General features: G+C 45.3%; 1 protein-coding gene across 1 annotated transcript; it reads left to right on the forward strand.

Moving 5' to 3' along the window:
• Positions 1–43307: 43307 nt before the first annotated feature.
• Positions 43308–85133, forward strand: LOC115320784. Its single transcript, XM_029980963.2, has 5 exons — positions 43308–43424; positions 76205–76356; positions 76444–76508; positions 78061–78150; positions 85000–85133. The coding sequence occupies exons 1-5, from the start codon at positions 43308–43310 to the stop codon at positions 85131–85133; spliced, it is 558 nt and encodes a 185-aa protein (XP_029836823.2).
• The last annotated feature ends 59046 nt before the right edge of the window (positions 85134–144179 follow it).

Genomic DNA, 144179 nt, shown 5'->3' on the forward strand with positions numbered 1-144179 from the left:
CAAGCTCTTGTGCGCAGAAAAGAGCGTTAGAACAACACACGACGAACAAATACTCTGCCCCAGATTGTGGTACTGGCCATAGCCCCCACGGCCAAATTGCTTGCCGACGGGTTCGTATACCATGCGGCTATCTCGGCGAGTCCGCATTTCAGAGCTCGCTCCTGGGTCGCAAGGATCAGGGGATTTTTTTCGTCCTACCACATACTCGTTTTATGCGCCTTCCCCATCGCAACGACGGTAGTATCCTTTCAAGTCAGAGATGTGAACCGGGCAAGCCTCGTCGTTTGTATCTCGCCCAGTAAGCCTAGAAGTAACACACGACGCTCGTGTCTCTATACTTCGGTTGCCCTTCTCACCTGGAAGTAAGCGATAGGCAAAACCACTAGCTGCATTGCTCAACTCGTGAGTTTCCTTCAGAACAAATAACTATGGTGTGAACCTAGTCTATCTTTTGCGCAAGCGAAGGGATCCAAAGCCTGTGGCGGGATTGCCATATACCATACTCGCATTTCGCAACTGCTACATATATCATGTGCTACTTGATGTAAGCGTCAGCGTCCCGTTCTGTCCACGTGCATATGAGGTCTGGGGACTGATCAGTCCTCGGACGGGGCGGCAGCTTAGCGAGCAAGCCCGCTTAAACCGTTCACGATTCAAGGCGAGCTGGACAGCTGCAAGCCACCTAAATATCTACCGCCTCAACCTCGGCCAGGTCGTGACGCGACATAACTTGTTAAGAGTCTTACTGTCACTGCCACGACCGGCCAGAGTGAAATCGCAAAAGCATCCTTTAAGTTGGCTCTGTAGTTGTTTATAGGGACGACCTCCCTGAAGGCAGAGCCGTTCCTCAGCCCTTTGGCGATTGTTGGAATGACGCGAAGCAACTAGCCGTCTTGGCCCAGCAGTTACAAATCATAGTGATTATTAACTCACCTGCCAGCGTTCCCGGTGTCAACCGCAATTTCCGACAGTTTACCCGACACCCGTTGACAATCTCGTCCGTCAGTGTTCCCGGTGTCGACTGCCATTCCCGCAATCTTTCAGACACTCATTGACACAAACCCATCTGCAACCCGGGCTTCTCGACAAGCGCTTATTTGCCTACCGCATCAGCCAAAGCCTAAATCCTAAATCTGGAATGAGTCCTGGCTGTTGCCCCTCCTGCCAGTCGTTATCCTGCCTTCCAGTGAATATGCTGTGCCTGTCCTCTGCCTCTGAAGACGACTTTTTTACATCTTAACCGCGCTCCTCGTCTCCTGCCAACCACTAATCTGGGGTACCCGAGAAAGCGTGTCCGCAACCTTGTCCTTCAAGCCTTTTAGGTACTCGATTCGAGGAGACACCTGCTGCGTTCTGCTCTGAGACAAGTCGCCAAAACTCCAACATAATTCATCTCAACGGGCATCGTTAGCGTTAGTGAACAACCCGCTCAACGAATCCATGGGACTCCCTGGGGACGATTAGAAGCAGAGGCATACCGAACGGGCCCCACGGTGGATGCGCCATTTTAATGTGAGTTCAGCATGGAGGTCAATCTACTAATAATCGCCACTCGATCAGTATGCGTCCTGCTCGTCACCCAGAAGTGACATAACACAACGAGAAGACAGCGAATAAGTTTATTGTACCTCCCGTTTGCCTGTCGTCGAGAGCCGGCATTCCGGGCCCGCCGTTTTGTCGCCCGTCGTTCAGAGCTCGCAGTCGGAGTCCGGGTCCAGGCCTGCGGATCGGCCTTCCCATGCCAGCGCCGCGTAGGCTGGCTGTCCCGGACTATCAATGCCCGAGTCTCGCTGGGGAACCTCCCCGGGATCGTCCTGGCCTAGACCAGATGGCCAGGGCTCGCCGTTTCCACCAGTCCGTCTCCGTACCTCGCTGGTGGACAGCTCTTGGGTTCACCAGCGCTCATGAGCTTCTTCCGGTGCTCCAGCGCGCGTAACCCATGATGTAAGCTGAATTTAGAGTATTTCCTTCCTTGGCACTCCCGACCTTATTTTGTCACTATGAAAGTAATTGCGTCGAAGTTCAAATTAAAATTACGCTCATATTTCTTACGGTTATTTTGATATATTTGCATTACGCTGGTGAAAAATCTACCAGTGTTCCAGCAATTTACTTTTCAAGTTGTCGCTCCATTTTATTTGACAGAGTTTCACCCGTTTATCGTATATACACCAAAACGCAAATTGTTCTAGTCCAAAATAAGCCCCGAATCTTAACAGACATACTCGCTGAAGATTAAAAAAAAATCTGCTTTATAAGTAACATATATCAAAAAGCCGTGCTGCGGTAGATGTTCTTTGCGAGGTTATCTTTTTGCTACTCATTTTATTGTAAAGAAGGTTACTTAATGCGTCTGTTTTGTCGGGTGCTTAAACTTAGGTGATTGCGCATCATGTTCAAACACTTAAATACCTTTGCAGGTTATGCAGAGGCTGCCTGAAACATACATGCTTCAGTCACTTGGAAATTATACGAATTTACTCTGTGGTTTTCAACATTTCTACAATCAGACCCTGAGAGGTGTGACTTACAAAAAATATGATTTATTTGTAGTACATTTTTAAGTACAAAGATGGTCGTGAGTGAGTACTAAACGTGTTAAAGTATTATATTTTGCATATCGCAACAAAATCGGAGTTTTAGCATGTTTATTTTTGCAGATATAACCAACCTTTTTATGTAAAAAATGTAACTAAGTACATTATTCGCCTGGGCACCCATCCAGGTAAGTCAAGGCCCTTCCTATAAAACCTAATTTTCTAAATCCAAGAAGCAACCACATAAAAAAGTGAAATCGTTGTATCTTTTCTAACTAGAGGGATTTTTACTTATGAGTTCACTTCGTTCGATTATTTGCTGAGTTTGTATACAATTGCGTAGTTTAAATAGCTATGTCGACGCCGAATTTGATTAAATCCCTGATATTTTAGAGCGATTCTTCAATTCAGACTTCAATCGTCATTCAAATAGCTTTACTAGTTGCTCTACCTGTTTGTTCTGCTAGGCAAAAGAGATGATACTGTTTTTTCTAACATTGGACTGGTGTTTATCTCATGCTCAAGCGGGTTGGAGCAATATCGTGTATGTCAGATGAATATAGGCCAGAATGCTACATCTCGTCTTCCTAATTGCCTAGCTTGGTTAATTATTATGCCATCCATAACACTTTAGTCACAATGCACCCTAAGGTTTTCTACTAACCACGAAAGTATAGGCGTGTTTCAATAGATAACGTCCCAGATAACCCGTATGAGTATAATATAAGACAAGATTAATAAACTGGCGAGCTGGTTAGCATTACAAATGATTATAACCGGAGAGGCTGCGTTTGAGACGTGTGTTTTTCTTCTTTGTCCCCTTGTCGCCCCTCATTTCCGGTTAGAAGCGTGCGTAATGCTTCAAATGCTGCAGAAATCTCTAAAGCAAAGTAATCAGATGTTGCTGGCTACTCAGATTGTTTTTAATAACCTTGCCTTTCTAATATACTTGCACGAGTATGTCTCTGAAAATGTCTCATGCACTTTTGAACAGAACCATTGTTGGCACCTACGGACACACGCGAGATATTATTTTCCAGGATGAACTCGTGTATGGTTATAAGGAACCCGGAATATTCTAAAGGTGGGTGCCAAAACCTAAATTGAGCACATGTGGCGTAGGTTGGTGGTTTGAGCCCTTGGCAACAACTAACTTTTTGTGTTTGCTTTTATGGCTTCAGGCAACTGATTAGCGCGCACAAAAATATGATTTATGTGAAATTTATAAATATTTGAAATAACGAATTTAATTTTCTACTGCGATTCATCACTAACGTTTACGCGAAATATATAATAATGATGTTTTTTCCCCTAAAATTGGGTCCACCCCTGCAACCGACAGCATAGGCACCTAACAGACCCCTCAACGACGGCGCAGCCACGATTTTTGTTCTGCGTGCAATATCCTGTAACTTTACAAAGCAATTAATTTCTTCTGACATAACATAACCTGGAACTGCGAAGGGAAAGGAAATACACATACAAGGAAGGAACAACACAGAATGTCTCCGAACACAGTTATGAGTTTAATGAAGGCTGATCTTTATAAGAACAAGACATATCAGTCGGCGGCGGAAAGCTCCTTGCAAGATCATCTCTGCACCATTCTTAAAGCTAAACAATAAATACACTCTACCGCAACGACAACCACGACGTAGAGGCCCTGGAAACCGGCCGGTGACCCCGATCTTACACTAATATCGCCCAATCCTTCCCCTCTCAACGCCGCATAAACGAACACAAGAATACACTTCTTACGTGATCAAGTGCTAGTTCGTGTGTCTATTAAAACAAAAAATAAACCAACACAGTTTCTTGCAGAACTGATACTGATCAACTAGTGTACGACACGTCCAAACGGATCTGATTTTGCGCTTACAAGCAACGTGCAGTTATATTCAACGAAACAATTGTTGCGCGCGGTAAACTGCTTAACAATATCTGAATTAGGTGACTTCAATGAAACCATCCTCTTGTTTTATGAAATTTTAACGTTTACGTCGTTGCCAGTCTTTCCGATGTACGAAAAGCCATGTGCCAAGGGGATGTCATACTCAACACCTTGCCTGCACTCAATGGCAGGATATCTGTGCTTTATCTGTGCACCGCTTGCGTCGCCTTGTAATGGGCCGTTGTAGGCTGTCGGCGCGAAGCAGCGTGAAAGATGGGGGTCCGGTGGGTTAACACGCTCCAGTGATGCCGCCGTCCTCGGCCAGAGGCGTCTTCTTATCTCAAACAACAAACAAGGAGCGCGAAAGGGACATTGTCGTCTCCTCCTTCCGAAAGAACAGGACGTTCAAATAGGCCAGTCAGGGCCCTCGGTCTGCTTTACGGTATTACTCAAAGAGTAAACGACAATACGCGTCCCGGCAGAGGAACCTCGCCGTCGTCGCACACAGCGAGTCAACGGCGATTGTTGCCCACCTCACTTGATTTTCGATACAGCTCTTTGCATGTACCTCTCGTAGGAGTACACTGCATGCTGCACTAGAAAATGCGGTTGCGCGGTCGGCGAAGACACAGAAAGGCGCTTTCCGGCTGTGCCACAGCCGGCACTGCACACTTCGCTCCTTCGTAGTGGGCTAGAAAAGGGGACCGGGTGAAGGTCGCACGGACCAAAGCTTCTCCGCAATTCTTCCAAGAAAGCGGGTTGTCACACTTACTTTCACCAGATCACCTCATTTACTCTTGGAGAACGGTGGAAAGGAAGGGCAGAGAGCGGAATGTTGCTGCTGTCCATTTACATGCCAATAAAGTTTAGAGCCATAAGGGTGGATATTAACTTGTCTCAGGACAAACACGAAGATTGCTTATTGACTTAGACTTCGTGTTAAAAAGGAAAAAAATATGATAGTGGCGATCTCAAGAGCCCGCTATAATTTGTTTTTGTTTACGAGCAGCAATTTTAGAAGCACGCAGCACCATAGACTGTTATCACCAGTGGTTATCACATGCCTGCGTCATTTCCACCTTGGAATCGGACAACACTGCACGGATTTAAGATAGTTTTTGCGTGACCGAGAAAACGTGTTGAAGATAAATAAAAAGCGCAACGCGCATAAAAAAGATTAAAAAACTGCGCGATTTTTGCTACATCAGCCTGTTCAAACAAAAAAAATAACGTATTTTTTTTTAGTTTTTTTTTAAGATCTAGAAGATTAGCAAGCAGCTCTGCGACAAGAGCAAGTAGCGATCGTAAATAACAAAAAAACTGTGGTTTTCGCCCTTCGGAACAGTATAAAAAATCATCTGTACGCACACGCACGCACATTCACCTCGAAATGCTCAGTGCGCGGACGCGACAGGTGCAAATAATAACAACGCACCCGCTCGCGCGCGTTCACTACAAAACACTTACAACATAGAGTGTGGAAAATCTACTCACCCTCAGGCGAGTGCCATTCGAAATGCTCAAAACGAAAACGCAAAATGCTCGAAAATTCTGAACGCACCCACACGCGCGTTCACTGTCGTGTGCTTTTATCAGCCACGGGGCAGCACCCGAAGGAATCGAGACCAACCGCTCTTATTGGCAGGCATACAGGAAGTTTTAGAGAAAAGAGAGCCGTATTTTGCAACCCGGGTAAATAAACTATGTATCTCGAACAGTTCAAACTCCGTGAGTATGTGACTTTGTTGTTTGAAAGAGGATGCGGAAGTTGGAGAACATAACGCTACCTGGATTAAGGTATAATTACGAAAAACAAAATGATTTTTTTATGATAGACGCTCCCCTAAGCCTAGTATCGTCAACGCCTAATATCGTTAAAGCCTAATATCGTCATATAAATCCCACGCGTCCACACTGACATGTGGACGCTTTTTTTATTTATATTGGCGAAACACTCTTGTTGAAAATATTTACACTGTTGTTATCTTTCTAGGTGACAAGGTATTTACACTGAGAGGGATGTACACGCGTCTACAACATGTCATGTCTGCTTTAAAAGATAGTGGGATTAGGTCGACGTCTGCTCATAGATATTTTCTGTTTCATTTATCTTGTTGTATTTTCGATAACGTCATGTTTTCAAATAACGATAATAATCTGTGGAGATGGGGAACTGTTGTTAAAACCCGTCTGCTTTTCTGACGTCTAACTTCTGGAGAGCTCAGTTGGTAGAGCGTTCCAGTGTAAATGAAGAGGTCCCTGGTTCGATAACTGGACCAGGCAGATTTTTCTGTCGCGCACCAGTCACCTCGCTCTGTTTGGAAATTTGAGTTTGTCCTTCGTCGCGCTTGTTCCCCCTCTATGGATTATTATCGTTATTCTCGTCCAGCTCGCTTACTTCTTTGCATTAATTGCAGTATCATCATGTTCTAAAACTTTCGCGTTCTGTCCAACCGTTAGTGTCACATTTCACGGCGTTTGAGCTTTCTGCAATGCATGATTTATTCTGCCGGGCAAAAAAACGTGTGTTGACTGGCGAAGCTCCTTAGGGTCTAGCCTCGTCCATCCGTCCAACGTCCGTGCTCAGATCGATTGCACTGCCTCCAAGATGGGCCCACTTAAAAAAAAAAAAAAGAAGCGTACGCACGCACTGGGGTTCCAACTCAACACCGCTTACTTACGAGGCAGACGTCTTAACCACTACGCTACACTCCAACGTTACATGGAGCTACTCAACGTCTATACAGGAGAGAGCGCTGCGGTCAAATGCGTATATAATTGCGTTGAACTTTGCATGCATTGGCTCAGCGTTTATAGACGTGAGGGCGCTGCGGTCAAATGCTCAACTGCGCATATAACCACGTTCCATAACACACATTCTCTTTCTGACCTGGACCGTTGACTTAAGCGATGGAGATGCATTCCCACGGCTTCTAGCGGATCCAAGCTGATCCGCTAGAAGAACCACTGGCTCTGCGTTTCAAATCGAATCAAATCAGTTTATTTTTCAGCTTGTACAAAGAAGATGAAGGAGCTGTGGAAAAAAGCTACAGTATTGCAGCTTGACGAGTCTAGCAGCTAAGCAGCATCGTGCTAAAGAATTCACAGAAGAGAAAAAAAAAATAGGTGGGAAGAAAGGTAAATGTTTAGGGTGCACACATTTAAACAAAAGAAATCGTCAAAATCATACTTTCTCGGTTTCATACATTTTACGGAGTCCACTCTCTTTACAGGCAGATAAATCAAAATGCACAAGATGATATGTGTTTAATAAAGACGGTAGTATGAAACTTAAGCAATCTTTTCCATAGTTCGAACGAGGTGTACGCACTACCCAATTTTCTCTATGTCTCGTTGAGTAACTAGTTATGTTCTTTATTTGAAGATGAGCCAGAACACGTAAGTTAGTAATATTTTTTCGTGTTTCTAATTTATACCTCAAACTTAATCGATATCTATATAAGTTGAACGCACTAATCACATGGGAGCGGTAGATCAAGTTAGTACTTGGCGCTGCCTAAGGTTGAGTGTAAATATGCCGAAGACATTTTTTTGTAATATATGAACAATTTGAAGGTTTGAAAATGTTGTTCCCCATACCAATTGACAATAGTTTAGATGAGAGTAAAAGAGTGAATTATAAAGGCGAGTAACTTAATTTTTGTGGAAAAAAGGTATTTAATAAGACCTATAATGCCTGTGATCAGAGTTATCTTAGTTACTATATGGTTTATGTGGCTATCCCACGACATATCCCACGACTGTCCTGATTCAGCGCTGCGCACTGAATGAGGACAGTCGCATGCTCACGAGCTCCATTGCTGGCAACATGCCCTACTCGAAGGACGTGTGCTCGGTGTGCTCCGAAGCGTTCATCGGCCAGATGTAAAGCCTGCGATGTTCTGGGCCTTGTGGTACCCGCTTTCACTGTAAGAGCATCGACGTTGTGGGAGATGACTATGATTACTTCATGCAGAGTGGTGTCAGCACTTACAAGTGTAAATCCTGCACGAGGCGCAATGGCTCAGACGAAGTTAGTGCTATCACGGAAACACGCCCTCCTGATGATTGTGACGTGGCATCGGTGAGCACCGTTGTGGGAAACTGCAGCTCGTGTGGCTGTCTGAAAGACTTGTTGGTGGCACTGAATGACAAGGTAGATTCTCTCGTCAAAGAAGTTGTCTCGGTCAGGGCGGAAAACGCGTCTCTGCTTCTGCATCTGTCAAGGAACACGGAAATGCTACGTCGTGTTACTGCCCAAATCGCTGAGCCACGGCCGACTACAACGCCGTCTGCGCAACGGGGTCCTGAGTCCGCAAGCTTCGCGGATGTTCTTGGGAAAGGTTCACCAGGCCGGTACGTTGCATCAACCACTTTGGAGGCGTCCGGAAGCAGCTTTACTTCCACCCATCTGCTTAATACATCTACATCTGATGTGGCTGCTGGGTCCTCCGTACTGCCGTCCGCGATGACCGTGCCGAAGACGTCTACAGATGCCGATGGCTTTACGCTCGTCCAGCGGAAAAAAAGAGTCAAGCCATCATCAGGTTCCTGCGCTAGCAGTAAGCTGTCGTCAGCCCCTAGAGCACCAATGCTCAAGGCGCTTTTTGTATCACGTCTTAATCCTGACACTACGTGTAGCGCTGTTGGGGAGGTGCTAACGGCAGTTTTGGAAGGAACGTCTTTTACATGCACGAAGTTAAAAACTAGACAGGAAAGCTACTCGTCATTTCGCATTGCTGTGTACGAGGATGACTTCGAAAGAGTGAACAATGCAGATGTTTGGCCAATGGGCTCCCTTTTTAGGCCATTTTTCGATATTGCAGGGCGCAATGATGTTTGTGACACAGCAACGCCCAACTAGCTTGTCAAATGACTTTGTTTAGTGTATTATCAAAACGTCCGCGGCCTGCGTACGAAGGCTCCTATTTTTTTCAATAACGTAGTTCTAGGTGATTACGATATCATTTCTTTAAGTGAAACTTGGTTAAATAGCTCATTCGCATCCATGGACTATTTCACTCCCGAATACACAGTGTTTCGTCGGGATCGAGATTACGAAAAACTTTCCGTTAAATTCGGCGGTGGAGTGCTAATAGCAGTTAAGAAACATTTACCGGCTATTCGCCGGTTCGATCTCGAGTTCGAGTGCGAGTCCGTTTGGATTGAAATACGTCTTCGTGATAACAATGGCTTACTTATATGCACTTTTTATTTGCCTCCTTATGTAGACGGATCTAAGTTTACGGACCAATTAGATATGCTAGGGGATAAATTGGATGTGGATCAACATCGTATACTCATACTTGGCGATTTCAATATTCCTGAAATAAACTGGAATTTGGTACATCCTGCACTGTCTGCTCATAGTGCATCATTTAAAGCGAATGCCCTTTTTTCATTTCTTAACCTTCTCGGATTTACCCAAATGAACGGTCTTCATAACTCAGCAGGACGTGTGCTCTATCTGGCCTTAACCAACTTTCCTGTCGACAGCCTGATGTCTGTTTCAAATCCGCTTGTTTTACCGGATGTTTGGCACGTTCCTTTTTCTGTTTCCTTTATGATTTCTGTGGGGAAAGGAAAGCACAAAAACCGTGAGTCGCTTGCTGTCTCAAGAGGTGATTACTTTGGCCTTTATCAACATTTAGACAATGCAGATTGGACTTCCATATATAGTATGACAGATGTAAATCGTGCCGTTGAAGTTCTCACAAACTATATCGTAGATGCACTTGAAAGGTTCGTTCCCAAAAAGCGTCCTTACACAAGTCGTTATCCGCACTGGTACTCCAAGGAGCTTAGATCAGTTCTAAGAAAAAAAATTGCATTATCATAGGAAATATAAGGTTACGAATTCCGCTTTTTAATACCTAAAATTTTCTGAGTCGCGTGCGCTAGCTAAGACATTGTTGAAGCGCGATAAAATATTACACCATGAGTCAGTAGAGCGCAGCTTAAATCGTGATCCAATGCTCTTCTGGCGATATGTAAAGGATCGCACAACTACATCTTCGTCATCAATAAACATAGCTGACTCGTTAGGTGATATGCTGTCTGAGCCCGAAGATGTGTCAAATGCATTCGCGAGTTATTTTTCTTCGGTTTATTCTTGCGGCCAAACTGGACTGCCTGTGCATGGCGTCAGCGATAGTGCCAGTGATCACCTGTGAATTCTATCTTTTGAAATTACTGATATTGAACTTGCTATCAGGAAACTGAAGCCAAAGTTATCTGTTGCATTTGACAGAATTCCAAGCTTCATCGTTAAATGATGCTCCTCCATTTTTGCTCCCGTCTTAACGCATATTTTTAACTTGTCGTTGAAGAGGGTTACATTTCTTTCCCTGTGGAAGTACTCTATTACTGTGCCAGTACATAAGAATGGCAGAACGGATGACGTAAAAAATTACAGACCTGTGTCGTTACTATCTCTCTTTGCTAAGGTCTATGAAATTGTTTTATTTGAGCGCATTTCAAACTTTTTTAAGCATAAGATAAGCCCTTCACAACACGGCTTCATGCGTGGAAGGTCTGTTGAGACAAATCTGGTGTCTTTTTTAAATTTTGTTTCGCCGACTGTGTATCGACGTGCACAGGTAGACGTTGTATATTTCGATCTCTCTAAGGCTTTCGACCTAGTAGACCATTCGCTCCTTGTACACAAACTAGAATCCCACGGCGTGAGTACCTCCCTTTGTTCCCTTTTCCTAGATTATGTGTCTAATAGACCCATTTTATTCGTGTTCTTGGACATCACTCCCGGCCTTATGTTTCTTCTTCGGGTGTGCCGCAAGGCTCCATATTTGGGCCGATCTTTTTCAATGTTTTATTAATGATTTGAGCTCGATTGTTTGCAATTCGGTCGTCTTGCAATATGCAGATGATGTCAAGTTGTTTAGGCAGATCATATCATTGGAGGACTGTGAAAAACTTATGGAGGATGTTAGGCGTGTGTGCAATTGGTGTCGTCAGAACATGCTAACCCTTCATCCTTCTAAAACCGTTATTATGTCTTTGTCTAGAAAGGTAGAAAAAAATAACTTTTGTTACCAGATTGGCATTGATCCTCTGCGAAGAGTCGAGTGCACGCGTGATCTGGGTGTATACATAGACTTTTCGTTATACTTTACTGGACATGTTAACAACCTTATAAATGGCTGTTTGCGTAAGCTGTGTGTTATTTCTAGAATCACGCGTGAGTTCTCTACATCAACCTGTATTCTTCGGTTATATTTCTCGTTAATCCGAACCAAGTTGGAGTTTTCCTCTGTAGTCTGGAATTGTATTAGTTCTACGAGCCAAGAGATGATTGAAAATGTTCAAAAGCGTTTTTTTTTCGAATTGTTTACGATCGTTACATTGGTCGTATTGTTTATTATTCTTATGCGAGACTCTTGGAACGATGCAAATGCCCTACGTTGAGTTCCAGACGGCGTGAGCGCGATCTTGTTTTCCTGTATAAATGTATTCATGGATTAATTGATTGCCCAGATCTCACATCTGCTATTAATATTCACGTTCCAAGTCGAGTTTTGCGGGTTTCTCCAACTTTTCATATTAATAACATAAACCAAACCAGTCCCATGACCCGTATTCAACACTTCTACAATACCCTCAGGGGAGCAGATATTGAAGTTTTAAACCCAAATTTCGTAGTTTTTAAGACTTTCGTAACTAACCTGTGAACATTTTGTTGTGCATCATTACCAAGGCGTCAAGCTGTTCATGAGCACATAAAAATAAACAAATGAATGAATGAATAGTGGAAGAAAATACGACACCAAGGGCACCTAAGATGTTCAACAATTTCTATAGAACGTGAATTTAGGATGATATCTTAATGTACAGGAACAGGCTTGTTTTTTTGTATGAATATGACTGCTATAGTTTTTACTTCATTCATCTGCATGGAATTAGAAACTGACCAATTGTCTATTGCTTTCATTGTAAAATTACATTCGTCTACAAGTTTGTGGATGTCATTACCAGAAAAAAAAAATACTTGTGTCATCGGCGTATATAATGAATTTGGCAATAGGGTTGGTGTTCACAACGTCATTAGGATAAATGTTAAAGAGTAGCGGCCCCAGTACACTACCCTGAGGCACTCCACAGAGGACGGGTTGAACTTTGGAGCACATATTATTTATTTGAACGACCTGCTTTCGATGAAATAAGTACGACTTCAAAAGCAACAACAACTGTCCACGAATACCATAGCATGCAAGATTTTTTAATAATGTAATATGATTTACCAAATCGAAAGCTTTCGAATAATCCACAAATATACCAACAACAATAGCTTTGCTTTCAAACTGTGTAAGTATGTATTATTTTTGTTCAAGTAGTGCTATTTCAGTAGATTTGTTTTTACGGTAGCCAAATTGGTATGGGGTTAACAAGTTACATTTATCGATAAAGTTTGAATGTCTTTGAATGTAAAATGTTTTCAAATACTTTTGAAAAACAGGCAGAATAGAGACTGGCCTATAAATCGCCAGATTATTTCTCTCCCCCTTTTTATAAAGAACAGTTACTCTTGCAACTTGCATCCTTTCTGGAAAAGCAGCAGCGACTATACATTGATTAAATATCTTAGCAATAATCTGTGCAAGGACGTGAACTACGTGCTTCACGGGTTTATTTGTATGCCGTCGATATCGCAGCTATTGCTGTTTTTTATATTTTTGATAACTGTTATCACCTCTTCCACGGTAACAGGATGCAAAAACATAGATCTATCATTTTTTACATTTACATAATCACATGTGCCAGGCGAGTCATCGCCGACAGCCATAGTTGTAAAGAAATCATTAAACGCGTCAGCTGATTCTCTTCCGGATAATTCTTTTCCACTGACTTGCAGTTTTGAAAGAGGGGCATGTGAGGAACCGCGATGCAGGACTGTATTTAATCTAGACCACATCACATCACGCCTACAGCTCTTATCGTTAATAAATGAGGAGTGATATTCCGTTCACGCACATCGTAGTTTCTTTGTTACTTTGTTTAGGTACTGCTTGAAAATGATCAAATCAACGGGTGTGCGAGTATTCAAAAATTTCTTATACAAGTTATCTCTTATTTGCATTTCCTTCCGTAATTGTGGCGTCATCCACGGCTTACGAATTTTTTCAGTTGGCCTACGCACTTTTACAGGAAAACGAGTACAATATAAATGTCTAAAACTGCTCAAAAAGGTATTATAAATCTCGTTTGGCTCTTCTAAATTGCTTATATAGCTCCAATTTGAATGCAATATTGCATCCCGGAACGCATTAAGTGCTGTCTCTGTAATTGATTGGTAAAGTATTTCGTATGATTTGTTTACTGCTGGCCCATTTTTATCAACGTAAAGAAACACAGGAAGATGGTCACTAATGCAACACGATATAGCTCCCGCTTCATAATTTGATTGCTTGAATGTAAACATTTCGGCGGAACTCCGCCTGGTTAGGTAAGTAATAACCCTATTGAAAAATCCACCAGCCCGGGTCTAGTGTGTTTCTGACGTTTACATCAGAGCGGAAATTCAGACACGGGTCTTTTCGTGTTCTGGTGTCCTGGTGTGTTCTAGTGTCCTGACGTGTTCTAGTATCCTGACGTGTTCTAATGTCTTGACGTGTTCTGTTGTGATCCGGCCGACCTAGTGTCTTCTGGGGTGACCTGGTCATGCATGCACAATATAATTTAGATGCAGAAAGGACTGCTGATGACAACAGCTAGCAAATTGTGCAAAAAGACTGTTAATTTTTTGCAGGTTTAGGTGTTCATTCTGCCATGAAACAAAACTACAAAGACAAAGAGAATGGAACTTACTATTTTATTTTTTTCCCAACATGCACCACTCGCAAACATTCTCCTGCAGACTGGGCTGTCCATGGCTCTTTTCTTCCATGCCACTTTTGCCAGCACATCCGGATGGCTAAGATGATGGCTTCGGCAAGTCGGCATTGCGTGATAAAACCTGCAGTGCATAAAAAGAAATACACGAGCAGTTATTCATAAAAAAACCTTAAAATAATAAAATCACAACTACAACAGTAAACAAGAGGTTATGTCGTGTCGAGCCTGATAATCAGTCAATTTATCACTCGGCCCGCCCTCCCACGTTCTATCTGATTTCGCCTACCTGTGGGCAACACAATACAGTCAAACCTGACTATATCAAACTCTCAAAAAACCGTCTACCACTTTGATAAAGCGGGCAATTCTCTATAGAAGTTTTAATGAATTTGACAACGAACAAGCACGCCACATTTAGAAAAGTTGTTCACGCTCGAAGGGGCGTCTGTACATCATGAGGGACGCCGACTGCAGTTATATAGTGGCCGCTTCTTCGTTTACCGGCTCACCCTCTCCCCCCACAAGACTTTTTTTTTACTCCTGGGCGGCCGACACGGCTGCTCAAAAGAAAAAAAGCCAGCTTTCTCTGCAAGCTGGCTCTCCTTCAAAAATGATTCTCAAGCAGGGGGAAAGCTAGCTTGCAGAGCTAAACAGCGCTCTTGGCAGGTCGGTCCATGAGGAGACGCTGCAATTTTCGTTCAATGTAATTGCATTTTTCACTATGCATTTTTATTGCAGCTACCAGTTCATTTACAAATAGTCTAAGGGCACAAGGTAAGTCCTATACTCCCCATGCATTTGAGGCCATGTTGAGGAACAGTTGTCTCGGTGACTATTAGGAGTATTTCTGTCATGCATATATCATTTTGTTCGAAATATTGTGTTTTATCCACTGAACTAGAATTATTTGAACCAATCTAAAATAAGTTTTTTTTTTTTATATTTTTTTTTATTCTACTACTGAACTTTTAGTTTTTTTCATCTATTAAAAATTTTGTACCTCAAAAACTGCTAGGTGCACATTTCTAATTTTAGTTCAGTATTTTTGAACACCCATGTATGTGGTAGGAATAAAAAATCAACCATCTATAATGTCAGGTTAAGGAAAAAATGGTACCTGTGTACTAAAATACACTGTTTTGAGATAATTGAGTTTAAAGTAAAAAACTGGTGAATAACGAATTTCTATTGGCACCATCAACCTTACAGTCATTTTTTCAATAGCCGCCAGCTTGAAAGGCATTGCTAAAGTCATATCTTCGCCTTTAGGCTTATCGCCTTGCTTGCCGGGCCTCTTTTGTGACCTGCCATGTCGCTTGGTCCGTAAAGTATATTAGAGTGATGTCAACTTCCCTCAGCCACTTGATGGCTTTCCCAACAGGGTTCCATCCACAAAACTTCAAAACATTGGCTTGTGCAATGCTGCCACCATTGAATAAAGGAACAGCATTCAATGGCGCCATTTTGTCGTTATGAAAACACAAACACTTGAATGTACACACGTTACACACCTGGGAAAAACGTGCACAGCGTCTCGTGATTGTCTTGGTTGAAAAAAAGCTATGCAATAGTTGCGAAATAATTTCTTTAGATTATCTGTTACTGGACAAGCTTTTAGGTCTTGTGTTGATTTTGTTTTGTTGGAGAATTCATCGATAAACAGGGAGTGTATCCCAAAAGGAGGCGTAGTCACCTGCTACTTGCTTTCGGAAGAAGTGATTTTCAGCCCGAAATATAGCTTTCCAAAAACACTGGGACATAGGAAAATGTGCAGAAAGAACTAAACTTTTCAAATTGCGAAAAAAACTAAAATCGATTTTGTTTTTCAATTTTACCTTACCCTGTGCCCTTAAATTAACCAGGTTCGATAATATCAGGTTTGACTGTAGATAGAACATTGTGGCCTCGCTCCCAGTGAGCAAAGAAAGCGCTGCACCCCAAGTGGCATTTCTCCTGCTCTGTCCACATTCACCTTGTCTGACCTCTTAGTGCCTCTCACTGTACATGTGTGCTGCACAAGGCAAAATCAACAATAGGTTCATAAAAATCTCAAATCATAGTAAATCATAACTCACACTATACAAACATTATGTCTGCCATTAAAGTTGCGACGAGTCACACGCTGCTCATCTACAGTGCGTGACTCGTCGCAACTTTAATGGCAGACCAACTACACGCTGTATAAATATCCCCATAACCAAATTTTTTTTTTGTTAAGAGCTAAGCACAGCAGCCACAACAGGTGCTGTGCCCTTCCAGGTTGATCAGAAATACCCACCTGGTGTGGTAGGGGCTGTTTTCCCACCACACCCTCCTAGAGGAGACGCCTGCAGGCTTGCCCTGGCACACCCTTGTCGAAGAGCTCCGCAGGCTCCCACAGTGATCGGCTGACCATTCTGAGAGAGCGGCCAGGAGTGGCAGCCTTTTCCACGGCGTGTGTAAATGCTGCCTCTCGCATTTTGATGCCAGGTCCAAGATGAATCTGCAGTGAGTAACACTGTCAAAAAAATGCACAAAAAGTGGAGAAATACAGGCAACACAAATGGACTCTCCACTTTCGTCTGCCATCATGTTCCTGCTTTGTTTCACTGAAATGCTGAACTGTAGATATATTTAAAAAAAAATTAAAGGGGCAATCTCTAGTATTCCAAATGGCCTATTTATGTTCCTAACTCAACCTATGTGCTCTAACATCCCACAAGTCCAAAACTTACAATCATGTGTGGCCTATTTCACTATTAAAAAATGTGATCAAAGATAGCGAATGCGGTTGAACCGAATCAAGGCGAATAGGGTGGAACGGCGAAAGACACTTGTCAGTCAATTGCAAGCGAGGGCCTCTTGTGCAGACGAGCAGGGCTGGTTGGCTGCTTGTCCGGACGTGAAGCTATCGCTTGTGATTGTCTGATGAGCCCCGTTCGTTCCTCACCTACATTCGGCCGGGTTCAGTGCCGCCATTTGTATGTCTGAGATTCACGATCTTTTATCACATTTTTATTAGTGAACTAAGCTGCACATGATTTAAACTTAAATATTTGGGATGCTTAGAGCACATAGAATGTGTTACGGCCATAAATAGGCAGTCTTAGAAAGCTCCCGAGCGCCCCTTTAAGAGAAGTAATTTCAGCTTTGGAATATGCATTAAGAAAGGAGGTCCATTATTGCTGTACACATCAAATACTAATAATGATATAAAAAAATTGTTTCATGAAAGCTTGACTTTAATGAACCATTTGACAATTTTTAAATTCGGCATTGCCTAGTATGAAGGAAGTATACTGCTGTGCACTCGCATGTTTTGCACAAATATTTGCAACCTCGGGCAGCCGAGCAATGTGAAAAAAAAAAAAAAAAAAAAAAACCTTTGACTCCACTTCATGACAAGACATGAAAAAGAAAACACGAATGAGTGTGTTATTACCAAAGCTCACTACCTTCCCTTTCTGTGTTCCGAAATAGGCATCAATATGTCTCACCAGTCAGCTGCTTATCAGCTGACAAAGAGGACGTGTTTTCCAGAGCTCCTGCGAAGCTAAGCAATATTTGGTGTATTTAGTTTAGTTGCAAGTGTGTTTATGGGTACTTGAAAGCACTTTTTAAAGTAGCGATAGGATAGGCTTGCTTGTTGGATCTGCTTCATTGGTGGTGTTGCGCGGGCACACCCCAATGAGGTTGATCCTCCAGGTTTACCACCTTGCTGTAAAGCATTTTTGCTCTAACTCTGGTGGTTTTATGAGGTAGCAGAAAGCAGTTTTTAAAGTAGCGATAGGATAGTTGGGTTACAGCAGGCTTTTTAGGTAGGGTCATAAGACCAAACCACCTGCACGTTTGAAACTTTTGGCGGGCTAGTTGGTTTTGTGGACAGAGACGTTACCCAGGCTTTTTTGGTTTTGGTGCGATAGTTTTCGTGGGGTCGCGCTGTGTTTCCGTAGGCAATGGTGAATATGCGAAGGAAGAAAAATGCGCAGGCTAATGTAAAAGGGGGACCCGATGTAGAATCTGAGGAGTGTGGCCGTTGGTGCTGCATGATGGAGTTGGAGCTCAAAACTGTAGCAGAAGCCGAAGAGAGCAACTTTACGTGTCGGAGTTGCGAGAAGGTAGAACTTGGTTTTGGGAGAATAGGAAGGGAATGGGCGGATACGGTTCAGGAGTCGAAGTGGGAGATACGGGTTCAGCTCGAGGCCCAGGTCGGAGATATGAATAAGAGGGCCGAAGCGGATGTGGTGGAGATGACCAGGGAATGGGAAAGTAAGGCAGGGAGCGTGGCGGGAGAGCTGAGACGGTAACAGGAACAGAGAGCCGAGGTTGAGCGACAGGTAGGGGAGCTAAGGGGAAGAGTGGAAGGCGGAGTTGGAAGAGCATAAGAAGAAGTATGAGGAGATGGTGCAGCAACTGACAGAAGTAGTTAATAAGAAAAAGGGTGAGGTGGCAGAGAAGACGGCGAGGGGGGGGGCAGACAAAGGGGGCCAGTTAAATAGTGACGAGGTGATTGACTGTGTAGGAAAGGAGCCTGCACAGCTGCATAGTACTGCAGTACAGCAGGGCTTGAGAAAGGCAGCAGAACTTGAGGCAGAGAAAGCACAGAGAGCGGGAGGGGGTGAAGACAGGCAGTCGGGGGTTAAGAGGGTGCTGGAGGTAGGAGACTCATACATAACAAGGGTTAAGGAGGGGCTGCTGGACAGGGTGAAAGGGGATGGGAAGGTAACCGTATGGCTCAGTCAGGAAAGTGCATGGTAGATGCTATGGCCAAAGCGAAGGTGGAGGTGTGGAAAAACAGGAAAGGAGAGAACCTAGTGTTTGTACACACAGGACTAGATGATGTGTTAAAGGGACGGAGCCAGAACCTCGCCAGGCAAATAGAGTTGGGGTTACGTAAGCTGAGGGACGTCTCTGAGACTGTGCATGTGCAAAAAGGCACCGTCCCAGAGGTCTCGGGACAGTCTTTGCAGATAGAGAAGCGGGTGGTGGAAGCTAACCGGGTGATAAGGGAGTTGAGCCGACGATTTGAGTATGGAGTAATGAAATTAAACAGGGCGGCACACGAAGCTCGCTCCGACCCTTTTACCATGGGCATCCACTACAGTGGAACCACTGGGAGCACGGTAGGCGATAGGATTGGATGTCACATCATACATTTTTTGCGGAGCCCCGGAGCCCTGTGGGCGCCGGTGTAAATGAGGGCCAAAATGTAGATAAAGGGGGGAGGGTTTGGGAGGGTGAGAGGAAGCCTCGCAGGACTAGGAAAAAGAAACAGCGTTCATAAACATGCAGGAGGGCAGGAACAGAATAAAGTGGGAGGAGATTGAGGAGCGATTAGAAAGCGACAACTTTGCAGTGTATGGATTAGCAGAAACACATCTCAGGCATATAGAAGAACCACCATACATACCGGGATATCATTGAATGGGATGCAACCGGGCCAATGAGGAACACAAGGGAGGGGGATTAGGGGTGTCAGTTAAGGTTCAGGAATGGGAAAGGGAACGAGAGGGCTGCAGGGAACACATGTGGGTCAAAGGTAATATTGGGCGTTTGGACACAATCCTGGCTTTTGTTTATCTAAAAACAGGGAGTGATGCAAGGGAGGAAAATGCAGAACACTTGACATGTATATCAGGAGACGTTAGGGAAATTGGCACTAACAAGGAAATAATTATCTTGGGGGACGTGAATGCATATTTGGAAGACTTTGATGGACATACGGAGACAACAGGGAGGATGTTAGAGGCGTTCTGCAAAGGTTAATGGGTTAATGTTAATGGGTTAACGCTCAGGTGAAATGTGATGGAAAAATAGGAGGGGAAAGAAAAAAAACTCGAACTGTACTATTGACTACTGTTAAATGTCGCGTAAAATATACAACAGATTAGGAGGTATGTAGGTCTAAGGTCTGGGGAGCGACCATAAGAGAATCCAAATCAGATATGGCACAATAAAACCAGAAATGCAAAATCAAAAACAAGAGGGTAGGAATAACTTAAATGTTAAACAGTTACAAGAGGCATCTAAGCAGATCGAGAACATTGTATCCAAGCAACCGGAAAGAGAATGGACATATGAAGACTACGTGTTTTCAAAAGAGAGTTAGAGAAATATTGAATCAAACAAGGATGAAGAAAACTAAAACACAAGCCCAAAAGCTGGTGGGATAAAGAGGTTAAGGCAGCAATATCGAGACGCCAAGCGGCATCTAAAGAACACAGATGGGCAAAGAAAAAGGGGGCCACACTAGCCGAAGTAGCGACAAAATGGGAGGAATTTCAGGAAAGAAAGCAGGAGACATTAGCATTATACAGGCCAAAATTGGGAGAGCAGGGGTCCAGTGGATGATAGAGATAAGCCAAAAGGATAGGAATGCGGCAAAAAGATTCTGGGAACACATCAGTGCACAGGGAAAAATGACCGACGCGTACCAGCAGGCACCAAGAACACAGGAAGGGACTAAGGTAGAAGGGGATGAGGCAGGAAATACATTAGACATACAATCGAAGCAGTATTTTCCGAGTTAGAATCAAATCAGGTCGTAGGGAATGGTAGCGTCTACACAACACACGCGGAGGATCATAGTGAGGAAGAGGAAAGGACCACAGAGGAATGGGAAAAAAGTAGAAGGAAAGGTTCTGGCTGGCACTGAAACAGGTCCAGACGGCATACAAATGAGATTGATCAAAGTTCTAGGCAAAACAAGCAAATTGAAACTAAGGCAGGTGATTGACCAGATACTTATGGGAGGGAGGTACCCAGTGGACTGGAAATTGAGCAGGATGAGATTATTATATAAGGGCAAGGGAGAAAAAGACAGTGTCAAATCATACCGACCAATCACAGTAACTTCAGAAATATACAGACTACCTAGCTATGCAAATTGTAAAAAGAAAAATGGAAGAATGGGCAAAGCGAAAACAGATTCTGGGGGAGCTTCAAAATGGTTTCAGCAAAGGTAGACGACTGGATGAAAATTTATTCATAATCACTCAGTGCATCGAGATAGCAATGACAAGTCAAAGGCCATTATGGGTTGCATTTTTAAAGATCAAAGGGGCATATGACAATGTGAATCAGGAAAAACTCTGGAACCAATTGAAGGGATACGGGCTAGAGGGAACCATGGTTAAATTTCTAGAATGGGTTTATACGGAGGATAGGGGTGATTATAACATGGGAAGCCGAAACTACAAGACCAGCAGCAATAAAAAGATATCTCAGACAGGTTTGGCCATTGTCTGCCCTGCTCGTTATGATATACCTCAGTGAGATGGGAAAAAGTTAGAACAGTGCAACCTAGGTTTTGATCTGACTAACATGAAGGAAGGACATAAAGTAAATCAAATATTGCCACGGTTAATGTATCAGACGACATTGAACTAGTATCAGAAAGTCGTGACACAATACGGGAACTCATCAGGATTTGCAGCAGAGACAATTTAAGACTAAAATTTAGTAGGGGCAAGTCGGGTATAATCGCAGTCGATTATAAAGACGAGAAGGGGGAACCCCTTGAGATAGAGGACACGTTGATAAACACATAGAAAAGTACAAATGTCTGGGAGTATGGTTAAGTGAAGGAAGACGGTATCTAAAAGACCATAAAGATATTGTAATAAAGAAGGGGAAACGAGATTCAGCTGTCATGAAACACAGGGCACAATGGAACTATAATAGATGTGAAGTCGTTAGGGGTGTAAGGAAGGGAGTCATGGTGCCAGGACTGTGATTTGGGAATACGGTATTGTGTATGAGGTCAGACATCCAGGCAGGTTTAGAGATACAGCAAAGGGGTGTGGGTGGGTTGGCATTGGGGGCACATGGGAATACTACAAATGAGGGAGTAGAGGGGGACATGGGTTGGGCAACTTTGGAGTAGAGAGGCGATAAGTAAAGTTAAATTTGAAATAAGACTAGGTGAAATTGAGGAGACACGGTGGGCAGCGAAAGTGTACAAGTAGCTATATATAAAAAGTCTAAACACTAAGTGGACAAACCGAACCCGCAAGCTGATATTTAAGTACATTCAACGAGATGGAGCCGATCAGAGCATATCAGAAGAAAAGGGTGTAAAGGAAACAGAAAGGAAATTGTGGGAAGAGAGAATGCAGGGTAAATCAGCTTTAACAATATACAGGGCATAAAAACAAAAAAATAAAGAAGGAACAGCTGTATGATAATTCAGTGGGGAGCTCTTTGTTGTTTGAAGTTAGAACGGGGGTGCTACGAACAAGAACGTAAAGGGCTAAATTCCAGGAAGTGGACGCTCTGTGCGACGTATGTAACCGCGAAAGGGAAACTATAGAACATGTAATTTTAAGGCGCACGGGGCTTCGTCCCACCCTCTTGAGCGGATAACTACGGATTTGGAGGGGGCACTGGGTTTTCCGGACATGGATGGACAAATGGATAGGGAAAGAATTGCGGCAACTAAGAGGAGATCGGAAGATTGGTGGAAAACATCTAGGGAAGGATAAACAAAATGATATAAATAAGAAATATAATCACTTTAAAAAGGGGGGTGGGGTTGTGTTAGAACAAAATTTATACAATTAAAAAAAAAGAAGGGATGACGAAATGTAAGGCTAGGTGGCACAAGCTGCCGCCCGTTACAAAGGGTATAGCCCTTACCATCCATCCATACTCTGTCTTCTTTGCTAGTCCAAACTAGTGAAGCGGGCTAGCTTACTAACCCCTGGATAGGTATTATTGGCACTGCTAAACTGTAATTTGTGGGACACGGCTATCAGATAGCATTGATGTCACTGTCATTCGCATGTACACTTTTTCAAATATAGTTCACCTGCTCGTCCTATGGCAAGACTTAAGTATGTTCTTCTATTTGTATTTTTAGAAGAAAAATAGGAATGGAACGAGCATAATTTTTTGGATATTTAGGATGCTTAGAGCCTGTCGAATCAGTTATCACCAAGAACAGACAATCTGAGAAACATCTTTAGTGCACCTTTAAGTCAGTACCTGGGTTTGCCTTTTTGTGTGCCTGCCTGTTTGTGTCCTTGTTTTTTCTGCCATTAGTCTGTTGTCCTGAACAAGTCAATGAAGTGGAAACAATAGACAAAATGTCTTGTAGGCCCAGATACGTACCTCACCATCTTGGACAGCAAAGAGAGGTGGCCAAGAGGAGGCCACGGCCTCACCAGGTGGAGCAGCCACTGCAGCACCTAGGATAGCAAATTAAAGGTTAGAGCGACGAGTAACATCAAGGTCTTGATTTGTTTATACGCTAGGACATACTGTAGCTGTAATAAAGAAAAAGATAGCCACACAACATATTCAAAATGATGTGCAATGTAGTATAAATAAAGCACAATATTCCTTCACAACGTCAATCTAGCCCTATGCTCAGGAGCTATGTTAGTCAAAACATTGAACCCCATTTCTTTGTTCTAGTAATAGCAGGAAGCATGCATATTCCCAAACAAAATGTATGCTACAGTTGCTAATAGGGTGAGATTTCAGCAATGCATGCCCTCAAAATGTTTCGTAATTTCACTCCACCAATAAATCACTTTCACTTGTTTTAGGATTTTCAGACCATTAGCAAATCGCTTTAACGTGATTTATGACGATACAAACCTGTAGAGGTTATGTCAGCTCTTTCTTGCGGTACTTTTAGTAAGGTGACACAAGGGCTGCGGTCACAACCATTAAGGTGGTATTGTTGCTAATGATGTTGCCACAGCCAGGCTGCTTTATGCACTAAATAAATGAACACTACCTTTTGAAATCACGCCTTTAAGATAGTATTTATTCACGTGGGATACTGGCAACTTTACCAACTCTCGTTATTACAACTACTCGCCTGTCAGGTAAGCAATGACTGTATCGCGCTACGCTGCATAAAGAAGTCATGAAATGATGTCTTCCTGTTCTGTCATCAACCATTTGTTGAGTTAAAAGTCTGGCTATAGTAGTATGACAGTGTTGTCCTGCCCCTAAAAAAGCGACTTTTGATCCCTCTGCTCCTGTGTGCAAAGAGGGTGAAACACTATTTTCTTAACGGTAGAAGGGCCTGAAGCATGTGAATAGCAGTACTGGGCAGAGCCTCTCCTGAACAATCAATTGACTTGCTCCACTAAATTGAGATTGTGACTACCTGCAACTACATTATCAGCAGTTCAGATTGCAAATACATAATTAGATTTGGGCCCACCAGCACTGTCATCCTGTCAGTAAATTAATATCTGCTTTTATACAGATGAAAAACAAATTAAGATTTGCAACGTACAGTCGGAGGCGTCTTGGGCAACGACTCAGCAGATTCTCGATAATACAAATCTCTCCCGCCATTCCACTCCACCCACTCCCCTCACTTTAAGTGGCCCAAATATTAACCGGCAATGCAATTTGTCACTACGTATTGCGCCATCTAGCGGCTGCAAAATAAAAGACTGGGTAGGCCAGGACAGCCCGGATCGCAAGGACTGCAGGCGGGTGCATTTAGAAACCAAGTGTGAATGTTGCATTTTGGATCGGCGTCAACCTTTTTGTGAACCGTTCTTCTTAAAAGTATGTCCCGGCTTTACGTCTCCATGAACCCAGCGGGTTTCTGTAGCATCTTGCCTACTCCTCTAGGAGTAGGTGAGATGCCACAGGAACCCGCTGGGGTTCGATAGGGTTCCCCCAAAAAATAAATGTCGCTACTGCTGCGTGAAAGACTGTCACAGTCACGAAGGCGACTCAAGCGTCAAACTATACCGCTTCCCCTCGAGATCTTCGGAAGTGACACGGCAACAGAAGTGCATCACTGCAGTGTGATGCATCAGGTAAGTAAATTCTACGGTAATTGTTGCTGTTGAAGTGAACGAAAATAGATGTGCAGGCCTGGGAAGTGGTCTGACGAACTTGTTTTGCAGACTACTCAGCAAAATAACAATTTTATACAAGTTGTTCTACGAGTCACTATAGTCCGTTGCAACCTAAGAACGAAGGGCGAGGGTAAGACGGGTCGGGGAAGAGGAAGCAGACGGAACGCTGGAGAAGAGAGGGGAAAACCTCCTTCTCTCTTTAGCGTTCCGGCTGCTTCCTCCTCCCCGGCCCGTCTTACCCTCGCCATTCGTTCTCAGGTTGCAACAGACTATAGACACCACATAGGGAAATACAATAGGAACAATTGGGCCGATTGTTGCTTCGCTGTGACGTCCAAAATCAGGCGATCAGGCCTTCAAGAAGGGAGAGGCCCGTTCCGGCAGTCGTAGTTCTATCTGCGCATAGCCGTTCGGCACACGCGCGATCGTAACCAAAACCTTCCAAACCTGCGAGTTCTCAAATAGTAAATTTCCGCAGCACATAAAGCTTTGTTTGTTTCGGCAACAAAATTTAACGCTGAATCTGGTAACAAATGTGACGGCATGCAGAAAACAGGATGCGTAAGTTTTTCTTTAGAAAAAGCTCAAGTGAAGCGTAAATATCCTTCTCACATGTGCACTTTGTTGCCTGTCACCTTTTCACACCAGGCTTGCATATCACGATACAGCCATTGTAACGTGCATACTGTTCTCTAGCATGCAGAGTATGTTTCGAATTACTCACATTTTCTAGCCGGGGCCGAGCGCGAGGAAACAGGAAGAGCGTGCCGCACCAGGCTGGGGCCGCGCAGGAACGATGGAGCCGTTCTGGCTGGTCTGGCTCATGGCGACTCCTGGAGCGTTCCGCCAGCGAGGTTCAGATCAGGACCGGCGGAAACGGCGAGCCCTGGCCGCACCGACCTAGGCCAAGACGATCCCGGAGTGGTTCCGCAGCGAGACTCGGGCTGTGATAGCCCGGAGCAGCTTGCCTACGCAGCGCTGGCGTGGGGAGGACGATCCGCAGGCCTGGACACGGACAGCGACTGCGAGCTCTGAATGACGGGCGACAACCCGGCTCGGCGGGCCGCAGTGCCGCCTCTCGAAGACGGACAACTGGGAAGTATAGTAAACCGATTCGCAATCTTTTCGTTGTATTGTGTCACTCCCTGGGAGACGAGTGAAGAAAATGCCGATCGCGCGGCGATTATTACAGAGAGACCCCACAAGTGGTGAAGACAACTCAAACTGGTGTCCAAATGACAACTCTAGAATATGCTTGCCGGCTAGCAATGCTGGGTAACAAAGATTTTCGAACTGATAGCCGCCCGGAAATTTTTCTTCTGTAAAGCTATACATTCAGGCTCGAATCGTTCACTGAAAATAAAGCTAAAAGTGTTTCAGCAGACCTAATAATGCGAAATCCCCACATGGTAATGCAGCAAGCACAAAAAGAAACAAAGAAATATCCTTACTCCTTACCTTTTCTCCCACGACCGTTTTTTACCTTCGCGCTCGCTGGCGGGGCAAATCACCCAGTGTGCACAGACGTCGCCGACGATTCCTAGCACTTCTAGCAACACTAAAGTTTTCCTTTCGTTTTTATTTTTATTAACCCTTTGAGGTACTTTAAAAAATGTTTGTGTATTTTTAGGACACATTCTATATAAAAATAGTGTTTTTGGGACCCAAAGCAATACTCATGCAAAATGTTTAACGTATCTTAGGAAATACATTTTCTGGTTTCGGTTTCGCGGTCTCGACTTTTCGCCGCGAGGGGTTTCCAGATACTCCGTCGCTCCGTCGGCTGCGATGTGCATGGCGGCGCCCAGGATGCGTGTCGTCCACGCCGTGCTACGCACTTCGACCTGCTGTTACAAAGGTAAGCAGTACTTTGCTCTGAAATATGCTAATTTTGAATTTTTACAAGTTCTGGATTTTATAGCGCTGACGTATTTTACCCTGAAACGTATGAAGATCGGGGGGAAAAAAGTACATAGTAGATATGCGAAGGCTCTTTCACATGCTCTGATTCTCGCCCAAAATCGGTGCGATTTCTGGTATATGTGCGATTAAAATCGCAGTCGCACTGTCGCAGCGGCTCTGCAACTGGTTTCCACCAAGTTGGTATTTTGTCGCAGAGCCGGTGCGATCGCTTTCTCGTAAATCAGCCGTTCATTAGCCAGCTTTCATCCGCGAAAATAAATGTAGGCACATAAAAGCTTCCGATTTAATGCTCCGTTATTATAAATTTCTGGTTACATATTGCATTCCTAAAACATGTATGCTTATTAAGACGTTTTTGCTGTATTTTAGACAAAGTGAAGCGTGCCGCGTCCGTGTCCGAAGCGCCAGCCGCTCCGACAGAAATCGCGCGGTTGTTGGAGCATGTGAAACCAAACATTGCGATCGCACTCGCTGCGTCGGCTGTCGCACCTATTTTTTTTTTTTTCGCACAGTCGCTGCATGTGAAACTGTATTAAGAGAGGAGTCGCATAGTAGCTCTGTGATTTCTGTGGTGTTCCGTTCCGTGCTTAGATTTGGCAGTGTTTCAGTAGTTTACTTCAGGGGCTGGCGTTCACTCTGAATTTTACATACCTGTGCACGAGGAATCTGCTGTAATTGTCGAGAGAAAGCTTCCTGTTTGGCGTGGTTTAGTACATCCCTGTTTTCTGGTAGAATTTGACGTGGTGCTCTTTTCTTTTAGGCTTCGTATTCTACTGCTGCCCGAATGAAATTCCATCGGGATCTTTCTACCAGACACGGTGTCGCGATCGTCTCTGTGTGGTTTTGATTCCAGAAAGTGGAACAGTGTCTGATGCGGGACCTAGTGATAGTGAAGTGAGTGACAGTGACGAGGAGAACTTGCCAACGAAGGGCCTAACAACAGAACTTCCAAGCGATAACGAAACTGAAGGCAGAACGCCCGCCTGTCCACTTCTGTCAACGTCAAGAAAGAAGCAGAAGTCACCGCCGCCAGTTTTTGACTGGGGAAAAGAAGGCCGGTGTTTTCTGGAGCCTGCGGAACCCATGTTTACGGCCTCTGATGATGTCAAATGCCAACTGAAATATTTTCAAGTTTTCATTGATGACAAGCTGCTGACGATTGTTGACGAGACAAACCTGTATTCTTTCCATCAGGCTATTGCATATAGGTAAACGTTTGTTACACTGTGCCAACATGCTTACGCAAAGTACATATTATTTGAAGTGAATTGTTGCATCGCCCCTTCAATTAAGCACCTTATAAAATCAAATGTGGTGTTTTAGCTCTGTACATCTTATTTAATTTTACAAAAAAACATGTTTTCATTCAACAACATACATATATCCATAATGTATGCTCACCAGAGGCACCCTGGTGTGCATGTCAGGCCAGTTTAGTGTGCCTTGGTGTGGACATTAGACCAGTCTGGTGTGGCGTAGTGTGCACATCAAGCCATTCTGGTGTGCTGTGTTGTGCACAGCAGACCAGCCTGATGTGTTTTGATGTGCACATCAGACCACAATAGGATGATGTGATGGGCACACCAAACCAGCCTAACGTGTTCTGGTGGGGACAACAGGACACGTTAGGCTGGTCTGATGTGCGCACCAGAACACACCAGGCCGGTCTGATGTTTACGTCAGAAAACACTAGGACACACCAAACCGGTCTGGTGGATTTTTCAATAGGGACTAATAAGAACCCTGTTTAACGTCAGTTCTGGATCTAGAAACAACCCCCGGCGCAGAGAAAATGGCACACAGATAGTCTTCTCAGGTGAAAACTTAAACCCATTTTCGGCAGCCCAGTTACTAATTTCAATGGTAAGCTGCACCTGCCGCACGCAGCAAGACGAATTACAAGAAACCGAAATGTGAATATCATCTACATAGAGGGAGTATGAAATGGAAGGTGGAATCACATTTGACAGAGAGTTAATCTTTATGGCAAACAAGGTGACACTCAATACACTTCCCTGCGGAACACCGTTTTCCTGGATATACTGTTCGGATAGTGTGGTGCCAAGTCGAACTTGAAAAGAGCGACCTGTAAGAAAACTGCCTATACACCGCAACATTCGACCACGCATACCACAACCATACAAGTCACGGAGGATACCATACCGCCATGTCGTATCATATGCTTTTTCCAGGTCGAAGAAAACAGAAACACAATGTTGCCTATTTACGAAAGCTGCACGTATTGTTGTTTCCAGACAGACTATGCGGTCCAAAGTAGAGCGCCCTTCTCGAAAGCCACACTGGTTATCAGCGAAGAAGTGGTTATGCTCCGAATTAAAAATCAACCACCTAATAATGAGGCGTTCATATGTTTTGCCAAGGCAACTTGTCAAAGCGAATGGACGGTAACTGCGTGGGTCCGAAGGGTCCTTCCCAGCTTTAAGCAAAGGAATTACATGTGCCTATTTCCAGATTTGAAAAGAGTAACCTGCTTCCCACAGGTCGTTGAAAAAAAGTAGTATTGTGTTCACTGACTCTCGAGACAATTGACGGAGCATTTCATAGCAGATTCCATCAGGACCCGGAGTCGACCTCTACTTTGCGCCAAGAGCCACCTCTAATTCTTGCATTGTGAAAGGCGTGTCGTATGGCTCGGAGCTACAAGCGGACATGGGTATACGGTGACCCTCCGCACTTGCTTTAAACCCTTTAAAATCCGTCCGATAAATTCGGGAGCTGGAAACACTCTCAAAGTGCTCTCCAAGCACATTAGCAACAACTTTCAGCGAATTCACAGGGGACCTAAATAGAGGAATAACAAAACAACGGAAATCCCCTTTGATTGTTTTGTACCTATCTCATACTTCCTTCTCCAAGACAAAACTATTTATGGAAGAAATGTACTTGGTCCAGTTCTTCCGCTTAGCTTTTCTCCTAGTCCATTGGGCCTTTGTTTTTAGTCGTTTAAACTCTATCCTATTTGAAGAAGTAGGGTATCTCCGAAAGATATCCCATGCCCTATGCTGCTTTTTCCTTGTAGTGGCACAGTCTTTATTCCACCAAGGCCAACACCTCTTGGGTAAATTTGCAGAGGTGCGAGGAATGGCATCTTGGGCAGCACTTATGATTTGCTCGGTAACATACATTGTCGCTTCTTCGGGTGACAAATTCGCTAGAACGGACGGGTCAAGCACTGCATCAAGTTTAAAGAGCGCCCAGTCGGCTTTGTCCAGTTTCCACCTAGGGGTTCGTTTTAGAATAGTCGGAAGAGGAACGAGGCTTTCAATTACAATCGGGAAATGGTCGCTCCCGAGAGGGTTTTTAAAACCTTCCAAAAAAAAACAGGGAAGTAATGATGGTGATGAATTGGAGAGGTCGATGGATGTGAAGCAATTATGAGTGGAACAATAAAATGTTGGCTCTTTCTTATTTAAAAGACATACGTCTGAGGACAGTAAAAATCTTTCTACAACAGCGCCATGAGAGTCAATGCGCTTACTGTCCCACATGGGGCTGTGAGCATTAAAATCACCACAAACTAAAAAAGGCGTTGGGAGTTGCTGAACCAATTCTTGAAGTCGATGAAGATGCAGTTGACGATGAGGTGGTAAATACAAAGATACAACCGTAATAAGACGATCAGCAAGAACACGTACCGCAACTGCTTCTAGGGATGTACGCACAGGAACTTCCACACACGCTATGCCACTCCGTACACCAATCGCAACACCACCAGGAGAGTGGTCTGAAGCCCGATCCTCTCTAAAAACGCGGTGAGGATTAAAAACATTTGTATGGGTGTTGTTAAGATATGTCTCCTGCAAGCACACAGCAATGGGCTGTAGCTCATCCAGAGAGATATGAATGACATCAATATTTTGCAGGAGACTTCTACAGTTCTATTGTATAAAACTATACGTGTTCATGTTAAAAATGGTTTAAAGTAACAGCAAAACGAAACAAAAACCTGCCCTAGGTGTCCTGGGGCGGTTTGGGTGGGATTACTCGCGGATTGAGCTTTTTCTGGGATGACTTTTTAATCCTGGCGTCATCAAGTGGGACCGAACGAGGGGGAGGAGGTTCACCAAGTTCCATCCGCTCCTCCTCAGGCGGAACGGCTGTGGGAGCAGCTGGAACGGGCACCTGCTTAGATGTCGAGGCCTCTCCTAAAGCCTTAAAACGAAACACACCCTCCTTCTTCCCGGGAGGGGTCTGAGTAACCAAGGCAGGCACATTGGTCGATGGCCTGTCTTTTGGAATGGAAGAGGTACTAGTGTCTTTTCCCCGAGGCTGCTGTTGCCGCCTCTCCTCTTTTTTCCCCTCCATTGGCACAGAGGCATCTCTTGCCTCTGCGCCATCTGGAGGCCCCTGTGGTTTCTTTGGTTCCAACGACAGACGGAGTCGTGGAGCGAATCGGTTGTCAGGCAGGGGAGGTGGTAGAATTACCAGGTCATTAGGACAGACCTGGGTTCCTACCGAAGACTTTGATGGCACACCCCCTGCACGTGCCACCAAAGAGTAATGCCCCTTCTGCAGGAAGGATACTCGCTTTCTGGCTTCGGGGAACGAGATATTCTCTTTCGCTTTGAGTGTTATAATTTCTCTTTCTTGTTTCCATTTTCTTCAAGAACGGGAATAAGCTGGGTGAGGTTCACCGCAGTTGATGCCGCAAGGTGGATTTGAGCAATTCTCAGCAGGGTGATCATTTTTGCCACACTTGGCACATGTTGTCTTTCCACGGCAGCTCTGGGCGCTATGGCCATATCTCTGGCAATGAAAGCAACGGTGAGGGTTTGGCACATACGGCCGTACTCTACAGCTCAGGTACCCTGCTTTCACCGATTCCGGAAGCGCCCTCAGCTCAAAAGTAAGAATGACATGCTTTGTCTTTATCTCTTGACCATCCCGTCGAAAAGTAATTCGCTTTGCAGCAATGACTGCTTGGTCACGAAGGCCATCGACAATTTCGTCTTCGCGAGATTCTAGCAGGTCATCTTCTGATATTACGCCTTTTATAGTGTTCAAAGTGCGGTGGGGTGATACAGTAACCCTGTAGTCAGAAACCACGTTGAGTGCCAGCAGGTCTGAGCTTTGCTGAGAGGTTACAACTTCAACAAGGAGATCTCCAGATGGCTTTTTTTTTTTTTGCTTTAAAATTCTTTCCGATGACAGATTCAAGAGTCTTAGAGACCAGGAAAGGGGATAACTTGGATAAAGGTTTTTCCGTTTCGGAATGCATGACGAGAAATCGGGGAAACTTCTCCGCGGGTGCAAATGCTTCTCTTACGTGTACTTCTGTCCGGACCCTTTTCACGGCCCGTTCAAGTTCTTCGTTTGGTTTAGAACCCAATAAATGGGAAGGCGTTCGGCATCTGTAGCGCACCACCCACCACGGAGCCCAACATGAGGATAGGTAATGCGCCATAGCAATAAGGGTTTTGGTGATGACATTACACTATCAGTGCTGCCAAGACACTATAACCTAGTGTGGGTCCAGACAAGGGGTTATCGCCACCCAAGGTTAGCCCTCGCCGCCAAAGATGGTGAATATGAATGAAGGAAGAGTAGAGAAAGGAGAAATATAAGAGGGGATAGCAGAAGATATGGAGACTGACTGAATCATGCTGGTCGGGCCAAGCCAGGACACCCGCCTACGGGAAGCGGGGGCCGAAGTGGTGTATTGCCTCACCCGGGGGGCCCTGAAGAATCCAAACCTACCCCGGGCTCGACTAAACCACCAGGATGCCCTTTTCCCCGGACACGGGAAAGCCACGCACAGCCAGGCGTGGGCGGGCAAGCCCGCATGGCTCGGGGTACGTGGAGACGCCACTCTCCAAACACCTGCTTTCACAGGTGCCCCCTGCGGGGTTTGGGAGTTGGAGGGTGCCTGTTGGCGTCCCCTCAATAAAGGGCGTGGCCCCCTAAATTGCTTGCAAATGACACAGTGGTCACAAAACGACACAGGCGTGACGCGATAATTACATCATAAAATCATTACCTAAAAATAAACAATAATCCGATCTAAACGGGCATGACTTGGCCTTGGAAATAGTTATATTCAACAGATTTGGTGCATTCTATTACGTGATGAACGTCTTCGAATCAATACTCAATACCACTTTAATTCGAAAAAAAGAAAAACCAACAGCGCTGCAGAGAGCCGTTATATTTGGTATCGCCCGCGCAGTTCGTACAAAACTAAAGTATCGAAGGAGTATAACCGTCCCTTCTGTAACTAAATATAAGTGAATATCTTGAAAAAAAAAAAAAACGATTTTCCGCTTTCAGCAGTTAGTATGCCATTAACGCCAATCACCCACCAGTCTGTGAAAAAAATTACAAATATCATCAACCGAACAAGACATCTTGGACTGTCTTGTGCGCAGGAAGGACGAGGACAAAGGAAGAGAACAGGGCACAACAAAGAGCAACTTTCAACTGACTTTTATGGAATACGTGTTCCCGTACTTATAGTCTCAACCATCGTCACAATGACAACAAACCGACAAAAGCAAAGGAAAACCACCAACACAGAGCATAATTAGAAAATAACACTATCTCGCTCTCAGGAAAAACAATTCCTTCTCCGATAACGCAATCGACGGTATGGCAACACACGTGTCTTCTAAATAATCAATGTGCTCGGCTTCTACGATTTCGCGTGTTAACGCTGACTTGCACCTCCCAATTTTGACGCATCCATCCAACAGTGGGGTACGCATGTCCTGCAATGCAAGTAAAGTAAGCCACCGCTCTTTTTGTACCTTGTTTTTGTGTTCGCGAAGCCGATTATTTAGGCTGCCCCGTTGTGCCTGCCACAGAACAACGGAATGCGATAAACCACAGCATCTGTACAGTCGACAAATTTCGTTCTGTGCTACTTTTCGCATCCGTGTTTGGGACGCACGCCAGGCTTTGATAGTTGGCACAGGTTCATGAGCTCATTGGGCGCAGGAAACACTACCTTTACGATTGATCGCATTGCTACTTTCTCTAAATTGTGCGAAACTCAGTGTATATACGGTATCACAACTTTTCCTTTTTGTTTTGCCAGCTGGCTCCCATTGCTTTCCACGAGACAGCGCTTTCTCAGAAGGCCTTCCGCGACAGCAAAACGAATGTGCTTTCGGTATCCAGCTGCGAGCAAGCGCAATGCCCTCAGTGTCAGATGCTCTGAAGACGTTCTAGACTTCGTAAAAACTCAAAAAGAAAACGCTCTGAGACCGTTTTCAGTCAATGTAAAAAACCTTATTACTCCCCCAACATTCCGGCTTGCTGTCGCGTGTAGAGGAGTGCATCGACAAGTTTGGTGTGGTAGCCTTTCAAAATAAGCTAGAGATGTCAAGCAGCGGTTTTTTAGAATCACACAGTTTTTATATTCGAACCCCTTTTATTCAGTGGGGAGGCAAGCCTTACTTGCAAAAACATGGAATGTGCACCGGCTCGTGTATCCCGCCTGTTCTAAGCGCTTTATATTTAGCACAACTTGACAGTACTCTTAACACCCGGCTTCAGGAATCAAAGGTTAAAAAAATTTGTTAGGTACGTAGATGATTTTTTAGTTTTTGTCGCATCTGATACAAACAATTTTCAAGCAGAGACTGTCAAAACCCTGACCACTTTTAAGGAATGTTTTGGCACACTCGAGGTCACGCATGAGATACCTGTGGACAACACTATTCGCCTCCCTGACATCCGATTTTTTATTTCTCGACGAGCACATCTGGTTGGTGTTATGTGCCACGTGCAAATAAACCGTTGCTTCCATTTCATTCAGCCCACTCCAAGCTAGTCAAAAGAAGTATTGTGTTTCACAATGCACTAAAAAGTCCTGTGAGCATTTTGTCCCCAGTGGTTTTGATCAGCAGGTTTTGCGCTTGCTCGCAGCTGGGTACCCTAAACACATTCTTTTTGCGGTCGCGGAGGGCATTCTGAGAAAGCGCTGTCTCGTCGAAAAAATGGGAGCCAGCTGGCAAGACAAAAAGGAGAAGTTTTGATACCGTATATACACCGAGTGTCGCACAATTTAAAGAAAGTAGCAATGCTATCAAATGTAAAGGTAGTGGTTTCTTCGCCAAATGAGCTCATGAACCTGTGCAAACTGTCAAAGCCTGGCGTGCGTGCCAAACACGGATGTGAAAAGAAGCACAGAACGAAATTTGTCGACCGTACAGATGGTATGGTTTATCGCAATCCGTTGTCCTGTGGCAGGCACTACGCCGGGCAGACGGGGTGCTGCCTAAATGATCGGCTTCGGGAGCACAATAACAACGTGCAAAAAAAGAACGATGGCTTTCTTGACTTGCATTGCAGGACATGCGGTTGTAAACCACTGTTGGATGGATGCGTGAAAATTGGAGAATGCCAGTCAGCTTTAACACGCGAAATCGTAGAAGCCGAGCACATTAATTATTTAGGAGACACGTGTGTTGCTATGCCGTCGATTGCGTTATCGGAGAAGGAATTGTTTTTCCTGAGAATGAGATAGCGTCATCTCCCAATTATGCTCAGTGATGGTCGTTTTGTTTTGCCTTTGTCGTTTTGTTTGTTGTCATTCTGGCGATGGTTGAGACTATAAATACCGGAACACGTATTCAATAAAATTCAGTTGAAAGTTGCGCCTTGCTGTGTCCTGTTTTCTTCTTTTGCCCTCGTCCTTGCTGCGCACAAGATTGTATAAGATGTCAAACCTACACATCCAAACAGCCACTCTTCTTGAAATTCTTTCTAGTGCATCGGGCCCTTTTAGGTGTTCTCATCGTGACCCGCGTGCCACAGTCACCTTCATCGCGACAGCCATGTGCAGAGTGCGATCTCTGTCTGTTTTGCGCATCTAGAAATGTTCTACCTGACGACGTACGTACGATATTTGGTGGTCGTCTACCTTTCTAGGGGCATGGGACCAGAGTGTGCAAAATTCTAAAGGCCTAATGGCTTCGGCAAGCCCGCATCTTAAGGCAGTACCTGGCCATGGAACTTCAAAGGAGGGCGGATCCTTCGACAGCGAGGCGTCAGCTCCGTGAGTACCTCACATTTGCGGATCAAACCACACAGTTCATCTGGCAATTGAAACTACGTCAGATTCGTGAGCGGCTGTCGAAAATGGATCCTGCACAGTTGGCTGCGCTTCACATGCCCGAGGACCTCCATCTACCAGAAGACGTCCAGCAAGTTCTACGTCTAGGAACCAAGTTTCTTGTCGAGCGAAAAAAGGCGCCACCCGTGCTGCTGTCTCTGGTTCGTGAGGTGTCAAGGCGCGTGCGTCAAGAGTACTCTACCCTCTGCTTGTCTGAAAGTGTTGACGTCGTCCTTTCTTGCAAGCCTGCTGCTACCAAGGTACTCGTAAAGCGAGTTTTGCATACCTGAAAAATAATTCCCTTTGCGTGTTACCTGCTCATAAGGCTTTGTCGTCGTCCAGGAGCCCTGAGGGCTGTTGAGAAGGTGTTTAATTGCCATGGGAGTGTGTCGCTGCCAAAACTAAAGTCGGCAGCAAACAAGCTGTGCAACAAATTGGAACTCAATAGTCTGTAATGGGCATTGAAAAGAACACGCGCGAGTGTTGAGATGTTTTCTTCGGTGCCAAAACCCACAAACTAGAAATGCCCTTGCGCGTAATGATTTCCGAAAGAGGCACGTGGCAAAAATCAATCGCACTGTATCTTCAAGAGAAACTTAATATGCTACACGTTGATGACCCTTTCCTCGTCATATGCTGTGAAGAAGCTCTAGTCTTCGTAGAAACTCAAAAAAGAAACGCTCTGAGGGTGTTTTCGGTCTATGTGAAAGACCTTTATTACTCCCCCCAACAATCCGGCGTGCTGTCGTGTGTAGAGTAGTGCATGGACAAGTGTGCAGTGGTAGCCTTTCAAAATGAGCAAGAGATGTCAAGCAGCAGTCTTTTAGAATTACTCAGTTGTTATCCACGAACAACTGTTATTCAGCGGGGAGGCAAGCCTTGCTTGCAAAAACAGGAAATATGCATCGGCTCGTGTATCGCTCTTGTTTTAAGCGATTTATATTGAGCACAACTTGACAGTACTCTCAACAGCCGGCTTCAGCGATCAAAGGTTAAAAAGGTTTTTAGGTGCGAAAATGATTTTTTTTTTAGTTTTGATCGCATCTGTCACAAACGTTTTTTAAGCACAGACTGTCAAACCCCTGACCACTTTTAAGGGATGTTTTGGCACACACGAGGTCACGCATGAGATACCTGTGGACAACACTATTCGCTTCTCTGACATCCGATTTTTATTTCTTGACGACATCTGTTGGTGTTATTTGTCACGTGCGAATAAACCGTGGCTTCCGTTTCATTCGGCCCACTCCAAGCCAGTGAAACGAAATATTGTTAACCTGTGTTTCACCAATGCACTAAAAAAGTCCTGTGAGCATTTGATCTCCAGTAGTTTTGAGCAACAAGTTTTGCGCTTGCTCGCAGCTGGGTACCCTAAACATATTCTTGTTGCGGTCGCGGAGGGCCTTCTGAGAAAGCGTTGTTTCCTGGAAAACAATGGGAGCCAGCTGGCGAGAGAAAAAGAAAAAGTTGTTGTGATACCGTATATACATCGAGTGTCGCACATTTTAAAGGAAGTTACAATGCGATCAAATGTAAAGGTAGTTTTTTCTGTGCCCAATAAGGCCATGGACCTGTGCAAACTATCAAAGCCTGGCGTGCGTGCCAAACACGAATGTTTAAAGAAGCACAGAATGAAATTTGTCAACTGTACAAATGGTGCGGTTTATCGCATTTAGTTCTGTGGCTGGAACTACGTCGGGCCGACGGGGCGCTGCCTAAATGATCGGTTTCGCGAGCACAATAACAACGTGCAAAAAAAGAACGGTGGCTTTCTTGACTCGTATTGCAGGACATGCGGTTGTACCCTGCTGTTGGATGTATGCGTAAAAATTGGGAAATAGTAGTCAGCGTTAACACGAGAAATCGTAGAAGCCGAGCACATTGATTATTTAGGAGACACGTGTGTTGGTATGGCGTCGATGGCGTTATGGAAGAAGGAATTGTTTTTTTGCTGAAAACGAGAGTGTGTTATTTTCCAATTATTATCAGTGATGGTCGTTTTCCTTTGCATTTGTCGTTTTTTTTTTTGTCAATGTGGCGTAGGTTGAGACATTAAATACCGGAACACGTATTCAATAAAATTCAGTGAAAGTTGCTCCTTGTTGTGTCCTGTTCTCTTCTTTTGTCCTCGTCCTTGCATAGCACAAGATTGTATAAGATGTCAAACCAACTCGCCTAAACAACCACTTTTCCCGATCAAGACAGGCCGTAACAGCCTGAATCACTGTCCCCAAGCTCCGTCGTACTGACAAAGCATATCCAGTCAAAGTTCCGAGCGCGTGGCTAATACAAATGTCAAACACCGTTTTAAACACGCTTTTTAAAGTATGAATTACGCTCTGTCTGATCCTAAACTGTTGAGCTTGTTCTTCTACAACGCACAAATGTCGAGGTCTTGCTGCTCGACGTCATGGCGATGAAATCGTCTTTGGCTTCTTCGTTCTGCAAACCCTCGTGCACTGAGGGTTGCTACTTGCACAGAACTTTCAGGGGAGACCATAGTCTAGCAGGATCAGACGAAGCGTACTCGCTTACCTTGGTGCTTTACATCGCACAAGGCGGCACGGTCACACAGGAGCTGGCTGGAACAACCTATCGCTTTACAGATGCAGCAAAGCCTGCTGCTGGTTGGTAAAGCGACTTCTCACCGCGCCCATTTTCCAGTCCCGATCGAGTTTGCACGGCCGTCACTATTTGCAAACTTCAGTGGAGCCGTTGTGTCGGCGTTTTACGGAGCTCCACTCGACACCCATCGCTGTTGCGGCGAGGTTTTCGTCAGGCGCAGGCTCACACTTTCTCATAACGCTACCAATTCCGACTTCGGCGGGTGCTCAACTACAAAATCAGGAGCTGCAGCCACTTCGCCGTTGGCGCAGGGGAGCTCTCTTTCAGGGAGGCAGTGGCCAGCGCATCGTCCACGTTTTTTGTGTCGGAGTGTTTCTTCGCACCACCCTCAGGCTCCAGTTGCTCCTTCCACCTCTTCCTCAATTATTATGAGCTCACTATACTCCTCGGTCGCTTCTCGGCCAGCGGCTCAAGCGTACGAACGCGCACGGTAGACCCGTCAGTGCCCGTACACCCGGCACTCCGTTCGCCAAGGAGCACGACATTCCAGACGGCTATGGCAAGTCCTACAGCAGCGGAGGCAGAATGTAGCCCGTCCATGCACCACCACGATCACTGCGCAGCTTGCCGAGGCGAAGCTGGTGCGGAAGACGCTCGAGTATGACGCCATCCCGGAACTCCAGGAGTACCAGTCGTATAGTAACTCAACCACGTTGAAGCCTGGCATCTTCCACTGCTCTTGCGTCACTTCCTTCACCACACCGTATTCCCCGAAAACCTTTTCAATGGCGCCGTTCGAGACGTCAAACGCCATTTAGTCGACCTCTACCCGGAGCTCCCGCCGGAATGGGCAACGCCGAGGCATGATTTGCCCTTGACAGCGAGTCGCTCTGCCTCGAGCAACGTCTGCTTAGCAGGGTCCGTCTTCACGTCTAGCCGCCAAATGTGAGGCACTTGATACGCCCCTAGTCTGGCTACTTCCCCCATGGCCCCAGCCTGATTGACCGGACTCCGAAAATGCTCGACGCGTTACGGTCATCCTTTGATATCACCATACAGAACGGTCAAACGTTTTATTCCATCAGCTGTTAACAAGTGGGGTAGAATCACCCGATAGGCCTTGGGCACGAAACGTACTGAATCACTACGGCCGGCGCACTCTGCTCGCACACAGCTCGTACGCGGCGCACTCTGCGTCCGCTCGTATCGTCAGCCGAAAACAGATAAAAAGAGCTGCGCCACCGTACAACCCTAACCCACTCTATACTTATGGTTGGGGTTGTACCCACGAACTCTCTTAAAAACTGCAAAAAATGCCAAAAGCTCGTGCCGGGAGACGTGCTTTCATGCACATTGGATAAAAAAAAAGAGACGAAAGTCTTCTGAACAAAAAGGTCAGAGGTCTATTTTCTCCGCACGCTTTTGTTCACGCACTCCATTGTGCATGAAGGCGACGCCGATGCCCAGCGACTTCGCCGTGATATGCCGCAGCTCAAGTGGTGAGTGTACCGCGAATTGAAACGTGAAACACATATGAGTATATAAAAAGAAACAAGTCTAATCCATGGATAGCACGGGACATAATTCACCTTAAACGTAAACTAAAACGAAAAAGAAAGCAGAAAAATAAGAGCGCTTTAGAGATTGCTAATCTAAGCCGTGAAGTACGATCAAAGGTCAAGGTTGCTAGAACAGAGTTCCTGTCGACTAACTTAAGCGATTACTTAAGGGACTCGCCACGCAGATTCTGGCATTATCTGTCATGTAAGGAACATAAAGTTAACGAAATCATGAAGGATGGAAAAGTATACAGCAATCCAGCATTTGTGGCGACTGAATTTAATAAGTTTTTTCATTCTGTTTTTACCGAAGTTAATGATCGTGAAAGTGTCATAACTAGTGTTACTGGTGTGCCTGGAACAGAGATTGTTGTCTCATATGAGGGTGTTCTTTCTATGCTACTGAATATCGATGTAAAAAAGGCACCGGGTCCAGATAACATTCCAAATGAATTTTTGAGGCGTTACTGTCTAAGAGCTGCTGAGTTTCTAGTACCTATTTTTCAAGCGTCATTGAGCCAGGGGAGGTTACCTAAGGACTGGTTACTTGCGCGAGTAGTCCCTATTCATAAATCCGAGAGTCGGCTTGATGTTGGAAATTATCGGCCGATATCCCTTACTTCTACTGCCTGCAAACTCCTCGAACATATTATTTGTAAACATCTCACAGACTTCATCGAACAGAATGGTCTGTTTTACGAAAAACAACATGGTTTTAGAAGGAAGTCATCAACTGTCACCCAGTTATTTGAAGCGACTCATTATTTCGCATCTGTTTTAAATGAGCGTGGTCAAGTAGATGTGATATCAATTGATTTGTCAAAAGCATTTGACCGAGTCACGCACTCGAAGCTGCTAAAAAAATTGTTGGATTTAGGGGTAAGTACGCCTATTGTTTCTTGGATCAAATCTTACTTGTCAAACAGATTTCAATTTGTTGAGATCGCTGGGGAAACTTCCATGCTGCTGCCAGTCACTTCCGGTGTGCCTCAGGGCTCGGTTTTGGGACCAATTTTGTTTCTTGCGTATATAAATTACATTGCAACTGAAATTCATCCATCTGCTGAAGTCCGTCTTTTTGCAGACGATTGTCTAATGTACATCAAAGTTAATTCACAACGGGACCAAATGCTATTAAATGACTCGTTAATGACTATGCACGAGTGGTGTCAAAAATGGGATATGAAGATAAATTTTGAAAAGACAACTTTTGTAACAATCACAAAAAAGAGGTCACCTAATATATTTCCGTATTCCTATAATGGTGCACTTTTGAAACAATCCGAAACATTTAAATACTTAGGGGTCACAATTTCTAACGATCTAAACTGGAGTGAACATATAGGAAATATCTGTAGTGCGGCTTTGCGAAAACTTGGGTTTTTAAGACGGGCGCTCAAAAATACAACGCCTGAAGTTAAATTATTTGCGTATAAGACTCTAGTTCGATCATCTCTTGAATACGCGCACGTGATCTGGGATCCATACGTCAAATATCAAGTAGAACAACTTGAGCGTATCCAGCGGCGGGCAGTAAGATTTGTTTATTCAGATTATCGCCGCACGGAATCGGTAACAGAACTATTAAAAAAAGCGGGGCTGCCAACTTTGGGTCAGCGGAGAAAAATTGGAAGGTTAAAATTTTTTTATCAACTCTACAATGGGCATTATAACATCAGTTCGAGTGACTATATACAGCTTCCTGGTTGAAGGTCCCCGAGAGTTAATAATCAGTTTGGAGTCAAGCCATATTTACCAAATTCGATGTTTTTAAGTACTCTTTTCTTGTAAGAACAGTTGAGGAGTGGAATAGTTTGGATGGCGACCTCTTTCTTGGGATTGGCAGTACCGATAAATTTGAAGCTGTATTATTTGATTTATATGCAAAGCCATACTAGTATACCTTGGTGGTGGTGACTTTCGGTGGTGTGGTTCAACCGAAATTGTACTCAAATGATTATATTGCGGTGATTGTTCTTGATCTTTGGTTCTGTATTTCTGTTGTTTTATTGCTGTACACTCCTGAAACAGCCCGAAAGGGCTTTCAGTATTGTAAATAAATAAATAAAGTAAATAACCGAAGTCGCGTTGCTTCGCGCCGCTTAGCGGCATAACCATTTTAACAGTTGATGTCATTGGTGGTTTCTACACTTACGCCGCGCGGCGGCGAGATGCGTTGCGATTTTTGCTCACATGCATTTCACGCTTTACACAGGACTCCTTATGTTCATTTGTTTGTTTTCTCTAGTGCGTTCTAGCCAAGAGGGATCGTTGTTGTCAACCACTGGATTATCAGATGCGAAGTCGTATAACATTGTCCAAAATTGTCGTGCCACGTTTAAATAAAAAACACAAAGTAATATTTGAACAACGACAATAACCTTCCGACTCGAGTTCATCGACTTCAGTGACGCATGCTTACAATGCACATAGGGTTAAACCCATTCTTTTTTCCTAAGGGCTTTTAAACTTTATAGTTCCACAGACTGAATTTATAACTGCATGCTTCTGGTATATGTTGAGCCCGGGCATTGCATTCACCCTTCAAACAGAAAAGGTTTTTGCACGCAAGACACGTTTGTGAGATTAATATTATTTTGTATCCTGAGCTGCATTGGCCGAGGGTGAGCAGTTTCGCGTGGCTTGCATATTGAGCCGTGCGCCGTGCTGCGCATGCGGGAGGAGGAGTGACGTCACACGGCGCACAGGTTGCGCGCCGGAGCCGCCGCCGCCGCGCCCGCTTTGCCCGTCTGCGCATTCCAGAAAAGTGACGTCATAGCCGCGGCGGGCGCACTGGTGCCGCCACGTGCGCAGCTGTGCGCCTCTGTTGCGCAGTAGCCAAGTCTGACGTTGCGCCGGAGCTGCTTGATGGCGCCTCTCATTTTGTGCGCATAAGCTCACGCTACGTATATTCGGGCATAGCCGAGATATACCACAGTAATTTTTTTTCTTTTACGGGGACAATAGCTATTGTGCTTTAGCAGCTGGTTGACAGGTTCACTAAAAAAGAACAGAAGATCTTGGCCTAGGGACTTGCATTGTTATAAACACCAAGCAGTATACCCAGTATATACCGTGTTGGAACGTATCGGTATGTTTAAACCTCAAGAGACGATGATTGTCTTGCTCTTTTTGGGATCACTGTTCTTATTCCACAGCGATGTTATTTTAGCTGAAAAGACGACACTAGATTATCCCGATGCCAACCAGGTAAGAAAAGTCCATACATGTACAGTGATGTCTCATTAATGTAGACACCTCCGTTCCGCCAAAATGCATCCATAATGTGAGTTGTCTATAATAACCAGACAATAATGCATGCTTCTTCGCAGTTTGTCCCGAAAATGGTGTACTTATAGCTGGCTATCAGCATTAACGGGGTTTATATAAACGAGACACGACTGTAACCTGTTTATAGGGACGTGATGAGCAAAGAGTTTGTGTAGTAGCTTGCACCCCAGTACATGAATGCTCATATATACACATGTATGCCGTTCGTAGACTTACTTTGAAGAAATCTCCTCGCGTCGCAGGTTGCTGCTAAATTCACCGCGGCCTCATCACCGCGAAGATAAGTGTAAACACATACTGCGTTTTTGGGCGGGATGTTATGCGAAACGTGTTGCGCCCGAGTGTGACACATAATCGTTGCACTCAGACCGAGGCAACAAAAAGGATATACTACTCGTAGTCGACAATGCGTAACAGTACAAAAAGAAGGCATTCTTAGACGTGATCAATTCTACGAAGTAACGATTAGGCAAAACTATAGAAACAAACGACATCTACGAAGCGGCTCAGTGGGAATTGAACTCTGGACCATTCTTTCAAGAGGACGCATCTCGGAATGCAGCAGTACAGCGAGGCATAAAACAAACAAGCAGGCAGTTCCCCACCCAGAAAAGAGAGACGATTTGGCGTTATAGCTTGCCAGAAGCACCCACTGAACTGCGCCTTTCCGCCAGCCGCCACACGCATTCATGTAAACAGCTCTGAGGGAACACGACCGCGAATACGGCCACTTGGGTCAGTCTTTAAACACGAGTTTATGAAATTTCAACATAGGGATATATTCACCATGCGCCCTTTGGAACGCATTTTCCTCCTGCGGACAAATACGCACAGGCTATGACTGTCGCAAAGCTTGGTTCGGTTCACCTTAACGCTCATGCAGATTTCATCCAGGGCTCTAAAAAAGCGACGAGTTCGCGTTATAGCCTGCCACACGCACCTTGCTGGACCGCTTCGTCCCTGACCGATTCTATGTGCTACGATCGCATTCATGTAAGCCCAGATGCCATAGTACCTGATTAAAATGAATTGGACCATCGCATCAACCCGTGGAAATGCCTCGATTCACAATCTAAGCGAGTTGAATCGAATCTAGTCCCATCCCCTGAAGGAGATAGTTTGATATTTTCAAGGCGCATCAAGATCTTCATGTAGACCATGTTGAATCCAATTAAGTGCTCACACGAGGAATAACTGGATTGTTCTGGTATGCTGAGAGGGCGTGCAGAAGTTCCAGCATGGCGGCCACAATGGAAGAAACCGGCCGCATCCTTTTCAGCTTAAAAGAAAGTTGCCGAGAAGTCAAACAGAAAGCAAGCGCAGCAGCCCTTGCAACCATTTTCGCTCCTCCGACGTGCTGCAAATGGTTTTAAAATTCAAAAATCCGTGACTGCCGATACGGTGGGAACTGTAACGATACACAGGCAACTTGGGCAGCGCCGTAGTCACTTAACACGAGGTGCAGTTCAACAGGTTTTCGTTTTACGCTCAAGAAATTAATAAAATAAATATAATAAAATCAACACTGATTGTTGCCGTGTAACTCACTTCAGGTGAATTATACGGCCAGATGGACATACTTTAGGTGGCTAGGCGTCACAAGAAGTCACTTAGGCCAGCTTTAGACGTGGCGATTTTCCCAGCGATTTCGGTGTTGCTGACGAGTAGTTCCCTAGCTTTCCCTAGATCCTCGCGCTGCAATACCAGTCTCTGGGATCAGGTTCGGCTCGAAAGGAACGAGAAACTTGGACAATTCAGAGACGTTTGAAGCAGCAGAAGTCAGCAAGGGAAGCGATATCTTCACGTGATACACCTCTGGTAGTGATTGTCACAACTAAAGACCTGGATCTGTTAGTTTAAAATGAATCGTTTTTATGAATAAATTGTTTAAAAAATGAGTGAGTATTCTCAACGCCATTTGATAATATAGCAACGCGCTTATAGCGTATAGCTGTTTGTCTAAATAGTGCAAAAAAATAAAAATTACTAATTACGCGGCAAGTCGAAGCAACACTTCAAAATGGTCTGTGTTCTCTAGATTTCAGATGCCCATAAGCACTTACGTCTTGCAGTGACTTATAAGATTTTCAGCCTTTTCACGGGAAGGCTTGCGCTACTTTTTGTTTGAACATCAATTACATATGTATTATAAGCAATCAGCGATTTTGCATTCTAGGTCCCCCGCCTGTTTTTGGAGGATAATTTATTTCGATTCCAATCTCAGCCTGGTCTGGAGATATTAATTTTTCTTAAGGATATCTGAGCTATATTTCAGATCTACAGTTGTAAATCATAATGGCCAAGGTTCATTTAAGGTCAAGGCGTATGTATGTGTTTGGCGGTAGCTCCTTCCCTTCCAGAAATCAATATCCGAAGCTTATATGTCAAATTGCATGAGTTGATCAAAGATTGTACCTATGGTTCAGTTTTTATCAAAATATATGTGGTGACATTTGGGCTTGTGCTCTTGACTCAGCCTTGGTTGCTTACATCGAGAATACCGTGTACAAGGAGGCTCCCAAGGTAAGGTTCTCTATCGAGAGGCCAGAAAACAACGTAAAACAGTATTTCTACCCCCAGCTCCAAATTGTCCAGGGGTTTGGTTGGAGGTGTAGAAATACAAAGGCAATACAAATACTTTATTTGGATAGTTGCCGTTCGAAGCACATAAACGAAGGTTTAGTTTGAATAATGGTAAATAACGAGCTGCAAAAGTCTTATTGCCCCACGATTTTGACATTTATTCAGGTTATGTTTCCCCAGTTTGAGGCTGCAAGGTACCCTTGAGATTTTCTTTCCAAACAGATTTTGTATTGTTTCATCGGACAAAACTAAAAACAAAGAAACAAAAAAACCACGAACAGAAATTTCGGTAGTCATGCCGTTTTTTCATTAAAGGGGCCCTGCAAGGTTTTTTTTACTGGTTTTTAATTTGCACCGAAACTGAGCGCACTGAACGTAGCAACTCAATGAAACTTTTCTTTTCTCGAATTTCGCTTTATTTTAAAAGTTATAGGAGAATAAAAATTACAGAAACAAGCAAAAAATGACCGCCTTCATGACGTCCTTGGTTGCTTGAGTGGCCGTGAACTAGAGGAGGGGTAGTGGGCTCAGCGAGCGCTCACGGTTTCCGCACTCTGTGTCGACGGCTCGAGAGGAACAAGGCCAAGATTCTGAGACATTCGGGCTAGTTTCAAAACTTCCCACCACGCGGCGCTCAAAGACCAACCTGCAGAATATTTTTCAACCAGAAAAAAGTTCCCCTCGCCACACTTCCCATTTCCTCCTCTCCCACAGTTGACTTGAAGGCGGGGAGACTCCTTTTGTTGCTGCATCTCGGGGCCAGATAAGCCAAGCTAAGCGCATAATGGGCGATTTGCGGCGGGAGGCACAGCGACCCCTTTCCTCCTGCGATACCAGAGAAGCGCCCGAAACCGAACTCTCCTTTCTGCAGCATTTCAGAGCCTAGCCTCTCGGTTTTGTCTCTGAATTTTTGTTTTGTTTTGCGATTAGCATGCTTGGCTACTCCGAGCATTTGACTGCTTCTGCCGTCCATGTAAAGTGACCCAAGGCCATGTGACGATGGGCATAGGCTAAGGGCCATCGTCCAAGAACCCTAGAGTTCGAAGGAACTACCGCATTTTCCAGACTATAGCCCGGACCCGGTGCATAGTCCGCAGGGAAATATTTTGCGTCAAAAATAAAAGTGCTTGCTTAGGTAGTCCGCACCCGGTACACAAACGGCACCCAGTGCAAAGCCCGCACTTAGCACCTAGTCCGAACGTAAAAAGTATCATACTCAGCAGACCTTGACAAACGCCTACTGTATTAGCTCACGATGAAGCTTTATCGTACGTAAATCAACATTAGTATAGTCCGTTACTCATAAAATCCTTCACGATTGTCATAGTGAAGGATCTAGAAAAATTATATCATTGTATTGTCCGATCCTGTAGATAGTCCGCACCGGGTGAATTTTCAACTTTTAAACTTATATAGTCCGGAAAATACGGTACTACAGTGTGTATTGTGACCCTGGGTACTTGAAGAGGAAGTGGCGAGCCTTACAAAAAGTGTTTACGGGACGGGAATTCATGCCAGCGTGCGTACTCTAACATATCCGGTGCTTTTACCCCAACCCACCTGGTGTTGCCTAAATGGGACACACGTTGAAATAAACAGTGCTGGGGGCTGTCAGACCGTTGTTTTTGTTCTGAAATTTGACCGAAACTCCAAATATTGAGATCTGCAAAAATCCATAATGCGAAGCAGAGCCTTTTTTTTTTCCGTTCCTTGCATTTTTATATTGCGTTTTGAGATCCTACTAGTGACCAGTGCCGCGTTTAGACGTCATATTGCACGTGGCCACACCGGTGACTAGAACTCCACCTTTCCGTAAACAAAAGTTTAAAGTACAATTTCACCCGTCAAAATTTGGGAGTGTAATTACAATATTGCGTTAATTTTTCTCAACTCATTATCTCTTCTCGAAATGGTTAATCACTTTAGTACAGTCGCCCTCTAGAGATTTCTAGGCGAGAGATGGCAAAAGCATTTTCCAAAACTAACTGTTTTACATTACCGATTCCTTTCTTAAAAATCACTAATATTTAATTATATCAAATTACAAATTACTGATTACTAAAACTCTGGGCATTCTCTTCGTATTACATTTATTTTCGCAGGTAGAGTTTGCTTGTCGATAATGAAATATCAGTCTGCTGTTGCAAACAGTGCAATGTAAGCGCAATATAATATATTACTGTCATGCCGCAACCTTGTTCAGGAAGCCGCCGATGACAACGAGGTTTTACGATGCGCTAGTAACTCCAAAGTATCTGAATCAGTGGTGTCGCCATGCTGTACTACAGCGCAACATATGAGATGAGACCATAACCGTGCTCTCGCAAGCTCGTTTTTAATAAAAAAAAGAAGATAACATTTTTTTCTTTAATTCTCTACTTGTGCTTGTAAGTTGCAACACAGCAAGAGCTACTCAAGTCTATTGTAATGTATCACTGATATCCGATAAGCTGGGGTGGCGTAACCTGTGCAGCATAAAATGCTTTGACGGAATCGTTTGTTCTTAGGTTCACACGTGAGGTGCGAGCTAACCTAACTTATACCTACAGCCAAGAATAAAGGCTCCGAGCATTAATTGGAATGCGACGGAAGCACTTCGACTTTCCGGACTGCCGTGACTATATCTGGAATGACTTCTCTGATCGAGGTGAACACACGCACACATGCATATACCGGAGGCACTGTTGAAGTCTCAGGGGCTCGGGTTTGCGTATAGATTATCATTTACGCCGATACCCGGTTTTCGCTTTGCTAAAATGTGTCAACAACTGCCAGTCTTGAACGGGTCAACAAAAGAACTGATCGTTTTCACGTAGTTGGGTTAAAACTATGTGGTTAGGATGGGTGCACTACTAAAACCAATTATAATGACATCTAAAGCGACAATCACTTTCCTGTGTACTTTATCTTGTAAATAACACTTTTGCGATTGACATGTACTTTTGCGCGCGTGCACCGTCGGCAAAAGTCGCACCATTAAATGATCTCCCTTCTTTTTCTTTTCTTTTTTTTCTGAGCGAGAAACAAAAAGGGGGGGGGGAGAGAAGGTTGTTGAGGGTAAAAAATGTTGGAGATATGTGCTCTGATTGTCATGATTGTGCATTTTTGATCACCTAACCTTTACAGCTCCCACATGAACGCGACGTCCCATGATGTCAACCGCAGAAACAGTTTGATCACTACTCGTGCATCAGCCACTGCATTCGGCTTTCAGGTTATTGTGTACCTTCGTGCGTGTGTGCGTGCGTGTAACTTTGATATTTGTATCTGATGTTTAGGAGTGCATATTTTGTAATATTTTCTAGATATAGCGTTGATTTTTTTTTTGTATATTCTTTCCGGAACGGTAAATCATCTAAACATATTTTTTACTCGAGTTTTATAACTGAAAATATTTACAACGCTTCAAACGTGTTTCAATGTGAAAAGTTACCCAACTTCAGCGTGCAATAAAAAAAAAACTTCGTTTTTCTTTTTTTTCTCGAGGAAAATATTTTACACTATATCGCGTGGTGTTCCATTAACATGTTGCATTATTTTGTCTCCATGCGAAATGCAGCGCTTCGAAATACACGAACTAGGCAACTTTGACATTTTTACCCAATATTTGTGAGTTGTTATCTGGCAATGTCTTCAAGATATAGCATTGAACTATTTCTGATATGTTCTTCCCAAGAGGGCCTATCACCTACATAAAAATCATTACACTCTCTAATAACTGGACAAATTTACAGTGCGGCAAACAGCTTCCAGGGCCGAACTCGGTCCCAAGCAGACTTGTACACGTTACTGAAAAATTGTAAGGAATTACATTTGCAATTACTCAACGCTAAATTGTAATTTTTTACAATTACAATTACCCTCTCATAAAAGTAAGTGACCGTTACTCCCAAAAGTAATCCGTTATTTTCGTGGCGTTACTTTCAACAATATTTTCCTCAATTAAGAAACAAAAGGAAGAAGGTTATTCAGGTTCTTACTGTTGCCACCTGTCCCATTTATTGACCTTGAGTATTTTGAGCAACAGCTGGCTCTTGAAAGTCGCGTCAGTCATATATTGCGTCATTTCTTACTGAAGATGTCGACTGCTACGCTGGGCACCATTTGAACTGAGTCACTGAATGGGAATATCGTATTGTGCCTCACGAATATTTAATTCTCTGCATTGAGATTTTTCAGCGAAGCAATGGAAGTACATATATTTAGCGCCAAGATAGGGCAAAGCTTCATCGTTGCAGCCGTTTCCTGATATTCGAGAGTTTTAGTAGAGTTTGTACCAGTAAGGTCATAATAAAATAATATTTGAGGTTTGGCTCGATATTCTTCTTCCTTTGATTCTGAATAGGTCGAGCCTCAGTTGAGGCGCGTTGGTGAATAAGAAAACGTTTTTAATATATAAATATAAGTAGTAGAAAAAAATCAGAACGTCGGCTAAAATAAGGAAATGCAAATGCACGTTTGTCGTGTGTACCTTTGTTGATGCCGTTCAAAAACGCACGGAGCACGGACCGATTGCAGTTTACTCCGGTTTTCTCCAGATAGACTCCCGCTGATGCCACGGGCAGCGAAGGGCAGAGAACTGAGCCACACTATGGCTCCCCACTCATGAGTTTCACTCTCTCCTCAAGCCCAGAATCTCAAGTCTACGTCAGCCACCATTATGTTTTATTTGTAAAGATCTCTTATCTTTTATTTGTAAAGATGCGTCGTGCTGGAATACAAACAGCGAAAAAAAAGGAAGACAATTATTATTTTCGGAGCGATCGCAAAAAGCTGACTCACAAAAAGGGTGGCTGAGATGCGGATCACCTGGCTGAAATTCACAAATAAAATGGGCCAACCCTAGAAATTGGACCATAAAAAAGTAAATAGCCTTCAAAACAGGTTCAAATAATGTGAAAGAAGCAGAAAAAATACATCCTGTTTTCTAAGAGAAGATGATAAGTGTGCAGCAACGAAAGAGGATGCTTGTGGCAATAACACCTTCACATATTTTCACATCCCTTTCGGTGGATTTTAGGGCAGACGGAGCGTTGTCTCGTGTTGTGTCATTATGAAAATGATCGTAGTTACTATAATTTCTCGAAAAGCAGACACTAAAAAAAAAGCGGATATAACATTGCCCCCCCCCCCCCCACACACACACACACTTTTTTTTGTAGAAATGCTTATTTGGATTTTATGACATTGTTGTTAGGGTCTAAAAGGAAAATAGATTCAGGGGCTTGGTGTTGCAAAAAAAAAAAAAAGGCTTTGCAGAACTGAAGAGTGCCAAGCCTCCCTTTGCGCTGGTCAATGCGCGTGACAGTGTCACTGCGCTCAACTTTACCAAAATACAAACGACCTTTTCTTTAGGAAGGGGGAGGGGGGGGGCTGGTCCTGAAAAAAATGTAACGGATTACAAGTAATCCGTTACGTAAAAAATGTAAGGGAATTACTTTAAAATTACTCTAGAAAAGATGTAATTATTCCGTTACTAAATTACCGATAAATGTAAGGGATTACAAGTAATTTCGTTACTTGTAACGGATTACGTACAAGTCTGGTCCCAAGCAATAACAAAAGTTACAAGTAAAAAAAGAAAAACGATACCGACATTTTCAGAAGCTTTTATTTCTACGCCACATAGTTTTTTTGTGTCCAGAGTTTGCGAGCTCAGGCTGAACTCAAGCAGGATTTACCAATGAACCACTCTAAGCGATCCATTATTCGCAAACACAAAGCAGCGTACTCTGTTACGATCCGTTCTACCTTAAAATGGACCGCAGCGGACGCTACGAGCCATCGGAGGTAAATCAGTTCCGAGTGTGTGACACGTGACATGCGCTGAGTATGGCACGAGGCCAAATGAAGCGCTCGCAGCGCTGCATTGGCTGGAACGACTTGCAGCGTCCGGTGTGGTCCATCCCTGGGTATACACAACATAATCTTGTACCAAAGCAGTATGTCTGACTTCCCGGATCACCCCGAAGACATCTCCAAGCAGCTCACAAAAGTGTCATTGTATATTGCCAGAATGTCGAACCGGATAAAACCATTATCACGGAGTACCTTCCGCACAGGACAAGGCGAGGGGTTAAGTGCTCGCTCAAGCGTTGTGAGAGCCAGTCCTTTGAAGACAGGATATAAAGCTACGACCCTCGTGAGCCAATCCGGGCATCGGAGCAAAGCACTTGACGATGTGGGACCGGACAATTCATCGAACGCCGTTTCGTCGAACGCCGTTTCATCGAAGCCGTTTCATCGAATGCCCTTTCATCGAACGCCGTTTCATCGAACACCGTTTCATCGAAGCCGTTACATCGAACGCCGTATATCGAACGCCGTCTTATCGAACGCCAGGGTGGCATTCCCACTTCTTGAAGCTGGTCGGAGGTGCCCATTTCGGGTTCTGGAAGTTTTTGACTTGCATCGCCGGAGAACATTAACTGATGGAAGACAATCTGAAGGCGATGCTGAGTTCCCAAGAGCCTCCTCGCCAGAAGAAGGCCATAACGGCAAGAAATGAAAGGGTCCGCCTTTTTTATGAGAACCGACGGAGCATGGCTGCGGGGGACTTTTTGAGAGCAATTGCTTATCATTTGAAACGGTGAATGGTTGTCGCACGAACACTTGAACCCCCGAAAGTTTTCAATTAAAATTTGAAGTGACGTACTTTTGACTCCGTTAATCTTAAACCCCCCCCCCCCCCCCCCCCCCCCCAAAAAAAAAAAAAAAAGTTTTGTTCTAGTTTTATAAATAGCACCTCAGCTTTAGGTGCTGCAAGCTTCGGGCAGTAAAAAAGTATCAATAGAAAGACATGAGAGGCTAGGAGGCTCACATGGCTAAAGTTGTTGCGCCTGAGCAAAACCTAAGTCGCCTTCTGGCCTCCATGAGTTGGGAGTGCGCTCTTACCGGGAGTGCGACTTTTTATTTATTAGTTAAAATACCCTCAGGCCCATCGGGTAATACAGAGGAGGTGAACAGATAAGCACAATATGCGAAACAAACATAAAAATCGGTACAAACATCCTCACGTGTTACTTGCATCAAAATAAATTGTAACAGCTACAAGTTTGGAAATTAAAAAAACCTGACGATGAAATGGGTGAACGACACGAAAATGCACTCGATCCGTGCATAAAAGAGCATCTTTCACACTTTTTATATAAAATACATTCGATGAAACGGCCGTCAGCGATTCGATGAAACGGCGTTCGATGAAACGGCGTTCGATGAAACGTCCATTTTTCGATGAAACGGCGTTCGATGAAACGGCGTTCGATGAAATGTCCGGGAACCTTGACGATGTGCCATAGAAACACGATCCTCCCACGGAGAGCTGTCTCGTGCGTCGCTCCCTTGCTCTGATTGGCCAACGGGGATCGTAGCTTTCGCCGTTTACCAAGTTATGGTGAAAGGCAGATACACTCAGTCCGTGTAGCTTTTCCATCTGATCGTTTTTTCTGTTCCACGTATTTTTAAAGTTCAATGTCAAGGTTTGAGCGGAGAACGTAACGTGGCTTTTCGAAGCTACTGGAGAATCCAGTGTATGTCTGTTATCTGTTTCAACGGTCGTTTACTTACAAAAGCAAGCCGGGTCTTCCTGACAGAATAAAGTGCTCCTCGCCGACATTTACGATTCTGCCCCATTCCATGATTAGTTTAAGAAATAATCCAAATCCGAAAGCCCCGTTTCCATACCCCTGCCGCAAACCCCCACGTTTTGTCACACATCTTCAAGATCCCCGGCTTTTAAAAACCAACGCCCGCTTAACAATTTTCCAAGCTTCTCCCCTTTTATTGTTATCAACGCGTTTATTCCTACACATATGTATACATGATTAAGCAAGGGATGGAGTTGACAACGCGACCACAATTACTACTTTTGTGTACTTGTTTATCGAATGCGCTCTCGTGGCCCGAAGTCGTTATAGAGCGGAAGGTAAATACACTGCCAAAATAGTCTGTACATCTGTAACAAATAATTACTAATAATAAACAGAAACAAAGAAGCAGGTCACGGGCCACCGCAAAAACGTCACTGATGGCATCTATAATAAAGTTAGGTCATTGATATTAGCAACCAACCAGATGGTGGTTTTATCCGTGGACTGAGCAGGGTAGGAAAGATGAACTCGTATTTCAAATTAATGCTGGTGATTGGGTCCGGACACTTCATCGAACGCCGTCTCATCGAAGCCATTTAGTCAAACGTTATTGAATCAAACGCCATTTGATCAAAGCCGTTTAATTGAATGCTTTAAAATAGTATTTGGAGATCGTTTCTCGTTTTCGGAAATAGTTCCTTTTGCATCGAAGGACAACTATATTCTATGCCATATTTTCAATTAAATGTCAGGACTAAGAAAAGAACTGCTTTTCTCCGGCAATATAATGGTAGTCGCATGAGGACAAACACGCGTACACTATGCAGTGCTGACTACCCCGCGACAACCAGAAAGTTTCTGGCTCAGTGACTTGGTGTGCGCCGCCTATTTGTGTCACACTTGTGCTACTAAGCTTGTCTAAAATAGGGAACACCCAAGATCACAATTGTTTTAAAGATGTCATTTACGGACGAGAAAACGAGAAAGTTTTAGATGAGGCGATGAAAGGGATAAAAAAGGGGTACAAATATTTTCGGACATTTCATTATGCACGTAGTTCGTAGCTCAGGCTCAAATCAATCACGATTTGCACAAGAAGCTGTCTGGTTTTCGAAGCTTTCTCCCAAGCCTCCCCGTTATTTACAGACTTGGGCTTGAAACATTGAACCCGAACACAAGAAAGAACGCAGTGGCGACTCCTCTCCCCCCCTTCCCCCTCGAGCGCCTCGATACCATGAGACATCGGAGGTGACTCGGTGCTGGGAAAAGTGACACGTGGCATTCGGATTTGGTGCAGCGATGCGCGCCAAGGAGCGAGAAGTCATATGAAACCCTCACAGCAGTGCATCTGCTGGAACAGCTTGTAGCGTCCGGATGTCCTACTTCCATCAAGCCCCACCTCAGCGACCCGAAGGAATTCCGCAAGCAGGCTCTAAAGCGACCCATTGTGCGTTTCGAAAACCTTGAACGGGCAATAACGTTATCACAGAGTTCCTGGTATACTGAACAAAGAAGAATGATAAGTGCACCCCCCCCCCCCTTTCCTCGCTTTCAGCATGAATCACACACACCCCGTTCCAGTATTGCTTCTTTCTTCTTTTTTTTAATTCAATATTTCCAAGCGCGGGAGGCATGGGGTAGTGCGAGAGCGCCCTGTTTCAACGACTGCTCTTGTGAAAGATTGCATAAGTTTTGTTTTTATATATTATTATGAAGCCACCAGTCGCTGCAGTTATGGCTTAAATCTCTGATGAACCCGGATACTTGGCGTTTTACAAATTTAGAAAAATACAAGGAGAGTCAAATGGCTCTGTCTTTATTCGCAAGGTTGTTGGATTCTTCAGACTGGGGATCCGAACAATTCAGTGTAGGAATTTTCGGTGTAGGTCGTTTCGGTGCCGACATTTCGGAGCACGGACTTTTCGGTGCAGACTTTTTGCTGCATGGATATTTTTGTGTAAATACACGTTTGGAAGTTCAAATAGCTGAGCTTTCCAGCAGGCATTGCGGACGGCTAGCGGACATTTCATCGAACACCGTTTCATCGAACACTGTTTCATCGAATGAATGGATATTTCATCGAACGCCATTTCATCGAACGCCGTTTCATCGAATTGCTTAGGGCCGTTTCATCGAATTTCTCTGTATCGAGTTTTGAGGCATAACAGTGCTTTGTAGATGTTTTACCTTACATTTGTTAAGACTAAGGTAGTCACTTAAGAAACAGTCTTTAGGGTGGAGCCAAATTACTAGAAATAAAAACCATTGGTATAAAAACAAATGGGTATGCGACTTACTGAAAAGTTTTACTCATGTACCTGTCAGAAAACATGATACTGGAGGTAAAGGACCGACACTTAGAACACTTTTGAATGTCTGTCGTTTTTTTTACCGGCTGTCCGGGGGTTTCGGTAATGTGCCATTCACACCAGCTCATTTGCAGACTTACGCTTAGTTGAAGGTTCATTCACGAAAAGCATTTAAAGGGGCGGTGCAATGATTTTAACACTGAACGAATGTGCAGCTTGTATTTTTTATATTGTTTACTTTGGCATAAGTAAGAGAAAAAGTGCCACCATACCCCAAAATACCTCTATTTTGCTGCGTAATCGCAAAATAAAAAACACGTTTTTTCCCAACCTGTGGCCACATGGTGGCCGCAAATGGAACCTGTGGTGTGACGTCATTCGGAGTGGTTTTTGTAAGTGATAGTGTTAGGCGATTCTAAGCTTGATTTAAGGTTAAGTTTAAAAAAAACCTTGTTGTTTAGGCATGCAGAAACGCTTCGAAAGCCTAATATTGCCGCTAAAAGAGTATGAATTATTTGTGGCGCCATCTACCGCAAGTAGGGTGACCACCTTCCTGCCGGTGGAATGCGGGACACCCTGACCCGGGGGGGGGGGGGGGGGGAGTGGAGGGGAAGGGAGGGAGGGAGGGAGGGAGGGAGGGAGGGAGGGAGGGAGGGAGGAGTAAGAGGAGCACGGTATTTTCACGACTCAAGAAATAAGTATTAAGAGAAATTCACCACCGTGCACACCCCGCAATCCCGTGCTGTCCGAAAGCGCATTATACACCTAAAAATTGTACGCGGCCATTAAACTAAGATAAGTTTCACTCACAGCCATATATTTTTGTTTATTTGTAATGGTAAGTATTTATTAAAAGTATTTAAGTTGAAAACATAAAGATTGACTGCACCAGACCCCAATGCATCAAAAGGAAAGAAAAAACAGTAAATATTTTTCCGGCTTATTGTTTCCTGTCAATACTTACTCTTATAACATGCTCCTACACAAAAATAAAACCTTATGTTGTTTTTCTATTTACCGTTGTGAGTTGCAGGTTTTTTGTCTTCTGTGGCCGTCTTCCCTAAAAAAAAAAAAGCTTTCTGCAACAACCCTTTCGCATAATACAGTGCGATTTGCAACTAATTACAACAGTTTATTTTTCAGCTTTTGGCGAGCAATTTTCGCTTGCAATATTTTGCCACCAAGGGAAGAGAGGCACAACGGCGCATGTGCGTCAGTCTCCTGTATGCGAGAACGACGGTTGCTTCCCGCAATGCTTGGCGAGAAAATGACATACCATCGAGATTCACTCATTTATCAGCGACCTCCGGAGTTCCCCGTTGCCCGTTGTTCGGAAGCGTCATAATTTGCGCAGTGAATGTTACGACAGTGTGAAATGCGGGACATTTTGAAGATTTTGATATTTCTTGCGGGACGCGGGACACGAGCCCTCAATGTGGGACAGTCCCGCGAGTCGCGGGACGGGTGGTCACCCTAGCCGCAAGCCAACAAAACCTGCCGTCGCCGTCATCCGTCGACGCCCGAGGCGCCTACGGCGGTTACACGAGCAACCCGGACGTTTTGTCTTTCCCTCGCTCGACGGAGTGCGTTGGTTGTGGTCCGTAGTATCGTGGTATCGTTATTGTTCCTGGTGTCTCGACTTCGACTTCGACTGCCCGCCGCGTCGACTCGACTGCCCGCCACACAAGTCCAACTGACTTATTATACGCAAGCATCTTGCGCTCGACGTCGCTCAGGCCGTCCGCCCATGCCACCATGTTGGTCGGGAATCGGCGGGAGAGCGGGAGAGCGGCGAGCCTGGTGAGCCGGCGAGCGCTGGGGAAACGGAAGCCAGAAGAACCCAACCGGAAACTAACGCCACTCCGAATGACGTCACAGGCGAAGCTGGTGCCGCTTCAATGTTGAGTTGAGGGGTGCCAGAGATATCAATTCCTTTTATTTTTTTAATGAAAACTAGGGCAAGCAGGAAAGAATAGCTTTCGGTCCTTCGTTTTATATGTGGCCGGGATCGATTCCCGCAATTAATTAGATAAAGTCCGCAAATTGTTGCACCGTCCCTTTAACTGCCAGGGCAGCACGCTTATAATAAAACGATGCTCTGCCAGGAGAGCACACGAAATAAAATATAATGATACTCTGATTATCAGCTTTATGGTCAGATTGAACGTTTCTGCTTTTTTTTTTAGTTTTCAATATCTACAGAGTCAAAAGCTGCACAAAGTGTCAGCCAACATGGTTTCGGGCTACACCTGGACTGAAACCACCTCCCCTTCACTGTCAACTTTATTACCGACCCTTTTGCCTATTATGAATCATCTTCAGGACGCTTTCTCAGGAAGGCCAACCCGCACCAGACAATAGTAAAGCCCTGGGTGTACTCTGTCACCCTTTCGGATCCTCACATAACCCAAGGTTACAGGTACACGCTGTCAAACATGATAAAACATTACCCGCTTCCCAGAAAGCACATCGTGCTTTCTGTTTCTTTTTTTTTTGTCTCATTTTTAATTGTTTCATGTGACATGAAGAGGGGTCATTGTTTCATGGAGGCTTTCTTCTCGAAGCAGGACATGTTCACAATGGAACTTATCTGGTCACGGCATAGTGTTAAAAAAATGAAGAATTAGATGACGTTGTGTATAAAAATCAAAATAAATTGCAAAAATATTGCAGGCTGTAACAGCGTTCGATGAAAAGGCGTTCGATGAAACGGCTTCTATGAAACGGCGTTCGATGAAACGGCGTTCGATGAAACGGTGTTCGATGAAACGGCTTCGATGAAACGGCGTTCGATGAAACGGCGGTTCGACGAAATGTCCGGACCCAATATAAGGGATGTAATTATCGAGATGTCTTATTTGACTATGTTTTTCCCCCTAATGAAAATATACGATAGGTCTAATCAAGCAATTATTGGCCTGTGTGATCCTGTGAGGACATGTTCATAGAAGACGTAAGGTACACGGATATTTCGGTGTAAACGGCCCGTCATTTCTGGCAATAGCATGCTTTAGTATTTTAAAGGTTAGAATATACGTCTAGGACATCTTTATTAAGATTTGTCATAATTATGTCTGGATGATAGGTATGTAACGTGCATAAGCATACGCATATGAAGTTATTCGCATGTGTGGCTTGATAATAATATATTCCGGAAAGAATGCCGGTTTCTAGCCCTCCCAAATACTATAACGGCCACGTATCACAAGTGAGTCGTCGTATACGTAATAAGGTCTGAGGCCAGCTGCCTTCAAAAGAAATATAATCATGCACAAAGGGTAATGTGGGCCCCTTTTATTTACAAAACGCGTGTGCTCACTGCTCTGTGACCTAATCGGCGTTACTAGCAACGCCCCTGAGGAATCGTCGAGCACCATTGCAGTCCCTGATTCCGGCTTTCCAAAAGACGCTACACGGGGGTGCAAGTTTATTCATTGTGGTCGGAGGCGAGAAACACATGCTCTAACCCCCGTGGGGCGGTGGTATCTGCTAAAAAGTCGAGCAGAAAGAGAAGATGACATTTTTTAATGAAGTTCGGGCAAAAAGTAATCGTAAAATATGGACAAAAGCGACTCTTTGCGTCGCTTTGTGTTCCACGACCATGCAACAAAAACTCCGCACACCAAATATTTCGAGCACCGAAATGTCCTAGATTCTTCAGACTGCTAGATGAAGCCTAAAACAAACCATTGTACTATACATGGGCTGCACCTACGCCACAGAAGAACGTCGCACGCCGGTTTCGACCATGCTGGTGGTTGAGACGACCGCGATTTGCAGCGGAGCTATGGAAGACGGTGGTGCGTTGGGCTGCAGCAAGCGCTCGCGCAACAAAAAAGAAGCGGAAACTACACGGCCAGCTTCTACCGTACTCCGGCGATCGCAACATCGGTGTGCACTGCGACGGAGATGCTGTCCAGAAAAAGAAGGCACGAATGGCATGCAGAGCCGGCTCAGGACAGACGTCGATGATGCGGCCGCTCATTAGTGAGTTTGCGGGGCGCATTTATTTGTTAGCGGTGTGTGACGCACTTTCATAACGTGTTTGTGAATGCTGTGAAGGCCAATACGACACCGACGCGCTAAAGTTAGTGGCCCAAGTGATGACTTTCCACTACACCACAAGTTTGTGTGGTAGAAAGAAACAGTCTAATGAGGTGCACCTTGTGTTGTTGAGCAGCGCTTCGCAAACATGGAACTCAGAAAATGTGGTTATGGTTGAGTTAGAAGTCACTTCCTAATGTACACAACTTCACCATTCGAAATAACATTCAATCTCGGCTCCTGCACCCAGCCGATCGATCGTCAAGTGGTTCTGTGTGCTTTAAAGTGTTTGCGTACAATAAAGCTTCTTTTTCGGACAAGGTAATCAATCTCGTGACATGCGCTCTGCTGGTCATGCGCTCTTGTGACGTGAACTCTAATGGTAAGCGCGCTCCTATCGCAGCGCTCTCGAGTCGCGCGTTCTAACGTCGGCGCTCTAGTTACACTGAACAAGAATATTGGGGCAGTGGAAACAATGTCGGCGGCGTCCCATCGGCCGTGCGAAGCCAGAAGTGGAGACTGCCGCGAGTGGCGCTGTTGTCGAAATCCGGAGGACATGGCTACTGTAACATGGGATATGGCGTCGCGTACGTTCTCGGATGGTTTCTGTAGTGTCTATGGTCGTTTTTGCAATTTGTTTTTGTGATTATCAAGTGCTTGGCATTGTGATTACATAGGTTCGAGTTTTGTCGCTATGCAATGAAAACGAAGAGAAAGAAGACGGATGCGCAGCGCTACGCGCGAGCATGCAAGACTGGTTACCCCAGTTTTCACTAAATTGTGGAAGTAAGCTTTAACCAATTTATTCATACACGTTGAAACACCCATGAAGCATTCAAAGGCCACACTAATGAACCGCTAATATCAAAAACAGCTACGCTTGGCGCGAGCTTCGCTGGCAGGAGTGCTCCGGAATCGAACACCAGCGCCACCTGGCAGGTTCTACACGAAGCGCCTCACCCGGAGGCCGGCTAGTGTCGTGCGCTCGAAAGGGCCTCTCCCGTCTGAGTCCACCTTTGGAGAGCGATAACTAAATAAATTCTGGGCCGCTTCAAAAGCACTCGGGCATACGCGTCATAGACCTAGAGGAGATTCTTTATAATGAATTACAGAATGCTGAGTGTCGCCATTGATGGTACAATTGACGGCGCGTATGCCCGAATTTGTGGGAAACGCCCCTTTTTTGGCCGATTTTGACGTCTGAGGCAACCTTTGGAGAGCGATAACTAAATAAATTCTGGGCCGCTTCAAAAGCACTCGGGCATACGCGTCATAGACCTAGAGGAGATTCTTTATAATGAATTACAGACTGCTGAGTGTCGCCATTAATGGTACAATTGACGGCGCGTATGCCCGAATTTGTGGGAAACGCCCCCTTTTTGGCCGATTTTGACGTCTGAGGCAACCTTTGGAGAGCGATAACTAAACAAATTCTGGGCCGCTTCAAAAGCACTCGGGCATAGGCGTCATAGACCTAGAGGAGATTCCTTATAATGAATTACAGACTGCTGAGTGTCGCCATTGATGGTACAATTGACGGCGCGTATGCCCGAATTTGTGGGAAACGCCCCCTTTTTGGCCGATTTTGACGTCTGAGGCAACCTTTGGAGAGCGATAACTAAATAAATTCTGGGCCGCTTCAAAAGCACTCGGGCATACGCGTCATAGACCTGGAGGAGATTCCTTATAATGAATTACAGACTGCTGAGTGTCGCCATTGATGGTACAATTGACGGCGCGTATGCCCGAATTTGTGGGAAACGCCCCCTTTTTGGCCGATTTTGACGTCTGAGGCAACCTTTGGAGAGCGATAACTAAATAAATTCTGGGCCGCTTCAAAAGCACTCGGGCATACGCGTCATAGACCTAGAGGAGATTCCTTATAATGAATTACAGACTGCTGAGTGTCGCCATTGATGGTACAATTGACGGCGCGTATGCCCGAATTTGTGGGAAACGCCCCCTTTTTGGCCGATTTTGACGTCTTAGGCAACCTTTGGAGAGCGATAACTAAATAAATTCTGGGCCGCTTCAAAAGCACTCGGGCATACACGTCATACACCTACAGGAGATTCCTGATAATGAATTACAGACTGCTGAGTGTCGCCATTGATGGTACAATTGACGGCGCGTATGCCCAAATTTGTGGGAAACGCCCCCTTTTTGGCCGATTTTGACGTCTGAGGCAACCTTTGGAGAGCGATAACTAAATAAATTAAATAAATAAATTAAATAAATCTCCTCACCAACTGCGGATTCTTTTTGGTATTTAAAGCCCTGGGGAACCACTTTAAATTTAAGTAATTTGAAAGCAAAAACTGTTTCCATGGAGCTAGAGACATTGGCTATATATATAGCAAAATGCAACTAAATTGATCGTGTGGTTTTCTTAGGGTTTGCATCGAATGTTGAAAAGACGTATGATTTTTCTGCGGTTCGCCATAGGAACCAATGAGTAAAAGTTTGGTTGCATTTTGGCCAGACTTAATATAAACCCAGGACCACGAAAATTCTCGTGGAGGTTGAGGGCAACGTATTAAAACGTGACACAAAAGTGCAAAGGGATTGAGTGATTAGTTTTCTTTGTATAAAAAAAGATCGCTTTGGTCCATTGAGTTACGGGCGCCGGCGCAGCGGCGGCCGATAGATGGCGTAAGTAGGAACGGCGCTCGCTTGTCCGAGAATCTTGGGGTTGAGCCTATCCAGATCACTAAAGAATGTTCGGGATAGGCTGTATGAGGGGGGCAGCCAGGGCGGCTCGCATGGCATTTGTTGAGCGATTAAACACTTATTCGGTATGACACTTCATTGGCCACAAACGACAGCAAACCCGGGGTAAGAATAAGTTCAGAATGGGAGCCACTTTGCGCTGCCACACTGCCAAAGGGCCAAACCGCAAGCCGAAGCTGCTCGCCGAAGGCCTTCGGAACGCCCGAAATCGGTCGGATCCTCGACTGCAGCGCTGCTGCGTACATCCGGGACCTTTCTACACTCGCCGCTCGTCGGTGTCTGATCCCACTACACCTTTCCTGTATGCGCCGCCTTTTTGCTTGGTGGCGGGTATGTCGACGGGTCATTTCTTGTTTTCGTACCCTATTGAAAATTCCATCAAGATACGTAATTTGGTACACTGACTGCCAGTCAGCAGCCTTGGTGGAACGTGAGGACCATCAGACGTCATCTGATGGTCCATCAGATGACGTCTGACTGCCACTGCCAAGGAAATTTCATCAACAAGGGCAGCATTTATATAAGAGTAAAGCTATACGCACTCATAAATATGGTCAAATGCCTCGATAAAACAAAATGTTCAAAAAAAAAAGAAAAAGAAAAAAAAAAAGCAGGACTACCGCGCATCGAACCCGCGACCACTTGTGAACAAATCGGCCACCTTAACCCCTATGCTATGCCACCGGTTTGAAAACTCGATTTGACTATTCGTTTTATACGAGACGCTTCGGCTGCAAATGCAGTTAAGCCGTCAGCATGTTATGCAAAGCACTCGTACATCACTCGGCGTACTTCAGTTGTACTCACCTGCCATGTAGAGTACTTTAGCGTCGTAGAACGAGTCTTTTGTTCGCGCGTCACTGGCCCAGTAGACCCATGGTACACCTTGTCGTCTTCAACTACGCCGCTAAAGTTCCTTACATCGTCGGAACTCACAACAGGCTGGGTCTTGTCCAGTAGAAATTCTACTAAAACTTAAGACATTGTAGAGCCCGGGCAGGATCGACAGGCTGGAGTAAGCGGGCAAACAAAACAAGTCGAAAGCGATCGTTCATGAAAGCTCGGCGAAGCCTCTATGGGCGAAGCGAAGTGTCGTGTTCGGCGCTTCGGCGGGCTTCTGGTCAAGGTTGTCGGTCGGTTGCGTGTCATATCTCTAACGTCAGCGGTTTTATGGGCTCACGTCCCGAAATCGTTTTCTCGTGCATAGATTGCTTTTCATATTCATAGATTTGACGAAATAGTGGTATCCTAACGAACTTTATGTCCTTTGACCGTACGTCTGTCTGCACGTCAAAGCTTTTTGACGTACTGTCGAGACAATCGATGTACAGTGAGAATCGCCACCAAGACATCCTGATGGCATTTCGCGGCGGCCGACTGCCACCAGGAAACCATCAGAAAGCCGACAAGCGGAGTCTGACCGGAGTTTGACTGTCGGTCAGAGTAACTTGTTGGCCAATCAGACATGCTTGACGTACAGTCAGGCACAGTCAGCGGTCCACTAGAAAACATTGACTGCCAAACAGGGTTACACTGATGGATTTTTCCTTCGGGTAAATTATAAACTGCGTTTGTTTCTTTTCTGATCTAAAATACTAAACAAAGTCTACTTTCATAAATAATTGAAACGGCTCGCGCCACTTATATTTTGCATTTCGACTAAAAAAGCTTTTAGCGGCTCTGACCAGTAGTAAGCCCAGGATCAAAGACGTTACATTTCGAGCGTTTTCGACACCGCAAGCCGTCCTTGTAGGTGGAGGAGGTTTCCGTGTCGTCCGGTTAATAATATATGACGCGCTGCTATTTAGTGACTCTCTTCGTGCTCGACGGCTTGCCCGAACTCCAAGAGACGTGGAAACCGTAAAAAAATTAGACGCTTAAATATGATTGCAGGACCCCTTTAAGTATCCCAGAACTTGAAATCGACGGGTGGTAAGTTGGGTTTACGCATGGTGTTTAGCAGGGATGGGCAAAATACATGCAAATATGTATCGAAATACAAATACAAAATATTTTGTCAAACATGTATTTAATTACAAATCTAAATACATTTCCAAAAAAGCATTTAAATACAAGATACAAATACAACCAAATGTATTTGGTCTCCTCCAAATACTTTTCCAAATACGTTCCTCAAAATTTGCGTCAGCGACTTCAGGGCACCTGCAACGGGTTTCTGGGTATCTCATTTTAGTTTTGCATCGCACACTCGGGAGTTAGGTGGGAGGCTCTAGTAATGTAATAGAAATATAATCACAAAATAAATGTAATCAGCTTGGACGTAATAGGTGAAAAAAGTACAGTGCTTCAAGCAGCTTTTTTTGTCGATTACATTCTGGTATAGACCAACAAAGAACCGAGACGACCAAGACATTCAGCGCTAGATAGAGAATTTTTTATTGTTGCAGCTCGCACCATTTACAAAAATCTGGACGACCCGCGCATTTAGAATGTTCCAGGCAAAAATATGGATGGAAATCAGGCTGGAAAGCATCACAAGTTGTCACGGGTACTTATTTAGCCGGTCTGCCTGTGAAGGTCGATTTCGTCACTATTCTTGCCCTGGACTAGCACCGTAATCACAAAGTCACTAAACGCTCGTGCTTGATCGAGAGACACCGCATTCGGTGTAGAATGCAGTTTTCTTCCTGCTCTGGACAGTTCCTTTAAACGAGAGCCGAAGGAGAAAAAGAAAAAAAAAGCCCCATGGCCGAATAAAGGATGGGAACTATATCTTTTAACCCCCCTGCATAAGAACAAGAATTATCGTGACAATAAATTTGAGGGATGTATTTTCGCCCACAAAATTGTATTTAATTACAATTGTATTTGAAATACCCACGTTTTGTATTTAAATACTCACGTCAAATTCATTACCCAATTTGTAATTAAATACGAATGCAAAATACACACAATATTTTAAATAGGTATTTCAAATACTTGCATATTAAATACTGCCCATCCCTGGTGTTTAGCATAAATATTAACTTCAAACATTTGACTTCATTCGCTTCAGCTAAAAGAGCTTAAACGAAGAAGCACAGGGACAAATACGTTACATCTGTTTCCAGAGTAGTCGACAAACTCCCGTTTGATTGTGGGTTCTGCTACAGAGGTCAAACAAAAAGCTGCATTTATGATAAGCTGGGCAAACATAACACCCCCCCCCCCCCCCCCCCCCGGATGTGTCAAAAATAAAAACTTGTACTTGGGCGTTTCTGAGAACCTTCAGGTGTGTAATAAAGGCGTACCTTTATGGAACTCAACGACCACATTATTAACAGTATTAACAAAAAAAAACAAAAAAAGAAATTGTGAAGACAATCGCCTGTCAAGAAATCAATCACAACTACCAAACATGGAAATGCTGTAAATAAGCCGTCAATGTCTTTGGAAGCAGAATATAAGCAGTTTATGAATCTCTATTTTAGTACTGTGTAATGTTCTTTTCGTAGTAATCTTTGAAGATTGAAAGGTATCGTATAAGCTCTTTTCATTTACGTTGACAGAGCAACACAAATTCAACATGTAAGCTGCAAATACACTAGTGTATGCAAACGATGCAACGCAATAATAAAGCTTTAAAATAAAAGCCATTGAACCCATTAAGCCCCATTAAAAGATAATAAACATGATTTATTAAATATATTTTTGATTGTTTCCTGAAGGACTGCAGAAGGATGTAAGTTCCAATATATCAAATACGTGAGGATAAACGTTCAGAACCTAACTAGAAAGATAAAAATAAAATTTACAAGACGCTGATTGGCGTCAACCCATTTGGACAGATTTTTTTTTTAATACATTTATGACAAAAAAAAAGATATAATATTGTGGGGATCGGTGGCCTCGAGGGGACCCGAAATGGGCCAGCGGGGCCCAAGTGAGAAGAAGAGGACGGCACGAAGCAGAGCTCGGTCAGCGAGCTTCCGGATGGACGACGACGGAACGGCAAAGGACAAGGCGCTGCCTCCAGGTCGTTCAACTGTGACACAGTAGATCTTCCGCACCTTGCGTTGTGTGATCTCCTTCGGGACGGTTGAGGCGGGGCATCGGATGGTGGCTAAAGTGGACACCCACAAGCATTTACAACGAAGCTCTCTATGGCTAGGTTTTGGCAGATCGTCTCCAGGGTCAGGCCGAGCGTAGCCCAATAATTTTGTACAGTTAATGCTGCAGACATAGGCGCCACTCGCGCGTGACTTCCCCACGCTCGGCGTCTCTCCCCCCTGACATTGCGCAATGCTGCTCACTTTTTGCGGTGACCTGCCGAAGATCGCGTCACTCTCCCTATCAGTTGAACTCCAGACTTCATATACCTCGTACACGTATTGTGTGTTCCGAAGAGGAGCAGCGAGAGTACGAAGAGCGTCGGCGCCCCCAGAAGCGAGAATGAGCACTCCGCCAACGCGAAACCGCCGTTGACGCCGTTCTCAGCCCGACATAGCAAGTCGCACCAGAGCGCCAGCTTCGCTCGACTTCCCTTTTCGCGGGAAGGAATGGCTCTCACTTTTTGAATGAAGCGAAACAAGTTCAAGTCATCCGCATAGAGAACAACAACTGACGTTTGAGGAATGGATACAATATTTGTAATATAGAAAAGAAACAACACGGGTCCCAATGTGAATCCTGGTGGAACACAATATATTATATATTCAGTGTCAAAGTATGTTATTAATTGCTACAAGCTGTGTCCCATTCGTCAGATAGTTGCGTAACAATTAGAAAGAAAGGGGCTTTGGTTGAGCTTTTTGGTGCCAGAGACGTATATTGGGAGAGTTTGACCATTCATTGTATTGAATACGCTAGCATCTCGTGGCCAACCACGGGCCACGAAACACGCCCTAGCAGTAGTTGTGAGCTCCTTAGAATGCAACTCCACAAATTTATGTCGTTTTAGCGTCACTAGAGTAGAAAGGTGTAACTCTTGGTGACTGAAAACTTGGCGTGTTTGAGCTTTTCGTCACGTCCATATTCAGCGGTAGAATATACAAACGCGCGTTTCAAACCACAGCAAATTGCGTAATTGCGATCATTGCTCCCGTGAAATTGAACGCTTGTATTTCAATGTTTAAGAGCCCTTTTCATAATAAAATTGGGTTGTGTGTATGCTTATACAGCTTAGAACTGGGTCTGCCTAAACGGGCGACGAGTAACAATTTAGCCAGTGCAGTACAACCGCTAGCCTGGGGTCTTTGACGTGCACCACGCAGTATAGTGATACACGGCCGCCCACCGCTACGATGCTCATCCAGATCGAAACGGGCAAGGGTGGGGATTGAGCCCAGGATCCTGGGTTATGCAGCACGAGCTTTCGCACCACGTGCTCCGAGCTGGTGTGCGCAATCCCACTCGGCTACCGATCCCCTTTGTTTCGAATACTGTGACGTCGAATCCTGCTGACTGCCCAATGCTGTGTCGCTCTTTCAGTTTACGCTCGTACCGAAAGGGAAATATCCGTCGCCTGCAGACGGCCTTTACTCTATAATAGGGCAAACTATAATAGGGCCGGCTGAACTTAGGAGAAAATATTATACAGGAAAAAAGGAACAGACAGGCCGCTGGACCAGCAACGTTGTTAGATACCTCTTCCTCTTTTTAAACCTTAAGATCGTCTTTTTTTTATTTTTTTTTTGTTGTTAAAAGACACGTAAAAACACACAACGTATATCGTAAAACCAAACTTAACTTAAATTTGAATCGCCCGCTCTTCGATGAAACATAAAACACCGCAAATATATATATTGTAGCGATGAAAAGAAGAATGAGGCCGGAGGTCGCGCGACGCGAGCGCTCGGGCAAGCAGTTCGAAGCAAACCAGCAAAGAAACCGGACGTCTTGTCCGGTTAATAAATAGCTGGCAAGCGGAACCCGCTTCATTTGGTGTCAGAAGTGGAGCTCCGCTCTGGTCAACGCCTTCCCCGGATCATGGAACCTGCTTCCAACCTTCAGCGGGACCACACCACCAATACTACCGCCGAAAATACGGCCCTGTCGGACCCGCAAGCTTCTCAACTCATGGGTTTAATCACGAACCACTTGGAGCGACTCGAGGCCGTTTACGCCGCGCGGGAGAGCAACGTTCTGCAGAGCTCAACGTCAGTGCTTCAGGAAATGACCGCCTCCCTCACCGACCGTCTGGAGCGCTGAGAAGCTCGAGCGGCTCCCCGCACTCGAGGAACCTCATACCGGTATAGTTCCAGCCCAGGCCCTCGTCGGACTCCGAAGCATGAGGCTAAAACCGTCAACGTACGACGGTACCGCTCCTTGGGGACCTTACAAAACACAATTCATCCTCATCGCTGATGCGAACAATTGGGCTGAGGCTTAAAAGGCTCAAGCCTTGGCCGCTCATCTTGCCGGACCAGCCTTGAGTATACTGCATCACATGCCATTTGAAGCTCGCCGATCCCACCAGGCCTTGGTCGCAGCATTGGACGAACGTTTCGGGGACGGGCCGCTCCGCTATCTCCACCACGCGCAGCTCCGCAACCGCCGGCAGTCAACGGTTGAAACGATCTCTCAACTCGCCGATGACATCGAACATCTAGCGCGTCTTGCGTTCCCCGGCTGCCCAGAGGAAACAATTCAAGCATTCGCCACCATGTCTTTCATCGATGCTATCTCGTCTGTCGACGTGCAAGACGCCGTTCGCTTAGCACGCCCCCAGACTCTACAGGCCGCACACACTTGTGCCCTGGAGGTAGAAGCTGCTCGACAGGCCTCTTGATCCACGTCACTGCGACCCTTTATGCAACCGCAGACACCAGCTATGAAAATGCAGGCGACTCCAGCTCTCGTGTGCTGGAACTGCTACGAGCCAGGTCACACGCGGCCACAATTTCCTAAGAACCACCCTCGTATTGCTAGTCGGACCCCAACAATGCCAACGCAAAGGCGAATAACATCAACTCGTGCCTTAGCCTCATCCATGGCATCTATCTACATCCAGGGTATCGTCGACGGTGTGCCCGTGCGCGCACTTGTCGATACGAGGGCAACAACATCTGTCATCCGCCCTGAAGTTCTCGTGAAGGCGAACCTACTCGTCCCACCAAACCCCGAAAAATACGCTCTGCAAATCGCCACAGGGGAGATGGTAACTGTACTGGGCTGCACAACCGTGCCTTTTAGCGTGGCAAGCCTTCAAGTTACGCTGTCTGTTGTCGTCGCGGCTGTCGATGAGCAATGCATCCTCGGCGTCGATTTTCTTAAGGCACAGAATAGTGTACTCGACTTGAACGCTGGGCTACTGCATTTGAGAACTGATTCCTTTCCCTTGGGTGCTGCCACGGTAATGGTGCTCTGTGACAGCGGGATGCCAATAAATCCCACGTCCCCGTATCTCTGTTTCCACGTATTGTCTACCAACTTAGCTGCGCACTTGTTGCCACTCTACGTGAGGGCAACTTTTGGGCTGGACAAGACAGACGCTGATCAGCTTCGGCAGCTACTTGAACGATTTCCAAACCTTTTCAGCACAGGCAATACAGATTTGGGGCTGACGTCAGCAGCAACACACCAAATTGTGACAGGACATGCTGCTCCTGTACGGCAGCCTCCTCGGCGCGTTCCTCTCGCTCAGAGGTCATGCATCAACGACATGGTGAAGACGATGCTACAGCAGGGCGTGATTGAGCCGGCATGTTCCTCTTGGTCTTCACCAGTTACACTAGTGAAAAAAAGGACGGGTCAACACGATTCTGCGTAGACTACAAACGACTTAATGAAGTCACTAAGAAGGACTCTTTCCCTTTGCATCGAACCGATGACATCTTGGACACTCTTGCAGGATGCACGTGGTTTTCTACGCTTGACCTCAAGAGTGGATATTGGCAGGTCCCGGTACATCCGGGCGATCGCGAGAAGACTGCATTTACCACAGGTAGTGGCTCATACCAATTTAGAGTTATGCCATTTGGATTCTGCGATGCTCCGGCTACATTCCAGAGACTAATGGAATCTGTCTTGAACGCTCTCATAGGCACAATCTGTCCCGTATACCTTGATGACATTGTTGTCTTTGGCAAAACATTCTCTGACCATCTGGCGAACCTCGAGAAAGTGTTTGCACATCTACAACGTGCGAATCTGAAGCTGACACCGAAGAAATGTTCGTTGTTCACCAGACAAGTCGAATACCTCGGCCACATCATTTCAGCGGATGGGGTTTCCAGGGACCCTCGCAAATTATCTGCTCTAGCTGAGTGGCCGACGCCGACATCCACCACTGACGTACAGAGCTTCATCGGGCTGGCATCTTACTACCGAAGATTCGTCCCCAATTTCGCTCACCTTGCCAAACCTTTGTATGCATTGACAGAAAAAAAAGCAAACTTTCTCTGGTCTCCAGAATGTCAGCACGCATTTGAGACATTAAGAACAGCACTCATGTCTCCACCAACGCTTGCCTACACAAAAGACACCACAGCGTTTATACTCGACACCGATGCTAGTGCTTTGGCAGTTGGCGCAGTCTTATCGCAAGAACAGGATGGGCATGAACGAGTCATCGCTTGTTATAGCAAAGTGTTCACCAAGCCTGAGAGAAACTACTGTACCACCCGACGCGAACTGTTGGGTGTCACCAAGGCCGTAACTCATTTTCATCATTAGTTATTGGGCCGGAAATTTATCATTCGTACCGACCACGCATCATTAACCTGGATGCTAAACTTCAAGACCCTGACGGACAGGTCGCCCGATGGCTGGAGCGTCTTCACCAATACGACTTCGAGATTCGATATTGTGCTGGCGCGCTTCACACAAATGCCGACAGTCTTTCACGACGACCGTGCAATGACAAGTGCAAACAGTGTTTAAGCATTGCAAAACGGAGCTTCATGTCAATCAACTCACTGCAGAACCTGCCTTGCACTAACGAAGCGTGGACATTGGAAAACCTTCGTGTCGCTCAGCTTGACGATCCAGATATCGGACCCCTGGTCCAATGGAAGAAGAATAACTACACACCTCGTTCTAAAGAAGTGTCCGGTTTGTCTCCTGCCATCAAGAGTTACTTGGTTCAATGGGACTCTGTTTCTGCACGACAACCTTCTCTACCGACGCTGGGAGTCAGCTGCTGGCGGTTCTGTCGTCTGGCAGCTGCTGTTGCCACGCAAGCTTTGCTCCCAGGTATTTTAATAACTGCACACTAGCCCAGAAGGACACTTTGGTGTGAACCGCACGATCAAAAAGATTCGTCAACGGTTCTACTGGCTGCAATGCCACAATGACGTAAAGCAGTGGTGCCGTCAGTGCGACATGTGTGCATCGCGTAAAAGACCCCACGTAAAACAACGGTCACCACTACAAGAAAATGTGACGGGGGCACCCTTTGAGCGTATCGGCATCGACGTACTGGGGCCGTTTCCTCGGTCTAAGTCTGGAAACAGGTTCCTGCTCGTAATTGTAGACTATTTCTCCAAGTGGCCCGAAGTTATTCCCATTCAAAGTCAAACCGCCTCCGTGATCGCTGACGCTCTCGTAAAGAATTGGATTACCAGGTACAGAGCCCCACTGAGCATCCACTCAGACCAAGGAAGGAGCTTTGAATAGCGAGTCTTCCAAGAGGTTTGCGAGATCTTCAATATCACAAAGACGAGAACGACACCCTCCACCCGCAGTCGAACGGCCTGGTGGAGAGGATGAACCGCACCATTTTACAACATCTATCGATGTTTGTAAATGACCGCCAAGACGACTGGGATAACATCGTGCCTCTGTTTCTGTACGCATACCGCACAGCTGCTCACGAGGTCACCCGCTACACGCCCGCCACGATGCTATTTGGCCGTGATCTTCGTATGCCCTGTGAAATTGCCATCCCACAAGCATCAGAACCGGCCAAAGACCAAGTGTCTCACGTAAGCGACCTGAGAGCGAACCTAGAACGGAGGCATGCATTTGCCCGACAACGTTTGGCAAGTGGGCTCGCTTGTATGAAAACTCAGTACGACGCACATGTCGCAACACGCCCGTTCTCAGCAAGTGATAAGGTATGGCTGTGCAACCCCATCCGTAAAAGAGGACTGTCTCCGAAGCTTCAGCGCCATCAGCAAGGACCCTTTACGATCGTCGAACGGCTCAACGACGTGGTATATCGCATACGTCTCAATGATCGATGACGTCTGCTCGTGGTTCACCGTGACCGGCTATCACCGTTCGAAGGACTTCGTTAATTCTCACTACAAGGAGAGGAAAAAAATGGGAGGGGGATAATGTAGCGATGAAAAGAAGAACGAGGCCGGAGGTCGCGCGATGCGAGCGCTCGGGCAAGGAGTTCAAAGCAAGCCAGCAAAGAAACCGGACGTCTTGTCCGGTTAATAAACAGCTGGCAAGCGGAACCCGCTTCAATATATATATATATATTTGGTATTGAGCTTGATTGGAAGGCTCGTTGACACACGCTGCTTCGTTTTCTTTTACGGCCATGGCCCTGGGCATATCTCGTGCAGACTGGTTTTTGCGTTTTGCGATGATGGTGACGCTGATGGACTCTGCACTGCATTCACAGTTGCGGCAATGGGTTGGTAGATGACCTTTTAGAGATGCTGCGGGTTGTCCTGTCCTGTCATTAATACATCAGCCAGTTTGGCCAATGTAACACTTTTCACACGATTAGGGGAAATATAATATACAATCCCCTTCTCACATGGGCCATATCGTGTCCTGTGAGAGATATTGGAGGTTGTACGTAGTTCGTGTTCTATTTACCTTACGCGAGATTGAATATGCTTTGTTTGGTGCAGAGCACACAACCTTGATATCCTGTGGCTCAGCTAGCTTTTTTAATTTGTGTGTTATTGCATAGATGTAGGTACTATTGCGATCTTTTGTTTAGCTTTTTTCTTCCGCGTTCCACCTGTGCCCGAGGCTTTGCGCTTCAGTTTTGTGTAGATGTTTTCACACACGTTGTTTAAGAAACCATTTGGGTATCCAGAGAGAAGGGGAACAAAGGGGATAAAGGACAAACACAAATCTCCAGAGACAGCTAGGTGACTGGTGCGCGTCCTAAAAAACAATGCGCTTGGTCCTGGTACCGAAAAAGGCACCTCTTCATTTTGAGTGGAGGGCTCTACCGACTGTGTAGCAAACGGATTTTATTAGCCGCCACCAGTCTAACATTAACAAGGGTGAACGGACGGCATTTTTAAGGTTATGATTGATATGGCAATTAAATGTCAAGGTTTGATACCACGACAAGGCGCATTTTTTCGGTCGCGCACAAGTCACCCAGCTATGTTTGGACATTTGTGTTTCTCCTTTGTCCTCCTTGTTCCTCTTCTCCAGGGATTATTTTTGTCATGATTGTCCAGCCTGTTTGGACCATTTTATTTAACTGCATTATCAAGGATCTTCCCGTCCCACCAACACCGACGCTCATGTCGGCTATTCTGCGACATGAGCTCCTTAATGCTTTCGCTTTAAAAAAAAAAAAAAAGGAATGCTGCGGTACGTCTTTTTTTTTTAGGTTTCGTTTTTCTACTGATTTTATTAACCTTGAAATCGGCCTAAAAGTGACGCTACTGTCCCGCTATCATCATCATCAAAGCGGGGATAAAAGCATCGCCGCCCCATAGGCTCTCCACGTTCGGCCGAGAGACGGAGTAGATTCCTGCGTTTATTTTTTCGGCTAATATCGGTTGGAAGGCAACTTTAACTGAAAATGATGCGGTTACCGTTCGGTGCTTCAGTGATCAAATCAGGTTGTCAGCGTATTGCCTATCTTTAAGTAATCACTGGTGTGGATGCGGCGTCTGCTCTAGGCCGGCGTTAGGAAGCGTGGATCACCACGACGGATGCTTGTCTCCGGCTGAACTGCAATATTTATATTAAATATTTGCCTCTTTTAAAAGAGATGCATCTGTTCATGATCGTAGGAATTGAATAAAAGAATGAATTCTAACCCGGATAATATAATACGTGTACTGTGGGCTATGATATTGCAGGCTCTATATTTTTTTTCTTTTACAGTTATATAAATATTTAGCATGAAGAAAACGTTATGGCTGGATTAGAAAACACCGCGCTATAGAGTCCAGCGGCATCCAAATTTTCTTTTTAATTTGCCATGGTGTGGTGATTTTTTTTGGAGTCAGAAAAAATCAACTACGTTGCGATGAGGACAATGTGCCTCCCCTAGTTACGATCTGGAAACTTCGTTGGCAGGAAAACTCAATCAAGTGATACAAACCCTTCAGATATATCTGCCGCGAGTGGAACAAACGGGTGTAACCGAGCAACGCAGTAGAGTTCATGTTGTTAGATGCTTTTCTCGGTAATGGGAGTTCACACGCTTCAATTTGCTCGGTGAAGGCCGCAGATGCCAAGAGGCTAATATTATATATTTCTGGTTAAATAATCTGCTACTCAAACACATTAGAGTGTGCAACTTCAACAAACGAGCCGCACCACGACACAGCACCTGCCGCAGCGACACTCTTTAAATAATGAGGGCTAGCAACTCTCGCGATACTTTCCGATCTCCCTCCGCTCTCACTTAACGCATATCGGGTGTGTGCAGTTGCTCAATTAATGCTCGATTATTCAAGTGATGCTTTAATTGCGATGCTTTTTTTTTTTTGCCATTTAATCGAAATTTTGCGCTGGAGAAGGTAAGGAAAAAATAAGAAAAAAATGCAGGCTTTAATATTTTGACGTGTTTATTTTGTTTAGTACACATGTAAACCACTTCAACGTGCTCGTGATTGACATCGAGGGTGATTATACTGTTTAAAATATACTTTAAAAATTACTTTTTTTTAAAATTGCTTTTCTTGTTGATGTTTCTGCAGGCGTCACAAATTGACGTTTAAAATGGGAATGCAATATTCCATTTATGGCATAGTAAAAATAGTAAAAATATGTATTTTAAACGTCTTTCATGCAATATAACCGGCCAAAAATCAACTAACGGATTTATTTTTTGATTAGTCTATTAAAGGTAGCGATCGAACGGGTCAACTTTTTAGTCAAACTACAGCTCCAATCAACATCGAGTGTTTTATAAAAGCGATAGTGTGTGCGAGATCACAAACAAATGTGGGACGAGCGGTTGTATACTAACCACATCACTGCGATTATGGAAGCTTCCGTCTTAATATTCATCGCTTTGCTGAATTTTCAGGCATCTGAAATGATACAAAACAACCTTCAGTAGAAAGAAGCGGCAATAAAAACAACAAGCGTTTAATGAGTAGGGCTCAACTCAGACGGAAACGTGCTTGCCTCGTCGAGATCCATGTTTCTGAAAGGGCACCCGTAGCAGACGACGCACGGCGGTATCCCCGCCTTCATCTGCTTCTATGGGCCGCATGATGGTTACACGGTTCAATCTCGAGGCGAACAGTTAAAAAAAAAGCAATTTCATTTTTGAGTTTCTTCAGATTCGTCTATCGACGTTATTTCACATTTTCTACAAAACACTTAAACACTTTTCCAGGTTATGCAGAAACTGCCTCAAACGTACATGCTTCAGTCACTTGGAAATTTTACTAATATAATTTGTGGTTTTCAAGTTTTCTACACTTCGACAAAGGGAGGGGAAAATTTCAGAATGTATGATTTCTTTCTCCGGTACACGGACGGTGACACGTGAGTACTAAATGCATTTATAACATAAAAAACTGTGTCATTCGTATGTCACAAACAAGTTGGAGTTTTAACATGTTTAATTTGCAGCTTTCATCAACCGTACTATGTGAAAAATGTGAACAACTACATAATTTATATGGGAACCTTTCCAGGTAAGTTAAAGTATTTCCTATAAAACCTCACCTTAAAAATCTAGTAAAGAGCCACAAAACAAATATCGTTGGCAGTATTTTTTAACAAGATGTATAGAGTTCCTTATGCGTTCACTTCGTTTTACTTATTCACTGAGTTTGTAGGAAATTGCGTAGTTTTTATAGCTATGTCGACACAGAGTTAGGGTTAATCGCTGATATTTAGGAGCGATCATTCAATTTGGAATTCAATCGTGATTTAAGCAACTTTGCTGGTGGTTGCTCCTCCTGTTCGTTCTACTTGTCAAAGCATTGGTAAGTGTTTTTGTGCTTTAGACCGCAGTTGTTAGGGGCTCATTTCCGGCTTGACCGGCGTCGCCGTCGGAGTCGGCGTCGCCGTCGCCGTCGGCGCAACCGTGAGGTCACATGACCCCCGAAAGTCACGTGACTTCCCCACGAGGTCACGTGACTCCAATATCACAGACCCCCCCCCCCCCCCTGAAGTGACGTGACCCCCCTGAGGTCACGCGACCCCACCCCGAGGTCACGTAGCCCCCTGAGGTCACGTGATCTCCCTCAGGTCACGTGACCCCCGAGGTCACGTGACCCCACCCTGAGGTTACCGACTCCCCCGAACTCACGTGACTCCACCAGAGGTCACGTGACCCTCCTCATGTGACGTGACCCCTTGACGCAAGACGACCCCCCTGATGCCACGTGACCTCAAGGAGTCACTATTCCCTCAGTAAACTCCCATCCCCCTCCTCAAGAGCTACGCTCTGATCCGGCGTTACAAGGAATTGTAAACGGCTTTCATTCATCCTCCCTGCTCCCCTCCTTTCTCCTCCCCTCAAGGGGGTCAGGTGATCTCGGGGGGGGGGGGGTAGGGGGTCACGTGACCTTGGGGTGTCGCGTGACCTGGGGTGTCACGTGACCTGTAGGGGGTGGCGTCACGTGACCTCGAGGGTCATGTGACGTCAGGGTGGTCACGTGACCTCGGGGTGGGGTGAATATATAAATAAATTAAATAAAATAAACCCCAAAATGAAACTTTACAAATTTTTAGATTGAACTAATCTTTTTTTTTTTTTTTAACAAGTGCCTTTTTGTAAAACCCTGTATGTTTTATGACTATAGGCCAGAATTCCACGTCCCGGCTTCCACCTTGCCAGGATAGGTTATATAATATTTGTGTCATAAATATCACTTTAATCTACTATGTAGTATAACGTTTTGTCCGAAACGTCGAAAGTATAGGTGCGCTTCAATATACAAATTACCAGACTGCCGGTACGCTTCCAACAAAAGACAAGTATAATAGACAGTTAAGCTGGTTAAGATTAGGTATGCTATTAACCGGAGACGCTGCATTTGAGACGTGGGTGATTTTTTTTTCTTATGGTCCGTCGTCTCCGGTTAGTATTAAGTGCAATGCTTAAAATGCCGGAGCAATCCCTACAATAAAATAATCACACGTTGCTCGCTACTCAGGTTGTTCGCAATAATGTTATTTTTTTCTAAAATGCTTGGATGAGTATATGTTTCTGACCCTATTTCATCCACTTTTGAACAGAACCATCATATCCACCAACGGCTACACGCGAGATATTATTTTCCAATATGAGGTCGTGTATGGTAATAAAGAACCCAAAAAATCCTCAAGGTGGGTGCCAAAATCTAATTTGAGCAATAGTGGCGTAGGTTGGCTGTTTGAACCCTTTGTGCCAACTAAAATATTTGTGTTCGCTGCGCAATGCTTCATGCAACTGATTAACTCACACAAAAATATGATCTGCGTGCAGTGTAATAAATACTTAAGAATGACAAATTTCATTTTAATGACACGATTTAGCACTAAAGTTAGTGCGGAATATAAAATAGTGCTTGGTTTTCGAATTGCGTCCACCCATGCAACCGAACGCACAAGCACGTCGCACGCACCAAGCAAACAGGACGCATTCCAGACTTCTAAATAGTTAAATTAAATTATTTTGTAATTGTAAATTACCAAAACAGTGATTTCTTTCTGAAAACATAACCTGGGACAGGGAAGCAAAAAAGGAATACACATAAATGTGAGGGACTACACACACCGTACTAAAACACAGATAAGACTTTATCGAAGACTGATCCCATTTATGAAGGCAGAACACCTCAGTTGTCGACGGATATTTATTTACATTGTCATCTTTGCAACACTCTTAAAGATAAACAGTAAAATCCTTTTCCGCCACAAACAACCACAGGGAGAATTCCCGGAACCCAAAAAGTCAACTTGATAGTACACTAAGCTCCCTCCCCCCTCACCCGCAATCTTTCTCGTCGCAGCACAGCATAAACACACACATACAAAATAGATTTATACCTGAAAAAGTCCTGACTTGTTTGTATGAGACAACGAAGTAAATACCAACACAGTTTTTGCAGAGGGGATACGAATCAACTCTTTTGCGACACGTTCCAACGGATCCCATGACTGCCATGACTGACATAGGACTTACGCCTCTTGATTCTAGACGCGCTGTAGAACGGCTCAAGCTCCTGCATAAAATAGTGAATAATAACTGTACACTTAATCGAGAAAAATATGTTAGTTTTGTTACTGAATCACGCACTAGAAGCTTCCATCCATTAAATCTTGTACCATACAGAGCCCACCTTAACTGTTTTAAATATTCTTTTTTTCCTAGAACGATAGAAAACTGGAATAACATAAATGGATCCATTCGTTGTCTCGATTTTGATAAGTTTGTGTTAGAAATACAGTAGGTGTTCTGGTATGGTGCCTGGAATCTGTACTTGAAGTGTATGTGATTGTTTTTGTAATCTTTTGATATTGCATTTTTCAAGGTTTTCTAAGTTTTGTTTGTAGGGTGTGTACATCTTTAATCGATTGTCTTTTTGAATGTATATGTATGTTTTCTCTCCACTCCTGCGATGACCTCATCGAGGTCGCAGTATTTTGAAATAAATAAATAAATAAATCTGATTCTCCGCTTACATTCATGATGCAGTTACATTCAGCAGAGCAATTGTTGGCACTCCTGCTAAACACTTAACGGTCTCTGAATTATGCGAACTTCGATAAAACCGCCCGCTTGCGTTCTGAAATTCTATCGTTCTCGCCGCTGTTAGACTGCCTAATGTGCCTAATGTGGAAAAATCCGCGTGCCAAAGGTATGTCGCATACTTAACACCGTTCCTGCACTTAGTGGAAGGATCGGTGTTCTTTTTTGCACGGCCTTCCAGATTGCCGGAGGAAGGTGTCGGTTTATTAAGATACAAAATCATTCTTGGTGTCATGGAACGAGCCGACACCATCAGCTTTGAAGCCACGCCAAACGGCACCTTATTTCTTTTTTCCAAGTGAGGCCAGCTCCCAGCTATGAAGCCACGTGAAATGCCTAGCCAAACGGCACCTAGTTTCCACGATACCAAAGGATACCAAAGGAGCGGTGTAAAACCCATTGGCTGGCGAGCGCCGACGAGGCTCCCATTGGCCGCTGCGTGTGAGTTTCAGCCACCGCCACCCCTTGGCGCTGCGTGTCCGTCTGCACCCCGCTAACACGAAACGTCCAAGGTCAGAGCGGCGAGAAGAGGGCGGGCCCTGCCGTCGACGCAAAAACGCTACAGACGAAAAACGGGAGCGGAAGAATGCATATGGTTGAGCGTCTTCGTTTCTTATTTAAAATAAGGAGAGATTTACATTGAAGACAAACAGACAAGTCAGGCTTTCGACTTTAAACAAAACGCTTACTGGCTCGACTTCGCCTCCTGAAGCTCGACGGGGGCGTCGGGAAGGTTAAGAGGGAGGGTGGTGGGTGCGGGAAGCGTGAGCCATGTGGCCCTGCTCCCAGCTACCCGTGCTTACGAAAGCACGTACGTGCTTTTGCATTTTGAATTTGTAATAAAATTACGAAAGCAATTACGTGCTTTCGCATTTACAACTCATAAATGTTTAGGTATACCTCGAGCCTTTTTTACACTGACTTTCGCCTTAGTAGGCTGACGCCTTTCTACGGTAATCAGCAATGTTGCACAACAAGGCACGCATGTCCGGTCATTGAGTGCATAGAATGTGTTATGTGCCATCCACCTGGCCTCTTTTTTGTCGTATATCAGTCAGGCTGGCCACTGCCTAAAACGTTAAAAATTTTAAAAAAGCAAGAAAGGTTTTCGTTCAAGTTGCATTATGAAGAGATTTAAATCATTTAGAAGGATGTAACAATAGTTTTCTGGATTGGAACTGCACTAGGATCGTAAGGAGAAAATCAAATCAGCTTAAACATGTATTAATGTGACTATAATATTAATTCTGCCGGAAACTGTTTCTTGCAGAATTTTTTTAACTGCCAGATTACAGTTTTTGGAAATAATCTACGATATAAATGAATTACACGATATGTGTAACAACGTTTTTTTTAAATACCGGTGACTTATACTACATATAGAAAAAATAATATTATTTTAATGAATCTACATTTAGTTCCATCACACGTACTCGCGCAGTCAAAACACGTACAAATACAACCACAAACACACATGCTGAAATCGCAAGTTATTTGGCCTTCGCTTTATATTAACCTAAAGGTTAATAGCAGAACCAAGATGAATGTTACGAAGTTGTTCTTTTGACGCTGTTCGATTGATCCTATCGGCTCGAAGTTTGAGCTGCACAGAGATTTCTGGTGAAAACAAGTATATATATATATATATATATATATATATATATATACAGAGTGTTTGAGAAAACGCAGGCCAAATCGCTCCTGCGAAAACTACTCCTCGCAAAAAAAAGGCTTGTTGCGTTTTGGTCCTGGGCGAGGGGCCCATTTAGGGAAATTATTAAAGTCGGGGATAATTAAGTTGTTATTTATTTTTGCATAATTAACTTTTTAATATTGTGTTTAAGGGCATGGTTTCACTGAGAAAAATGCTCAGCATCATCCAAAAACACCAAATCAAGAAATTGCAGAACGATAGAAGGCACGCGAAGCATTTTACGACTTTCTGAAAAACCGCACAAAATCGACGGGTTTTTAAGTTTCGGTTTGCTATTAGAGCGCATCTCAGCCCCGGCGGCGCCGCGCCCCGTGGAGAGATAGTGCAACCGGCCTCTGCAGCGTCGCGCGTTGTTGTTGTTGTTAGAACGTTCTTTATTGCCCTGTTATATATCATATATGTATATATATATATATATATATATATATATATATATATACATATACACACACATATAATGCACCATTGTCGTCTGCATCGGTGCGGGCCTAAGGATCTGCCGTTTCCGTCATGGCGGTCTGGGTGGGTGCTGATCCCAGCGCCTTCGGCTGCTGCAAAGTCGTCCACCGGGGCCGTCGTCGTTGTAGACGAACTCCGCCAGCTTTGTCCACAGCAGGGAGACGATCGTCTTGTCACGACTGGTGGGTAGAATCCAATCGACATACGTCGCCGGACGGATCTCGTCTGGGAGTTCCTCCAGTTTTGTTTTCCGAAGGCTAGCGTGGCGCTCGCACTCCCAGACAACATGGGCAGCCGTCGCGGCACTCCGGCACCGGCGACACGCCCCCTCGTCGGGATCGTCGCCGAAGAACTTATGGCGCAGCGCCGGGGATAGGACAGTGTTGGTCGCGAGGCGGCGGACGAGGGTCTGAGTGCTCCTCGGTGTTCGGCATCGGAGGAACGGGACGCAACTGCTCGTCCGGGCGTTCCTCCCGCCCCTCACGAAAGTGCCATAGGATTCTCCGCCTTCGCTGTATAGCACTTTCCTTGACGACAGACGGGTCGGCCGGGCCGGCCGCAACGCCGGCTGAGTTGTGGAATCCGTTCGGCGCGTATGCCATCTGGCGAACTGCTGCTCGCGCCTCGCTGTGGGTCCACTCATTGCCGTCAATGCCCGCATGCGCGGGCACCCAGGAAATAGTAGCTTGGATGTTGAGCTTGTTTCGAAGTTCCAGGGACGCGGCGAGCAACTCGCCGACTATTCCCGTGTACATTGAGGGGCTCCCGCTCGCTCGTCTGCAAGTTTAGTACGCAGGAGTCGAGTCGGTGAACAGTAGGAGCCTGTGTGGGACGTCTGTTAGTGCAAAAGTTTGAAGAACCCACTGGGATGCTCGGAGAAGTGCCATGAGTTCCGCTTGCGTAGTGTCGACGTCTCCAGTGGTCGAAAGCGCAGCCGCGTTCGGAATGCCATGGGTGGTGTCGACCCACGCGACCGCCTGGACGTGCTTGGGGGTTCTGTCCTCTCCTTCCCCGTCGTCGCCGGCAGTCGACAGCAAGGTCTCCGTCATGTCAGTGTAGATGATGGTGTGCGTAGGCGGTGATTTGTGAGCGACGCTACGTGTGTGCGCTTTGGCAAAGCGTTTGCGTCGCTCCGAGTTGCTCGTTCCAGGTCCCACGTTTCGTGGGAGGGGTTTTCCGTCGGTAAGCGTGACCGGGGCGGCCCACGGAGAGGGCGAGTGCGCGTCTGCCGGGCGGACGTCCAGACTGGGTGGCACGCCAAGCTCTTCCAATATGGAAAGCCCAGCTGTCGAGCTGCTGAGGCGGTCTCTCTGGGCGAGGAGCGCCTGTTCGGCGAGTTCCGACAGGAGGTTCAATGATGGCGCAGCAGAGGTTGGTTGGACTATCTTTCCACGGGGCGCGGTGCCGCCGGGGCTGAGATGCGCTCTGATAGCGAACCGAAACTTAAAATCCCGTCGATTTTGTGCGGTTTTTCAGAAAGCCGTAAAATGCTTCGCGTGCCTTCTATCGTTCTGCAACTTCTTGATTTAGTGTTTTTCGATGATGCTGAGCAATTTTCTTAGTTGAACCATGCCCTTAAACACAATATTAAAACGTTAATTACGCAAAAATAATTACAACTTAATTATCCCCGACTTTAATCATTTTCCTAAATGGGCCCCTGACCCAGGACCAAAACGCCACAAGCCTTTTTTCGTTGCGATGAGTAGTTTTCGCAGGAGCGATTTGGCCTGCGTTTTCTGAAACACCCTGTATATACATATATAAATATAAACGAATTTGTGCAGATGAATGAACCGTACTTAATCCAATGAATTAAAGAATCCAAGTTTCCAGGAACCCGCCGAAAGCCAAAAAATATATATACCTTAGCATCGCTTATCAGACAGGTGAAAAATGCGGAGGCACTGGGCTCTGGATGCATGCGCGACGTCTTATATTTCGTGAAGGAGAGCTACTGCGCATGTTCAGAACGCCTTCTACAGCCCAGGGGATAAAAATGGTGGCGGAGAAGGCGACCTTTGAAAATATTTATAGAAATGCAAAATGCAATAGTGGTTGAAAACACTGAAATATATTATTCATAATGTTGCATACAGTGCTCACTAAACTTATACGAAACACGGGAACGTTTTTTTTTATCCCATGGGAGCACAATTCTGGTGGAATCCTAAGAATTACAGCGTGACAGCGCACAATGAATGAAACAGTTCAAGCAGGGGAGGCACCTCGCTCAAGGCCGACATCGCCCCTAGACCGGAGACAATGGAGCACGTTTGCCGTCCAGTTGAACAGCGCATTCATTCTCATGCAGTAGAAACGTCAAACGCTATTGTAAATGATAGAATCATCTATTCAGTTTGTGTTTTGACGGTCACCTATACCTGTTTGTGCAAAGAGATGGCGATAAGCATAGATTGATCGGCCGACAAAATTCCCATCGTGTCCACGGTCCAGCGTGCGGCATCCCCTGCTCAAGTTGGTCCTTGAGCACTAAGTCATGGAGAAATCGTTTAGCAGATAAGGTAGCCCTCCAAGGAATAAGAAACCGTTTTCGTGTTCCGGATAATCTTGAAGAACATTGTACATAAAGACTTTATAAGACGGAGAATTCCCCCCGCATGATGTGCTAGCACAAGACGACTTGTTGTTATAAGGTCCCGAGTGCAAAAGGTCAGTCGTCTTGGTCAGATGAATGCTGGTAACATTATCGACACAAAATCGATTCGTCTGTCGTTCAAAAGCTGTCATGTACACAGCTTCTTTTTTAAATAATGATATGTATTCATTATTCAACATATTATCAGCCTTTTTTTATTCAGCCAAATTCAGACTATACATGATGAAAATAGTTCGAACGACGAAAGCGAAGTGAAAAACCAAGCACCAGAGGGCGAAGGTGTACTTGCAACTAAAGGTTTATAAATTAGCAAAGAAAATACAAGTGCTTCTGGGACATGCTCACAAAAATAAATAGAAAATAAATAACGGCCCTAGATCAAGATTGGTGTTTTGCTATACAAGTGCTTAGTATATCTTGGGGGAGGGGCAGATGACCCTCCCGCCAGATATCCCTCAAGCTTCGGTATTTGGGTAATATCGTTTTCATAAATACATCAGTGTTCTGCTGTTCTTTTCTCTGCTCTTAAAATTTGAGTGCTGGCAAGGAAAATCACTTTGATATTTTGTTTATTCAGACTAATAATAAAACAAAAAGGCAAATAGTTGGCCCACAAAAATTTAGTCTGCTTTTTGACTGTTTCCTTTATAGTCTGTAACCTGATGGTGACAAAAGAGAGATTTTCTACACCTCCACGAAAATGCCTCACAAAATTCCAAAGGCACTGCGGATCGCCGGTGTTCCACTATTCCATCAACGATTGCCCTTACCCAGAAAACAATTAATAAAAAACCTATGAAGATTTTGCAAGTGTCCAGATTACCTTGTTTCACCCTCGTTTAACATTTTTGAAGACCCCCGATAACCAAAATAATCCCAGCAATACGCAAAAGAAATAAAACTAAGTTGACACAAGTTTGACATTTTTGGGAGCTTAAGTTAGGCATGGTAAGGTTTTGCTCCAAGAAATATTCTTATTGTTTGTGCCAAGGCACGTTTTGAGCATCTTCGGTTGATTTCACCATTGGCAAAGTGCCAGAAATAAGTCGAAAATGCTAGGTATTGTGCCAACACCCCCCCAGCGAAGCCTATTCTGACAGCTGTTTGACAATTTTGAATCTAAAGTTAAAAGGAAAAAAAAGAAAAACAGGAATGAAACCGAATACTTGCATTTCTTTGTTTAGTTAGACCCAAATGTATTAGTTGACAGCCGTGGAATTTGGCTGTAAAGGCAAACTCTCGCGATTGTTTGACAATTTAGGGCCGAAACGGTCATACTTAGAACGAGAATATCACGCTAAGTTATTGCATTGCTTTCTTATTTAGTTTGGCCAAAGTTCAAATATTTGCCCAAAGAACTGTGTTATGTGGTACGCGCTTGTACTTGATTGCGGTAGAAATTTTATATATATATATATGTTGTAGTCACATTTTATTGCACTTTTGCGATTCCTAAATATGTCCATGGTTTACACGAAGTCCCCATCAAAATGAACGCTTCAGAGAAAGCCTGAGCTCTAGCTGAATCAGGTTCCAGTTTTTAGAGAGCTATAATTCTTACTAACTGAACACACCACTCGTATATGCAAAATTCATGGCGCTCAACTGTAAGAAGAGTCTTCATACGCTGGCAAACTCAACGTAAAGTATACGTAGTATACAGTAGGCATTACATAAATATGGATACAGATCTTAGCTAATTATATTTAAAATTGTTCTTAAAATAATGCTTGAACTTACTTGGTGATACCTACCAAGGGAAGCTGCGGGAATGGAATCCAGGTCAAGGCGATTCGCAACCCGACGCCTTTTCTCGGCACCACAAGGCAGAGGCGAGCAGGAGAGCAAGCGGCTGCACTAAGTACTACCCATCGGACCCTACTCTAGTAGGCGATTGTGGGGAAATGAAACTGACTTCCGAATAACGAGGCGTGACTTGATCTCTCGTCATTTATAGCAATGACCGCACAAATGTGATTCCGTCGTCTACGTGAATGACGTAAGCACATATATAAGTGATGATTTGTTTCTTTAAATATATTTCTAAAGCTAAAAACTCTGTTGCGTGCATGTTTTCAGAACATTTAAAAAAACTAGACTTTCTGCGTTTAGTTGAAAATTTTACAGGTAAATGGAAGCAAAATATTCCATAATCATCACGGCTAAGATTGATGTAGTTTTTTATTCCAGGATGCATACAATGAACCATTTTTATATACATCAGTTGGGGTGGTCCAATAAGCTTACAAGTCATATAGGTTACACCAAAGCTTCGAAAAAAAAAAACGGAAAGCAATACTTTTTATAAAATAATTCTCCAAACACGTTGAGACATGAAGGCGTTCGAATTATATTGAAAGAGACATACAAAAAGGCTTAAAATCCATAAAGATCGAGTCAACCTCTGAACCCCTATCAAGTATAGCTTGAAGGTCATCAGTAAAAGATGCAAGCAGCGCTCTGGATGAAAATGATTTTGGAGACCGTTCTGAACAAAGAAAAAGAAGTGGTTTGGTACGAGGAAATTGACTGAATTGGACTAAATAGTACCTTTAATTTTTTTTTGCATGGGAGATAGCTTAATGAGATACGATGAAATTTCGGGAACTGCGTTTATCACATAGATGTTTAGGTTCTATCTGGACACTATGCTACTGCAAAGGCACAGACACGCAGCACTTAGGCGAGCCAAAAAAGCTCTGATCACGCCGCGAGACCAAAGAAACTTGCTTTGAACGAGTTTGTGCCTTTACACACGGCCTCAGGCACATTGCTCTCGCAAAGCACATCCACATGGCGTCGAATCGTGATCGGTATCCAAGCGCGCGAACACAGAGACTTAGCGCTTCGGCGTACCAGAAAGCTTTGATCGCGCCGCGACACCGACGATACTTGCTTTCGACGAGTCGTGCCCTTTTCCTGCGGCACCGCGCTTTCGTAAAAGTTTTTACGTGTTCGCAACGGGAAGTCTCAAACGCTTACACAGAGTCTTTATAGCTTGTTCGGCGAATGACGACGAACGAGTAGAAAACGTGTCTTCAGCACGCTGCCGCCAAACTCTGCAACGCTAGCAAAAGCGCGATTTTGCCACATGCAAGATGGCCATCAGGTGGCTTCACTTGTGGAGCGGGAAGCGCGATCCAGCAATTGTCACAAAGATCACTTGTGGCAACCAACGTTACCAAAACAACCCAGTTGGGAAACTGCCAGAGAACCTGCTTTCAGAAAGTGGCTCCGCTCCGTACTCGAGAACCGAACTGAAGGCGATCGCAACGCCATTTCTCCCGCAGTAGTCAGTTTGGGAACTGCACGGCTGCACGTATTGGTTCAGGCCGAGTCGTAAAAAGGCCGATGGCGCCATCTTACAGTGACGATTAGTAGTAGCAATATAAACCAACTTTTATGTTTTGAGTCGTCGCTAAAGGGTGGCGCTGTTGTCGTATCCAGTTTGTTTTCGGTAGGCGTAGGCAATCCTAGTTTCAAGGGTGAGTTTCCTAACTGAATGTTTTTGTTACGTTGGTGGCAACATGCATTGAGGTGATAGCCCAAGGACAGCGCTCCAAAAGCGTGTGTATTGAGTACTGAGCCTCTGAATGATTTCAATAGTTGTGTTCATTGTGTTTCGTGCCGAATTTGGGCTCTGTTCTGTAATAATGTTGGTATTGATGGCCACATTACACACTCGTTCGATTTTTTTTGTATCATACTGCATTGATATGTATTTCGCTGGATTGCCTGGGCCTACGCACAAGCAGGATAGTGCTTTTGTAGGCCAGCATTATTTATATGCATTTGTGAAGTGAATCAAAACATTATTATTATTATTATTATTATTATTATTACTATTATTATTATTATTATTATTTACTACTACTACTACTACCTGCGATAGGCCGATATGTGTATAAAGGAGTACAATCTTTCAACCTGCCTCTTTCTACAGTATCTTATAATATGATTGTTTCTAGACGCCTCCCCCTCCATTTTGAAATGGTAAGTCTGTCGCGCAGTCTAACACAGTCCAGCCATGCGGTAATCGTAGAGGCCGTTGTCTTGAAAACTCGGAAGCGATCAGGTTGCAGACGCACACGGTACTGTCACAGTTTGCGTGAGAAACTATGAATGAAGCGAAAAAATGAAAGTCGTTTACAACTCCCTGTAATGCCGAATCAGAGCGCACCTCTTTGAGGAGGACGGGGGGAGTGTACTGGGGGGAGGGTTTGCCCCTCCTCCTTATTCGTACCTTCTTCTCTTCTCCTCCTCACGTGCTCCTTCCCTCATCCTCTGGTTCTCTCTCGAGGTATTTCGATTTTGCGATATACCGGGCTAGCAATCTGAGACAGATATAAATATATATATTGGGGTATTCTCGCTTACCGCTTGTCCGGAGAAAGGAGATAGAGTTCTCACATCTTGAAGATCCACTCTGTCTAAGTTCTGCCGGTGCCAAGAAACAGGGCAACAGCACCAAGGCGGAAGAACGAGACAGCGTTAGGGTCAACACTTTAACGAAGCACGTGATACTCTCGAAGTCATCCTACCTGCTGTCGGCTCTGTCGAAGACTGCTTGGCGTTTTTTTTTTTGTTTTTTTTTTTTATTTTCTTAGCATTAGGCTTGAGCGTGATCCTCCAAATCGGCACAGCAGAACAGCGAGTGCAAGTCCCTCGGGGCCGATGGAATGTTTTCCTGCATAACTGGTATGAATTTCCTTGTCTTGCACGAAATATTTGATGAATGCTGTAGGCGAGAGATACAGAGCTGCCACGGGCAAGCCGTTGTCGATCTTGGCGGCACACAATTTGCCAACATCGCCTGACGTGCCACAGAGATCGATGGGTACAGCACAAACCCGTACCCATGATGATGGCCACTTGGATAACGAGTACACCACGTTTTGATACGTGCCTCCCTGTGATTTATGAATGGTGATATCACTTGCGTGCACAACGGGTAACTGGCATCTCCCCTCCCATCCTCCTCCTCCCTCCTCATCTCCTTCTCCTCCCTCTTCCTCTTCCTCCTCTCCTCCTCCCCTCTTCTTCCTTCCTTCCTTCCTTCCTCTCTCCTCCTCCCCTTCCTCCTCCTCCTTCCTCATCCTCCCTCCTCCTTCTATCCTCCTTCCTCTCCTCTCTCCTCCTCCTCTTTCCCGTGACGTCACACGTGACGTAACGTGTGACAACACTATGGGAAACGCCCCATGATGCAACGCGCGGGCAACACGTGACGTCACGTGTGACGTCAATATGAGAAACGTCCCATAACGAAACGCTTGGTTACGCCACGGCGACGGCGACGGCGACGGCCACGCCGCTCAAGCCGAAAACGGACGCCTCAGAGCTGCGCGTTCAAAGATAGAATAACAGAAATCAAGAGGCGCGGCTGACGTCGAGGGTCATGCGTTAATATATCGTTCGCTCAAATGAGCGCCGCCATTAGCTAAGGTGTCCTTCGATCAAACGTAGGGGGCGGGGCTTCATTCGCCAAAACGTCATTCGACCAAGTGAGTGCCTCCCTTGCGCGCGATGTGCGGTCTAGATGGGGGTCGAACCCGCGACTACGTGGCGCAAGACGAGCACGCTTCCCCGACCGCACGGCGGCTCCACAGATCTGGCAGACTAAATCTGTGCCTAGTGATGCTTTCGCATCCCCAGAAGTAAATAATCTTAAGTGCCTCTGCCGAATTTTTAATGCCGATAATTGGTCATTGGTCCAGGGTTTGACTCGATATCACCCTTCAATCATAACAAGGACCACAGCACACACGCAAAGTCACGAACAACATCAAAGAAAACACGAGGGCACGGGAGCACGAGTCCACAATAAAGTAATCAGTAATACTTTTCATATAACGAAAAGGGTGTGATTTACATGCCCATACAAAAGCAAACAGATCGCGGTGAGAAACTTGTACGGGGCGCATGCTTCCGTACCCACTGAATTGGCTGTGCTCACTGTGATCCCTTTTGTAGTGTGCCGAGAAGTACCATGGGTATCTTGGTGACGTTGTTTCGATCACTGAGGTTGGGATAGTGGCACTTTGTAAGTTGACAGCGACGAGATGCACTGCTTCACGCCGTATCGCGCCCCATGACACGAACTAAGCATCCCGGATTCAATCCCCACACCTGCCCGTTTTGATCTGGATTACAGTCGAACCGGCCTGCTCTTGTTTATTACCACTGCATCAGAGCGGCAGCGGTCATTCAGGGCTTTGTATTTTATTCAAAGTTTGACGGCGCGTAACATACAAAATACACCTGATGAAAAACTTAAATATATTGTGAAGATATTAGTTTATGTGGCTAACAATCGCAAGAATGAGTTCAATTCTGGAATCAATATATCGCGTGCGCGTCATAATAGTAGGAACCTGGCTATTTCGACATTCGTACTTCATATTTACGATCTATGATGCCTTATTATCTTTTCGATATAGCTTCGCAATTTATTTATTTGTTATTGAGAAAAGGGTTTATCGTTTCTATATATTAAGTTACTCAAGTTTATATATATATATAAAAAAATATTTATAGCGCTTGAAGATAAAGTAAGTAGGCAGGCGAGCTGGTTGATGTTGTGTGTATTTATGTGTATTTATGTATATATATAAATGTGTATTTACAGCGCTTTCTACAAGTCCGAAGGTGAAACCTTCCTCGGATTCAAATAAAATTTGAAAAAAAGAATTCTTGACATTTTTAAAATAAAGTAAAGTATTCTCCATTATCTACCAGTATTTTACAATGAAAATGTGTTGCAGTGTGTTTCCTATGACTACAATTTTGCGCTTTGAAACGCACATATGTGGCTACTTTGAGATTCTTACCCAATACGTATTGGTGATCTGTTATCTCGTTATATTTTTAAGCCTTACTATTCACCGTTTTGCTATATAGTATTTTGAAAAAAGTTTCTATACAGATGTAGATTCTTCCTATAGTCTATGTTTAAAATTATTGACATCGCCTCAAACATGTCACAAGGTAAAATGCTCCGCAAACTCAACGTGGCAACTGAAAAAAATGAAAATAATTTTTTTTTTAATTTACATAAAGTATTTCACACCACATCGTCGTGTTTTTCCATTAAAATATGTTGCATCATTTTGTCTCTCTCAAACACAAGGTGCTTGTAAATGTTTCTTGTAGGCCGTCATTTGTGTCATAGTCCATGTTCTCAATTACTCCTATTTAAAAAAAAAGAAAAATATTATCGTAATATTTATTTCCTTTTTCTTTGTGCCTAAGTCCAAATTTTCAATATCTTACACTATTAGCACATCTATAAGTGCAAATATAGCGTGTCGGCAGTAGCTTGCAGCATAAACATTCGTTCGTCGAGTGACGAGCTCGCTTTGGTGCTTGTTCCACATTTCATTGCTCGGTATGCGCGTAATCTGAAACAGCTTCCTAGCTAGAAAGAAACGAACGCAACACCTCTGTTAACGCTCTCGAACACATCTTAGTGGAACCGAACATGAAAACTCTCCTCACTAACAGATTCACAATGTCTTGGGCAATCAACATGTTCAAGCAGTAGTTATGAAGGAGAAATATTGGTGGCCGAGTGGTCTAGCGCACACCAGCTCGGAGCACGGAGAGCCAAAGCTCGCTCTGCAGAACTCAAGACCCCAGGTGCAATCCTCGCCCCTGCCCGTTTATATCTAGATGAACATCATACCGGCGTGAGGTCGTGTACGACTACCGCGTGGTGCACGTTAAAGACCCCAGGTAGCGGTTGGACTGCACTGGCTAAATTTCTCATCTACAGCTGGTAGACAGTGGCCCGTTGAGGCAGACTAAGTTCTAGGCTGTATAAACATACACACAACCTTCTTTTTTTTTTAGTTATATAAAAAAAAAGGTTGGTTGTATCGCTCGCTGTGCGGTCCGGGAGAAAATCATTTCGAAGTTCTGCCCCGTCGTGCAACTTTGCAGTACATGTTACATTTAACTGAAACTCGATTCACTGGCACAAAACCCAGGTTGGCACTGTCGAGGTAGGAACAGGACTTTAGATTTCAGTTAAACCTTTAGAATCAACATTTCACTTTCCTAAACAAAGCTGAAAACCTCTATTCGATACTACATTCCGTTGAGACTAGAAGTTCCGCCTTAAGTAGCGAGCTTTCTGCCCTTTCTAACGCAAGTGTGAGCACGCACGCACGCGCAACCAGAGCACTGCGGAAGCCAGCGAGGTCGCGCTAAAGCCGGAGCTTCTAGTATCTGCTTAAAGGGATACTGTACAAAACAATTTAGTGTCCATAACGAGTGGCGCACGTTCTTTCCCCGAGCCAGCAACCACCTGTGTGCGCAAGCACACGCATCGATATTGACGTCATAGTGCCCCACTTGCGCTTAAGATGGCAGTGAAATAAATGTATGGTCTTCGGGCGAAAAGATAACAAAGGCAGGCTTTTCATCTCCATCAGTGAAAGCTAGGTGCATGTTAGACAAATTGATCACTTACCTTTTACATCAGATCCAACTGTGGAGATGAAAAGCTTGTCATAATTTTGCTTTTGCCCGAAGGCCACACTTTTCACTTCCATCTTCGTTGCGTGTGCTCGTACACACCCGCTAGAGTTCATGTATAGGCTCCCTACGGGAGCCAGAGTTTCGCGTTCATCTTCGTAGCGCCGTCTCTCCTGCATGGCATGTTGATCCCGCTCGTCACGTGACTAAATTCGGCGAATAGCGGTGCCGCGCGTTCGAGGAGCGCGGCGCGCTCAAAAGCAGGGGAGCGTACGCCGGGGCGCGTGCAACGTCTACTTTTTTGCACGGCACTTGATACGGCTCCTCACGTGATCGCATCTCCGCGAATAGCGGCGCGGCGGCACGTGGAAAACAGACGCGCAACTCTGGCTCCCCTAGGGAGCCTATAGACGCTTTAAGACGCCAAATCGACCTTTCAGGAACCATTGCGACGCTTTTTTTTTGTGTGTGTTCGGTTCGAGGTTCGCCAGGGACGTAATCAAGGAATACTGCCCGACACTCTTTCGTGTTGACAGTTGCCGTGGAAGCATTGGCGGCGTCGCAAGGGCTGACAGCCGAGCAGCAACGGCTCTCAGCTTCTGCGTTGCTGAGCAGCAACGGCTCTCAGCTTCTGCGTTGCTGGCGGCACAGTTTGCTGCGACAAAGAGATCACCGTGCGTCGGTGTGCTGCGAGCCGCGTTCTTTGGATGTCACACAGGCGGTAACCGGTCACCCGGGGCTGAAGACTGGTGGGCTTCGCACGCAAAAAGACGACAACCAAGAAGTTCAACCATGCAAATTCAGCTGTGTTGTCGGTAAGTGCCTAATGCGCTGTGCTCGAATACAGTTTGAACAGAACATTTCCTCAATGCACTTGCACGGGAGCTCTTGGTAGAAAACGAGCGTCTCATTCAACGTGATGAGTGCCGTGCGAGGTCGTTGCACGACACTGCGATTGCATGTGTATCATCCAATTGTCTCGGGCCTCAACACCTGGAAATTTTTCAGTCGCACCACGTTGTGTACGTTTTTACTTTATGATTGCAGGTTCAAACTGGTGTAGTATGTGATTTTTTTGGGGCTTTTGTTGTCTGAAACGTTTCTGCAGCTTTTCTGCCACACTGGGTAGAGCGCCTCGTCAAGCTGCAAGCCATGCAGCTAGGCGTTTGACATTATGTGCCCCATCTATCACCTTTTTATATAAAGGAAAATAAAGAGATTATAAACTCAATTGACGCTGCACCTCTTTGCTTTGAAAGCTTAATTTTGGGTATTGTGCAAGGCAAGGGGAATACCTCCATTTTTTTTCAAGTATTTTTTTATTACATTTTAGGCTTTTTAGGATGCTATGTAACTACTAGCTCCAATAGAGGCTGCATTATCATATAAATGTCTATCTAGTTTTGATGTGCTTTTGGACAAGTGAAAATGTTATGACACATTCCTGTCAGATACCGCCTTACAGTTGTGTGCAGGTGACAGCGACAAAACCTGAAGCCACGCTTGCACAACAATTCCTCGCAACACCAATGGATGCTGTGCTGTCCAGATGCCAAGCTTAACCAAAAGAGATTGCTTAAGATTCTGTTGTAGAGCAGTGAATAGGATACTCAAAAGCAGGTTCCAGTGGTTGCAAGGGTACTGGGCACAGCAACATCATTTCACTTTCTGCACATTTCGGGCTTTAATAGTTTTATTTTCGGGCATCCCCCTCGAGCCCCAAAAGTCCCACCCCGAGGACGTGTAAGCTTTCACAGCAGAGGACAAGTTGTGCAGCGCTGAAAAACTGGGAGATGGCCGCCTTTGCTAGTAGGTGCTGCCTACCAGAGTCTGTCTGCTCAAACTTGAAGCCTGGCAGCTGTTGAGGCTGCTACAAGCTATGCATCTCGTCACATTTTCGAAATATGCTTGTGTGTATCCACTTCCAATGTTTTGTCATACTTTGCAACTTGCCAAATAAAGTCGACAGAGCAAGTCCCTTTGGCTTCAGAGTGGTCTACCTAGCAGACAGTTCAAGCGGCATTCAATTCTTTCGTGGTATTTTATAGACCCCGAGAGAATGAGTGAAGAAGTTTGATACAGGGACACTTTTTGTGGTCTGAAGCAATTGCTTATGCATCAAAACAACTTACCCCAAGCCTATGGCAGGCAAGATTGGTATTTCAGAAAATGGTATTTCATATTAGACAAAAGATATAGACATGCCAAATAGATTTCCATTTTTTTTTTATTGCTGTGGCGCCTGCGCTGAAGAAACGCCGCACCAAACGTGTGTAGTCGGGGTTTCCGTATGACACCTAAAATTAGAACTTTAAGTGTCTGTGGCAAGTTGCTGCTTCCAAAAAATCTTTCTAACACAACGTTTTTGGCAAGGGTAACCTGGTAAAAATGCAAACCGCATAAGCGAAACGCGGATTCATTTCAACTGAGAGAATAAACGAGGGCCTCCTCATGGGTGGTAGCTTGTTTCCCATCGACTGCATCATTCTGGCGCTATCATTATATTGTTCCAAATATAGAAGAAGAAAAGGTGAATAATAAGCTGTGGTTGCTGGTATCTGGACGATTGAACTAGCACCGCCGTATCACCGTTATTTGTGAAATTTGTGGTTACCTGTATGGGAAATATCCATCGACAACAGAAGTTGGGATAGGAGTCTTGGCACATAAACAATTGCACCGATAATTCCTGACCCGAAATTTGTATTCTATATGTGACAGTTCTGTCGGGTATGACCAAGGTAGTGCTGCAAATGTTTCTTCTGCGCTACTTTAATATCATGAGAGACGCAAAATGGTGCTAAGGGAGCATGTTTTATTGTTGATGGAAATTCTGCACCCCAATTAGGTGCAGGACGATTGTGGTCAGTGAAGATGACTGCTGGGTATGTGCAGCTGCTTGTCCCTCTACAGCCTTCAGGCAAAATGCACTAAAAGGGTGAATGGTTAGAAAAAATGCATTTTTAATGACCATGTTACAGAAATTACACAGAAAAATAGAATCCCAGGGCTGTGGTGAGCAGTAGTGTATGGCATACCACTGCTTTTGCCTTCATTTAGAACCCTCATGCAGTGCTGGAAATAGCACTAATGTGAGACTCCTGAAAGACATTTCGTTTATGCAAGCACCCTCCTAACCAAGGAAGTACTCCGACCAGCACACTCATGTTTTGGGTTTTCCAGTACAGCATGCAACCTATGAGACAAGCAGCCCTCAGCTATCTGCACCTAGCTTGATCTAATTGCTTTGCAGTAGACAGGCCTGCTCTGTCCATCGCGTAAAAGACGGAAAGGAAGAAGTTGGTGCAAATCACTCACTTCGAAACACAGCCGAAGTTCAAAAAAAGAAAAAGAGCGAAAACACAAGAGTGCTGCATTCAGCTTCCTTTATGCTATAACTGTCTGTCGTAACAAATTTCCAATGACAAAATAACTGTTATTCCCATCATCGTTTTGGTGCTGTGGAAGTCCATCTCTTCCGCATTCTGTTGAGCAAGCAACGAACACTTTGAGCGCGAACTCGTCTTTTTGAGTTAAAACACTGATGTAAAACTCGATATATAAAATGATTTTCTTATAAGGTTTCAAAGTGCATTCTGTTTTAGTATGTTTCATAGTCATTTGGGCGTTAAGGTGATTGAAGGGCTGAGGGGGTCTGAAATGCTGAATTTCTGATGGGCAGAAAGATCTTTTTAGGGCTGAAAGATTTATAGCCAAAAAGGTTTAAAGTACTGAGCGCGTCTAGTACCACATCAAGGCTGAAGTCTTATTTTGAATAGGGGAGGCTGTGAGTCTTATTTTTACCGATATTGCGAATGTTTCAAATGTTTCGGTTGGGGAACCAAAACCAAAACAGTGTGCACAAGGCAGGTGGCGCTAGCTAGCGCCAAAAATCCACTCGTCTATTTCTTTCTTTCATGGCCGTTCACAAAGGGCTGTACTACGCACAATTGCAGTTGTCGTTACTGGCTGTCTTCCTGCGACGTTCATATAGGGCTGTATTACGCACGGTGGCAGTTGTCGTTACTGGTTGCCTTGCTGCGACGTTCACCTTCTTTTTTACGTTTTATAAACGTTCCCAATAGGCGTTTTTTACTAGCACTCTGTTCAAAAGTGTCAAACGATATCTGAGAGAGGCCATGACTAGCGAGCGACCGTAGGTTGGCAGCCCCACAATTTCTGGAGAACGTCGACGACCGGTAAGCAGAAGTATTTTCTTTGCTTACTGCGAAGTCTTCCACTCTTTCCGTGGGCTTGCCAAATAATGTTTGAACCAATAGCCCCTTCCGCTGGCAAATAGCGACAACTCGCAGATTTCAAACTCGGAGGTTCCGGTATCTGTGTTTGAGCGGCCGAGCGACGACTCTCGGGGTTCCACTGTGGTAGGGCAAAACTAGCAACATGGGGCGCGTTGCGACATAAAGGCGGTCCATAGTATGGCACTAGGCAAATAACTGCCCGACGCTCCCGAGTGATGGCTCTTGCGGCAGCAGCCCCGGAGCCCCCCTCCCCCCCCCCCTTCCTCTTTGTGGTGCGTTTTCTCCCGCAATTTGTTTATGTCATTGACATTTGTTTTTTTTTTCTGTTTCTTCTTGCGTCATCATTCTAATTTGCGGGTCGATCACTGAACAGAACATGGGTATTCGTTTTCAAAAAGCTTATTTCGAAAAACGCAGAACCAGTCTACGATGGAATTATGTCGTTTAACACCTAAATCTGCGGTGCAGAGAAAGAAAAAATTAAACTTTTAGTCGAAGGAACAAACCCAGAAGGGAGCGTCTCATACACAACTAACATGCTTATTTCACAATGCCACTTATATACACCAACACAGCCACCCTGTGTGGTGCATAAAATATCGTTAGCATGCAGGTTCAAGTACGTGGAAGAAGCCTCAAAATGGGTTAACGACAGGCTTCGAACACAAGAGAAATGTAAGCACAATTACTTTCCAACTCTGGTGCCAGGGTATTAATGCTGACGCATTAAAACAACAGGGCCGTGTTTCAAAGCTTACACGATCCTACACCAGGGTAAGGGTTTTGTACCTTGGCGTTCTAAAACCTCCCCGCGTCTAGCGCTTTTCAATCTGTGTTGTCACGTGACACGACCCGTCGGAGTAACTCGGATCTATTTGGGTAAGATTTGGAACACAGCCCAGATCGACGACCTGTTGTCGGTACTAGCTGCACGGGTCTCGGAACTATTCGCTGGTGAGAGCACCCCGTCACCACCCCACAAGCAATGACAATAGATAAACCCCGGTCCCCTTTGGTTTTCTGAGCTTTTGACGGATTTTAAATGAGGTGTGACGTCCAAAATTCTTCCCATAAAGTACTCCGATAACGGAATGGTGACTATTATCTGAATAGTTTCACCACGTCGCATGTTCTCAGAAGTGTGTCACGTATCTCGTAGGGTATCTGGGCGCTGGTGCCATTTTTTTTTTTCAACTTCGCGTTCTTGTGGATTAAAAACTTGGAAAGCGCAACCTCGTTTCGCCGCACCGCAAGCTGCGGTCCCTTCTCAACACCATGGGTCGTTACTTGCAATGGAAGGCGCGTTGGCTCGCCACGTGTGTTCATTCTCGCTTTTCCACTCTAAACGTTCTCGCACGTTACTTTCCACCCGAATACGAATATGTTTTCTGAAGGAGCTTTACAAACTCGTGGAGGACGTTTTTTACTGGTCTTGGTGTTTGATGGAAGTAGTTTTGTGTTAGGAAGGGTCAGTTAAAGATGCAGGGGGGCTCGTGCTGTTGAATGTTAGGCGTTGGGGCCAGTTCGAACGCCTGCGTCTTCGTGCGCTCGGGGTCTCCATTTGGCGTCTTGCGGCGGCGTCGCAGGAGATGGGGGAGGGGGAGGGGAGGGGGGGTCACAGCCGATTTTGGGCCAGCCTTTAACACATGTGCCCCTTCGGCGGCTGAGCGTGGAGCGTATTGGGGCGTCGGAGAGCGCCTCGTGTACTACTGTGACAGGCCACAACGGTGCAATGCAGTAGCCCCTTTTTTCACCTGTGTGATTGATTATCTTTAAACTTGATGCACGACTAGAGTGGCAAACGTTGTGGGCGGCTTTTGTGATCTGTAGTTTTTTTCTTGCCAGCGCGCCCCCTCGATGTGTGCTTGTTATGGCTTAAAAATAAACATTTCTGAATATATCTCCTAAATGTGAATATCCGTAGTCGGTGCTAACTGGCTGCGCATACTGATCACATGTCTAACAACATTTTATATGAAGATAAATGCAGTTTGTTTTTCGTACACTTAAAATAATTAATTTTTGTTAGTTTTGCTGGCAAGGTTTTTTTTTACCCATCAAAATGCCTTCAACTTTGCCAAGCGATACAGCCGGATACCCCATCGGATTACAATCTACCGAGAGCGTCGGCCAGCAGCACGTCGTCAGCTCTTTTGTCCCGGATCACCTTCGTCTGCTGCAACCAGCTCGTGGTCCCGCAGCGTCATCGACAGCGACATCAATTCCCGCCCTCCTCTTAAACGGCTGGCAGCGCGACTGCTTCTCCAGTGGGCACGGGAGCAGTGGCGTCGACGTGACTGTAATGCCGCGCTTCTGCGCTTTGCAGGTGTGTAATCAATTTTCTCTTTACGCCAAAAAGAATAACGACCCCTACTTGCTCTTGCTCACGTGCCCAGGAGTGCTTTGTGAAATTGCTTGTGATTGTTTTTCGATGTTTCGGTTGCTAGTGCGCTGCGGTGACGTCGAAGTGAATCCGGGCCCTCATACTCGTTCTGGGACACTTCTAGAGATTGACACTCTGCCTGACAAGCGGTCCGAACAGATGGCTGTCCTTTTTCACCTTCTAAAAGACCTTCAGGCACGGTCTGTTCAATCGGCACAGAGTCAAGTTGAGCTGGTCGCTGACGTAAAATCAATAAAGACTGGCCAAAAAATATTGAAACTAAAATTGGCCACATTCAAAAACGGCTAGACGCCCTTGAAGAAAGAACAAAGGTACTCGACAATTTTAACACGAACCTGGTCGAAATTCAGGACTGGTAAAAGTGCTAACCACTCAGCATGACTCAGTGGAATCCCGCCTCGACGAACTGGAGGACAAGTCGCGGCGTGACAACTTACTCTTTTATGGCATTCCCGACTCTCGCGAGTCATGGGAGCAGTCTGAGGCACACGTGAAAAGAATTTTGACGCACTCGATACCATGCCTGAATATTCCATTGAACGCGCCCATCGTCTGGGGCCACTCACGCCGAACAAATGCCGCCCCATCATAGTTAAGCTTTCTGGCTACAAAATAAAAGATAAGATCCTTTCGGTACGCGCTAAGCTGAGGGAAATAAACGTTACTGTTAGCGAAGTTTTCTCTCCCGCAACGCGTATTGCTCGAAGAAAGCTTATCGAGTTTGCTAAAAACCTACCTCAGTCACCAACATTCCAACTGCGCCACAATAAGCTCGTGATAAACACAAAGCAATACGTCTATGACTTGGCAACCGAGAGCGTAGTCGAAATTGCGTCCCAACGCGCTCCTGATAACCCACAGCCGAGCACCTCAGCACACGAGGAGAGATAGGGAAACGCGAGGGGCAGTGGTCTTAACGTATCTGATGTATCGGTTCTTTTCTGTAACATTCGTAGCATGACTAATAAGCGCGATTCACTAACCTCAGCTATAGATACCTGCAATGCTCATATCATAGCATTAACTGAAACCTGGTTGCATCCTAGTTTTCGCGATCACGAAATCTTCGAGTCAGCGCATTGTTTCTCTGTCTATCGCTGCGACCGCACAACGCGTCGAGGCGGCGGCGTTCTTTTGGCCATTTCCAAGGAATTGCCTTCCCAGTGTATTCATATCCCCAGCAACTTGGAAATGGTATGGGCTATTATTGAAATGAATCGGCAGAGTTATTGTTGATGCTTGCTATCGTTCCCCTAATTATTCTTCCACCTTCGTAACGAGCTACATGATGTAATCAACCTAGTTGTGTCTCGTCATCCTACATTACCTTTATTTTTACTGGGCGATTTTAATAGTCCTAATATTTTATAGGAAAGCGAATCGCCTTGTATGCAACCTTTTCCCACTCTAGCAGATGAATTTCTAAATCTATGTTCTCTGTTTTCATTCACGCAACTTGTCAAGCAACCCACAAGAATAACCGAATCAGTCGCGAATACACTTGAACTTGTACTAACATCTTGCCCTGATCTCATCTCAGAAATTACTTTCTTGCCTGGCTTGGGTGATCATACCCTTTTGTCATTTCACGTCAACCTGCAGCGCGTTAAGATTAAAAGAAAAATGAAAACTATTCGTAATTACCAAAAGGCAAATTTTGAGGCTATTAATAGTGATCTATCCGTCTTCCTCGAAGCATTTTTGAAGGACTTTGAAATTCGCAGCGTGCAATCCAACTCGGACATCTTCGTGGACAAGATCAACGACTTAACTAATAGGCACATTCCTACCCGCACTATCATATCTAACAGTAATGCTCCCTGGTGTAACCCCCACATCAGACGTCTATCTAACAGAAAAAAGCAATTGTACAGATCGGCCAATTCATCATCAGACGATGTTCGTTGGGCCGCTTACAAACAGGCTTCTGATGAATACGTGGCGGCCATTAAAACAGCCAGAGAAAAATACCATAATACTACCTTAACCATCAATGCTTGTAACCGACATTAAAAAATGTTGGCGCGTGATAAATCCTGCTGATGATGATAATATTTTATTAGTGGACAGTTCAGGGAATCTCATTCCCCCTCATCAATGTCCGTTTAACTTCAATGAAATTTTTACGCGTAATTTTTCTGTAACTTCCAACATCCCACTACCAAATACCAATTCTTATGACTACCCTGCTATGTTCCCGATAACCAGAGATCCTTTAGGTGTCGAAAGCATAATTAGATCACTTAAACTTTCCTCCGCTCCTGGTTGTGGCTTCATCAGCCCCAAATTTTTAAAATGTACGAGCGTTTATTGTTCAGTTATCCTGTCAAAAATGTTTCAACAGACCATCGATAATGGTTGTCTTCCAGCTGAGTGGACGGTCGGGAAGGTGATTCCACTTCATAAATCAGGTAACAAGCATTCTCCACTTAATTACCGACCAATATCACTAACCAGCATCCCATGTAAAATTTTTGAACATTAACTATCTTCGAACCTGGCCAACTTCCTTGAATCTAATTCGTTTTTCACGTCGTCACAACATGGCTTTCGAAAAACCTACTCATGTGAAACACAATTATATCAGTCCTTCATAAACTAAATGTTATTCTTGACCATTCCTCATTAGCCGATTGCATCTTTTTAGGCTTTTCAAAAGCCTTTGATAAGGTATGCCATAAGCTATTACTCTATAAATTGCACCAACTTAACCTTGACCCAAAACTTGTTATCTGGCTTGAATGTTTTCTGGTTAACCGCTCGCAGATCATTGTAGCTAATAATCACCTCTCTCAGCCGAGTGGCGTTTACTCCGGTGTGCCACAAGGCTCTCTGCTCGGACCTCTTCTTTTTCTTATATAGATTAATGATCTACCCTCTTGTGTCTCTTCCCATATTCATTTGTTTGCCGATGATTGTGTTGTATTTAGGGAAATAACTTGTGAAAATGACATTAGCACGCTCCAGTCCGATCTTAACGCTATTTCTGTTAGGTGCAAAACGTGGTGCATGCAATTGAACATTAACAAATGTAAATTTATGCCGGTGTCCAGGAAAAATTATAATCTACCTGTTTACCATCTTCATAACTCGCCCCTAGATGCTGTGACTAGTTATAAATATCTTGGTATTCACATCACATCAAAACTTACTTGGACAGTTCATATAACATATATAATTAATAACGCTAACCGTATGTCGGGATATCTTCGACGTAATTTTGCAAAAGTTCCCTCATCTCTAAAACTTTTTCTTTACTAATCACTAATTCGTCCAAAACTCGAATATGCCGTTTCAGCCTGGGACCCTTGTCATGAAAATCTAATTCACTGACTCGAAATGGTCCAGAATAACTCTGTTCGCTTTATCTTGTCCAACTATAACAGAACTGCGAGCATAACCACAATAAAATTCAGCCTTGACTTACCGTCTTTGTCATCTCGTCTTAAAAACTTTCGTCTTTGCCTCTTTCACAAGTTGTTTTATCACCCCCATCTCCGCGCCAAACTGATATTACCTCCCCAATACGTTTCATATCGATTAGATCGCGTCCATAAGGTCGGTGTTCCATCGTGCAGGACTAATGATTTTTTTCAGTCATTTCTCCCACGCACATCAGAAGAGTGGAATCGCCTCCCCGTACCAACAGCTTCAATCGAAGACCTTCACCTGTTCAAGAACGCCTTAACTAATATTGTATGAACAGACACCATTTTTTTTATTTCTAGTAACTGCTTTCTTTTACCTCAACATCATTTTTGTAACCACTCCCCTCTTCAATGCCAAAGGCCCTGTGGGTACATGTAATAATAATAATAATAATCACAATAATAAAAATAGAATATTTCGTCCAGAAGGCACACCGGGAGAGTAAGGCATACTCAATTAGTGCTGAAATGCCCTACCTCAATAAAACGGTGTAATAACCTCAAACGTGATTAGGTTCCCAAGGGACCTCGTGTGAGCTGCCCGCGTAGGATTACTGTGAACCACTTGAGGGGGCCCGTGTGGACTGCCCACCAAGCCCCCTGTGGGTCCCACGGGCGGCCTACGTGGGCGGCCCAGGTAGACCCACTGTGGCTCTCATGAGTGGAGCGCATGACGGCTGCCGAGGTAGGCCTTTAATAGGTCAACCCAGGCAGCCCAGGTGAGCAGCCAAAGTTAGCCCCGCTTAGACCCGATTTGAAAAACCGACGTGGGATTCACGTCGGCCCTTCTTTCAAAGTCAACTTTGCGCTACTTGGGCCCTTACGGTCCCTGTAGAAATGTCAGTGTCTTTTTTTCTTATGGAAACGCGTATTCTCAAGAGCCCATGCGTGAACATAGTCATGGAATGTGTGATGTCCGCAGCGGGATCGCCGTATGTTTTTTTCTGAAAAGGTTTGCCAATATAGTCGTATAAAAGACGGCTGTTGGGACAGCGTAATTGTCCGGGAACTTTGGGTACAGCAGGGAGCCGAGCCAGGGCAGGAACACATGTGGCAGCCGGACTCGAAGAGGACCAGGGAGCAGGAGGGGTGTCTCTTATATAATATAACTCTTTATATATACATATGAACAGGTTACACCAACTCAAGAACACTTGAGAGCACTGTCGAGAACAGCAGAGAACACATGCTAGCAGCCGCCTGCTGCTGCTTTTATAACCTCACTTGTCCCCACATCCCTAGCAGGGAATCCCCAGGGTTCCTTGTTTTTAAAGGCCGCTGTACAAACGGGACGTTCTGCAGGGAAGAACCTTCTCTCCCGAAGCTGGAGACGGGGAGGGGAAGGGCCAGCGTTGGGTGGAAAGGGTGTCTAGAGAAGGGGATTAGCCTCGGGGCGAGGCCATCCTCTCGTGAGGGAGTGGGGACGGAACATAGCTGCCGTTGGGGTTCCGGTTACCAGGTGGAAGATAAGCTTGTCAAACGGCGACCTCGGATGCGAGGACGGGCACGTCAGAGAATTTGAAAATAGCTGCTTGATTAGCTGGACGACCCAGTGCGGTCTACTGACCCTAGAAGGTGACTCGGATGAAGAAAACTCGTTTTGCTCCAAAACTCTAAAAGCGTTCTGGAACGTGAACTCTTGCCACAAATAAAAATAACACATACATGAAAAACTACGAAGGCACCTAAGCTTTCTCCTATGATGTGAAAATACGCGAGCATTACAGGCAGAGTTATGTTGACGCAACTTGCAATGAAGAAAAAAAAAAGTTATGTCGGCGCAACTATTAGGCGCAACGAATAGCGCGCTAGTTTCACGATCAAGAGGGCCTAGCTTCGAAACCGGGCAGGGGATGATTTTTTCTCGTGTTCTTTTTTTATTTCGTTTATTTTTTTTTGTTCGGTCACGTGACAATAAAAATCACATGAACAGAATTTTTTTTTGGCCACGTCGCCAGAGATTTTTTTTTATTATTATTACTTCTCCTTTTCTTCTGTCTTCTTTTTTCTTCCTTTTTTTCGGTTTACGCTCCCTTTTCCAAAACTCTTTGCACCTATTTCGCGTTACATTAGCGTTAGCCAAATCATTTTATTTATGGCAGGGAATTCTGCCGTACGTATCTTACGTTACTATTACCAACCCTGGCTTACAATACGCATAGAGAATTTCGTCCGGCAACCAGTTTGGGAATGACGAGGCCAAATTTGTGTTATAATTTTCTTGAGGTATGAGCATAATTTCGGCCTCGTTATCCGTCGGTCTCTATGATTGGCTCTTCAAGTATCTTTTGGGAAGGCAGACGACTGGCATTTTTAGTGTGCACGTGTGTCGACCAGAGTGAACATTGCTGAAGCGCCTCCAGTGTGATTTTGGCCGTAAATAACTGGAGGCCCCGGGCAAACCCACCCAATGTAGAAAAGTATCTACCTTTCTCGTTTCATAGAGAGCTATGAAAGGGACGAATCCCAGCCGAGTCAAACTAGAGGCTTGCAAACGCAATCGTGTTGACAATAGCTCCAAGGAGTTTGTATGACTCTCTCTGGCAGTGTGCAGAGGGTAAAGGCACGGAGGTAATATATGCTTTCGCCTAGTCACCTCGCAAACGGTCAGGTATTGGCTGCAGAGATCCATTTCGCTTTGTTTTATTACCGGGATTATATCTTGATTTCTGTGTTCCTAATTTCACAGACAGAACGAAATCGCTTTTCTCGTGTGGCGTCACGGCGGTGAGACAGAAATGAATCAGTGTACCGGAATTCGACGCTTCTGCTCGTTCTATAGCGCTTCTAAAAACCGTGTGATCACGGCTGTCTAATTAACGTCAACAATGCATAAACTGCAGTTACTTGTACTCGTATTGCATCGTGAGGGAACGACTATGACTGGGTAAACAGGAATAGGGAGAATGGGTGCGTGTGATTTGTTGAAGTTCGAATCAACGAATGCGATAGTATTCCATTCACTGAACCAGCTATATAAGTTTTCAGACGGTATATACCTTCCAAGTATGCGATTCGTGTTCTGCCAGTGGTGCCTCAGCTAAATTAAAAAAGCAAAATCCACGTTGAAAAAAAAAATGTTTACGGCGACTCGAGCCGCTCCCGCGCCGAATCATGTTTCACGTAAGCGTAATCTTGGGGTCGATGCACGACGAGTTGTCTTCAATCATAAAAATAGTTTGATTACGATTATTGGCAGCGCTAAGAACTTGAAAGCCAAGCAGTGAAGACAACGGTGTTCTCAAAAATATTATATACATTTTATTTTACACTGTTTGAATACGCTGCCGTCGTTATGTTCTTGAATTATTGGCTAGCTTGAGGCGGACAGGGAAGTCTTGCAGGACCATATGATAGGACCTACACTAAACATGCCGCACTTCAAAAAATGTTAGTCCAATGCATACAAGCTTGTTTAAGGCGGACGGAGCGTTGCGCATCCGGCAAAACAATCGCTGCCAGCGGCGTTTTTTTTTTTTTTTTTTTTTTTTTTTTTTCGAGCAGCGAATTAATTTTTAGTCAAGCAGCAGGCCCCCTCTTCGGCGGGTTAAGCCGGATTAACGGAGGCGTCTCCTAATCCATTCTCCATGTTGTCCCCTCCGGGGAGGGCGGTAAACAGGTGGAGGAGGGCGGTGAAGGAAGGAAAGGAGGGCAGGAGAGGAGGAAACGCAAAAAAAGTGGAAAGCGCGAACTGTACGGCGGCCTTTAATGGCCAGGCACGCCATTTCCTTCTCCCCCACACTGCCACACGCGTCGTGCACACGGAAGGGCAGGCGACCTTGGTCACGGTGTGGCCTGTCGATCTCGTTGGTCACCGGCGCCATCGCGGTCCGGACGGGACAAAGATCCCTGATTGCAGGCGTCTTGGCCTGCGTGCGTAAAAGGGTAATCCCATCGAAGCTTGAAGCTGGGGGAGGACGCGAAGCCCCCTCATTTGTCGAGGGCGTCCCACGGCTGCCGAGGTGCCGCGCGTCGAGGCCAGATCGAAGCAGGAGGGAGAGGGCCCGGAAGGTAAAGCCCGATGACACTGGCGTCCGTCAACTTAATAATCCTTCGTTGGAGGCCACGTCGTCCCTTCGGAAGAGGCATGTTGGCGACGCCAAGGCGCCTCCTGCCCTGCCTCCATGCACCGCTGAGCGTAGCCACCTGGTGACGACGCTCCAGGGCGTTCACGCATGCCGGTCGGTTTGGAAGGGCAAGGTCGTCTCCTCGGCCCTTTCGCAACAGCTCCTCCGCCGCCAGGAAAAGTGTCTTGAGGGTTAGCAGTTCACACTGGTCCCTTGAAAAACGCGGTCTCACGGCTGGGCTGGCGACTGAGGTCCAGGCTGGAGTCCAAACTGGGAAGCGGCAGTAACAAAACCCACAACACCGAACCACACTCGGCGTAGGGAAGCACCCAGCACCCAATCTCTCCAATCCGCCAGACCAAAACGAACAACAAAATAAAATGCCTCGCGGAAGTTCCGTACTATATTCTATCAACGCAAAACACGCACAAAGAAACTTATTTTTCTCCGACAGGCTGCTCTAGCGAAAGAAACTTTTGCAGACTAATAAAAGCCCTCTTACGCTCAACCCAAAATGAAACGGACTCCCGTGAAAAAAAAACACATTACTAACCCTAATGTAACTCATATAGGGCATATCCCTATTAAATTCGAGCATCCTTAATAAAGCAAACTATACGGCGTATAAAACCGCTTTAAATGAACTTTACCGCCAACGCAACGAGCTAAAGCCGAACGAAACGCAAAGCTCGAACTCCTGGAAAAAGAAAAGCTAATAACCTTGCCGAATAACCTAGTCGACTCAATTACACACAAAAAAAAAAACACGTTTAGCCCTCCCTTTTCCCCCGAAAGTCCTTCTTTGCATCTAACCCACGCCCTGTTTGGTCTTGGCCTCACTCGGACTGTTCAAGTTTTTCTCCTTGGGCTTGACTGCAGGCACGAAGTTGCAGTCCCGGAGATCTCCCTTGGTCTCCACGTCCGACGTGACGCCAGGGGTAACCGCGGGCGATGAACTGTGCTTCCGTCTGGGACCTCGCTGAGTCGTCCCAGGCTCGTTGGTACCTTCTCCAGGCTCCTTGCTTGCACTTGAGCTGTGGGTTCGTGGCTTGTTGGGATTGGGGTCCTGGAGTTTTCCCCCTCCCAGCTCCGAGGACCGCTTCCTCTTCTTGAGGTGGCGCTCGTCGGGCTTTCCTGGGCGCTCTTTGCAGGAAGCGTTGCTGCCAGAACGTACAACTCTAAACCGGAGCTGCCTTTTTCTTTTCGGTCTCGGTCGCTTGCTCCTGATGGCATCCGAGTTCTCGCTCTTAGATGCATCATGCCGCGAACACGACGATGGCCTGAGGTGCACTGGTGTCGGGTCTGTTTTGTCCAGCCTGGACTACTTGGTGTCCCAGGTGAATCCCTTGCCCGCGCAGCCGCCGCCGGGTGCAGGTCCCTCGGGATGGCCAACTTGGGGTCTCCCGTCCTCCAAACTCGATGACGACTCGCTGCCGGACGCGTACTCGTCGACGTCCCTCTTGCACCTGGACTCCGTGAATGGTCTGGAGTCCAGGCTCTGCAACCCCACCAGGCAGGATTGGTTGATCTCGTCGAAGGAAATCTCAATCACCTCCCTCCTGGTGAGCCACTTAGACTCCTGCGACGGCACGTGGGCTTGGTCATAAAGCCGCACGGGTGCCGATCAGAGCGGCCAGGATCCTGGCTTGTTTGCTGGACCACTATCTTCGTCATCTTGGCGCTGCTCTGCGTGAGCTGGCTGGACTTCCCCGGCGTCGTCTCCGTCTTGGCGTCGCCTTCGTCATCCGGGAAGCCGCCGCTGGACGCCTGAAGAGGCTTCTCTTCTTTCTCCCGCAGCTCGGGGTCCTTTTTGTGCGGAACGGCGTCGGTCTTACGTAAGACAGCGTCGGTCGCGTCGGAAGAAACACGCCGGTTTCCGGTCACCTCGGTGTCCCCAGCTTCCGTTTTCCTCTTTTCCTGAAGCATCAATTCTGTCGCTGCTTCCACGTCACTTTCACCATCCCGCCGCTCGGAGTTCGGGTCGGGCTGGCGAAGAACGGCGACGGTCGTGTCGGGAGAAAGACGCTGGTCTCCGGTCAACTCTGTGTCCCCAGCTCCCACTTTCTCCTTTCCCTGACACGCCTTTCCTGTCACCCCATCAACGCCTGGTGTCTCCCGACGAAGACACCCAACCTCCCGCGCTTGAGCTGCTCGAACTCGTAGTCGAGCCGCTCCATTTCACGCTTGTATTCGCATTACTCGAGTTCCCATCTCTCGCACTCGAGAGCCTCCCCGCGTTTCTTTTTAGCCCTTTCGCGAACCTCCTCGTCGGCCCGCTTTCTGCGTTCCTCCCGCTCCCTTTTGCGAACCTCCTCCAGAGCCTCGTGAACTCCTCAACGCTGACGTCTTCGGCCTCAAGGAGTTCTATATTGTGCGGCTTTCTGTTTCTCTGCCCCAAATCTATTTTTAATTCGGTACAGACCTGTACCAACTCGTACCAGCGGAATGCCTCGAGACTCATGATCTAGCTTGTGTTCGCCCTCTTTCTCACAAAATTCTCCTCGCGTCAGAACGGTCACACAGTCCTTCTGACAACGACTATCTCCAACCCCCACAGGCAAAACTTAGAGCTAATGGGTCTGGCAGATGGAGAAAGAAAGGGCCGGGCACTCATCCACACAAGAAGTCATGGTCCGGCGAAGTCGATCCCACCGCTGTCACCAGTTGTTGGGAACGCGTGGTTGTCCGGGGACTGTGGGGACGGCAGGGAGCCGAGTCAGGGCAGGAGCTCGTGTGGAGGCCGGAATCGCGAAGGACCAGGGAGCAGGAGGGGTGTCTCTTATATAATATAACTCTTTATATATACATATGAACTGGTTACACCAACTCAAGAACGCTTGAGAGCACTGTCGAGAACACCAGAAAACACAAGCTAGCAGCCGCCTGCTGCTGCTTTTATAACCTCACTTGTCCCCACATCCCCAGCAGGGAATCCCCAGGGTTCCTTGTTTCTAATGGCAAGGCACGCCATTTCCCTCTCCCCCACACTGCCACACGCGTCGCGCACACGGAAGGGAAGGCGACTTTGGTCACGGTGTGGCCTGTCGATCTCGTTGGTCACCGGCGCCATCGCGGTCCGGACGGGGCAGAGATCCCTGATTGCAGGCGTCTTGGCCTCCGTGCGTAAAGGGGATGATCCCATCGAAGCTTGAAGCTGGGAGAGGACGCAAAGCCCCCTCCTTTGTCGAGGGCGCCCCACGGCTGCCGAGGTGCCGCGCGTCGAGGCCAGATCGAAGCAGGAGGGAGAGGGCCCGGAAGGTAAAGCCCGGTGACACTGGCGTCCGTCAACTTAATAATCCTTCGTTGGAGGCCACGTCGTCCCTCCGCAAGAGGCATGTTGGCGACGCCAGGGCGCCTCCTGCCCTGCCTCCATGCACCGCTGAGCGTAGCCATTTGGTGACGATGCTCCAGGGCGTTCACCCATGCCGGTCGGTTTGGAAGGGCAAGGTCGTCTCCTGGGCCTTTTCGCAACACGGCCTACTGATAGAGCCTATTGTTGTATGTACATAACTTACAGGGCAACGATGTGGGGTATTGGTGACCATTATTAAAATACCGTTACCATACGAGAATATCTCTCACCTGGTGATGTGATCTGTGTGCGATAAAATCGTACCGGCGTGTCTGTAGCCATTTACCGATTTGCCGCTGACCAGTAAACCCATGTCGGCAGTCGGCATCCGATGCAGCATGCCCCGCATTTGATAACGGGTGACCCGTACACGTGTATTAGACACCGGTATAGCTTGGGAGTGGCCGGTACGTGAATACTGGTAGCCGGTACGAACCTGTCGACCGGCATAATGAGGTACACATTTTCTTAATTGGAGAGGGGTATCGAAATTTAAAAAAAAAATCAATAAAAGTGAAAACTTAAGCAGAAAACGTGCTTCTCCTCAAGCATCTTTTTTTCACAGCGTCAGCTTTTAGTGCCTTGATCCCAGACTTGTACCGTACGCATTACAAGTAATCAAATTACTTGTAATCGATTACTTTTTGGAGTAATTTTATAATCAGTTGATTACTTTTATTAGGCAGCAATCAGAAGAGTAAACTGATTACTTTTTGAAGTAATAAAATTACTTGTAACCGTTACAATTTTTCTTTTCGAACGGAAAATAGAAAGATTTTTGCGGAGCTGTAGGAAGCGAGGTCAAACTCTTTCCATGTAAAGTTTCTGTGGAATGTCCGTTTCTTTTTTTTCGAGCTGGGACTGGGAGTGGGAAGCCTTAGGGACCCACATGGCGTGACAAACGCCATTCAGGGCGAAGTTTGAGGAAGCAGAATGCAGCTTTGTGAGTCCTTCGTTCAAACTAGCCCCCTCACGCACACACAGAAATAAAAAAATATCCTGCTCAGGGTACCTACTTGCAGCCCGTGGGAGAACCAGAACCGAAGAATGCCTAAAGCGGATGCAAAATATAACAAAGGCAGTTGAAATATTTCCCCCTTTCCCCTACGTGGTCTTTGTGACAAGCAATGTTTCGAGTTGAGAAGTGGTCGGGGCGATCTCTTCAGCTAATGGATACTACACATGATCCGTTTCAAATCCTGCAGCTGGTGCTCTTTTGTATAACATTCGAGCTCATCCACATGTGAAGAATAAAATGAGCGACGCAAACTTTGAGCGACAACCCTTGCTCACGCTTAACAAAATCTAGAACCCCCTCCGCTCCTCCCCCCCCCCCCCCCCCCCCCCCAACACACACACACTGGCGAACGCCCAAATCATTAAACGTCTTCAAACGAGTTCTATGCTTGTGTCCGCATTGTGAAGGTGCAACGACCCGAAGAGGGAGCCAGTTTTTCTTCTTTAATACTTGTGCAAATGTGAAATATAGGTTGGAAGTAGTTCATTGTTATGAGCGCTACAGATGTGCCTTCACACAATAAAGTAATCGGAAAAGTAACGGTTACTTCTTTAAGTAATGTAATTACTTTTGCCGTCGAGTAATCAAACACTTTTTAGCCAAGAGTAACAGTACTTGTAATCGATTTCTTTTTTTTAGTAACGTGTACAATACTGCTTGATCCCCGGTATTTTGACTGCGTAAGTGTAAACACTTTCCTCGCCAAATTTAGCATAAAAATTCAAGTCACAAGGCGTATGGACCAATTCAGATCCGCCAATAAATTTAACGTAAAACTTCTCATTACGTGACCTATGCACCAATTCAGTTCCGCCGCTAAATTTAGCGGATCAATCGGCAGTTTGATACTTTAGACCCATGTTCCGGATAAACAAAAACAGGACGCGGGATGGCCAAAAAAACATGCTTTTCGTGCAAGGCTCGTCAAATTATGAGGCGCTGGAGAAATGCAGCCTTCTGCGTTAAGTCCTTATTTCGAACTCTTTTTGTTCGCCTTCCGCCCATTGAAAAGCATGCGGGAAGGGCTTTAGAACGTACCTGGTATCGCTGCGCCGCAGCGTTCTTCCGCATCAAAAAGTTCGTCTGCTTTCCTCGCCGTCACCATGGCAACGAACGCCGAATGAATAGAAGGACGAACGGTACCGCCGCGTGAAGCCAGCAACAGCTGACGCCATTTTACGAACGCCGTCTGCTAGCCAAAGCCGAACACGGTGCGTCAGATCAACCGCCTTCGCCGGTGCGCCGCTGGCAAAGACGACGAAGCTGAGACACGCCGACGGCGATCGAGCAAGCAACAACACCGCGGGACGACTGCAACGGCGGCATTTATTCGGATCAAAGGCCGGCTCCGCCGGTGCGCCGCTAGCAAAGACGACGAAGCTCAGCCACGCCGACGACGAATGGGCGAGCAACAGCACTGCGGGACGACTGCAACTGCGGCATTTATTGGGTTCAAAGGCGCGAAATAAGCAAGAACAATCTTTATTTGAATCATAACACGCGATATCCAAGTTGGGGACCACATAACTTTGCTGGGTCTTTCCTGTGAACTTTTTACAGAGACACGGGGTGCCGCATTCAAAACACAGCTCCGTTTGCAAAATATGGGGGCCCTGGAAAGGACCGTTTAGACCGCTACCAGAACCTATATAACTGACGTAACGAGCACTTGACGAGCGGTTGGCGCATAAGTCGTCTTTATGCATGCAGGCGGGTGACGGGCTCAGCGCAGCGGATCCCTCGAAGTCACCGGGGCCGTCAGAATCCTCGCCCTGTCTGCGTCGGGGCTCTAGATTTTGGCGGCCGCGGCGACGAACGATTGGAATCTATCAGTGTTTCCGCGCGCCTTGTCTCTCCTCCAAAACGTGAACTTTGCAAGGTGACCAGTGAAATGATGGCTCTCGCGCCGTCCAGATGGAAGAGAGTTTTTGACGTGGGCCCAGGTGCAATCCACCGTATTGGTGTGCGCACCAGTGTTCGCGTCGACAAAGTGCAGCTTGTGGTTGACGGTGAGGTGCGTGAAGCGAGCGTCATCTGCAAGCTTGCGATAGCCAGCCCAACAATCAGTGATTATTCTTGTTTCAGGGCGGACCCACTCGGCTATTAGCCCTTGCAGGGTTTTAGCGTCACGGGTCTCCACGGGAACAAAAAAGCAGCACCCGCTGCAACGCGCCACACCGCCGAAAACCCACTGGCCAGGCCTTAAATACCCGCGATGGTACTTGTGCCGACCGAACATACTCTCGTCTAGTTCTACAGTCACGCCTTCGCCACCAATCATATCTGAATGCTTAAAGACGGCATTTACCACAACCTCCCGACAAAGGCTCGCCCAATCAGTTATTGTCTTACTTGCGATATCAGCCTCCCGCTGAATGACGGCGCACGGTAGGTTCTGGCATCCGGAGGATGATTTTCATGAGTTGGAGAAGCGTCGGGTGCGTGCGATCCTTCGAAAAGGGAACCGCTCCCTACCGAGACATTGCCCCGGCACTGAACTTTGACACCGGCTTCCTCTTGGCCACCTCACGAATCATCCACACACCGCACCCCCCCCCCCCCCCCCCCTCCGCCCGCGTAACCATCCGCAGATCTAGCGCGGACTTGCAGCTTGTCGTCGCAGCTTCGCACTCTGGACACGCACGAAAACCCAGGAGCCAGGAGCAGGCCAACGCGCTAAAGGAAAATAATTGCTTCAAGAAGGTCTTTCATGGCGCCAAGAAGACGGCACAAGTTGAACGCCATGGCACTGCGATGCTCGCCTCTGGAAGAATAAAGCCAATAAAGCGCCGAGGGGGAACTGCGCGCTTCTTTGCATTTATTATATTTATTTCATCCGCCATTTTATACCTCGTGACACAATCCTAACAAACTCATTGGTTGATCGGTCGGACCACACCATCGCGTGACAAAAAAACAAAAAACAAAAAAAAACGTTAAACGTATGTCTATGGACGGCATCGTCACAGAGAAGGGAGCAGTCGAACCCAACAACAAAATGAAGTAACAAAGTGAATAAAAATAAAAAAAAAATAAGAAGGGAGCCCAAATCCGACCAATGAGGGGGCGCCGCCAGGGGGCACTCCCGGCACTGCTATATAAGCATCGGGAGTCCGGGGACGGAGTCAGTCGAGATCCAGCTGGCTAAGGGTTATCAAAAAACACCGTTGGAGTTTCGGACGGCGTCTTCTTTGATGAGAGGAGCTGCTCTGGCCAGAGCGGCCAGAGCAGCCGTGCTGCTCTGGCTGCTCGGAATATTCCTTTTTTATTCTTTTTCTTACTCTACAGGGTGCCACAACCCTTATTTGAAGCTGATTTGTTAAATTAATAAGAAACACGCGTTGGAACGTAGGAGGTGGAGAGTCTTGGCGTCAGAATTTGACGTGGCAGAAGAGAAAAGGAAATAACAAATGCACAATGCATATATGCCAAGACCGTTATACTCCGCACTTGACGAGGCCTTATGACGCAGCCGACGATCGTTAGGCTATTTATTTTGTTTCTTTAGATTTTTTATCGTGACGACTACTCCACTGTGCCTCGGAGTCTCTAGCGGAGATACGACAGTTTTTAATAATTATTATTATTGTCGTTTGAAGGGCACTCTTCGTATGCTGCTTCGTTCCTGACGCCATAAAAATATGGGGCGGGCTTACTTTGCTCCACGTATAAAAAAAAATTAAAAAAGTTTAGTTCATGGTCGGATTGGTTTGTGGATACAATTAGTCCAATAAAATTAGTCCAATAATTGATAAGTACGATTATTTAGCTTCATTATTAGCATCTATTGCGTGCATGCGTGAAATACAGCAACGAGAAGACACGAGAACAACGCTGCAACTGCTGGACCATAGACCACTTTTGAGAAAATGCGCCGCAAGACAGGGAGGGAGTAAGGGATACAAGTAGACTATTTAATGTCACCAAAATCCTGGGCGGGGAACACTTGGCAGTATCAGTGTATCGTTTTGAAAGCGATACAAAAACACGTCGGGGACGCTGGAATTCTGGACCAACTTTGAGTGCGTGAGCGTCTGATGTGTGTGCATGCATTCCTTTTGTTTTAAATTGTAGGCGCGAAAGCTCCACACGGACTAGAGCCTCAGTAATGCAGAGCTCTTACTCAGGCCCCAGTCAGTGTGGATATTTCGCGCCTATAATCTAAACAGAAAGAATATTTTTATGGCTTCAGGAACGAAGCAGCATAGAAAGAGTGCCCTTCAAACTACAATAATAATAATTATTAAAAACTGCCGGATCTCCGCTGGAGACTCCGAGGCACAGTGCAGTAGTCGTCACGATAAAAAATATAAAGAAACAAAATAAATAGCCTAATGGTCGTCGGCTGCGTCATAAGGCCTCACCAAGCGCGGAGTATAACGGTCTTGGCATACGGTATGTATTGTGCATTCGTTATTTTCTTTTCTTTTCTACCATGTCAAATTATGACGCCAAGACTCTCTACCTCCTCCGTTCCAACGCGTTATTTGTTATTAATTTAACAAATCAGCTTCAAATAAGGGTCGTGGCACCCTGTAGAGTAAAAAAAAGAATAAAAAAGGAATATTCCGAGCAGCCAGAGCAGCACGGCTGCTCTGGCCGCTCTGGCCAGAGCAGCTCCTCTCATCAAAGAAGACGCCGTCCGAAACTCCAACGGCTCCCTTCTTATTTTTTTAAATATTTTTATTCACTTTGTTACTTAGTTTTGTTGTTGGGTTCGACTGCTCCCTTCTTTGTGACGATGCCGTCTAAAGACATACGTTTGGCGTTATTTTTTTTTTTTTTGTCACGCGATGGTGTGGTCCGACCGATCAACCAATGAGTTTGTTAGAATTGTGTCACGAGGTATAAAATGGCGGATGAAATAAATATAATAAATGCAAAGAAGCGCGCAGTTCCCCCTCGGCGCTTTATTGGCTTTATTCTTCCAGAGGCGAGCATCGCATTGCCATGGCGTTCAACTTGTGCCGTCTTCTTGGCGCCATGAAATACCCTTTTGAAGCCATTAATTTGCTTTAGCGCGTTGGCCTGCTCCTGGCTTCTGGGTTTGCGTGCGCGTCCAGAGTGCGAAGCTGGGACGACAAGCTGCAAGTCCGTGCTAGATCTGCGGATGGTTACGCGGGGGGGGGGGGGGGGGGGGGGTGTGGATGATTCGTGAGGTGGCCAAGAGGAAGCCGGTGTCAAAGTTCAGTGCCGGGGCGATGTCTCGGTACGGAGCGGTTCCCTTTTCGAAGGATCGCACGCACCTGACGCTTCTCCAACTCATGAAAATCATCCTCCGGATGCCAGAACCTACCGTGCGCCGTCATTCAGCTGGAGGCTGATATCGCAAGTAATACAACAACTGATTGGGCGAGCCTTTGTCGGTAGGTTGTGGTAAATGCCGTCTTTAAGCAGTCAGACATGATTGGTGGCGAAGGCGTGACTGCAGAACTAGACGAGAGTATGTTCGGTCGGCACAAGTACCATCGCGGGTTTTCGGCGGTGTGGCGCGTTGCAGCGGGTGCTGCTTTTTTGTTCCCGTGGAGACCCGTGACGCTAAAACCCTCTAAGGGCTAATAGCCGCGTGGGTCCGCCCTGAAACAAGAATAATCACTGATTGTTGGGCTGGCTATCGCAAGCTTGCAGATGACGCTCGCTTCACGCACCTCACCGTCAACCACAAGCTGCACTTTGTCGACGCGAACACTGGTGCGCACACCAATTCGGTGGATTGCACCTGGGCCCACGTCAAAAACTCTCTTCCATCTGGACGGCGCGAGAGCCACCATTTCACTGGTCACCTTGCAAAGTTCATGTTTTGGAGGAGAGACAAGGCGCGCGGAAACACTGATAGATTCCAGTCGTTCGTCGCCGCGGCCGCCAAAATCTAGAGCCCCGACGCAGACAGGGCGAGGATTCTGACGGCCCCGGTGACTTCGAGGGATCCGCTGCGCTGAGCCCGTCACCCGCCTGCATGCATAAAGACGACTTATGCGCCAACCGCTCGTCAAGTGCTCGTTACGTCAGTTATATAGGTTCTGGTAGCGGTCTAAACGGTCCTTTCCAGGGCCCCCATATTTTGCAAACGGAGCTGTGTTTTGAATGCGGCACCCCGTGTCTCTGTAAAAAGTTCACAGGAAAGACCCAGCAAAGTTATGTGGTCCCCAACTTGGATATCGCGTGTTATGATTCAAATAAAGATTGTTCTTGCTTATTTCGCGCCTTTGAACCCAATAAATGCCGCAGTTGCAGTCGTCCCGCAGTGCTGTTGCTCGCCCATTCGTCGTCGGCGTGGCTGAGCTTCGTCGTCTTTGCTAGCGGCGCACCGGCGGAGCCGGCCTTTGATCCGAATAAATGCCACCGTTGCAGTCGTCCCGCGGTGTTGTTGCTTGCTCGATCGCCGTCGGCGTGTCTCAGCTTCGTCGTCTTTGCCAGCGGCGCACCGGCGAAGGCGGTTGATCTGACGCACCGTGTTCGGCTTTGGCTAGCAGACGGCGTTCGTAAAATGGCGTCAGCTGTTGCTGGCTTCACGCGGCGGTACCGTTCGTGCTTCTCTTCATTCGGCGTTTGTTGCCATGGTGACGGCGAGGAAAGCAGACGAACTTTTTGATGCGGAAGAACGCTGCGGCGCAGCGATACCAGGTGCGTTCTAAGGCCCTTCCCGCATGCTTTTCAATGGGCGGAAGGCGAACAAAAAGAGTTCGAAATAAGGTCTTAACGCAGAAGGCTGCATTTCTCCAGCGCCTCATAATTTGACGAGCCTTGCACGAAAAGCATGTTTTTAGACCGGAGTTTGGAGATAGTTTTTTTTACAACAACATCGGTCTAAAGTATCAATGTGCCGATCAATCGACGTCACGTGCTCATGCACCAATTAAGTTTCTCACTAAATTTGGCGGGAAAATTGATGTCGCCAGATCTCACGTAAAAGGACCTACAAACGAATTTAGGTTCCCCACTAAAGTTAACAGAAATATTTACTTCACGTGACCTTTACGCCATTTCAACTTCCTCGTTAAATTTAGCGAAAACATTTACGTCCCGTGGCCAATGCACCACTTCAGTTTCCGCACAAAAGTTTGTGGGGAAACTAATTTGCCTGTTGATCTCGTGACGCCAGGTCACGTGACATCAGTTTTCCCCCTAAATTTAGCGAAAAACATAACTTCACATGACCTATTCACCAATTCAGTTTTTTCGCTATATTTAGCGGAAAATATTGACGTCACGTGACCTATGACCAAATTTTGTTTCCACGTTAATTTTGGCGGGAAAACACATCATGACGTTAAAGTCATTTATTCATTAATCAGCGACGTATTGACGCTAAATCAACGCATTGCCATTCCAATATCAGATAGCAGCATGAGGCATGATCGCCGCAATATGATTTGATCGTCATCTTCATAGCGGAGAATAAGCAGCACAGCTATTCTGTCTAAACGCATCATGTCATGTGATCGTAGCGAAATGTTTCTTTCTTATGAGAACGTCTTGGGCCCCTTGGAGACATTCTTAGCAAAATGTGTATCTAGTTTCTGGAACTTTTATGAAAATTTGAGTGTCACAGATGTGTGCGCACAGCTGGAATAGGACAGCAACATATGTGAAAAAAATTTCGGACGTTATACAGCAATATTTCCTCACTCCGAAAATTGTTGTTGTTCAAAGATATGAATCATTAGCGAAGCAGGCAGCTTTTGGAACAAAAGTTTTTTTATTACTTCAAAATATATCCATGAGGGACCTTGAGTTGATATAATTTTAGTTGTTATTTCTTTTATAAGAGCAGTTCCTGATTGTGTAGTTGAATGCCTGACCTTTGCAGTGCTTTTTGAATTCATTTAGGCATTTTACCGGAGGTTTACGAAAGTGGCGTTTTGTCACCATCAGGTTACAGTCTGAAAATTGAAGTCAGTTTGAAACAAAACATTAAACTCCTGTATAAAAGCCATTTTGACTTTATGCTTGGATTAGTAATTTTCTAACTAAACAAAACGTTGAACTGATTTTTTGACTCATTACCCTGGTTTTTAACATACAGCAATATTGCAGTATGCTGGTGTATTTATGAAAAAAACCGTTGTCCAAATTCAAAAACTTCTAAGGTTCTGTATTCCCCCCCTCCCCGCCCCCAAACAACAAAAAATAAAGGAAAATAAATTCTTATTAGCTTCCTACTTCTAAAACAAAATATTAAGGTTGTTGTATAGCAGGGTTGTGAAGAGATGCCCCGAAAGTTTCCCGGAACACAAATACTGAGATACCGAAATTTTAAGGCGAAAAACAGATACTGAGATACATTTGTCTGTGAAGTACTGGGCTATCCCTGATATACTTCTGAAAAAAGGGCAAAAAGTAACTCCGATTACATTTACAGATCAATAGATGTATGCATACATTATGCATACATAGGTACATACTGTACTATCGTGGACACTGTTAGCTATACACCCACTCATGTTTACAAACAAACCGTAGCGCCCCTAGCGGACGCCACCGGCAACGCGCATGCGCGATGGGGGTGTGGGCAAAAAGCTCGCCGTCGCCCATAAACAAACCATTGGAACGCGATGTTGTCGGCGTCCGTGTGAGTCCCCCTGCCCTTTTTTGCGTTCGAATCGGTGATTCTACGTCTTCTTGGCGATGTCTGACTACTTGAGCGGCGTCACCGAAATTACCGAGGCTCGTTACACCGCAAAACTTCGCGTGAATAATGTGACATGTGGCGATTCATTCCGCGTGGACGCGGCAGTATGTACGCTACAGCCCGATTTGCATGATGAGATTTCGTTCGCAATTTTCAGTCACGACGCCGCTCGGGCTGCAAAAGCGTGAACCGTAGCTGAGATGGTCGACGTTGATACTGAAAATCGCAAGCAGAATCGGACCAAGTGCATTAGGCATAACAACTCGGTGATGGCCACTGGTAACAATGATCAACATCTCCTAGTATCTACTGTTTACATCCAGCCTGCTTACCAACCTTCAAACTTTAGTCTTTTGAGGCCTGCACTTACTTCTTATCGCAAGTACCGGGCCAACAATTGGTCTACGGGCCGGCGTCGTGAGAGCAGACGACAAGCGGAAACGTTTGAAAGAGCAGACGACAGTTCGAACGATCCGGCCGCCGTTTGAGATTGAAGACACACTGAACGTAGTCCGCACGTGGTTCGCACAACTTGACGGTTTTCCGGCGTTCATGTTGGAAGAAAACAAATAAATCTGATGACCACAAGCATCCGTGAATTCAATCCAAAGTGCTTCCCGTCTTAGCAATCGTAGTCCGACGGCGTCTGCTTTTCCCTTTTCACGGCACATATCCAGATTCTCGGACGAACCGAGCACGTGAAAACTGACCTTCAAACTTTTCTCCACACTTTTGGTACGGCCCCAGTTCCGGCGTTTTGACGAGAAGGCAGGTTTTTGTCTGGTTCCTTTCAAAACAACGCAGGAATACACGTCTGGCATGGGGACTTCTGCCCACAGCCCCAGACCGGAAGTGCGACCGACGCGCCACCACCGCGCCGTGACGTAACAGAGATGAGTTCGTGTATAACACCGCAGCGGCGGCCGTCCCGTACCCCCAGCGCCTCATAGCAGGCGCCGTCCGAAACTCCGCGCATGCGCCGTCTGGCGGAGTCGCTCTTCCCGTTTGCGAGCACACCCTCGCTTTGTCGTCTGCTAGGCGCAGAGCAGGCGATGCCACAGTGCTGCACGTCTGGTACCCTGGCCCTAGCGAACTGGTCAAACTCATTTTAAACCGGCGATTTTGATTGGGGGAGATTGCAGAGTCACCGGGGCATTAACCCTGTCTACGTGTTTTTTTTTGTTTTTTTTTTTTTTTTTGCTCTTCCAGCAACAGGATTTCGCAATGCATCTTTCACAATATGCGCTCGCAAACCAGTATGAGCGCAGCAGGTGTGATACAGAAATCGACTTATACTCCGTTTCACCTAAAGTCCGAATGTAGCGTACGCTGCAAAACGACATAGCCAATCAAATAGCGCAAAGGTGCAATGTCACAGAGTGCATCACCGGGGGACACAATAAGGTGCAAAAAGTGAGCTTTTGTCGCTTTTGGTTGGCCCTATCGTCTCGTAACGTCCGCTGCGCTTAGACCTAAAGTGAAACGGAGTATAACTGCAAGTTTGTCCCATAAAAAAAAAGAAAAAAGTAGTCTACCGTGATATTACAGTTAGGGGCGATGATTATCCTTAGCCAGCCGAGTCAGGGAATCAACCGTGGACACCTTTTACGCGGGGATTTGCTGAACCGTGTTCAGGGAAAATTGGCAAGCGCTGTGGCGTCGTCTGCTCTGTGCCTAGCAGACGACAAAGCGAGGGTGTGCTCGCAGGCGGGAAGAGGGAGTCCGCCACACGGTGCATGCGCGGGGTTTCGGACGGTGCCTGCTTTGAGGCGCTGGGGGTATGGGACGGCCGCCGCTGCCGTGTTATAGCTAACAGTGTCCACGATAGTACATTATTTCCTGAACCTTAGTAGGTCAGGAGGCAGCAGTTCGTGACTGATGCAGATAGTAGCTGCTATCTGCATCCGTCACGAACTGCTGACTCCTGACCTACTAAGGTACGGGAAATAATGTGCAGTATGTACCTATGTATGCATAATGTATGCATGCATCTATTGATCTGTAAATGTAATCGGAGTTACTTTTTGCCCTTTTTTTTTTCAGAAGTGTTTCAGAAGTGCTCGTGTTTTGGCGACTGATTACTATATAAAAGACTTTCTTTTTCAACTATTTTCAGAAACAAACGTAACCAAATGCTCAATCCTGGAAGAGTATTACAATGTAAGCGCTACACTATAAATATAATTCACTAATGAGATCAAATTAATTTATTGAAATATGTCTTGATATAGAAATACAGGTACACGAAAGTGTCTTGAATATACAATCGCGATACATTTTGCATCGCGACACTGCTTAGTCCAGCACTATGGCTACAGTTTAGTCGTTATTTAGGCCCGCTTCAAAGGGAGCCATTTCGCCTGGCAACTTGACAACACAACACCAGCACCACGGGCCGCCCGCGTTCACACGCAGCAATCGAAATGCTACGACTTGCCATCATCATCATTCACTTTGAATTTTCTCGCACTATTTAGGCGCACCGCTACGCGCTAAAAACATGTGTATATATCTTTGAATTGCGTTGAGAATACTAACTCATCTTCCTGAAAAATGTATTTCCAAAAACGTTCGATTTCAAACCAGAACCAAGTCGTTAGCTGTCATCATCACTACCACGTGGTGTCACGTGAAAATATCGCGTCCCTTATTGGCTGCTGCTACTTCAAATTGCTCCGAGTGGTTCGAGTTGCTCGTCCGCTTTGAGCCGGACCCGATCTCAGCAATTCGTGTCGATCTAGGGAAAGCTAGGGAACAACCCGCCAGCAACCTCAAAATTGCTGTAAAAGTTGCCCCGTCTGAAGCGGAGCTTACGTCAAGTTATCTCGGGGTGTGAAGCATTTGCCTTTCATTTTTTTTTTTGCTGCTTGATTATATTTTCTTCAGTACAAACAAAACACTTTTAATGTTTTAGCGCGATACTTGCTTTTAATTGTATAGATCGTTTATAAGATATGGACCAATTAACAAAATACAAAAAAAATTGCGTAAAGTATGACTTACGTGCGTGCGCTTATAAGCAACTGGACAATAGCTTCTGTGTTATAGACGATATCAGAACAAAACTTAACGAGGCACTAAACATTTGGCACGCCGTAGTTAATAATAGAAAAATATCGTTTGGGTGGTTGTACCCTTCTGGAGAGTAGGTGACGGTCTCATAAAATATGCATGTAGAGTTGTCACCAAACTTAACCGGGACACGTGAAATGTGTCTTATTTCGTGGAAGATCTATCCTGATGGCGGCTGAAGAACTGCTCCGTGACGTAGCAGACAAGAAACAACCTGAGCACGGGAGGACGCTCACTGGATCGTGCACACTACAATAATGTTGCGGACCGGCCAATCTATACCTATCGCCATCTTTCCGCGTGGAGGAGCGTTGATGACGTTGAAAAGTCAGTGTTTGAATGATAATCGGTAAGCATATCATGTTTTGATGGAATGGTAAAAAATGGCATCCTAGGCAAATCTGCTGTTTCTTCTCCCGTCTTGCAGCGATTTTGGCCTTGAGCGTGCAGCATTCTCTGTTCGGACTGTTTCACCTATTGAGCGCTATGTCATGGAGTACTTTGGATTCCGGCAGAATAGATCTCCCATGAAGTAAATTAAAGTATCGATAAGTTGGATAAGTTGGATGAAAACTGTACTTTGGTTGAGCGCCTTATTTCAGAGTTATGAAGCACTTATGCATAGCTATGCTTCGTTTCAACTTAACTCCGGAGGCAGGCAACGCTAGGAGCCAACGGGTCTAATCAAACGTGAACAGTGCAGTGTTACGGTGTTTTTTTAGTTTTGATGTGTCCCTTCATCCCATGACCAAGTCATAATCAGTGAAGGCCTAATGACTTGCCCTTTCACAATGTGTTTGTGGTTGCATGTGTTGTGCTTTCAACTGCGCTCGTACGTATGATGAAAAAAAAAAAAAGAAAGCAGAGGGTTGGAAACAAACGTTTTCTTATATTTATTGGAATTAACAAATATTAAAGGATAGTTGTTACAAATGACTCGCAACTAAACGACGTCACAATTTATTTATCAGAAATTTAACGTGGTTGTTACAAAATTACATCAAAAGACGGAGGATGATACGCACACCGTTATTGTAAGGGATAGTCGTTCTGTAACATATTAGACGCATTCACTCTAGTTAAAACCAGTGATTGTATGACCAATTTATAACTTTTGAAGTTCGTGAATAGCGCAAACAGGCGTTTTGCGTCCCAAAGAGACCGCGTTAGCAACCCTGCGCACTCCGAACGCTGCTTATGGAGTTTTAAACGCACATGCCGCTCTTCACAAAAAAAAAAAAAATAAATAATAATAAAAATGAAAGAAAAACAAAAACGGTTACGGTAACGTTTTTTTTTCAGGGCGCGAGAAATTGAGAGCCATAGCCAAGACGAGAGCATCGAATGCGGAACTATGGTGGGCTAGAAGGAAAGAATGGCCCCGCAATTTCGAGAAAGTTTAGAGCCTGCCGAGCGAGTTATCGCCTTGTTTAGGCGATCTCCGTAAACTCATCAGGGCGCCTTCAAAGTAAAGTGGAAGCTCCTTGCACCTTGTTTTACTTAAGCAGAGCGAACGCTGGAGACGAAGCGGGCACCTCTTCAGTGTTCACTCTACTAAAGTACAAGGAGGTGGGAGGAGCTTCGACTTTACTCTGATGTTGTCATTTACAATATCCATTGATACTTGAGTCGTGAAATATCTTACTGATAAATACTGGACACTTTCCTCGTTTGCAGGAGAGGGAACTTTGTGAGACGGGTGGTCCGAACCAACCCGCAAAGCGTATGCCGGAAACGTTCGGGAAAGAGGAGGGACATCAATGGTGGCGTCAAGGTGACGAATTCCGGGTCCCGCTTTTCAGGTACCAAGTTTAATACAGTGGTCTTTCATCGAGGCCGGACGGGCCGGAGACCCAGGGAGAAGTAAGGCGGTGCAGCCTCCTCGCCCTCCTCGCAATTCTTGAGCGTGGTAGGTTGTGTATGTCTGCGTCTGCGTGTGTGTGTGTGTGTGGGGGGGGGGGGGGGGGAGGGAGTGCGGTTGTCGTTTTTTGGGAACTCTACAAAAGGACGAAGGAAGTTTAAGGAGCAGTTATTTTTTTTTGTTATATTCACCTCCGCAAACACGCACGAAAATAGATTTTACACTTGCAAAAGAATGTCCGTATATTTGTCTAAGACAAGTGAAAGAAAATACTAACGTAGTTTCCTGCATAAATGAAACTGATTGTCTCATTTACTTGAGGTTTAATCTGATCATATTTTTTTCCTTGCAATCCTTGTGCAGCACCGTTCATGCTAACAATAGAAGATATGCGAAACTGCTTGGTGTTCTGGCAGCACTGTACACGCGACCATTTCGATAGCGTCAAGTATCTTGTGTTTCGGTTTCCTCAGCATTTCCACGGCGTGGACGCTATGCCACTGAGTGCGATTCGGAAACCATATTGTTTTCTGACTTCCGATCGCCCAACGTGAAAAAAGACTAGGGGCTGTCATCTTTGAGGACGCTTTTAATTTTTTTTTTCGATGCGAATACGCATGAAGTCGCACTCTTTAGCAATAGAATGCTCCACGCTAATACATGCAACTAAAGGTTTGTTTTTTCTGTCTTTTTTTAGTTGTTACCTGGAACGTTTTTTGTGGAGCATTTTCTGTTTTTCTTTAAAGAAAAATGTGCATGGGCAATAATTTGCAGGCGTTGCGAAGACCTAAAATTGGTTTCAGATAGCTTTGGCCTCAAGCGCAGCTGACGGATATTGCGCAGTAATGAAACTTTGTTCGAGCCTGGCAGAATAACTGCATTCGCTTTCTTAAAATCACCCGCCAAGTTTCTTTGCACTAAAAAGAAAAAAAAAAACAAAAAAACGTTCACCTTGGCTGCGACAAAAAAAAATGAGATTGTGAAATGAAGTTGGCACTGCCCGTCTTGCTCCATTCGACATCCGCAACGTAAGTTTTCGCCGCGGCCGATATAGAGGTTTTTGCCACTGCGATAAACCTAAGCTGAACATGGTGTTCGGCAAGAGAGACACCAAAATCCCGTCTCTGAGAGTGTGGAGCTAACAGACGCGTCGTCCGTGTCCCTTGTGTTTTCGATTCTACATGACTGCACTTTAAATATTCGAGGATATTATATCAAGGAACTCTGCTATTTACTTTTAGAGGTGTTTTACAAGCCTAGTTTACCAGCGCCAGATGGAGCTTATAGAAACCGCTGCAAAGCAATGAGATTTTTCTGGCTTTCCAAACTAATTACTTTTTATATATATCACATTAAAATAAGGGCTCTGTGGTGCTCTCAAATCAAGTGAAATTAAAACAGATCAAGTTTATTTGTTGTAACATTTTGTTTCTTTTTTTATCACTGTTAACCATGCGCATCTTCAAGTATGGTTCGTGGTGTATATTAAAACTTCCATCTTTTTGAATCGCTCAACAGCTTTGGCTTTTGGTCTCGCCCGCATACATTGAGCTGCTTGCGAATCAAGAAAAGCGAAGGCCGGCACTGCAACGCGCATAAAAAAAAAACAAAAAAAAAACAATGTTCAGAAACAAATTTTGAACAGCTTCGTGAAAATATTATAGCCAAGTTCAATTGTTGTAAAGGGCTTCAAGACGCGCCGTAGCGTCCGCATGCTTCTTCGCGTTGTTACCGATTGTTTTTCACAAAAGCTGCGTCACAAGTAACAAATAAAAGAAAATTGTGAACCCTGTTTACAACAGACACGAATCGAAGGTTTATTCCTCAGCGGAACGCAGCAACGCGTTGGCTTTGCATCTTTCGCAAGAAGCGCTGTCGCTTGTTTACGTGTGGCCTTTGCCGGTCCAGTCACTTGTTTTGTTTTCTAGCCGCTACCAAGATGGCGGACGTAGTTATCGGCGCGCTACTAGATGGAGCTGTCCATTTAGCATATGGTCTATTGTTGCGCTCTGCTAAATGCTTTACAATCTCTGCCTTAGGCAACTTCGACGAAACCGCCATCTTGTGTTTTAAAATTATATTTTACATGCAGCGACTAGTCTACCAATCTACGAAAATCCACATGTCAAAGGGATGTCGTGCACTAAACACTTCTCCTGCACTGAAGATTGTGCGTGCTTGTTTGCACATTTCTGATCACCGTGGAAAGGCGTCAAAGTACTAATTCGAAAGTCGAAGTAAAAACTACTGTTACATTATAATGCCCCAGCACCCTAGTGAAAAATCTTAGATGTATAAGAAATGTCTTGGTTCAATAAACGCATATGATCATTTATGATCATATGAAAACCTACAAGAACCCGATGAACACATATAAGAACTATATATAATTATATTAGATTATATAAGTAGTTATAATGAACTAACTATATGTTTCTTATAAGTTTTTATTTTATCCATATATTGTTCTTACATGTTCTTATAAAGTTCCTGTATGTTGCTATATGAGCTTATTTAATCATATACGTTCATTGGACCATGAAATATCTTATACAAATGATTTTTCACTGGGATAGCGCGTTATAATAACATTTTTTTTTGTTTTTAAAATAGTAGACACGCCCAGCTTTCAGTCCTTTTTGATGTAGAAATTCGTCTTCTCCATCAATTGCAATGCGGTGCAAAGTTGGGAAATCGATGTCAACAAAACTTGTTCACAGAATGTCACAAAAACTTTGTCATGAAAGTGACATCACGGACGTGAAAACGAATTTGAAGTTAATTTGAACGAGGAAGTAAGCAAACAGAGGAAACTTCGAGCTCTCGTGCGGGACGACGCACTCCTGGCACCACGGTATAGCAGTGACGCAGGCTATTGCGTACGCCACAGAGGTGCCATCGGCTACTTTCATCCGTAAGTGCTTCTTCCCCCCCCCTCTTCTCCCCCCCCCCCCCCCCCATAAAAAGAAAAAAAATGAAAGACGTTTACAATTACCTGCAACACCCAATGAGAGCGCAGCTCTTGAGGAGGAGGCGGGAGTACGGAAGGGAGACTATGCCCTTCCTCCCCCTCCTTACCCTCCCTTCCTCCTTTCCCGCTACCCTCGCATATAACGGGAAATTTTCGGCAAATTTCCCGCAAAATATCGCGGAACAAATGATCTGCTAAATTTAGAGGGGAAGCTTTTTTCGCTAAATATAGCAGGGTATTTTTTCCATACACACTCTAAGAAAGGAGGGCAGTTCGAGGGAGTTCGACGGCGCGACAACACCCACAGCGTGCGCTAGCACCCCTTCGGAGGGAATATCCTCTCTCGAATAGAAGGAGCGAGCAAGGGGAAAGAGAATGGGGTGCTACAAGAGTCCCCTGGGGATTCGAAAGGATTATGGGAAGGGAATGCCTGCCCTCGGGCCAGGCTTCCTTTGCGAAGGGGGAACGTGGATGACTAGCCTTGAGAAAGTTAAATCCGATCCTGGAGTTTATGCTTTTACTTTACCTCTTTTTTTCTTTTTTGCTTCACAGAATCTTTGAAATTGCTGACCTTCCCTTTTCCTTCGTTTTTTCATTTTTACGTTTCCCCATTTACTTCCAAGTTCAAAAAGTTACCTGACTGTTTCATAGAGGGCGCTGGCGGGCAGGTCAACGTAGAGTTCCTGTATAGGGTCCCTACGGGAGCCAGAGTTGCGCGTTCATGCATGGCATGTGGATACAGCTCCTCACGTGACTGAATTCGGCGAATAGCAGCGCCGCGCGTTCGAGGCGCGCTCAAAAGCCAGGGAACGTACGCCGGGGCGCGTGCAACGTCTACTTTGCTGCACGACACCTGATACGGCTCCTCACGTGATCGGATCTCGGCGAATAGCGGCGAGGGCGGCACGCGGCACGTGGAATCAAACGCGCAACTCTGGCTCCTGTAGGGAGCCTATACAGGAACTCTAGATCGACAGACCGACACAACTTGCCGTAGCTTTCATTTTGCGAGATCGAGTCTTTACAAGCTTACGGTTGAGCATGTAACCTTCAAAGGAGGTTTAGATTGGTCTTGTTTACGCTTCTGATACAAATGTCTTTGTCGCTGCTCTCATCCGGTAAGATAGAGGACACAAACCAATGTGAGACAATCTGGGTAGCTAAAACGAAAATAAAAATATCTCGCCATTAATTTGTTTAGCGGTGGGAGACACTGAAAGTTGCATTCCGGTGACAACCAATTTAGTCAGCTGCACGCGCTGGCGACCGAAAAACTTTTAACTTAGGAAATATATAGCAAAAAGATAAAATCGTGGAGAAAGCGTGAAGACAGCATTTATTCTAGATTTGAAGTTCCGCGGACACGACGTTTTTGCGAGCTCTCGAAGCTTACCCGATATCAATTTATGCCGCGTTTTATATATCGTAAATTGTGAAATAAAAATCCCGCGACCATACTCATTCAGAGCACAACTTTTCACAAAGTTTTTGTTACACAGCGCCCTACCTCGCCCAACCGAAGTTATTAGTGACGAGGAGTCAGGACATCGTCGGAATTTCTCACTTGGTATGATAACCCTCTCCGTTCGCGTTAGGATATTTTAGCGTAAAAACTTCTGGGAGCCGTCCTTTTTTTTATTTTGTCAGTTTGAGAAGTTTCTTGACTGCTTCATGTACGGCGCTGGCGCACTGCCTGGTGGGCCGAGACGCCATTCCGTAAATTACATTTTGTGTGTTTCAGTTTCGACAAGCTTACGGCCCTGGCGTAAACTGCGAGCGGATTTTAGGTCGTTTTCGTTTATTATGTCCCTATTATACGAGGGTTCCGACCGAATAGAGTTAACATTATAACGTGAGACGGGCTGGGCGGTGGATCGAAAATAGAATATTTAAAGGGGCGATGGAATGGTTTTAATGCTGAAGGAATTCGCAGCTTGTAATTTTTGTATCGTTTATCTTCAAAAAAAAAAAAAAAGATAGAAATCACGTCTATTTTTTTAAATAAATATCGCGATTCCGTTTCGTAAAATGCAAAGCAAAAAACGGTAATATCTCGGGTCTTTAAACTACGCGCGGCGGCTGGAGTGACGGATGTTTGGGTGCATCTGGGTGAGTTTTCGGGACGCCATCTGCATGAGGCGCACAAAACCATTCTCTATGATGCTGTGGTGAAAGAATGCGAACACACACACGTTCAGACACAAAAGGGACGATGAAAGGGGGCTCGACCTTAAACAGACTATTTACAGAACCCAGACACACAGGTTAAACCTGTGCTCCTGCTTTTATGCGAATGACTTTGGTGTAGATAGGTGTGTCTATTTCCGCTTTCAAGTCCAACAGGATGGCGCCATCCCACGCGGGTACGAATGAGTGCAAAAGGGTCATCTTGAAAAATCAGTTTGTTGGAACAGTGTCGTGTATGAAATATCTAGCTTGCGGGTCTACGCATGTAGGTCAAACATAAAGACGCATTAACGACAGATTAAATGAGCATAAAAGGAATGCAAAGACCCATACAACGACCTCTGAAATAGCTAAACGTGTTCGTGAGCAACTCTGAAGTTGTGGTTGGGGCCCTTTTTAGGGAATAAAATGTAAAAAATGCAGAACATGACCTTTTTTTTTTTTTTTTTTTTTTTTTTTGCAGGGTTGTGTTTATATTTTGCTTCACGATTCCGGGGTCTGTAAGCGATTGTCTCTAAGTTTTCAAAGTGTCACGGTTAGAAAATTGGCTACAACGTGTTGTACTAAGTTTAGGGTTTCATGACGCAAGTTATCGGGAAGGGGCGCGGCATGGGCAGCACAGGGAGGGCGCTCCTGAACGATAGAAGGTGGCCTGCAGGCGGACATTCCCCAAGAGAAACAAAGCTCCCGAGCCCCGCAAGTTCACCTTTCCCCTCTTCTCTGGCGTTCATGTCCGCCCATCGTCTTTTCTGCGTCCCGATCAATATTATAACGTTAACAGAACGCCCTTCCACGTTTCGCGTTAGTGCGATGACCGGCTATTCACATGCTTGTTTTACAGCAACCTAGGAATCCCACGCATTCATCGAAAGTTCGAAACACATGCTCTAAAAACAAAACAAAAACAGCACCGTGATTAAGTTTAACAAATTCAGTTTATGTTTTCGGGTGTTTGCTGCAATGCACTCTATTTGACATGTCACAAACTCAAAGGTATGTACATATCTTCTGTGAGGAGGTCTAGGCAATCAAAAGTTGTTCTGGATTGAAACTGTTCCTACTGTAGACGGATAGTTTTGTCACCGCAGTGCGGAAGCTAACGTGGGATCTTAACGTTCATCATGCAATAATAATAAATTTCGCCATGAAACGATGCTGAATTTAAAGATTAAGCACTCAGAAAAGAATGCTGACAGAAGTATGTGAACTTCATGCTCTCATGCACTGCCTCTGAACTGTGCGTTTTTTTTTTTTGTATAGTTTTAAAAGCACAAGCGAACTCCTCCTGCAGTCGCTCCTACGCAAAGCTTGCTGACGCACTTTCGGGAAACCACGACGTTGATATACCACGGGTATACCTTCTGAACTGTCGTGACTGATATTTGAATGGGGTTCATGTGTTGGACTCGAGCACTGCGTTGGCACTGCACTTAGTCTTAGCCGCAATTGATGCCTTGCGGGACATTCAAATTTTGGCTCGAGCTCAATCACTGCAGTGACCGCCGGAACAGCCAAATGTACGAAGTGGGGAGTGCGTACGAAGTGCGGAGTGCGGCGCGTGCACCGTTCATTGACAACCGCTGCGCATTGCTGTAATGATCATTCGCGGCACATCATCTGCAAGAACTACATAGGGCAGGCGAGCTGGTTGGAAAAGAACATGCTGTATTTGTAAACCCTGGGACGGAGAGAATTGAAAAAAAAAAAAAAAAATAGACAGCACAGCTCATTGCCTCAAACTTGGGGCCACTTTTTCTGTTCAAAGTACAAGAGCAAGTTGTCTTTATTAAATATTTTCTGCGAATACTCGTGCGCGGCCAGAAGTGCTAATAAGTGTTTGATAGGTTATAAACTGGAGGTATCTGACGATAGTGGAGAACAGTTTTATTGTCCCTTTATCGCACTCCTGTACGATGATAATCCGAATCCAATGGGGCAGTGGCCGGGATCTAAATCAGTAATTCTACAAAAATTCACAACCTTTTTTCCCATTATATAAGCAATATTACGACTTAAAGTGAGATGCTAAAAATAATTTTAAAAACTTCCATAAATATTTGTTTCTCGAAGCGAGAGTTTTTTTTTTTTTTTTTTTATACACAAGACGTGGATACAGGACGTCAGAACAAGTCTGGACAATGTTTTATTAATTGCTCTGCTCTCCCATAAAATCACGATGGAGAATACAGAGCGCGGCCTAAAGAAGACGAAGTAATTACGAAAACTAACGTCAAGGTGATCTCTCCCGAGGCTCTCAAATGTTTTCGCTGAAGCTTTCCCAGCGTACGCTCACAATGGAGGCAGGTGCGCCAGCACCCGGCCGCTCCTTATAATCCCTTACGTCCTCCAACCCGATTTCGCTAAGCTAGAAGAAGGACGGACTCGACAGGTTTGTTGTTCCCTTCTGCCCTTGGATGAGCATTGACTTTCCTCTAAACTCCGGTTCACAGCCGTGTCATCCCGTACCCTTATGGCGTCACCGGTGACGTAGCACGGCTACGGGTGTTGTAAAAAAAAAAAAAAAGTATAAAAAATAAAAAAAAAGCAACAACTAGAGGTTCGGGGCGAGGGAAAAGTACGCTGGGGAGGGGGAAGCAGGCGGAATGGTGGATAGAAGGGATGTTCCTTCCTCTCCGCTCCAGCAATCCGTCTGCTTCCTCCTCCCGTCCTACCTTCAACGGCGTGCACCAGTGTCACTTGTTCGTGACTTCCAAGACATCTACAAAAATTATCGTTGTTGGTGGCAGTCGAACAGAGAAAGGAGTGCGCCAAGCGTTTTTAGAATCGGCCCTCAAGGTGTTCGTCAACGAGACTGATGATTCAGGTAAGATGTGGCGCTTCATATTTCTCTTAGTAGAAATTGCTTAGAGCGCACTGGTTCCGTCAAATTATATTTAAGGCCATCGGAATAGTCTGCTGTCGACTGGTGTTATAGTCGAATAATTCGTGCTAGAAAACAAAAGTCGCATAGTCAATGGCTTGCCGAAATTGGCGAGCTCATGTTGTAAGCAGAAATATTCTCGGAATATTTATTTAAGTTCCAAAATGTTAAATACCGAAATATTGACATAGATATTGGCTTGTCTAGAAAATTCTTGCCCAAATAAAAATACTACAAAATAAAAGAGCTCTCAGGGGAAATTCAGTAAACCATTCATGTATTAGTCTTTCAAAGCATCTCAATCGCTTGGTTACTAGTAGGGCTAAACGTCGGTAAAAAAAAACATGTTAGCACGATTAAATATTTTCTCTTATTCACTTAACTAATTGATTAATCGGTTTCGTTTATTACCATGAATAATAGACTAAAAAAGTCAAAATGGGATATTTTGCTTTCGCTGAATAATGTTATAAACGGCGCAATATACAATTCAGGACTTTAAATCAACCTTGATGTGTAGTTGAAATCAGCCAAAAGGCAATCACACTCCCAATTTATTACTCCAGTCGCGGAGGCAAAGAGGTTCCTTCATATTCTCCGGCAATAGCGAACTGCTTTGATTATGCGCTAAACGGACTCTCGCCAGGCGCTGAACGTTACTGGGACACGTATAACTTCCACTTGCATTACGGCGAAGACGTGTTTATCGTTGGTGATCTGTTCAGGACTTTGAGGGAATGTGAAGAGATTGTTGTTTTATTCACTAGGTAGTAGGGTCCTTGTTTTATCTATGCTTAACATCTACTATATTCAACCTTTTACGCTTCTTCAGATTTATACTAATTATTTCCAAGAACAATATTATTTCAGACAATAATTTTTGTTTCCACAGATTCTCAACAAATTTGAGCAGCGCAGTGATAAGATGCCTTATGAAAGCCTCACTGTATTTTTCGAGCCAAAGTCCTAGCAGATCCTTGAACTGACATGCAGAAGGTGGGCTCACAAAGGACGCCTTGCTATTCCTCATACATGCGCAGCTGGAGCAGAATATAGCTAAAGCAACCGATCAAGAAAACCTACCCATCACAAAAATGCAGCGAAACTCGTGTCGATGTCCTTACAGAATACGCGGTGGGTTAGTCAGTTTGATCTACAGAGCTCTTCAAGCGAATGAAGCAGCTCATAACACTGTTTAAATCGAAAACGCGATCTGCTCAGGACAATATTTTCCTTTTCCTGTGCGTGCCTGGCGGGGTTCCTTACGAGTCCTGACAAATTACGAAGTTAAACTGGCCCAGTTTTCTAGCTTAGTACATGACCAAGCCGTGTGCGACGTTTCGAGAATTGGCGTTGCACTAATTGGGTCCAAATTGAGCTAAATTCATATTCGAATTATATGCATCCTCTAAACATGTGCCCGCTTCGTACTAGGCACATGAAGGTCATATGCATGTTAAAATAATTTAAACACTACCTGTTCACTTCATCTTGTGATATGTGAGCATTTGGTGAAAGGCTTCAACAGTCTATGCAAAGTTAATGGCTGCGAACATCGAAATCATTACGTGACATTAAAAGAAAAATTATGCACTCACACAGCATACGGAAGCAGGCAATCTCTGATTATTATATCTAAATATGAAAAATAATAAAACGTATAATCATGACCCATGTTTGCATACTTTTTTTAAGTGCGGTACTTTATTATATTGCAGGTTCCAGGAGAAAGATAAACTCATCTGACGGTCCTATTCTCTACAGAGGACGCCTTCTATTCTGCAGCTGTCCAAGTCCAGGTGGAGGACCTGTCGGTGGATGTTGGCGACGTCATCCATGGCTTCAGCCTCATAATCTATTGAACTTTGGATATTCAATATGCAACGGGGATCAAGTCCGCCTTGGCTCTCTTTGAGCGTACGATCGGGCTGAAAGAAACACCACTGGAAAAGGTTGCCCTGAAGCTTCTTGGCAGGCTACAAGCTTTTAGTAATTATTTTTTTAAGCTTTTGACCTGTATCAAGTTTTTGATTTTACAATAAAAACGTGGTTGACAATATTGTTGGCTGATATGACTGGCAGGACTTCTTTTCAAATGTCTGGATTGTGTGTTTCTAGAAGTTTTCAGTTAAATTTGATGCCGGCACGTTGCCCGTGGGTATTATTCTCTTATCCCTGAAACCTCCTCGAAGTGCCTCCTTAAGGAACTTGACACGCAAAGAATTCAGAACTCTCTCGTATGACAGCTGGCCTTAGAAATCATCGCCCCTCCAGCACACCTGAACAAGCCAGTTAGCTGAGTTTCGGGGTCTGAAAAAGTGCCTTCACTATTTGGAGCTCCGCGAGACCCATGGTGTACAAAAGCGACCCCAAAAGTGGGGAGTCGCGGAAAACCTCGAAGAATGTGTATAGTGTCTGACAACACTCGCAATTAGGGGGATCACGCGAGTCTCTAGGTATAAAAACGGGCACCACAAAGCACCCAATTTAGGGGCGATCAAGTGATTCCCTGAGAGTTGTAAGCGGTACTAAATAATGCCTGGATTTACGGGTGTCACATGAGTACCTGGGTGTCACAAAAGGCGCCAAAAAGCACCCTATTTAGAAGGATTCGTTGACTCCCTGAGAGTTGAAAATGGTTTCATATAATTCCTCTAATTAGCAGTGTAATATAAGTACCCAAATGTAACAGAGGGCGCCTAACAGCACCCGAAGTAAGGGGTGTCGGTTGAGGCCCGTGGACTTTGAGGGGGGTGCTACGTGATCCCGTATATCTGGGGAGCACTTGAATTCCCCAACTTGAGAGGATACCACAAACACCCCAGGGGAGTCACATATGGGACACGGTCTAACTCCCCTGAGGGGAGTACCCGTATACACCCTTGTTTCTTAGAGTGCATGTAGCATGAAGATTTCCCCGCTAACCTTAGCGGAAAATTTCCCCGCTAAATTTAGCAGAAAAGCATTTACGCTAAACATAAGGAGAAATTTTCCCCGCTAAATTTACCTGGCAAGTATCCCCATTAAATTTAGCGGGTAAATTTCCCCACTAAATTTAGCAGAAATTTTGTTCCACTGAATCAAGGGAGGAATTTTGTTCCACTGAATCTAGGGAGGAATTTTTCCACTAAATTTAACGAGGAAACGTTTTGGCTAAATTTTGCGGGAAACTTTTTAGGCTATATTTAGCGGGAATATCTTCCCCCTAAATATAGCGGTGAGATTTTTCGTAAATTTATCGGGATAATTTGCAGCTAAATGTTGGGGGAAATTTTTTTTCGGTAAATTTAGCGCAGAATTTTTTACCCTAAATTTAGTAGAGAAATATTCCCGTTAAATTGAGGGGGAAAATTTTTTACCTAGATGCATCGCAGAAATCTTCCACAAAATTGTGCTGTAAATATTATCCGCTAAATTTAGCGGGGAAATTTAACCGCTAAACGTAGCCGCAAAGTTTTCTTTCTAAAGTTAGCGGTGAACATTTCCGCTACATTTAGCGGGAAATTTTTCCGCCAAATTTAGGCACCGTGTTATTTCAAGAGTTGAACGTCACATGGGACGTCACGTGTGACGTTTTATGGTAAACGTTTCATAATGCAACGCGTGGTTACGCCGGTGGCCACGGCGACGCCGTTCAATCCGGAAATGGGCGCCTAAGAGCTGCGCTCTAAAACACACACCGATACCATCTTGCATCAGCCCCACCTACATACAGTCACACGAACCTTCCACATGGTTTAATGAAATCTACCTCGCCACCTAAAAGAGCAACAGAAGGAGCAATCACGAATGAGCCCACTCGATGAGTTGGCATAAAATATGATTCTATGTCTCTAGCTGTCTTGTTTTGGTGTCGAGACAAAATCTTATAGAATAACGGCAAGCAGCCACACCTACACTACAATGGACTAGTAGCTCCCCGAGGGCCAAGAGCGCCGAGAAAGTTAATGTTCCTTTGCGATTATATTTACACATCTTCCCGTCTGACCAATATACACCCTGCCACAGGACTGGGGAATTTCGCACACATTCTCGCTTGCTCACGCATTATATGGGGTGAGATACTTGATGTCACACTGAACGGCAGGGCGTCCCGATCTACTGACAGGGGAACAAAGTACATACGGGAATACAATAGGTCTGATCATTATCGCAATGAACTTAGCAACGCCCTCAACAACCGCCGAGGCGAAGCCCGCAGAGGCGAGCTTTTAACCTGAGTCACAAAACTTAACCGCAGTTATTGTGACACGACTTGAATAGAGACACCCGAAATCAGAATTTGACGTGGCAATTTTAATTACTTAGAACAAATAAAACGAATAAACTTCACGAAAAAGTAGAAAAATAAAATTGCCGAAAAGGGTAATCACCAGGTCATGGCTTCGGACGTCTCTGTTGAAGTCGTGTCAGCAAATATGTGCTTTAAATTTTGTAACTAAAATTAAAAGGCTTTCTTCTGCGGCCTTCCCCTCGGCGGTTGTTGCGGCCGTTGGTGAGTCCCTTGTGAGAATGTTTTTAAGTGTTATACGAGACCATGAGGAAAACAAGGGCCCACTACCAGACCAGGTGTAGAAGGCTGGGGAGCTGGTCTAGTTGGGAAGCATTATTATACATGGTTCAAATAAGCGAGCAACCCGAGGAAACTGTAGAAGAATACACGAGACAGGATAGACACTAAACTTACAACTCAACATTTTACCCAGAAGAGAAGAAGAAAGAATATGACTATAATCAACAGGCACGATCTTATGGCACAAGAACTCTAAAGCGCGGGGCAATGGGTTTAGCGGAGCAAAGCCTTTTAAAAAAAAGATTTTTCAGACAGAGTAACAGAATAATGGCTCACGCAGCGAGCCACCCTTCTGTTGTACTCTCGTATGTCCGATCCTTGTCCCACTGAATCAGGCACCTGGCCAACAAGTTTGATATGCCTGTGGTCTTCTCGGTGCCATCTAAGCTGTCCCGCCTTTGTCCCTCTGTGACTAGAGCGGGACGGCCTGCTGTTTAGCGGGCCGTTGAATGTACAAGCAGAACTGCGCCCCAGACCCCCCTGTGCTTTGGCGGGATGTATATTGATCACACGGGAAGATGTGTAAATATAAGGGAGAGGCACCATTTTCTTCCCTGCGTTTTAGCCCTTGAGCAACCTAGCGGTCTATTCTAGTTGAAGGTGCCAGATAAGGGGTTTCTACAAAACGCGACATTCTTTCAAGCGACGACTGCGTCATGGTGCAGAGTTTAGGAAAAGAATGGGGTGCGAAGCAGAAGAGTAAACTAAATAACGCATTTTCCTGCTCACGGTATGTGCTTCGTTATTAGTATTTGCTGTCATTACTTGTAGAAGGAAGCATCAAGGGACTTTAATTGTAGTAGGCGTGGCTACTCGCCGCCATTCCATGGTATTTAAATTTTGTCTCGACACAAATACAAAACTGCGAAAGATCCACGAAGCATATTTCATGGCGGCTGATAGAGCGTACGCGTGTGTGACCGCTCCTTTGTTGCCCCTGTAGGTGACTCGCCTGATTTAATGAAAAAAATGTGCCGAGTTCTCGTGACTGTGTGTAGGCGTGGCTGATGCCAGATGTTACCGTTTTTTTTTTCTTCCCTTTCCCCTTTTTTATTTTTGTTTTTGCACGGCAATAAGCTTTCAGGTTAAGTTAGTGCATTGTTTATGTGCTTTTTCGTCGTGCTCCTACGTCTTTTAGCGCTGTCCCCACCAAACGAGAAAGCACCACCAACTAGCCCAACTGCATGTCTTTTATGTTTCTTCCCTTTCCCAGGTCATGTCAGAAGAAGCTAACTTTTTTTTTTCAGGTTACAGGATTACGCACGGAGAATTAATCTCGTGAGTGCGTCTCTCAATCGTTGTGAATGCGATATGCTGTTTTTTATAGTTCCAGTGGTGGACGCAATCAAATAGTCAAATAATGGTACCTATTGATTTTAATTTTCTGCTTAATCGTAGAAGTAAATACAAATATCATATTTAAAAAAAAGTTATTTAATATTCTGCTTGAAGATTATTTTTTGTGCGCGCTATTCAGTTACCTGAGGTAATACACAGTAAACTCCAGACACTCAGAAGACGTAAATGTTTTAACCGCCAACTACACCAATGTGCGCAAGTTAGTTTTTGACACCCACCTTTTGGAAACGCAGTGCCCGGGTTCCTTGATATCATACACGAGTTCATGTCGGAAAACATTATATCGAGTTCGTATTGTGGATCAATAGATGGGTCTGTTGAAAAGTGTATGATAAATTGTTAGAGACAAAAATGCGCAAAGATAAATCATTTTAGAAAAAGCAAAGCTATTCCGAACAACTTGAGTAGCGAGCAAAATGTGATGTCTTTGCTTTAGTAATTTCTGGTGCATTTGAAGCATGCCAGCTGTCTGCGAGCTTTTATCTTGAAATGCACGTCTACTTTCGCGGTTTCTAGGAAACCTCATAAAGCGTACAGTATTAACATGGTTTTTGGTGGCACAACTATTAACCCACCGAGGTAAGGGGGAAGCCAGCACGTATTCTACTGGATTATATTGATATAATGTGCACGGTACCACTACAGCCTACTTCCTAATACACACCAGGACAGTGGTAAGAGAAGAATCAATACTGTGTTAAGTACACCAACAAAAAAAAAAAAAAACAGAGAATAAAGCTGCTCATATATTAATGGAACGAATTCCAGATCTAAAAATTATTCTAAAATGTCAAGGGTTCACTCTAATTTGGCGTGTACAAAACTAAAAAATACTACGCAATGGCCTACATGCTCAAGGAATAAGCGGTGAGAAGTGTATTTATAAGTCAAAACCTATCCTCTTGTAACAAAAAAAAAAGTGAAAGCCGTTTACAAATCCCTGTAACGCCGAATTGGAGGGCAGCTCTTGAGGAGGAGTGAAGGGTACTGAGGGGAGGGTAGACCCCTCCTCCTCCCCTCATTCTTTAATATGCTCCGGGGGGGCGGTCACGTGACCTCGGGGGGGGGGGGTGTCACGTGACTTCGGGGAGGGGGGTCACGTGACCTCAGAGGGGTCACGTTACCTCAGAGGGGTCACGTGACCTGGGGGTCACGTAGGGGTCACCTTGGGGTCACGTGACCTTGAGATGACCTTGGGAGGGGTCACGTGACCTTGGGGAGGAGACCACGTGACCTCGGGGGTCACGTGACCTCAGAGGGGTCACGTGACTTGGGGGTCACGTGACCTTCAAAGGGTCACGTGGGGGTCACGTGACCTTGAGATGACCTTGGGAGGGGTCACGTGACCTGGAGGGGTCACGTGACCTGGAGGGGTCACGTGACCTTGGGGGTCACGTGACCTTGGGATGACCTTGGTTACGCCGACGGCGACGGCGACGGCGACGGCCGACGCCGCTCAAGCCGGGAACGGGCCCCTAAGAGCTGCGCTCTAAAAAAAACCGGGAACGCTTAAGGTTCGCCTTTAAAGGGCAACTCCGGCCAAAACTCAAATCGACATAAATTACTGGTATCGCTTTAGTGGCACAAAATACGACCCCAGCCAAAATATTACGTCCGTGGGACGCCGCATTCTCAACTAACGCCGATAATAAAAATGCGACCCGCCGCGAGCCGCTGCTCCTTAGCGGGCGGCCAGCGGGTTGCCGATCGCTAAAGCAACATTGAGCCGTCACATCAATATCGTTCTCTTTTTTTTTTACTCCGGTCCGGGCGTTGCGCGGGGTGCGCTTCTTTGAGCCGCTACCACCGCTACTTCGGGTTGTGATTGGCGTGTTTAGCCGTTGTTTTTGTCTGTAGCTCCCGTAGCTTCGGTATAGCCTTTTGTTTATTTGCTTGTGAGGACTCCAAGACTCGTTTTAGCGAGTAACTCGGTGCGCCCAAAACTGCCCAGCTTTTCCTCGAAAGATGCCGAGTGCAACTTGTAGAGCTGTGGGCTGCTCAAACAACCCGCTGCGCAACACGGAGGTGCTCTTTCACAAGTTTCCAACGGACCGGAAATTCAAGAAGGTGTGAGTGAACGCTGTTCGACGAGTGGACTGTGGACTTGGGCTTTTACGCGCCCGAGGAAAACAAACACGAAAAAACAGACGTGTACAGCCCAGCACACGTGTGTTCGGGCCCCGCAGCCCGCGCCGGAGAGCCTCAAAGCTTCGTGTCTGGGACTGACCGCAGCGCGAAAGCGAGAGGGCCCCCAGTACTGTACGTCACTGGCAGCTCGGCGTAGAGCAACGCCACTGCATCCACGGAGCCTCGATGACAATTTAGGCCTAGTGACGAGTACGGAAGACCGCACACACGGCGACAACCGCCGAGTACGGAACCATTCGAGTTCACTTGTTTTCCAGTCGCTAGCTTTTGGGTATACAAGCGACGAGTACGGCATAGCACACGCACAGCGGCGGCCGCCGAGTGCGGGACCGTACGAGTTCACGGGTTTTGCAGTAGCTAGCTTTTGGGTATACGCACGAACTCTTGCGACATATGCTGGATAACTACCACGTATGCAGAATTAAAACAAAATCAGCTTACCTCCTATCTTTAGACGGCTAGCACAATAGAGGTAGGTGCCGCTCGGCCTGCGTACTCGTTGAACGAGAACGACCCTGACGTCACGTTCACATAGCGGCTGATTTCCAGTGTTGCCGGGGCCTCGAGCGGCTAGTTTTGGGTTTGTTGGCCGCGCCCCAAACAAAACTTTTGGGGCGTCGATATCTTAAAAACTACGCACAGTAATGAGAAAAAAATTACACCTTGCAATTCAGAGACACTGACTGCACTAAAAACAGTCATAATCCCAAAATCGGAAGTATGGACCGGAGTTGCCCTTTAAGAGTAGAACATGATAGCGTTATCGGGCCCCGTTCGCATGGTCTGTTCAACCCCTGTGGAAGCGTGCCTTGCGTGGCCTAGATAGTATCGTGTTTGTCTCGCATTCGAAGAGTCGTGGGTTCAAATCCCGCTGAGAATTCTTAAATTTTTTTTAAAGCAAATGAATTGCTTCATAAGGCGAAATCATTTGAGATTTGCGGCTACCTTTATTTCGAATTACGTGTCAAGTTTATTATTCGCGTTTTACCAAGTGTGACGTCACCTTTCGCTTGAGCGTCGGGGGTTGTTTGAAACTTCTACCTGAGGTCATGTGGCTGTGACGTCATGAGTTATTCGACCAATCAATATTTTCGAGTCACGTCACTAACGCAAGCGTCTCTGCCACGGCACTGACGCTGGCTTTTCTGTGACCGGAGCTCCTTAACGCTATCGTGTTCATATAATGGATGCTATTCGTTTGGCCACGGCGTTCGGGATTGAAAAGTCTATGCTTGATAGGAAAGACGTTAGCTCACCTGGTGATGTGCCCATAGAAATTTTGTTTTTAGTCACATTTTTTACATAGAGAGGTAGGGTAAAACTGCAAAGTAAACACATTAAAACTCGGACCGTGCAGTGATTCATTCGTCTACATTATGAAAACTTTTAGTACTCACATGAATCGCCGGTACTCATAATAGTATTCACATTTCCAGTAAGTCTCACGCCTCCCTGTCTCATTGTAGAAACGCTGATAACTACAGGTTAAACCTGAATAATTTTCAAGTGACTGACGCAGGTATGTCCGAGGTAGCTTCTGCATAACCTGGAAATGCATTCAAATATTTTAACTGAATGTGCAATCAATTTAATTCAAGTGCCCTAAATATAGAATAATAAAAACTATCTTTCTCTATCAAAGAATAGGTAGCAATAGCAAAAATAATCCTTAAACAAGAAGATGTACCGCACCATTTATTTTTGCTTGTTACTTAGATAGGGTTTTTATCTTTTCGCGTACTTCTGTTATATTTAAGAGTTGTGCGTCGAGCTTTATTGAGCATAACAAAAATCGGCATTTTGAGTTAAATATGAAAATCGGTGAAACACTGTCAAATAAAATAGGCCGATTAGTAACGAAGCAAGGCGCAGGAAAACGGTAGTTTTCCCCAGCATGAATCAACTAAAACCAAATAACCGGAATAATATAGGCGTAATGTTAATTGGTACCTCCATGAAATTAGTTTTTCTGTGACAAAATACGCGCAAAAGTAAAGCGGAAAACAATATTCTGTATTCAGCCAGCACAGGCGATGGCATTAATTACCCGCTCAAGTATACAAAAAAAAAGAGAAAAAAAAAAAAAAAAGCTCGAGACGGCATTATTACAAAATATATCACTTCGAGCATTATATTTTTTTTTTTGTTCTTAATTTTCATTTTAGCCTGCTGGTTCCTGTAGCAGGTGGACGACGGAGGGGGATCGGAACAAGTACAGGGCTTCAAAAGCATCCGGGGCAGGTTCTGGTCGGCCCCTTTTTGAAACTTCTGTTTGTGACGCCGTTTCCTCGTGTTTACTTCCTTTGTTTCATGTTACTGTATATGAACGCATGTTGTAGTCTGGTGCAGACGGAGCAATGTTGCGCTCCGCGAAGTCTCAGGCCTGAGTCGGCAGGCGTCTGGGCCGGGTTGCGTAGCGGACGACGGATCTCTGCTTGCCCCGAGAAAGGGAAAGTTGTCTCCAAGACTTAGTTGGCGTGCACAAAGTGCTCTTGACTGTTCACGCTTATGACGCAACTTACCGCACTGACACTTGTTAAGGCGATGCCAACTTTCCACGTAGGGTAACTTGGTCTAGTTTCCTCGACTGAAATTATTTCGCCTACTTGAAACTCTCGAATATCAGAAGCAAAATTTAGTATGTCTGGCGCTTCTCATTTCCCAGAGGGTTGATTAGTTTGGGATGCAACAGACTTAGTCTCGTCCGTGGCGTCGATGAGCGAAACATTTCTGCCGGTGTCTGCCGTTTGCTGTACATGACGTGTTCTTGTAGTGGAAAGGAAACTGATCGATCTAATGTTAAATTGTTTTGCCGATACGCAATTTCCATTCGTCCTTAAGTTGTCTCTCAAGTTTTTTTTTTACCTTGTTAAATACACGGACGCAGGTTGGATTGCGACGTGGTAAGAATGAGACGTCTTTTTGTGTACTTCATTGGGTGATAGGAACGCCTTAAATTATGTTGAAAGGAACTGCGGGCTATGATCCGTAATTACGACTTCCAGCCCGGTATTCTTTCCCTCACCAACCGGTAATATTCGCAGCAGTTGGGACCGAGGTGTACACGACCTCAAATTATGTGTAGTCTTCAAGAACGAGCGAGCCATGAAAGTTGCTGTAACCGAAAGCCACATGAATTCTCAA

Source organism: Ixodes scapularis, unplaced genomic scaffold (assembly GCF_016920785.2).
Source record: "Ixodes scapularis isolate PalLabHiFi unplaced genomic scaffold, ASM1692078v2 PGA_scaffold12__126_contigs__length_90152505, whole genome shotgun sequence".
NCBI lineage: Eukaryota > Metazoa > Arthropoda > Arachnida > Ixodida > Ixodidae > Ixodes > Ixodes scapularis.

Bases quoted from the DNA above. Each gene is read 5' to 3' on its own strand.
- LOC115320784 (XM_029980963.2), top strand. From the start codon at position 43,308: ATGTTTAAACCTCAAGAGACGATGATTGTCTTGCTCTTTTTGGGATCA. The intron at 76,357-76,443 runs GTGAGTACTAAA...TTTAATTTGCAG, and splicing joins CGGTACACGGACGGTGACAC to CTTTCATCAACCGTACTATG. The intron at 78,151-84,999 runs GTGGGTGCCAAA...TTTCCTTTATAG, and splicing joins GAACCCAAAAAATCCTCAAG to TCTGTAACCTGATGGTGACA.